This window comes from Polistes dominula, unplaced genomic scaffold (assembly GCF_049000335.1).
Source record: "Polistes dominula isolate Pdom_NZ unplaced genomic scaffold, Pdom_raw_medaka contig_15, whole genome shotgun sequence".
NCBI lineage: Eukaryota > Metazoa > Arthropoda > Insecta > Hymenoptera > Vespidae > Polistes > Polistes dominula.
Window position 1 is genome coordinate 4,590,355 of NW_028300915.1, and position 142,194 is coordinate 4,732,548.

Sequence of the window (142,194 nt, forward strand, 5' to 3'; positions counted from 1 at the left end):
ACGTTTTGCGGATTAGAGTGCGTGACATCGTAGAGCGTGTTTAAGCGCGCGAGTTCCTATCAGTCACTCAGTCAGTGACAAGTACAGCAAGAGACCGGGACAAATCTCAAATTATTCTTCCTCTTTTCAACGAGAGGACCGAGTCTCTTCCTATCTATTTTTTTGGTCTTCCTCCTTTTTGTCACAGCATCTGGCGCCATTGAAAAGAGTCGAAACGATCTCGGTTTTGTTTCTACTTCCCTTTCCTTCTCTCTTTCACTCTTTATATTTTTCTTTTCGTTTTATATATTACTTTTATCTCGAATTAAAAAAGATGCCGCTTTAAAAAAATAAAAGAAACAAAGTTTTGAAATCATCATTTATTTCTCACCACGCGGTGAAAAGTAACATTACTTTTATTGCTTAAATTCCTCGACAATTCAATTAACTTTGGAGATAGTCTAACAAGTGACTCTTTTCAAAAGGCACCTTGTGTTTATTCTTACACGAACACTTATAAATGTTTAGAATTTACTTTGTAAACGTGAAAGCGTTGAAAAAAATATTTTTTTCGTTATAACGATGATGACGACGAATGATTCAAGTAACGCGTGCAAAGATATATAGCTTACACGAAAATCGTTCGAAGGGAACCGAAAGAGAAGTGCACGCATAAATACATAAAACTTGAATGATTATTTTTCCGGTAGGTATTTTTCTTTAATCGAGGTGGCCACGACTCTGACCTAAAATTTACGCTGCAGAGAAGTCAGTAACCGGTTAAGCAATTCCTATATTATGCATAACATCAGATTCACGTTATGTTCCTTGATCCGTTGAGTTCGCGGCACCTCCCAGAACGGAAGCGTTTTCTACCATTGATCATCGTTATTTTATTTTTCTAGAATTGAACTGACATGGAATCTTATTTCTTCGTAATAAATTATCGTTGATTATTATAGTATACTATCCCATCGTTACAATAAAATTAAAATTACGAATAATAACGTAGGAAAAGAAGTATAGATATTTTTTTTTGTTCACGAGTACTATTACTTCCTTTACACTTTATTATTTATGTGATATTCTTTCTTCTAATCTTTTACTCCGAATATATAAATATTTAATAGTAGAATTTTGCAAATATATAAAGTTGTCAATTTAGACGTACCGTTAAAGTAGGATCAATGAGGTTTTCTGAGGTGAAAATTTTTGAAGTACGTTTGTAAACTTAAATCACGTCCTTGAGGATACCATTTGCAGCCCTTATAGAAATCGGTTTGTTAGATAGGACACAATGGCGACTTTGAAGGCATCGCATGGCTCAAAGAGAAGGAGAACGAAGAGGAGGCAAAGGATGGTCGTTAGTGGAGGCACCGGGCATGCATTAACAGTACTCCGGATGGTCCGGTGATTCTCCGGTTCCTTGGTTTTCTCTCCCGCCTACCTACGAAGGAAGACAAGGTAGAAACAGAAGAAGAAGAAGAATCAGATGAAGAAAAGAAAGAGGTGGAGAATCCATAGTGCTGGCGTTACTGGAGACGCCTCGGGGGAGAATTCTTGCGCGTCCTCAACGTCGAGCTAAGACTTCAGTCCGTCGTGAACCTTCTGCTAAATTGCGTCATCCCAAAAGGGCCGACGACATCGGTTTTTCTTTTTCTTTTCCTTCTTCTTCTTCTTCTTTCGGTTATATCGCGAACGAGGTTGGATAATTTATATTTACCGCAAAACGAGATTAGTGGACAAGGATTTAACGAACTACACGTCAGATATTTACGAGTAAACGAGAAGATCAATTTGACGAATACAAGATCATCACATTATCATTATCTTCACCATTATGTGCCGAATCCTTGGAATCCTTGCATTATTTTCCACGGTGGGTGAAAAGATATGAAAAATTAAAAATTCGTCGCAAATATTAAGTATTAAGATCAATTTTTGCTATCAAAATTAACGTTCAACGTTTACGTTTTATTTTTCTACGTTTATACAAAAAGCGTCAAAAGTTTGTTCAAAAATCTGATTATTAAAAAAAAAAAAAAGAATAAATATATAAAAAAGGAGGTACGCGTTCGTGTATGTATGCACGTTGATATACGCAAACGAAATGCATGAAATAGGCGGATAACTCGTCGTACACGATTCTTGCAAACGAACTCTACTTCGTTCGAGGGATTGATAAAAAATGCATTTTAAATGAAAAAATAGCGCAGTACACTAGAAATATTTCTATTAAATATATTCCTTGTTTGATTTATAACTCATAGATATGAAATATTTGAGAAAATAATTTTCTTCTTTATCCAATTGTATCTTTCTCACGGGAGGAAATATCTTATTAATTGAACATAAGAATGTTCTTCTGTTTAATTGTTTAATAATTTCCTCATAACACTTTTAATGGAGATCATTAAATTGTATTTCACGTCCGATGTACGGTATTCTTATTTAAAAAGTTATCAAAGAGATACTTATAATCAAAATAAAAAGTCGTCCGACATTATTTTTATTCTGCGCTGCAAACTTTTATATATCTATTTATATAAATAAATACATAATAGATAGAATATCTGCTAAATGAATTATAAACCTTTTTTTCGTTCATAAAGTCGAACAAGAAGCTGATGGTTCTTTTTGATACAATCACTCAACAAATACGGGAAATACACTTTACATTACACTACTATCATCATTACCATCATTATAGTTAAATTACCACCGAAGCGTGCCGGTGAAGATATGCTGTCAAGTATGATATCCCGCATCGATTCACTTTAATCTACCAATGGAAGCATGGTCTATTTACTTATTGTATATTTATAAATTTTGCTTGTTTAAAAATATGAAATAAAATTGAAAAAATAGAAGAAAGTATTTAAACAAAAAGTAAAAAAAAAAGAAAAGAAAAGAACATTCCACGACAGAAAAAAAGAAACAACATTTATATATTTCTTAGGGGGAGGGGGGAAATATATATATATATATTTATGATGAAGCATAAAGTTTCATACAAAAATAATCTCCTAGATTTTGGAAGAATAGAGGGAAAAACAGTTTTTATACACCACCACGTTAAAAGATAGGATGAAAAGAATATTTTTGTCGTGAAGATAAAGCAAAGAAAGGATGTTCGATGACAGGATAGAGAGAAAAAAGAATAGGAAAGGATATAAGGATGTTCCTCGTGAGTGACATTGTACCTGAATGCTTTTACGTTTATTCCTCAAAACGAATCGCATACCACGTGGACATTAATAGACGAGAGACACGAATGGAAACGTAGAACTATTGGTGAGAAGGAAGACAGAAATGAAAGAATGTGAAAGATAGGACATAGTAGATACAGCGTATGAAATGTTTTTTTTGATACACGCGTTTCTTGGTGTGAAAAATGACAAAGCGAGGAAAAAAAAATTGACGATGTCGTAAAAGAGTAGGTCACAGTTGTTTCGAACGAAGAAAATAAAATCCATTTGCCCCAGAGGCAATTTCGGTGACCAGTCCTCAGCCGTTTCGCGTGGTGAATTTCGAACGTTTCTTCTTTCCCGTTACTTTTATATTTGATCGAACGAACACGCGACTACGTTTGTATCGTTGATACGTAAAAGAGAAAAAAAATAATATACATATATTTCGTATTAGGTATCCTCCGTATATATATATGTATGTGTGTATCAGAAAAATTTTTAGATTTTCGAAAATCAATTTGGAAAAAGTTTTAGGAATCAACATTTTCGTTTCCAATCAAGATAAAAACAAAAATGACGTCTCTCTCTCTCTTCGGTCGTCGTTCAAACAATAATGTCACTTTGACTTTGTCACTTTCTACCTTGCAAACGATATTTGCATCGATAATAAAATGCGAGACTAACCTGGTGTGTCCTCTGTTTTATTTATTTAATTCTTTTTTTTTGTGTTTGTGTGTACTTTTTCTTTTTTCTTTTTCTGGCTCTTTCAAAAAAGAACGAAGCTCTTTTTTTTCTATTCTAATTTATTTATGTTTTACGTATAGCAATTAAATATAATTCGTTTCTATTACATAATTACATTCATACTATATATTAACGTCGCACGTCGCTTGACCCGTTAGATACGATATATCGATTTTCTGTAAACTCTCAGCGATATACACATTTTGTGTTACAACAAACGGCTTTAATACGTCGTCGACTAAATTTGTTCATCTAACTAAATACAATTCAATTAACCAAGCGCTAAATTGAATAGCACGTTCATATATATACCAAAATCATCTACCGTCTATTTCATATTATATTTTACTTCCGTTTACCGTTAGATAATAGAATCTGATCGCTCGAATGGATCGGATACTAAGTAAGCATTAAACGGTATAGTAATTTTTTCTTATCTTCCGCTTGTGAATTTGTATCATCGATCAAAGGCTTGCGTGCGTTTATATGTACACGTATGTTCGTTATATTCCCGAGGAAATTGTCTTCATATTTTGCAAACGTTAGCCGATACCCAAAGTCGATCGCAGCAACACCTGCGTCTCGATAAGCGTTCACTTAAAGGACTAAGTTGTTTGTCGCTCGATTAACGATGTCGGCCAACTAAACTTCGATTTAACACCACAAATTTGTGCTAAGTATATATATGTTGGTATGTATGTATATATGTAAATACATTGGTAGTACTTGTAGATATATACGCGGACCATATTTCTCTTTTGATATAATCACCGATTAACGATCGTTCCTAAAGTACTATTTTAAAAATTAGTCTTTAAATAATGTTACGTTAAAAAGAGATAAATAAGATAATAAGTAAATATTTAAACGACATCTGCTTACAAAAATATAAGCAAATTTAAAGATTTGGAGATAAGACGACTCATACCATTCTTATTTTACAATAATTTCTACATTAATATAGGATCCTTGTCGTATTGCGAAAAGGTGTTAATTTTATTTCAAATTTATTCCAAAAATGATGGATCATTTCATACATCATTCATTCATTAAATATTCATATATAAATAACTTAACTCTCTTAATGTACATCTAATGAAATACCTAAACGTTAATGTAACTTCTTGACCCAAATTCGATACTTGCTTTAGAAGGAATGATGGAACCATGAATACTCTACATTCATAAGATCGTAATAATCCATGTGCCAATTCCTACTAATATGTCGTACTTAAAATTAACGTTATCCTATATCATAGATAAAATGAAATTATGAAATTATCTTACAACACACATAACAACTTATCTTCTAAAAAACTTATTTCTTATTTTAAAGAAACATAACTTACAAATATATATCTGAAAATCCAAATAAATATAAACAAATATTCAGACCAGATAAGGAATCAAATAGTACAAAAAACAAAGTGTTAATTATTAGTATGGAAAATAATATTTGAACGATAAAAGTGCATGCAGTGTGAAGGCGCAAAAAATACAAAAAAAAAAAAACAGAAGTATACGAGTTAAATGTTATAGTACAGTACAGTATAGTATAGCACATATCTATACCAATGTACATTAAATACACGCAACGAATAGTTTTACACGTGCAACAGAGCGTCTCCTCCTCTTACAACCGTTACTCAAAACGAAGTAAGTATATACAAATGCGTGCACGGTTCTTGTTCACCTTGTCCCGTCTACCGGTAGCACCCAATAGCGCCATAATAACCTATCATGTCGTACACCACGCGTAAAGAAAAAGAGAAAGAAAATCCAGGAAAGTAGGGAGAATGAGCCAAGCTAGGAGGAATCCATAAGCGGGGATAAACTCCCTATAGTGGAGTGCACTCGTCCTAGTGATTGTGAGATTGAAATTATCGGCAGACCATTAAAGAAATTACCATAACTCAAACGGCACGTGCTTAATTACTTATAGACTTGCATATTATCCTAGAGATTAATAATATCTATCACTTATTCTTCGTTAGATAATCTCACTATCATTTAATATATCATCGAATTCGAATCTTGGTAGAGGAAGATCTCGACAAATTTTCATATATTGACGCCAAAATTCTGCATATTTTAAATCGATTTCAAATTTTACCATAAAGATCAATTGAAATTCATTGAAAATTATTGTGTTAAATTAGAATCGATCTCTTTTTTTAATCGTAACGTTTAAATACTAAAATAAGGAAAGCGGAAGAGGAAAAAAATATCCTAAATGCGAATAATTGGAGATGGTATAAAAGAGAGAAAAAAATAAATAAACAAACCTAAATATGTATTGTAACGTGAAATAAAGCCAATAACGTCGAAACATTTTTGTGGGTCGAACGTAAAAGCTTTCGAGATTCGATTGAAAGTTCAAAAAGAATTTTACCATCAAATATACAATTTGGAAGTAGAACGAGAATGTTCCCGAGAGAGCCGAGTTAAAGGAAAATTACATAAATATTCATAAGGTGGTTTACGAAACAAAGCCTGGGAAATAATTTGTCTGTCTTATTTACTTTATTTTCTTTCCTCGATCGTCGTAGGTTAAAGTAATCGTTGCTCAAGATTACGAGATTTCCGAGATTCAATGCAGTGGGGCTGGTTCAGCAGCCGATCTTCTCACTGCAAAAATCAGAAGACCGATCGGCTTCAGAGGAGCTCCGCTATTTGCCGACGATAGATCGGCCAATCCTCTCATCGACATTCATTGCCAGATTAGACCGGATCCTAACGATCCTCAAGAAGACAACTACTTTCTCAAAGTAACGGATTTTTCACGATGCGGTGTCCTAAAAAGAAACGTAAGTCGACTTGAAAAAAATTCAAAGAAGAATAAAGATTTCAAAAAATATTCGTGTTTATTGGAATTGAATAAACTAACGTTTAAAAATACTTTTAAGCTGTAACACACACGAACAAACATAAAGAAATTTAATTCATTAGATCCGAATACTTCTTTAAATTAAAAATCTAACAGACAGAAAGAATATTTTATATGTAATATAAATATACTAGGGATATTTTGATTGATTACAAGCATAGAAAACAAATAAATTTTAAATTCGAGAACGCAGTAATAACTACAAATATATATGTATCTCACGTCATCCGAAAAAAAATATATAATACTTCTAATTCTATTTCAGAAAAATTGTAAAATTAAAATTTTGTAAATATCAACGATTTTAAATATAGAAAGAAATTTAATAAAATACTATTAATTTTTCACGTTGAAAAATATCAAATTATAGATAGAAAAATATAAGATAATCGTAATTAATCCCGCCAAAGTACGTTTTTATCTATCTTTCTTCCTCTCTCTCTTTCAAAGGATTAATTTCTTGTGCTTTGATGTGAAATGTCGACTGAAAAAATTTCTTCGTTTTATCTTAACATTTAACGTCAAAATATATTATGATTTTTATTAAAGTTATACGTGAAGTATTATAATTAAACATATGTAATGGTTAAAAAGATCAAATACTTCATACTTATGAGAAAGAATATTTTATGCATAAATTAATTAATATCAACTTACTATAATATATATTATCGTAAATATTAGTATTTTGGTTGTTTTGTTATTTTTTTCATAGGGATTTATTCACTTACGGATATGGTTTCCGGCATTCCCTGGGGTCGTAATGCTAGCCGATCAAGAATTGATCCTCATGTGTCGTCCACCTGAGCCCACATTGCTTAGACACAAAGCTGCCGGTTTTGCTGGTACCTTGTAAGTTAGCAACGTCAATTGATGACATCCTCTTCTCTATTGTTGAATTATTAATTATGCTCTATCCGTTAATGTTGCGGCTATCTATAATTGATTCATAGAGTGTAAATAAAAACAGAATGATACAATTCAAATCAATAATAATAAAGATATCGTAATATCGAGAAGAATAAAAAACATTATGAAAAAGAGATGAAATATCTTTGTATAACTGCTTATAAATAATCAAAATGTTAGTATTATGAAGCAACCTGATTATGAAACATGCTCTAAAAAAGAAATTATGAATACAATTGCTAATACGTACGAATATAAACTTAAAAGTATACATATATTATAAGGAAGAGCATAAAGCTTTATTAACTTGGTAATTAAACACGAATGCTTGACGTTATTAAATTGCATATTATAACGAACTCTTGCAACAAATACATAGTTACGATTGTTGGCACGAAACACGATAAATAAAATATTGAATTTCTCAGTGAAAATAATTCTTGAATATAATGCCTCAATATCTTGTTAATCGTAATTAATCGACGATACATTATGGAATTACTCGAATTTACCGCGGTAATGATTCGTTAACAATGGTATTACTATTTTAGGATAATTTACCGAAATGCTTTAGTCCAATAAATTGATGAAATCTATTAACGACGTTCAAATGGATTAAGTTGAAAAAATAATAAATCAAGTAAATAATTCGGTGCATGAAAATTTCATTAGAAAAATAATGTTTGTTTTAGTCCACATGGTGCTAGAGTATCCGGTGTAGTAGAAGAGACACCAGGTCGTCTAGAATACGAAGTCGCTCTTTATCGCGAAGCTACAGGTAATCTATCAGAATCTAGCGGATCCCAAACTGTCGATCAGGCAGTACCAATAGGCACAAAACTTCAGTTAAGAGCTCGTATCAGCCCTGACAGTGCTTGGGGTTACATCAAACTTTTGGAAGTAACAGTCAGTCCTGATCCCGATCAACCGCATGCTTCAGGAAGCGTTATCCTTGTTAAGGATGGATGTAGAAATCGAGATTTTGCCTCGATCATTCCTCATCAACCAGCAAGATATCGTGAAAGAAAGAACGAGGTATTTTTGGATTTTGAAGCATTTTTGCTTAGTTCTATGAGAGAACGTTCTACATTATGGATACATTCGCAAATAAAAGCTTGTATGGAACCACAAGATTGTCAACCGGTGAGAATATTTCTTTTTTTTATTTATTTATAATTCTTTAAGTATAGATCATCAACATTGTTTATTAAGTTGTTTATGCAAACGAATTATATGAACACAAAACGTGTCTGATATTTCAATTGAGCATTGAGTAAATTGACAAAATGTAAAAAATATTTAAAAAGACATATCTAACAAAATAAACGTTTAATATATATGTTAAGTATCGTATTAAGAAAGTAAAAGTAGTGAAAAGACTTCAATATTTTTCGTAGGATTTCTGTCTGGACCTCTTCGAGCCGTCGGGTCATGGTAAACGAAGAAAACGAAATTTCAACGAAGAAATCAACGGAGAGCTCTTGCCTAAAGTTGAACGCCTTATCAAAAATTACAATGACTCAACACCTTTTACAAAATTCAAGGAGAACATTGAATATACCGTTATGATGCCAGATGGTATAAAAACGCTTAATATCGTGTACCAAAACAATTATATAAAAGAATTTAATGATCAATTAACTTTTGCTAATATAATTAATGAAGTTATTTATCTGCAGATATTTACAATAAGGTTGCAGCCGGTCTGGAAGGTAGTTGCGGTGGTTTTCTTTACGTGGCAACTGGTTTAGGTGCATTATTAGTCCTATCGGCCTTCATTATGTGTTATTTGGCCTCTCGTCTGCATAATTTATCATCATCTATCTCGCAAAATAAGTCCATCGACGAGTTAGTACGAGATAGAGCGAGAAAATATTGTGACACAACGTCAGGATACACTGGACGATCTACAGTACAATAATATGTATCAATCGATTTATTTGCATTCAATAACGTTTAAAAAAAGAAAAAAGGAAAAAAGAACAGAAAAAAAATAAGCATGACGTAAGAATATTTAAAATCGAACGATGAACACTTAACATTTAATTAGTATCTATATATGTATTTATGCTCGATATATGTATATTTACGATCCAATTTATTTATTCATTCTATAGATTATATATTTTTCACATATAGTTGATATTTATTATAATATTTTATAAATATTAAATGTTCATCACACAGTAGTTAGATACGATTGATACTTTATTTACCGACGAGATAACAGTTTTTTAAAACACATTGTAAATGTGTTAATACGATACGACTGATAATACTTTATATGATTTTATTAAGTATTATTTTAATGTGTAATATTTAATACCAAGGATCTTAGGAATTCTTAGATTTAAGTTAAATTGTAAACAGCGCTTGTTTCGAATCGAAAAGAACTTAGAAAGATATTTTATATCTATTATAAAGCGCTCTATCTATTCTCTTCTTCTTGCATATATTCTGAATATTCCTAAATATGCCCTTGTGCAATGCTATCACGTGACCTGATAATGCGAACGCAATTGTCGATCGCTCATACTTACATTACGATCGTAGTATTTAAGTATTCGCAAAAGTGCATCTCTTGAGCAAAATGCATACAAATATTGGGTTGGTTAAAGGTTGAAATAAAATACTTTACACTTTGTACATAAATCTGCACGATTAATGTATTAGTTTTGAGTTAAATTAATTTGATAAAAAAACAGAAAACAAAAAAGTTAAAATATAAAGCGGCCGTGTTGTATGAACGTGTAAATTTCTAAGCAATACGAAAGATCATACAAACGTTTAAAAATTTAATGAAGATAATATTAAAATAATTGTACGTACGGTCGCATATGTTTGATATATTTATTATAAAATAAAACAAGGTTAATCAAATATCCTTGCATTACATTTCGTTTAGTGGTAACGACGTTTTTCCCATAAAATTACGCTGTACAATATGACGATATCGTTACAATGTTGTAAATTACGACAATTCGACACGATACCTCTTACAATACCTCGTAGTAACGAACAGCTGTGAAAGTTAATTTCTTTTCTTTCTTTCTTTTTTTTAATTTTATTTTATATTATGTTATTTCTTTTTATTTTTCTATATTTCTGATATATTTGCTTTTTTTTATAACTAAATGATTGTTCAAGTTCAACAATTGTTTCGTGCGCTATTTTATGCTAATTGAATCTACACAATCTTTGCAACGACGAGACGAGATATGTATTTTCGGCCCTGTATATCTTTGGTTTACATAATTTCTCGAACGGACCCACAAAGCATAATATATTGAACCAACATAGGTTCAAAGCTTTATCTTAAGTAGGAAATCAATACAATAATGTATCATTACATACAGTATTTGATATCCATACTTTATAAAGAAAAATAATATTCGAAGGCACACATGTCGTGCAAAAATTCTAACTAAATGTTATTATTCGTTCTTTATTTTTAAATACATTATTAGATGTTTTCCTGTTTCCGTAATAAATATAATTATCACAGGAAGTACTCGTGATGCATACTATCTTTTCTTTTTCTTTTTTACATACACAACTACATGCCCTTATACATCATGTGAAGCCTTTTCTATTATAATAAAAATTTTAATTGATAATTAATCCAATGATTAATACTAATCAACCTATTTCATTATATACATAAATATATATAATGAAAAATATAAATATAGTTATAAATATTAAATAAAATAGTGTAAAAAATTAAATTGAAAATGTGCTCATATTATTATATGTATACGAAATAGAGAAATTATAAGCGTATTGCACTCTCCCTAAAGATACAATATTTTTTTCTCTTTGCTTTATCGATGTATAGAGACACATTTAGCGATTCTATAAATTTGCATCATTATGATTTATAATATTAACAATTGTCACACACTTATTTCACATCCTTTGGCTTAATATCATTGTTCTATCTTTGTATAGGCCTGTGAAGCTTAACTTGATAACCTTCTAATTTAATTAGACTGCAAGAAAGTAAAAGTAAAAAATACGTCCACAACTAAAATGAATAGTTATTTCACGCGGATTGTAAATCAGACGAATTTATATACATTATATATTTATAGTTCCTTTTATAAATATCAACTCATAATTTCTTATTTCAACATGTATTGAATAGAATGAAAAATTTGGGACATTCTCTTAACTGCATACTCGTTTTGCACTAACAAAATATGAACTAGAATTTTAGTAATCACAAATGAATTTGCATGTATCTTACTACATGTATTTATACTAAAATCATTGTGCCATTAATAGTAAAATTATACATAATATTAATGATAAAGTATTTTACACTTAATTGTAAGACTCTACTTACATATGGCAACTGTACATGACATTAAATTTTCTATATACTTTTCTTTAAATCATGTGATAAATTAACGTAAAATTAATATCATATCGTAACTTTCGTCGATTTTGACGAATTTTCGTTTTGTTTAAGAGAAAATGTAATTCTAGTTCTTTTCGCAGTATGTCTTTAAAAATGATCAAATTACACTTCTATGTTCTATATCTTCTATTAGATCATTAAGCATGAAATGTCTAATTTCGAACTGAAAGTAGTAGGAACAATCGGACGTTTCATACTCAATGACCTAATTAGATTGAATAAATTAATATAATCCGAGAATTATATGTATATACAAATTAATTCTATAAAATTGGTTATATCACATATAGTAATTATGCAAAAATTTATTATGCAGTCCTTCCATTTTTTTGAGACTTCATAAAAGCTTCATAAGCTGCAAGCTCTTTCTTTTCCTTTTTTAAGTTTCTATCTTCAAATTCCAACCTGTAATTCATCACTTAATCAACGCGTATACAATTTTCTTTAAATGTTGGGATATGCAAATATAATAATCAATTAAATTCAATAATCAGTTAAAATTCTTTGACACATAGGTAATTACATTTTTCTTAACATTCTCTAAAAAACTTTACCAGATTAAAGAACTGTAAATAATATTATTGTATACAAAAAGGCGTATTATAAATAAAAAAGTGGAATAAATGCTTGCATGAGATTGCATATCCCAATATAAAAAGCATGAATGCATGAATGACATTGAAGAAAACAATAAAGTATAATTAAAATTACAAAACATTCATTAGCAATCAAAAGATGTTATGAAATTTTTTTATACAAATTATATGTTTTGCATTATGCATAAGAAAATATTTCGTAATGTTTGATCTTTGTAAAAATTATCAAAGAGACACGTCATATAACTATTAATTATCATTATTTACAACATCTTATCTAAGCAATTATTTTTAATAGATTTACTTTTGTTTACTTATATCTAAAAACAACTAAGAATTAAAGCAGTTTGCTTATCATTTGCAAGTTCATGTTATTAAAATGTCTTTTTTTTCCAATATTGTTAGTTTTAAACTATGTTTTTATATATATTAGCAACATCTTATATATTTAACGTATAAGTTACAATAAAAGAAAAACATACCTATGTAGAATTATTCTTTCTACAATCTTTTCGGTGGTCATATCATTGCCACTATCCAATAACTTAAATTTATTTTGTCTTTTTGGTTCTTCATAAGGATCCGAGCCATCTTCACATGACATTATTGATGTCTGTCCATGACACACAATAGAAACATTAAAGTGTTCCATAAGATCTTTGGTAACCTCATATGGAGCACCAATTACAACTTCATTCACATACTAGATATGTAACAAAATTTAATTTCTTCATTTAAAATATATACAATAAAGTATTTATATGGCTTTAAAAAAAATATCCTTCACATTTATCCAACAAATTATAATAAGGATTTAGGGAAAATTTTACTTCATTTTATCTTTCTCCAAGTACTTAAGTGAATATATTTCCAATCAGAATGATCTTATGAAAAACAAATATAACTTTGATTTTAAATAAATAACTCACCTTACATGCTAGTACACTGAGAACACGTTCATGTAGATTCATAATTGGATGATTACCACATTTGTAACGGTTAACAGCAGGATCTGTATGAAGACCAACAATTAGATAGTCACCTTCTTTCTTTGCAACTTCTAAGAAATCTAAGTGTCCAACATGAAATAAATCAAATGCTCCAGCAACATAAACAATTTTATCATCAGGCTGGGGACTTTTTCCATCGCTAAATTGTATAATTTTTTGAGTAGTGGGAAGAAATTGAGAACAACCAGTCCATGGACTTTTTGCTGTACGGTCTTGGCCCATACTTTTGCTAGGTTCTCTGTCAACTGTATATTCGCTATCTCCTTGTTTAAAATGTTGACGTGTCATTAAGAGCATACGACCTACAAGATCAGTAGTTGAAACACCTGCTGTTCTTTGAACTTCCCTGTAATAATTATATTCTTTATTAATATAAAAAACATATCTTTTTAATAGAAAATACTTTTCTTTGTTAGATATTGTCATACCTATAACGACCAGCTGCTTTAACTAAATGATAAGTATCTATTCCATCTGCAGTCATTGTTATGTCATCACCATGTACACAGAAATCACAATTGTATTTATCTAACGTTTCTAATGTAGTAACATAAGGAGCACCTTCAACAACTTCATCTACCCATTTTATACCACGAACCATTTTATATCTGAAATAAAGCAAACAGAAATGTTGTTCAAATCATACCTATATTTCACATAGAAACAAAGTAGAATTAGAATACACACAGAATATGTATGAATAATATTTCATATTATTTTAATAAGGTAACAAATATAAAAACTACCTTTCTTCTTGTGTAAAAACTGGAGGACCTTTATGCTTAGTAATTTCTTCATCTGTATGAACACCAACCACTAAATAATTTCCTAATGCTTTAGCCTGCCTCAATGAATTAGCGTGTCCAAAATGTACCATATCATAACTAAAATATAAAATAACATATTTCAATAATCATAAAATTATAAAATGTGAAAGATCAATGTTAAGAATATAGCACATAGGAGTAAACGGAATAGTTCTAAACTTGAACATTTCCAAGGATCGTGAATTTACTCCAAAACATACACGTATATTCCATTCAAATGATTAATTAATCAAGTGTAGTATTGATCGGCAGTCTTTCTTACAATCACAGAGAGACAGCTAGTCTCTTATCTTTTGACATAACATTTTCTAGACCACGTATTGAATCATGATATGTAGGAAAATTGATCCTTTTCCAACACGAACAAAAAGAAGGAAGGAACAGTACGATATAAGTTTAATAGGACACGAGTGGAAGATATATATATATATATATGTGTGTGTGTATATATATATATGTATATACGTATTATATGTATATATATGCATGTATATGTTTTTCACAGCACCAACTTATCTTTCTTTTTTTTTTCTATGTTACCTGTCAAGTTCGCACGTTAAACACGTGAAAATCGAAAGGTAAATGATATCGCACTAATACATTTCATTCATAAACTCACCACCCATCGCACCAAACTCGAACTTCTTTTCGAGATTCTGTCATATTAACCAAAAGAAAAAAATACGACACACGTGTGCACAAGCCTACAAATGTTCTTTCTTTTTGATTGTTTTTTGTCCAATCACTTTATTTAATATATTTTACGCGAAAAAATGATAAAGATAGTACGAAACATATAGAAGAACTCTTTAAAGCGTACTGCGCGCGACACCGGCGTTGCACATCTTTTTATTAATCGAGCACCACTCGTTCCTCCCCACTATTTTACCCTTCGCTCGTTCACAGTCATCCAAATGACGCCATCGAGTTAAAACTTAAAGTTACTCACGTGAGTAAGACATATTTTATAACCGATACTCTCTATAATGATTATTTTTTATCAAAGACATTTTATTAAAACCACCAACTTTATCGGAAACAATATTCACATTCTGATTGATTTGTAATTCTGATCGCTTAAAAGGACATTAACCAAGCGTGAGTTGCAATACTAATCGTCAGAAGATATTGATCGTCTTGTTATTCGATGTGACTGAAATAAATGAATTAATAGAATAAATTTATTCTTGTATTTATTTTTTTGTTTTTCTTTTAATTACAAGAAAAAGTAAAATATTCAATTTATTAAATATAAAATCGATTTAATTATCAATTAATCAGACAAATTAAAAAGTTAAAAATATATAAATGTTTTTTATAAAAAAAGTACGAGTAAATCTTTAATACATTGATCCTATTTTATTATAAAATCTTTTGCTAATCGCTTAACATAATCTACTCACACAAAATTATAGAATTCTACTCTACTATGTTTATTCCAGTTTTTCTACCAAACGAAATATTTATAAAAATGTAAAAAGACTTTTTAAAAATTTTATTTTATTTCGAGTATCTATCCCCCTTCTAAACAAATACCCTTCGCCTTAAAAACATAAGTTCCTTCTATGATACTTATTTCCAAGGCTAATTGATAAAGACCAATTAAATAATCTTTTATACAATTATCTTCTTTATATACCAAACTGATTGGTACAAAATTTCCGCTTATATCTCTTGATAAGTTCACATATTTATCATACAACAGTTATTTATACGTACTGAATCTTACGTACTGAATTATATTCATGACAATCATTTAAAAAAATGATGATAAAAATTAATTTAAAAAATCGCTTAGTGGATTGATATTAAATAATAAAAAATATACTTGTTTGAAAATATTCCTCATATTAATTTTACTAACATCTATCGTACATATCTGTTAATTATAAAACTTCTATTGATACATGAAAAGTTAAAACGAAAGTTTTCTATTATGCTATCTTCATTAACGATCAATGTATTAATGCGATACAATGTAAGATTATTGTCCAAGTAACGAAATAAACTCTGACCTAAACACATGATGTTTGATCGATCAATGAATGACCAGAGAATCTTATTCTACAGATCTGTCAGACAAAAATTATATAAATTCTTATCTTAAATCATAATAAAGATAATCGTAAAAATAGCAAGAGATAACGTAGATGTCTCCTGCTTATAACTTTATAAATCAACGTTTCATAACTTATTTCTATGTGATTATTTAATTACTTTCATAATGTATCATTGTCATCAACGATTTTAGCAAATATACCATCATTTTACTTTTATATTTATGTATTACATACAAAATTAGAATGTATTATACTTAATATAAAAATTATTAATATTTGAAGACTATACTGCGTGTTATTTAAGATTGATATTATTAATTTCTATAAAATATTGTATATTGTGTACAGATTTTAAACAAAGCATGACGTCATACAATTGTGTGTATTTACGTACTACATTTGTTTCCTCATTCACAATGAGAAGCGCGTATGGAAAATATTATTTTCTATATTAGAAAGTGTAGTTCTCTTTTTATTCTCTTTCCTTCCTATATTACATAAATAAAATTTTATTCTGGAATAATCTATATCGATGTTAATAACCATTCTGTTGTCTGTAACTGCTTCCACCACCACCACCTCCTCCATATGAACCACCATTTTGACTATAACTTGAGCCACTACCACTGGAAGCTCCACCAAAATTACTCTGAGAAAATGATTTATTGCCATAACCACCTCCTCCCATACCACCTAAACAAAATATTAATATTTCGCTAATAAATAAACAAATTAAAAATTTATACGTTATATTCTTATCTTATAAAATTGTATATTAAAGAATAACATGTAATATTGGTGGTAAAACACATAAACTTTAGATCTAATTTTTTAATATAGTATTCATAATTAGTGTAAAATGAAATAAATATATAGAAATTATGTGAAATCACTTACCGCTATTACTTCCACCCCATTTATTTCCACGATCGCTTCCACCGCCACTGCCACTACCACCACTACGATCAAATCTCCCACTTCTGTCACCTCCATCACGCCCACCACCACGTGATCCTCGTGAACCACCACCACGGCCACCAGATCCTCGGCTACCATTTCCACTATTACGACCACTGTAACGACCTCCTAAATAGAAATATAAAATTAAATTCTGAAATGATAAAAATCAAAATAATAAATATCAAATAATATAATTACGTTTATAAATGCCTGGATTTCTCGAAAGTTCATAAAGTTTAGGATTAACAACTTGTTTTGCTTCTTCTAACACTTGAATTAGGTCGCTAGCTTTATGCGCATTTCCAGGTGTAAAAAAAGCATATGCAGTTCCTGTTCGTTGCGATCGTCCCGTACGTCCAATACGATGAACATAGTCTTCAGAGTTGGATGGATAATCCAAGTTTATCACAAATTTGACATCTTCTACATCTATACAACAGTTATCATTATTATCAGGGAAAATAAAAAATACTTGATTCTTTGTGGTGGGTAATTAACTTAGAAAGCGAACTAATTAAAGCTGCGATAAATTTCCTTGCAAATGGAATTGAAATTGAAGTTTATCTTAATGGAAGTAGGACAATTTTTGGTAAGAATTGTGGTAGGAAATCTTATTATTATGAATTATACTAAACACAAAATGTATGTAATGTAATGTCTTCTTAGATTCAGACAGCAAGAAAAGTCAATGTTGATTGATCGATAATATAAATCCCATTTGCAAAGCACACTAGTAACATAAATAAATAGACCACAAAGAGCAAGTGTACATATTATTTACCTGTTTGCGTCTAAAGCTGGAAATGTAAATACGTTTTTGGAAATGTAGAGGAATCAGAGCTCAGATGGTTCTCATAGAATTCTCGCTTAATGAGTGAGCGAGCTCTACATTTATTCTTAGTAACTTCACACCCTTCTCTCCCGCACCAAAGTATGGATCTGTGCTGGTCTTTGAAAATTTGGTCCTTGTGCATTGCTTCGGTAAAGTTTGAACATTGGATGAGCACCATATGCGCACTCCACTTAATCCCATGTATGCTCCATTGCATGTTTAGCATCAAGGATTTCTTTTTGTTATTTGCTGAAGTTTTATAAAACTATTACCAACTGCACGGAGGATCATAATTTATCGATTTACCTACGACTGATTTTCTTCAATCTAACTAATCATTTGTCTAACTTATTTACTAACAAATTCTAACACTGCTTCAAACTCGTTAAGTATTTTAAGCAGTCTTGAATACTACAACTGAAATAGACCTTAGGAAACGAAATACATTATAAATGACTATTTTTGAATTAATATCAAAGAATTAATTCTGCAAATATTAAGACATAACTCAATACTATATTTCACTACTCTAGCCTAACATGTCAATATCTATCCAGTTGAATTTCTATGTATATATATATATATTTATAATAGATTCCCTAATATTATTACTTCCATACTTTGGACCATCGCAGGTACAGAGTGAGAGTGTGTTTTTTCAAGTGGCACGGCCGAGGCACAGCGTTAGTTTAGCTTGTTGCGAGGGGGCGAAGACCAGCAGTCACGCCCCATTCAATTTTATATTCCAAAGCAAACTCTCCAGAGTTCTTATCATTGATAAAACTCCGTCGCATGTGCCTCTGAAAACACATAGAGCAGCACGTTAATACCAGACTGACAAGACTTGTCTCAATCATAGCAAAATCGAAAAACAAACGTTTCTATCTTTTCTTACCTGCTTATTTTCAACCTTGCCTAAAATATTTTAACATACTTTTCACTTTGATAAACTCTTAAACTTTACAAATATAGCAAATCATTTTATAATATAAGATTTGATCAAAAATGATAAAGTATGTCAAAATCCACCTAAACTAATAATTAAACCGAAGAAACAAGTTAAAAATGATTACTCCTTTCTCACAGCCTTATTTCTAAAAATATCATATTGGTAACATCTATTTGTACTAATAAAAATTTTTAAATGTATCACTGAACCTTTTGAATGCGTGAGAGAAATTAAATATAAAATTGGCTAAATAAATATAAATTTTAAATTATTAAATACCCTGCTTTGTGATATGCCTAAACAATCTTAAAGTTATCTCCATCCACACTGCTTAAGGACTAACGTCGATCAGTCTGGCACATGCCGTTATCCGTTGCCACATCACAATATTATTACTCTCACAACCTTGAAATAACCATCGCAGCCTGACCCTTACATCATACCCACACTTGCTAAAACAGAATCTTACCTAAACCTCTTGCTGCAACGTCCGTAGCAACTAGTATTGCAGATCTGCTATTCCGGAATTCTGAAATAAATCATTTTTCAATAAAATATGATATATTCCTAATATGTTTAAATATAACTTAATTTATTTACAAATTTATATTATAATTAACAGTTATATCTTACGATTTAATACATAATCTCTTTCTTGTTGACTCTTATCTCCATGGATGCCAATTGCTTGCCATCCATATCTATTAATAGCTCGTGTAATGTCATCCACTTTTCTTTTTGTTTCAACAAAAATTATAGTTTTATTTTCTGGTTCATTAGAAATTTCTTCCAAGAGTTTCATTAATTTATTTTCCTTTTCATATTCTTCACATACATCTACTATTTGAAGGATATTATGATTAGCTGCTAATTGTAAGGAGCCAATATTAATTTGTATATAATCAGTTAAAAATTCTTCAGCCAAATTACGAACTTCCTTTGGCCATGTTGCTGACCACATAAGTGTTTGCCTATCTGGTCGTATTTGTTCCACAATTTTTCTAATTTGGGGTTCAAAGCCCATATCAAGCATTCTATCAGCTTCATCAAGTACCAAATATGTACATCTACGAAGATTTGTTGTACCCCGTTCCAAAAAATCTATGAGACGACCAGGGGTTGCTATACAAATTTCAACTCCTCTTTCCAGATCTCGTGCCTGTGGACCTTTAGGAGCCCCACCAAAAATGCAAGTATTCCTAACCTGTGAAGAAACCCCAAAGTCTGATGCTACTTGTTGTATTTGCTGTGCAAGTTCTCTTGTAGGTGCCAGGATAAGAGCTATAGGACCATCGTTTCTATTTAATCTAGGTTGATGATTGATATGTACAATAGCTGGTAAAATATAAGCTAGCGTTTTCCCAGATCCTGTTTGCGCTATTCCAACCATATCACGTCCAGACAAAGCAATAGGCCAACCTTGAGCTTGTATAGCTGTTGGTTCTCCAAAACCTTGTCTGCGTATTTCATTTAAAACATAATCTGGAAAACCACCTTCTTCAAAATAAATATTGGGCCCAGGGATATTAGATCCTTTAACTGTGATTTCTTTGTCTGAACGATAAGCTTCTACTGTATGAAGACTTCTTGTCGTAACATTAGGATGAGGTTGATAAAAGTCTTTCCTAAATGGTTGCAAAGTGCTCATATCCCATCTAGGTTTACGTAACCGTTCTCCAGGTTGACGATTTTTAAAATTATTATTTCCAAAACTGTTACTATCTCTGTTCGTGCTATTTCCAAATCTTCCACCACTACTACTACTGCCTCCATCTCGTCCACCAAAACGTCCTCCCCGAGAACCACCTCCGCCTCTCCTATCACCACGTTCACGATCGCGAAATGGCCTGTAATATCATTATAAACTTTAATATAGAAAAGAAGGTATTAGTTAAAAAAAATATTCTATTTAGAACAATCAAGAAAAATGCATAAAATATAAAGAATTAATTTTTCTACTAAAAACAAATTCAATTTATTTACAAAAATATTTTATTTAATTACATAACTTCTTATAGAAACAAAAACAATAAAACTAATTATAGTTGTATTTATATTGACTTATTAAGCAATATATTAAGTAATAATATTCCAATGGAATATTGATTATTGCAATATAATAACTATAAACTAACTTTATGAAAAATTAATAAATAAATTTAATTATAGTTTTATTATTATTTTTGTTATACAAATAAAAAAATTTTTTTATGTCAAGGTTGCGTTAGAGTTTATTTGTATAAATTGGAGTATGAGTGATACGAATAAGGTAACTCTTTGTTAGAATCAATTAACGTCATATGCAAGATATTTTGTAATGATGCTATATTAACAAAAAGTATTGTTACATATTGTAAACTAATTAAGTAAACATATGTATAGGTAAACTCTTTATTTTTGCAATAACATATTTATATAAAATTTATAAAAAAGTTTTTATGAAAATATAAAGTAAATATAATAATCACGATGTTTAATTCATAAAAAAGAGAAAAAAACTTTGACGTACAGCCAACATGGAGAATAACCAAAACGTAAAATAATTGGCTAGTGAAAATGGAATTTTCTACATTTTCCGAGAATTCCTAAAAATTTATTTTGTAATATGATATAACTTACATCGTTATAAAGAAGCTTGCTGGTCCTAAAGCAGATATTCCAAAAATTCTTTGAAAAAGATAACGTATTAGTTAGGATTAAGCCGTTTTCCTTAATGTTCGACCATAAAGGAACTTACGAATGATCATCATGATGACGTAGTACGCAGCAAGAAATAGTTCCTGTTTTATTCAGCACATTATAAAAAGTAAAAATAAATTGATATTTTATATCGCTTTTATATTTATTATAATTTATAACTTTTTTCTTTATTCGCTTATTAATACATTTTATTAAAATTCTTAAATATACGGTTAAATAATGTACGAACATGATACACCGGAAGTCTCCATCGATAATAAAGGAAAGAAAATCTAACTATCAAGCAGTGTGATTTGTTATTTTAACTTTCCCGCGTATGCGCGGGTATTTCCGCTGCTTTTCAAATTTAACATGTTTTAACAATAAGCGGCGTTATGAGCAATCAACATGTAACTTTTGCTAATTACAATAGGTAGCAGAATTAGAATAGATATTATAGAGACCCTTTAGGAGGGACGCGCCATACATATTGCTGGGCTGAAAATTTGGGGGGACAGCTTCCGATGCAACGCGCAGCCATGTTTATCTTTAGTATGTATTAACGGCTGTGGTTAGTTTAAGTTTGGAATACTTATAGTTTTTATTGTGATATTTATATTTAATTGTTTTTTTTTTTTTTAGTAGTTTTCTATAAGTGTAAGTTTAATTTACTCATTTAATAATTACAAGTATAAATGTACAAACCTAACCTATAACTTATCGTTTGTTTACAGACTAAAATATTTGAATCATTCGCGCGCAATCACGTGACTACACGAGTTCCTGTCCCCCAAAAATGCTTTGGCGCGTCCCTCCTATAGAGTCTCTAAGATATTAGTCTCGTCACTTATATTCCATTTGCTGAACCAATCAGTCAACTCTCCCTTTTACCAATCAAACATAGTCGCGCGTCTTTATACTGACTATTGCAATTTCAAATGTATTTTCTTTATGTGATTAAAGTAGATTAAAAATAAATAATAAAATTTTATGCCAAGTCTTTCGACCTTCTGAAAGCACTCGAAATCCTTCGCTAAATATAATTGTATATTACAAATCAGATGTTCTATATAATCGTAGCATATATAATATTTATATTACAATTTGCTTACATATGTATAAAACAAAACATAATTCACTGTTATAATAAATAAAAAATAACTTTTTCTTCCCTCCGGGCGAAAAGCGTCAACTTTTTTCTTTTAAATCCTAATAAAATTTTGTATTAATAATAATTATAAATGATAAACGTAGAAATGAATATTCAATAATTTATTAAGAAAAGAACTAAAACTATGTTATCACAGTTACAATGACATTAACAAATTGCATTGTATAAAACAACAAATGTTGAATAATATTCAAATTTATCACGACATGACTTTTCAATAATAACAAAAATGTGTCTTTTATATTTAAAAGTTAAAAATATTAAATTATCTATTAATTTTTATTATTTATCGCATAAATATATGTTTATAATACTCATTGTTATATATAATATCCATAATTATCTATGTATCATCATAGTCAATAAAAAGATTCTTTATATAAGCAAATCTTTGTCATAAAGTAATTAATTTATACAATTTATAAACTCAAACAACAAAATCTTAAATTCAATAGCAACAAAATAATAAAATCTCAGTTTACAATATAATAACATTTAGAATTCTTCTAAATTTGTTATACTAGGTTTAAATTTAAACTATTAACAGAATAAACATTAGGCATTTACAATTTTGTAAAGGACTTTTAACAGTAGGCTGTTCTCAATATATCCGCTGAAGTAGGGCTTGCATCATTTCCTTTGCAAAATGTAAAGATACTAAAGTTTTCTAACTTATACTATTATATCCGTTAATTCATCATTTTACAATACCAACTATATCCTTCTTCCTTGCTTTTTTTTATATTTCCGACATATGGTATCATTTGTAATTAAAAAGTCACACAATAGGAGAATATAATAAAATATTTGACTTAGAAACATACTGTTAATTCTAGATAAATGTTTTACACATATCACATTTATCAATACCTTGCTTCCGTGCAATCAATTTTGTCTTGCTGCAAAGTATGTTTTTTTCTTTTTTTTTTTTTACATAAATCGAACCACATGTGCTATAGAAATATACTTTACACTTTTAATAGCATGCTATCATTAATGAATTTAAATTGGAATTAATATGTAGTTCCTCTATATTGATAATTATTTCCATAATTATCGCTATCTCCATAAACTTGAGACATATTATTTTGACTATAGCTTCTCTGTGTAGTATATCCATAACCAGTATTTGGACTAATTGAATTGTTTTGCTTTAAATTATTATAATTAGTATAGTCTGATCCTGAATAACCGCTTGATCCAGATGGGTAAGAATTGCTAGAACGAATACTTCCTCGTCCTCTAAGGGTACCACTACCCCGTCCTCCTCTACAATCAATATTTCCACGTCTTCCGCCAGTTCTGTCAATACTTCCGGATGAACTAGAGAAACGTTTAGCACCTAAAATTTGAATATGCATACACTAATGTTATTTTAATTCAATATTTTTATATAATTAGCCTTGGAATAAGTACTACAAGGTATATGTACATAAAAACACACTTCTGTTTCCAAAATTTCCTGATTTGGCCATTTCTGCCATTTCACTCAATCTTGGATTAATATTTTGCCCAGCTTCTCGTAATACTTCTATTAGATCTCCTGCATGTTTCATGTTATGACTTGTAAAAAATGCATAAGCTGTTCCTGTTTGTCGTCTACGACCAGTACGACCAATTCGGTGGATATAGTCTTCTGATGATGATGGGTAGTCAAAATTTATCACATATTTGACATCATCCACATCTGTGAAGTAGGATTAATTAAAAATAATAAAGGTATGATGACATTCATAATGAATACATATAAATATCTTCTCGTATATAATGTATAATTATAATTACAACATACGTATTATTTTTGTTTTCGTTTATTATTAGGAAAGTATAATAAAATAATAAGTCATCAGAGTAATAAAAATATGCAATGATTACAACACTTATTACTTTACCTGCTCTTAATTGTATATTTAATTTTTAAGACATATTTTATTACATGTCAGTAGTAGTAGTAGTAGTGATTTTGTAAGACTTCTTTATTTGAACTGATCATATTATAACATATTTTTTCAATACATATCATTCAGATATTAAATTATTATGTAATTTTATTTATTAGTGTAATTATTTATATGTAATTATTAGTATTATATTAGAAATAGATTACATTTTTATAAAGTAATATGGAAAAACTTTTAAATAATCAGTCAATAAAAGAAGTTTGAGAATCACCCACCTTTTATCAGGCATTTCCGACGTAAAATCAGCAAGCGTAGTGCTGCTTTCTTTTTAAGTAGACCAATTTTTGTTGTTTCATTATGGAAATATATCGTTGGCCTAGAGATTAGACAGACACAGCGGTGGTGTCTGGTTTTGGGATAGAGGCAGCATTTTACGGTTTAAGCCTGAGTGCATTGAATTTATAACTTCTACGTCTTAAATAATGAGAGGCACTAAGTACAAAATTTAGAAAATGTACTTGAAAATAAATTATGAAAATTATAATAATCAAAGATAGTGGATATGAATGTTATTTCAAAAAAAGATTAATTACAATTCTATGATAGAAAAATGTAATTTATATATTAATTCTCATAATATAAGATACTATTATGTTATAGAACATATAATACTGTTATAAAATATCGACATATAAACTATACCCTAAAGTATTAATCATGGAAAATAATAATATTTTTAGCACAAGAGTTAATGAATATATTCTAACATAATAAAAAATAAAATTTAGATAATCACTGTGTCTGCCCAATACTGGCAGTACACCACATTGTGTTAGGGAACTCTGTGCCTCTGAAAAAGAAAAGCAGACAGACTTAGTGGTAGCTTGTGTGTATTTTAGAGCCCCACATTTTAAAGAAATTGTTCCTTCAATTTTATTAATGAGAAAAGAAAAAAGCATAATTTTAATATTTTTTTATTTTTATTTTATTTAATTAAATTGAAAAAAATCTACTATTAATGAAATAATATATGGTTTTTAAATATATAGGGCTCTAAAATGTAGCTTAGAACAATAATCATAATGGTTCCAATGCATCACACATTGCTACACTCACAGCTGTCGGCCGGCCTTACTGCAATAACGCATCACTGGCTAATCCAATAAGTGTTGCCTATTCCCAGATGTATGCTACTTTACTATACCTATAAATGGATGATAAATTAAACTGTACACACCTAAACCTCTTGCAGCTACATCTGTTGCAACCAAAATCGGTGCTCGCCCGCTACGAAATTCTTGCAACACATGATCTCTTTCTTGTTGATTTTTATCACCATGAATGCTCAAAGCTTGCCATCCATCTCTTCTAATATTTCTTGTTATATCGTCAACTTTTCGTTTAGTTTCTACGAATATTATTGTTTTGTTTTCTTTTTCAGTTCCAATTTCTTGAAGTAGCCTATATAATTTAATGTCTTTCTCAAATTCTTGACAAACATCTACAATTTGTACAATGTTATGATTGGCTGATAAAGTTAACGATCCTATATTAAGATGGGTGTAATCAGTCAAAAAATATTCAGCCAAAGCTCGAACTTCCTTAGGCCATGTTGCAGACCACATTAACACCTGCCTGTCAGGTCGTATTTGTTCAATAATTTTACGAATTTGAGGTTCGAAACCCATGTCTAGCATTCTATCAGCTTCATCAAGCACTAAATAAGTGCACCTGGTAAAATATCATCAGAGAAAAAATAATGTTTACTTTTTAAAAAAAAACAACATGAAAAATTAAAATTGCATAGGTGGTTTACCTGCGCAAATTTGTAGTTTCTCTTTCCAAAAAGTCAATAAGTCTACCTGGTGTAGCAATGCATATTTCGACGCCTCTTTCTAAATCATGAGCTTGTGGTCCTTTAGGCGCACCACCAAAAATACATGTATTTCTTACAGCTGCTGATTCACCAAAACAGTTAGCTACTTCTTGAATCTGTTGTGCAAGTTCTCTTGTCGGAGCCAATATCAATGCAATTGGACCATCTCCTTTACTTAAGTGTGGTTGATGTATAATATGCACAATTGCAGGTAAAATATACTATGAATAAAATAAATTATATATATATATATTTAGTTTCTTTTATAACATAGAATTTTTTTCTTTATATTTGTAGTTAATTTAAATATTGTTTAATATTTCACATCTGTAATGAACTAAAATATTCTTTGTTTAGCTTACTCCAAGTGTTTTCCCAGAGCCAGTTTGTGCAATGGCAACAAGATCTCTTCCACTAAGTGCTATTGGCCATCCTTGTGCTTGAATTGCTGTAGGTTGTGAATATCCTTGCCTGCGAATTCCTTCCATTACATAAGGTGGAAAATTACCTTCCTCAAAATACTGAATAGGATTAGGAACATTAACTCCTTTTACAGTTATTTCAGCATTTTCACGGAATTGTGCAACTTCTTCTTTAGACCTATTATCACAGATATTTTAATATCAGAAATCAACTAAAATAATAATCTTGTAGTGTAATAGAACTTACCTATTTCTGACAGCAGGATGTTCAACATAAAAATCCTTACGCAGTGGTTCTAAAGAGCGAGAATCCCAATTTACTTTTCTTAAACTTCCTCCAGGTTGTTTACCCTTTAGCCCACCCCGTCCAGTACTAACACTATTTCCTCTTCCTCTGCTATTGTATCGACTATTAAGATTTCCTCGACCATTGTCACTACTTCCTCTGTTACTTCCTCTACCACCACCTCCTCTACGACTTCTGCCTTGATCTCTGTCTCTGTTATACCTACATTGTATATAAATATGAAATTAAATAAGATTTAAAGTCTTATCGATATTTACATTTATTTTCAACAACTTCAAATATATTATAAGCACAGATCTTATTAAATAAGAGATGAGAGATTAAGATAATAAATTAGTGGTCATGATATGAAATTACGATTATAATAATTATAATACTGTCAATAGTCTGTAATTCAAGCTGTTCTAATTACTTTGAAGAATTGTAAAAGTAACGTGATTCTAGACAAATTGATCAAAACTGGGAGGTTTCCTTGCTCTTTATAAAAAAAATTTGAAAACAAATCAAGTATCTTTGAATTATAATAAACTTGTGTTTCAAAATGTCAGTATCAGTGGAAAAAAATATTCTAATTTTTATTTTAACACATACAAAAACAAATGATCTCTTTATTTTTAATTTTATATCTGAATTTTTTCACATTCGACAATCCTAAATATTTATTAAATAATTCATAAAATAAAAATGTGAGATAAAAATAGTTGTTAAAAATACAATAAAAAATAATCAATTTATAACGAATTAATAAAATAAAGAATAAATGATTAAAAAAGATTAATCTGTTTTCAAAATAAAAAATAAATAAATTGCATAGAGTTTACTAGACATTAATTATTCGATATATAAAGTCGGCATTTCAATTATTGATTACTGATGGCTGCATTACGGTTCTGCGACAGATTCTAGATATAACAAAAAGTGACGCAAGTCAAATATAATTCAAACATTTTATGTAAATCAAATAAAAGCTATTTTTCGAAAAATCATTTTTTAACAAAAATTTTAATTGACATATTGTACTTACATATAGAAATCTAAAAATTTCAACCGCGGCAAGCAACAGATTAATTCACCTTTGCGAAAAGTCCCGTACAAAAGGAATCGATAAATCGCTACTACTGAATAAAGATGAAAATGAACACTTTAATGGACCTCACAAAGTATAAACTGTCAAAATGACCTTTTAAAAAAAACCTTTCGTTGATTTTTCAAATTGAGCAAATTAATTAACGAAAAACGGAGATTAGTTTTGTATTAGCCGGTGAATCAGTCAGATCAAATTGACAAGTGAACTTCCGAAAGTAGTTCCGTGTAAACTGTTGCCATGACACCGTGGCGGAGTAATACACCGACTTACATTCGTGAGTCTTCTCGAAATCCATATTTCCCAATGTTTGTCAGTGATCAAAGATGGCGCTCAGGTATAGAAAACGATTAGGGCTAGAAAACGATCACTTGTTTCAATTTACATTAATTAATAATATTACTTTTCATTGTTTCTTACTGTTTATTTTCAATTTCACATAAATATATATAACTATTGTAATAATATATTTTTCACTTATTATAAATTGAAAATCTAATTTGTATAGTCTGTCAAACAATTCAAAATTGGCGCCAGTAATTAAATTATACTTATGCATTTGTTCAGCTATATTCACATTAGTCTATGGGTGAAGTTAGCTATGTATATCCATTGGATATATAATAGTTGTATTTTTATAATTTCACGTATGAATATTATGAATCTTTAAAAATCTTACTTTATAGTTTTATAGATGTCTCCAGAAAAAGAACCTGTCAGTTTCTAATTATGATTAATATTATAATTTAATATTTTATAATTAATTATAAACCCCTAATCTTTCTTATATTTAACTTGTAATAAAAGATACAATAAATATCTAATAAATCATTGTTAATAAATATTTCTATTTTCAGGTAGCGCTCAGAGTTCTTCATTTACCACCTGAACTTTCTGATCAAAGACGAGATGAGTTATTTAAAAAATATGGTGCTATCAAGACATATACTATACGATTTCCTTGCAAAGCTACTAAAACTTATGTGTTCTTTCCATCTTATACTGCAGCATATGAAACAATGTTACGTTTACATCAAATCAAAATTAGAGGAAGATATTTGTCAGTTGAATTTGCTAAAATGCCTATACCAATAGTATACACTGAAAGTGAACCTCGAGAATTTAAAGATATACAAAAAGAAACAGAAAGTCATCAGTCTCATTACGAAACATTCTTAAAACATTTGTATGGAACCACAATGAATCAAATTTTTACACAACCACCACCACCATACATTAAATACTGGTATCCACCACCAACAAAAACCACTTTGTTGAGAATAATTATACAATTATTGAAAGAACCAGCTTTCTATACTCAGGTATTATAACTCTTAAAATTTTAATTTTATTATGTTATCAATTTTTTATCGTCAATACCTTTATTATATGTTTAAAGGTATTACATTTAATGAATAGAATGCATTTACCTCCACCATTTGAAGAACTGGATACGGAATATCCCAAATTAAAAGAAATTTATGATATTAAAAAGTATAAAGATATTTTAGACGAAGATATACTTGAACCAATAACAAGAAAAAGTAAGAAGTTTGAAATTAAAAATATTTAATTTTTAATTTAATTTTATCTTTTTTAATGTTTTAGATGTTTCGCAAAATGATAAAAAAGAACAGAAAGAAATAGATGAAGAAGAATCTGAAATAGAATCTGATGAAGATGCCAATGTCCAGTTCTTACAAAATATACCTGTAAAAAGAAAACGTTCAGATTTTAAAAAACGAATGAAAATTCCTAAATTTGTTAATCCTGCTAAACAACTAACAACATCAACTTCTATTCAAAAATCAATCAAACCAGAAGATATGTTTGAGCCTGTACAACTTGGTGAATCTAAAAGTTTGAAAATTGAATTGAAAAATATTGATAAATTATTTGAAGCAACGGTTACTTCATCTGAAGATGAATTTGATAATGAAATTGATAATGAAATTGATAATGAATTGACTAATGAACTTAAAAGTGGATTTGGGTTAATGTTTCCTCCCCAAAATATTGAACAAATGAAAAAAAATCTAGAAAATTCTACTGAAAAATCTCCTGAAAAAGCTTCTGAAGAATATTCTAAAAAAACTTCACAGTTTATTACAACAGAAGAATTAGAATTGAATAGAATATCAGTTAATGGTAAGAATATAATTTTAATCCCATCTACAATAATAAAAATATTGAAAAAATTATTTATTTTATACTATATTCTTTATAGATCAGAGACTTCTTCCTGTTTTCAAAAATTACCATGCCGGGAAACCAACACATCGATTGTACATAAAAAATCTTGCAAAACAAGTTGAAGCTAATGATTTACATTATATTTATAAGAGATATGTAGTATCAGGATTAAAAAATGCTGAGTATGAGTAAGTAGTACAATATATGCTTGATTGAATATAATTATATACCAGATATACATTTTAATCATAAAATATTTTATTATAGATATAATGTTCGTCTTATGCAAGAAGGTAGAATGAAAGGGCAAGCATTTATCACATTACAAAATGTAACTCTAGCACAGTTGGCTCTGACAGAAACTAATGGTTATATTTTAAGAGAGAAGCCTATGGTTGTACAGTATGCTAAAGTATCAAATAGCTAATATTTTATTTGAAATGAAAAATTGTTATCTTGACCTGAAAATCCTATAGATTATAAATACATATTATTAACACATTGCGTACGGGAAACGAGAGATCTCGTCTTTATCGGTTCGATCGTTGAGGCCAGGAGACGAAATATCTCGTTTTAAGGTTACTTCGACCCAATCGACGATTTAAGGAAATAAAAATAGACTTTCTTGTTACGTTACCAGTAATTGTTGTTTGATGATTTATCAGATGAATCTAATAATACTGCAGACAAAAATGAACTCAATGATAATTGGGAAATTCTTGAATTGAGTAATGTTAGACATAGAACTAACCCCAAAAATGTGCGGTCCCTGGAAGCGTGTTGCGCGAAAAGTATGCCATACGCAATGTGTTAAATATCTAATAAAATATTATTACATAATTTATTAATAATAATATTATATATTATAAATATCATTTCACAGGATGTTATTTTTTATCTGTAATAACTTTTATGTGTATTTCATTATATTTATTTTTTTATTTGAGAACTACAAAAAATATACTATTACAGACAAAAATTATGAATCAACATTATTTTTCAACAAGGATGACTGAGATCAATAAACTTATTCTAATTTTTCCATAGCGCGATTTTTAAAATTGTGCGGAGAAACAATCAAGTTAAAGATTTATTATAGGTACAATAAACAAATCAACAGATATTATCTAGACATTAATAAATTAAATAAAAACATTAAGAATATAAATTTATCACATGAAAATAATTACGAGAAAAACTCTTAAAAACTTAAGGTAAATAAAATAAAGTCTCTTAAATGACTAAATAGTGATACGTTAGAGCCGCGTCAGCGCAAGTCGGCGCCCGCCTGGCACAACGGCATCAAGTAATCATATAATAGGCCGCTAGAATGCGCTGATGTTAGGTTTCTTTGCTCGATCAGCATTTATAAGAAATCGTAAATGTATGCGCGCGCGTCCAATGTCCGGTTCACCGACCATCATCGCGTCTCAAACCGTATACGGAACCCATAGACATAATTCGCTCCGTTGCCGTCCTACACCTTTTCTTCCTTTCATTACTTTCGTGTAGACGTTAACAATCCTGAAAATACAATGGACGTCTCCCTTTTGCTTCACCATACGCAGTACGCGATACCAATTGGATTAGTTCTAATTTGTGCCATTCTTGTCTTTGCTTTTGGTTTTAAGAAGGCTGAGCAACCACCGTTCGCTCAATTGTCCGACGTGGACCGGAAACTTAACAACAAGAAGCGCGGCAAAACCAAAGATAAGGTTCGTGAAAAATTTCATTTCTTCATATCGTTGAAGGTTTTATGAAATATTTGAACTTTTTTGATCTACGTATCATCTATTCTTTCAATGATTTTGAGTAACCATATGGTTCATTGTGGCGGCGAGTAAACGCGTGCGCACACATCTATGATAATCAGCTGGTTTTCGTTGAAACAGTTTTTTGTATATACGTGTACGATGTTCTTCCGAGTGTATGACGTAACAAGGTGTCTTTGAAACGTGGTTTAATCTATTTTTGTTTTACTATGTTCTCTGATCTTTACTATCTATTATTTTTTCGATAGCTTCTGTTTCTTTTGGTATCTTGAATAATTATCTTCAATAATATTTTATTTCTTTATTTTTTTATTTGACACTATAAAATAATTTTTGAGATTTTAAATTAATATTTTAGAAAGCTAGCAATGGTCATGTAGCAAGTGAAAAGGCCAGTCCACTTAAGAAAACTGTGACATCAAAAACAGAAATTTCGTCAAAGAAATCTACATCAAAGGCAGATGAGATAGAAACTAAATCTAAAGAAAAGAAACAAGAGGATAACAAAATCTCTTCCAAAAAGGAAAAAAATCTAATTGATGCAAAAGATGCTAAAGAAAATAAAATTGAACAAACAAAGAACAAGAAGAATTTGAAAAATTTAGTTCAAGAGAAACCAGTTGATTTTGATGATGGTAAGTATTGCGATATTACTTCTTATAGTTAAATTTATAAGTCAAGCGATCATTATAGTTTTCTTTTTTTTATTCTTTTGATATAAATTAATATGTTTGAATATAAATATAGGTGATTGGGAACAAGCATACTCTAGAAAAGATAAGAAAAATAAGAAAAAAGAAGAAGAAAGCCCCTCAAAGAAAGGTAAAAAAGCAACAAAGAAGGCTGATATAATTAATGAAGCTGTTGCCAAACAAAAAGAACAAGATAAAGGTGAAGTTAAAGATAAAGTTGCTAAAGAAACAGAAAATAAAGAATTGAAGGAAAAGGAGAAAAAAGAAGTAATACTTACTCCGATTACTGCTGACAAGGCAATAAAGGAGAAAGAATCAGAAAAAGAAGAAGAACAAAATAAGGTATGTTATTGATTAAATATTTTTACTATCATAATAAAGATTTGTCAATTATTGAAATTTATATAAATAATACATATATATAAAAATTGTATGAAAAATATTAGTAATCCACATATTTACATCTTACCATATAGACTGAGAAATCAGAGAAAGAAGAAAAGAAAAGTAGCAAATCAAAAAAAAATAAAAAAAATTCTGAAAAAGAAAGTACGCAAGTATCAATAACAACCTCTGCAATAGAAATAGACACTAAACCTGTTGAAACTTCTGTACAAAAAATAAAAGATGATAAAGAGAAAAAAATTGATAATTTTGATTCTAAAGGCGAGCCAATACGGGAAAAAATTAACTCTGCATCAGACGAAACAGGAGGTAATACAATTTTATTGATTAGATATTATGTAATTATGGATGTATTTCAAATTGAATGCCAAAGGAAATTTTATTAATGCACTTCATCATGTATGTTTGAACAGATGCAAAGTCACAGAAAAAGAATAAAAAGAAGGCTCGGAAAGATAATTAAGGAAAGTTAAAAGTAATGATAAAGTTTTCCTACCAGAAGGAAATATAAAGTGAGAAACCTACTTGATTCAAAAAAACAAATATGCGTTACTTTGAACAAGATGGGTGCTTTTAAAGTGACTTACCAATCAACCGCCTGACCAAATCGTTCCTCATCTTTGTATATAATGCAAATTGGATTAAGTTCTGTAAGCGAATAATGTTACATATAGGATTCATGACATCAGGTGCGTACATAGCATTCATAAAAAGACTTCTTATATATTCCCAATATATTTCGACATGTCCATTGTAGCCACGCTGCCTTGCATTTAATAAAAGGGGCATAAGTCATAGTTTTTGACATAGTGTAATCAACGAAAAACAAGATAAATTATTTTAACATGATATTATATGTTTATAATAGCATATTTGTAGATACTCTCTCAATCTATAGACATATATCATGTCTTTAGAAGCAAAACAGTTTAAATAGTTAGAATCTAGTACTTATGCCATTTTGTTTTCTAAGATTAACCTATAACGAATACTTTATATAAAAGAAACTTGGTTTGTAGTACTATATAAATATATTCAGTAATTTTTCTTTTCTTATAGTTTAATACTATTTCTACTCATTTATTTATACTTCAGATATTGTAAGTCAAAACATAGAAAGTATGAAGTATACTTCAAATTGTCATTGTATAGGACAATCTCTTAAAAGAAAAACATTAATACTTTATCAAAACGTATAGAGATCTATTAAATACATATTTTCTTACATAAAGGATTAAAAATTACCTTTGTTAAAGTGATATTTTAATGCTTTAAAGAAATTTATCAATTTTTGAAGCATTGAAATATATCAAATTAAATTCAGACTTAATAAAAGTTTATTAAGATTTGACTATGTTAAACAAATATTTTTTTGTACTATAATGTGATGTTGATTACAAATAAATTTATAGTAATAAGTTTGCCCAAGCACTAAAAAATGTATACAATCAAGTTACAGTAAAATCCATATGAAAACACTCCAGATAGTGTCAATAGATTTGATGTACTATTGGAAAATACTTGAAAAATTAATCATTATATTATATTATAAAAATTAAATCCATGAAGCAAAAGTGATTTATAAAAATTAAAAACATATATATATTATTGAAGAATATATAATTGTAAATATACACATTATTATTATATTAATATTCTGGACAAAAAGCTTAAATAAGCAATATGGGCCTAGCAAACTTTGATTTTCGAAGTACATACTTCAGAGTTTATACTTGCATATCTCATTTTATATTACATTTAAGTAGATACAATATATTTTTTCAATACGAGCTCTACATCTAAAAAAGATTTTCTCTAAATAAAATATAAAAATAAAACAAATTATTAATTGCTAACAATACTTTGCAGTCCAAACACAAAGTTAAATTTTATCTATATGTGGTATATACATTGCAATACCAAGATATAGACTTGAATCGAGGTTTCATTTTCGAACCATTATTTGTAATTATAATAGATTTCAAATTATTATTTTATTTAAGTATTTTGATAGAATGATAATAATGACGACGAATATTTTTGCTAAGTCCAAATGCGCGTGTATCACGGTGCTATAAATTATGTATAAAAAACATAGAAATTGTTCTTGTATATGTACTTGTGCATGTGCAAACTAAATTAATTAATAATCATGTTTTATACTATTGTATTACAACATATTTAAACATACCTAATCAATTGGTACAAATCTGGAGCAACAGATTACTAATGAGTATGATTAAAGTTTTATCAAATATATATTTTTTTTCATTACTATCCATATAAGTCATTTCAATGAGTCTTTTTTATTATTATTATGGCTCATGTACAAATGGATAGATAAGTATTTTAAACATATATCAACGTACATCGTTAAAAATGATTTTGTGCAAAATGTAATTAATAATTGTTTTATTAATACATTAAACAGTACGTTCTATATAAATGCGGAAATGCTGATAGTATAGATGTATAAAGATAAATGTGTTTATATAAAGATAGATGGATTAGAAGCATACATATTATAAGTCTTATTTTACATAAGGTGCTCCAGCTTATATTTTATTAGAAAAAAATCTAAAATATAAAAAAAATATTATTTGCAGTTATCAATTAAGAAAATATTAATTATTGTAATTATTATAGACATTAATTGCAATATTGCATTAATCTTATATCTCATTTAAGCGTCATTTAATAATGTTCGTGTTTATTTCGTATATAAATGAAAAGAGTAAGATAGAAAGAATATTTGAAGAATATGCCTGACGAAGCCTTGTGATAAGCATTTTATATACCTGAGCTTTATGGTTTGAATATGCATAATGGGGCCACTAATGGTTCTTCATATTAAAAAAAAGCAGAAGATACCTTATTATATACTTTTTTTGATAAATATAAGAATAGATTACAAAAAAAAAAATTTTATATTTTATGTCTTTTTAAATATCAATAATTACAAGATTTATTTTGTAGTATAATGAGAATTATTATTTCATTATAATATTCGTTATACTTCATACAAACAAAATTGTAATAGGTTTCTCTTGATATAAAATTGACAAATGTTAAATCTATCATATCGTATAATCAGTATATAACCCATTAATGTGCCAAACAGAAAATATATAGCTATACGTTATATTTTTCTAAGAGTAAATCTCATAAAAGAACTGCTATTATATATGTCACGACGTATATTTTTTGATCTTCAGTAGCTACATTTTTGTATTATTTGATATAGTTTATACACTATTAAAAATATTGTTTCTTCTTTTTTAAATTGTTCCTGTAATTTTCTATTTCTTTTGACAGATTATATTTATCATAAATGGAAATTTTCTTAAAATGACATCTTTTATTAATTTTGTTTTAACAAAAACATTATTATTGTACTTAAATATATCTGATAATTTATTCGTATTGATGATTTTATGTGCTACAGTAAGCATATCTTTAGAAATATAATTTTTTAAAGGAATAATTGTGTAACACACTGTGTCAAGAAGTTTGAATGTTTAATTGGATAATTACTAAAAAAATGTTATATTCATAGAAGCTTATTACCCATTACATGATTTTTATTTTTTATATTGTGAGGTAATTATATAATGAAATAATACAGGCAAAATTATACATGAAAAATAAATGCTCTTCGTGCACATATGAATATGCATTTTTTATAATATTTTTGTAGTAAAATGAAAACATTTAAAAAGCTTAATTTAAAAAAATATATAATTATTGTAAATAAAAAGATAATATTGAAATTGTACATATGTATATTAAAAAATACTTCTCTGATAATAATTATTATATGTGCAATTATTATTAAAAATAGTAGTGATAGTTTTTAATATCTACATCTGAATGTTTGCATCAATGTAATATGAAACATAACAGAAAAATTGAATCAATTTCTGTCTATGCACATTCCAGGATAAATTTTATTTATGACCAATTGTTTGAAATATGTTTGATTATGAATATGTGTGACTGTAGATATGTTTCATGATTTTATTATATACAAAAAAAAACCAGTGAATAAATTTAAAAAAGAAAATTATTTGGAAAATAAAAATGTTCTAAGTATTTTCATAGCATTTTTGCTACTTTCAGTTAATATAAAAAAGTTAAAATATAAATAATAATTTAAATATTTAATTATGTTTATCTCTAAGGTATAAAGAGAAAAGTTGTAAGATATGATATGATTTTATTGACAACATAATAGATGTTACAATAATAATAGTTACAGCTATTTTTATTATTATTATAGCGTTTATATATATATATAAATATGTCATGTAAAGTGCGTGTGTTTTACTTAGATCTTATTGTTAGATGAATAATCATTAGTTTCTGAGTTAGTATTAAGATTAATCAAATGAAATAATAAGTAACAATGAAATTTTATTATAAGAAATCTATGGAAAATTATAATTCAAGAGAGATATTCTGCTCCCTGATTCTGTATTTTATTTATGATTTGAAAAAAAAAAAAATATTAGTTTACTCTATCTCTTTTAAAGAAAAAAATATATAACTATATGATAAAGGTATTATTAACATTTGAAGATAAACTTGTATTTCTATGATAATAAAAAGGGAATCTTATTGAATGCCCTTCATTTTGGCAGCAGAAAGTTTCTCTAACGTGATTGTGGTTTTGGTTGTGATACTTCGGTAAAGCGTGCAAGAAATATGAGCTAATGTGAATTAGAACAAAGAGGAAGATACAAATAAATGAATAAAAATTATATTTTTCCAGCATATATAATTGGTTTTTTATTATGTCTGTATGTAGTATAATTGTGCGATATTGTGCGCATTTATATATTTGTTTATGTACTGACAAAGTATATATATAATAATTTTCAATATATTTATAATTTATAATTCATATATTTTTGTTTTTAAACAGATATGTTACTGGTGTATGAATGAAAATTCTAAGATCATTAAAACTACTCTCAATACGAACCTTATACTAAATACCTAGAAGTTTAATTTTTTTAATTATTAATGTTTAAACAAAATGTTAAAGTAATTATATATAAAAGTTATTATACATATATTGAATATAATAGTAGCACATTTATAGCATTAAATGTGAAAATGTATATAGATACAAGGCTCATAAACGTTATATAATGATCGCTTATAATCCTTACTAAAAGTACGATTTATATTAGTGTATATTTTTATAAAGTTTCTATATTTAATTATTATTGTTAAAGATATTAAGTCCATTTTTATAATTTAATTACGTTTATGTCAATATTTCAACGTAATTATAGAAAAAGTATATGACAAGGAAAATCTCATAAAACTTGGAAGAATTTTAATATGGGAAATTTGTTTTTGTGTCCATAATTCGTTTCATTATTTTTTCAATTGACCTTTTTTCCTATATTTAGTGCACTTTCTTTTAAATTGTTTAACGGGTTTTGTGGATTCTTCGATATCACTTTCGCGCTTATTTTTATTACTTTCCCGATTTTTACTAGCCGATTTTCTCGTTTCATGTTGAATCAATAAATGTGTACTTTTTCTGGGAGTTTTACTTTTCGCTTTAAGTTTCTTCTTCTTCTTCTTCTTCTGCTTTTTTAGGGCGATTCATGTTAGCGATAATAGCCTCGGTATCGGCAGAGATTTTTGTTTTAGATTGTTGAGTTAAAACAGTTACTCGAAGGTACGAGTCATACAAAATATCGCCACAACTTTCACCGAAACAATATTCTTCGCCGCACTCTCCGCAGATTTTAACACTACTTTCAATAACACCTGCTCGATTTTTGTTACGTCTTATTGGACTTACAAAAGAGCGTCGTTCTTTCATACGGGTTTTTGCTTCTAATTTGCCCATTTCTACCTACAGATAATAAACATACTTTGTTTAATAAACTATTAAGATTTTGTGGATTTATATTACAGTGTGCCATAGCTGTTAAAATATAAAAATTACCAATCTTGAAAACAACTCTTCATCTTGGCGAAGTTTCGGTCTGATCGGCGTAAGCATTCTCCAATCTATTGCAACTTGCTGTAATTCTCGAAGACTTAAATTTTTCATATCAGGTGGTATAGGATCTCCGTATGCCCATTCTCTCTCTATAGCTTTTAATTCTTTTTTAGTTGTTTTCCAAGAAAATTCCTTATCGCGTACTTTGGTATCTTCTCTTTTTACCTTAGTGTGACAATAAAAATCATAGTAATAATGAAAAAGAAAAGACATTGTTATAAATATTTTTAGGAATTGTCAGGTGCATATATTTTTTCTAAAAATAAAAAGATTCATAGATAAATAGTCACGATTAACTTAAAACGTTATAAACAAACCTTGTCTGGTTTGATTTTAAATTCTGGACAATGTTCTAATAATTGTCTGAATTCCTCTTGAGAATTACACGTTGCTTTACTCAGATCTGGTATTAAATTAGCATCTTTTTTATCGTCCTTCAAAAGATCATCTAACTCGAACGCCATTACAATTTAATATCTGTAATGCGAGAAAGAAGCCTCGTATCTTAATATTTTCATTTTTGTTTTCTTTTCTCATCTCATTCTCTCATATTTTCTATAATCTACACAATCGCTCTCTACAAAAATGGAAAGAAAAATAAAAGAAAATTTTATTATGCGTATGATTTTGATTATATTAAAAAATTTCCGATGCAGTTGGTGATACCAAACTTCTATTGGGATCCCATTCTATTTGTTTCATTAATAGACCCTGTAAAAATAATATATCTTTAAATGTTTTAAAAATATTGAACAGTTTTTTAAAAAACACGAATGAATTATATTTTATATATAATTAATATGTAAAACCGTATGTACATTTCTTAAAGAATTTAATTTTTCCAAAATCTCATGTCCGCACCAAATATTAGACTGCTTATTTTCTGGCTTTCCTTCGATTTCATTCATATGATTAATATCGAGTAAACGTTTATGATTTCTATTATTTGAGTTACTTTCAATATTAATTTTTCCATTTCGATCAATACGCAATGGTACAACAGAATTGAGACTATCCATTGATAGATCAGCATCGTAACTATCAACCTTTAGTTTCCTTCTAATCGAATTTCGCAATTTTAATTTTGTATTTATCGGTTTTCTTCTATCGGGAGACGGTGATCTATAGAAAGATTTAAATAGAGAAAAATGTAAACAAACAAACACATCATCTATGAATTAATAAAGGAATTGTTATTTGTATACCTCGACCCTTCATCGCTAGATTCAACTTGATGCTTTCTCAAACGCAATCGTCTCTGATAATGCGGATCTTTCTCACTTTGCGTTCTATACCGTGTACCTGGTCTATAAATTTGAACGTTGATCATACATTTGTATCTATATTGATTTTCTGTGATGGTATATGAAAATTATGTTAATTGAATTATTAAATGCTCCAATTATTAGACTTATACCTGTTGGCATTCCAACGTGGTCTAGATTCAATACTTTGTCGAGGCTGAGATTTAGACCTTGCAAATGACTTAGCTGGAAGTTCTTCTGCTTGACATAGATTGGTTGACCTTTCCATAACAAGATGAGTGTAAATTAATATTCTGTTAAAATTGAGTTTCGCACACGTATGTAATAACGCGTATGAAAAATAAAAAAAAAGAAGAGTTATGGGTGGTCACTTTCATTTCTTCCGTAAAATATTAAAAAAGTTCAGCAAAATATTTTACAAAAAATGATCGTCTTGAAAGAAAATAAGAATAGTAGTTACCGCCTTGTTATTATTCATTATAGACGAATAGCTTCCACGAATTTATTGTTGAAGCATTTCGCGATGTCGAACTTGGATCGACTCACTTTTCTACGTCCCTTCTGTTAGCATTGGTTGTGTCCTTCCGTTCCTTAATCGATCCATCCTTTGTTGAGAATTCTTGAATCTTCTCGCGAAGATCCTGAAGATCACTTTCAATATCGGTCTGCGTACCAAAATCTCGACCTGAGGTCACTCTGTATTTGCTGGGTGTGAGTAGGCGATTTTCAGTAATTGTCGATGAGATTTTCGATAAATTTTTAGCCAGAATAGGGCTTCCTAGATTCTTCATTAAAACATCTAATCCCAAAGATAAACTTGATTCGTTTTCTGATTTTCTTGGGCTTGGAGTCACGACCAAGTTTACTAATTGTAAATTAGCTTTTTTAAGTAATTCTGAATCCTCCAATCTTCCACTTAAAACAATTGCCACATCCTTACTAATTGGAACTTGAACAGAATTGACTTCTTCTGTCGTACCTTCCGATTTCTCCAAATGAATGATTTTTTCTTTTTCATGATCAATTTTAGTCTCAATAATTTCTTTTGCATCTTTTGAGATTTGGGGTTCATGGCAACAATTATATAAATGCTCTTGAGATTTATTATCCGAGCAATTTTTTAATGGATATTGTTTTATTTTTAAATCGTAACTTTCGGTAGAAGAATTTAACATCGATTGCTCTATTTCGATACGTTTCCGACGATTCTTTTTTTCTTCTTTGGCTGAATTCTCCGCTGCTTGAAGAATTTCACGCATCGCTTCAGCTTTCTTTACTTTGGCTTCTTCTTTCTCTTTTAATTTCCTTTGTTCTTCCTCGAATCTTTTGAAATACAATACATAATTTTATCAAAATAAAATGAAAACATAATTATAATAATAATTAATATATTTAATATAATACCTTTCTTTTTCTCTATCTCTTTCTCGCCTAATTCTTTCCTCTTCTAATTGTTCTTCCCTTATCCTTCTCGCTTTTTCTTCTTTCCTTTGTCTATCTTTTTCTTCAAGTTGCTGCTTTATAGCATTTTGAAGTTCAAGAGCTTTCTGTCTTCTTACTTCTCGTTCTTGAAGAATGTTTGCATCAACTGGTATATTTTGTCCACGAAGATAAGTTTTGGTAATATCAGAACCGGTTGATCCAGTAGTTGAACTATCTGGACTACTTGCACTATCGTGATTAATTACTAATACCTATATAATAACAAAAAATAATTGTATCGATAAAAAGAAAAATGAAGAAAACATGTCGTTGAGAAAATTCATATATTTATTACTTGACTCGATTGGCCTAATCTCGAAAGCCAAGATGGGGGCGGTGGTGGATCTCCTCTCACACTCTCCTGTCCCCAAACGCTACCCCATCTGGGTCTATTTATTAATTCTCCAGCTCTTCCATCCGAAAGTCTTCTCGATGGTGGTAACGAGCTGTCTGGTGTTGTGTAATAAGGATTTTGCCAAGTTCTTTCCATTGTATCCGTTTCAGAACCCTTACATCCCGGTATGAGTCCTTAACAGATAAATATAATATTAATATTGAAATAAATAAAGATAATTAGTAATAAGTTGTTGATATTAAAAATAAATCTTCCTTACGCCGAGATTCGGGCAAGGGTACATCGATGGAATCGCTGGCGTAACCCGAAGTTTCACCCTCTCGTTCTTCGCCTAACGAGCCGTAATGGTGTGACGGTTCGTTCTGGTTTTCGTGACGATCGTTCGATCGATGCTGCTGATGCGGCTGTTTTTGTGGCTTATGAATCTGCTGGCAACGCGACCCTTCGTCTTCGAAGTCACGTCGTTGTTCCTACAAAACAAACGCAAATATTGTAACCTTAATATTTTATACACATGAAAAATGATCTATTATTTCGCGTGATTTACTTAAACTTATTTTCATAGGATTTATAATCTTACATAAATTCTCTTGTATCGATTATACAAGATTATAACCACAATCGCGTGTAATAGAAAAACGGATATTGCGTGACGGACAGGTTCGTCCATCATGCTCTTTATGGATATTGTTATATACCATTCAAATAAACCTACACGTTAACGTACCACTATATGACAGGAACACACGACTTTTCGAGGATTCTTCAATTTGTATTGATATACACGATTTGTTACATCGATAACAATTGAATATTTTAATGCATTAAAATACATTTAAGATTATTCATTGAATCTACTTAAAAATATAAAAACATTCTTTTTTTTCAAATAATATCAATAAATTATTCAATTTATTGTAAGCATATGGAAGAAAAAATAAGGAATAAGGGATTAGGAATAAGAGGAAGTTCTTTGCACGAAGTAAACTTAAATTATATCGTGACATTATTCAGGTCAGTGAACCTTAATTATACGATAAAGATCGATTTACTAGAGTGTCTTACTTCTACTTTTTCTTTGTAGAGACTTAACGATCGAGTGTCGTGGTTATTGACCCAGTATAATGTAATGATTATAAACCTAATTCGTCTCTTAAGTAATACTTCTGGTTATTTTGCTTTCCGACTTTACATGGAAGTGTATAGACTGGATAGTTTCCTCTTAGAGTTAACAGTTCACACACATATTCCCTTAAAATATTAAATGTTACTCCAATCGAAAAGACGAGACTTTTAACAAGGCTTGTATATTCTAACAATTGGATTCTATGTTATATCTACTTTAATAAGTTATTATAATATTTTTGTGAACTTTTAATTAGGGCGTAACTGCTTTAGTATTTAAATAAGGGATCTTGTATACCCATTATCATTAAATAACAATTCGATAATCTCTCGTGAATTAGTTACTTAAGGGTTTTTTGAGGGTACTTGCCGGTAATGTATACAAAGTCCAATAGGTCTGAGCTTTTTTTTCCATGCCTGTATTTTTATTGTTAATTCTACGATAAATATTTTAACAACGTCTATGGGTTTCTACTTATTGTACCTAATATTTATATATAAATAAACTTTTAGAAAACCTAAGTTATCCTATATTCACCTTTCGACTTATTTGAGTCATACTTGCTCGTTTCTATCTAGACTTATACCTCCTAAAACTAACAATAAAATTGCTATTCAATTTCAAATTCCTATGCTATATTAAATTTAAGCTTCGTGATGTTCGATAGTTAGTTAACCAGAATTCAACCTTCAACGGATTAGAAATAGTAATAATAAATGAGAAGATATTTTCACAGTAATACGTTCGTGCAAATTTAATGGTCGTTATGTTTGATCGACAGTACCTGCATAAATGATTAACTATCTAAACGCTGCGTTTAAGATCAATAAAATATCAAAATACTGACCTGATATAGATATTGCTGCTGATCTTTATTATAAATTGGCGGCAAACTCGGACTTCTACGTCGAATACGCGATATTTCTGTGTGGTCATTAAGATTAATTAAACTACCATTAGAGTAATCGAAATTCTTCAAATTTGTTGTAACATTTCCAGTATTATCCGTTGATAAGGTCTTTAAGCTCACGTTGCTTCCGTAATGAGCAGTTGCACGGAAAGGTTGCGATAATATCTGTTTGTCTTTAGTGTCAATTAAAGACAATCTTGAGCCAGATGCATATGTGCTGTATTTTAATAGATATTTAATAAATTATTTCATTTATTATTTGATTGATATACGCGATCCATTATTATTCAATATTTACCGAACAGTCGTGCGGATAGTATCATTGTGCTTTAGCGTACCCCAATTTCCACCAAGATGTGCCATTTCTTCTACAATATGTAAATACAGAGATTAATGAAAGTTACGAAAGCATAAAGTTCACATTAATTAATGATAAAATATTTCAAAAAACTTATCAAAGTGTTACGTCATAAAATAATGTTTTCCGAGCACTAAATACAGATAGTTCCCTATTTTACGAATAAATGTATTCCGATCTTTCTTTCAAAAAATGAAAATTACCATGTCCCACATACACAGATAATAATCTTATAAAGAAAAATTCGTAAAGCAGGAACTACCTCCCGCCCCCTCTTCCTGTAATTGTCAAATAAAACTGTAAGCCATTAATAATTAAAATAAAAAATCGATTATAATCATCATCTCCCTCTTTGGTAGTCAAGGATAGACATACCTCTCTCCTTCGCCCACTGAATCCTCTTCTGTTCTACCAGAGTCGTCCTCGCGTTCATCATCAACGCGTAACATCGATTTCACGATTGACATCGAAGAAGAAACGCACGGGTTTTTGGTGAAATAACGATATAAATGGAGCAAGAAATGATGAAAAATGTCCTAATAACATCCAAACTTCTAAAGAGATTTGGATAGTTGGAAATATATCCTACCTAAAGTATGTTCCTACGAAGACAAAAGCAGAGTATGTTATTTGGTAGCTGATGAGTAACTTCCGGTGGGAACTTCGAGGACGAACTCGCGAGTTCATCCCAGGTCGAGTCAATATTTGTGACTGCGGTAGACCTGTAAGACTGAACTGGGTTTACCTGCCATTAATTCATATATACCTTGTGCTCACATACTATCGGGTGAACTTACACAGGTAAAATTCGATCGTTCTCCGTTTCCATAGGAACTGTAGTGGAACCAACCGCGTGATATCAGGCATGTTACCACTTCTCAGGGTCGATAATATTGATTCTCAGGATATGATAACGGATAATGACCTCTACAGTTACATTTGACGGTCAAAGATTAGCATTTATAGAGGAATGCAACAGCTTCAATACCCTCAAGATCGAATATTAAGATTAACCGATTTCCGTATCTTAATTTCTTTTTTTACAGTTTCAAATTGTGTTCCTTTAATTCCTTTTCTTTCTTTTTTCTCTAATAAAATTGATTGTTATTCAAACATTTTATTATACTTTATTTGTTTAAAAAATGGTAAAAGTATCAAGGAATATATTCGATTAAGGCCGGCGATACATGTAAACGCCTAAATTTTGACCGTTTTTCAGAGGCTTATTTAAAATGGAAGGAATAAATGAATCATTTTGAAACTCAGCATGTTTATTCATTACATATTAAAATATAAGAATCCGATTTTAAAAAAAATTTTTTTTTCAAAATGGCCGCTGTAGTAACCAATCTCCTGAGGCCCTCGCGGCGAAACTCATCAAGCTTGGTGATTTTTAGTTTTAGTTACAGCAATCGAAAATTTAAAAAAATGGTCGGAGCGTGTTCATAAAACATGTATCTTCTAGTTGAACTAAGGAAAAACTAAAAAGTCAAAAAATGGTAAATTGGCACGACTCAGATCAAAAAGTCTGATTTTTGACCCTTTTTTTAACGGTTTTTGGGTCAAAAATAGCAATTTTTGATAATTTTTGTGGCATTTTTGAAGTTCAACTAGAAGCTCATACTATAAAGAAAATGTGTGCTGAATTTCATAAGAATCGGTTGAGAACTTTTTGAGTTATCTGTCACCACAGTTTGAAAAAAGTCGTTTCGAGAAAAACGCGTTCTAAGTTTAGCGTTCGCGTCTAGCGACGAGTTGAGGCGGAGCACTTAAATGAATTTTTAATCGATAAATAATGCGAATTTCATTCTAAAAATTTACAGGCATATTTTTAAGATGGTAAACTAACTATTTATGAAAAAAAAAATTTTTGAATTTTTTTTTTTACATGTATCGCCGGCCTTAAATTGATTAACTAAAATATAGAATTCAAAATGAGATTTCACGAAGAATAAATATTATTATAATGTGATAAAGGATAAAAATAAAATAATAAAATAAATATATATTGAATTTTGTGTACATAAATACACGAAAATTTAAATTTTGTTCTTTTACATCTACATTTTATATGATTTGAAATAAATGTGTTAAATTTCGTATAGTATTGTAAGAAATTATAGAGAATAAAAAATGTATTACAAACCTAAAATGATAAATATATTAAGATTTTATATTTTATATTTAAGGTGTTATAAGATTAAATGTTACGGTGTAATATATTAAAAGAATATAAAATCATTCAAATATTTAATTTAAATTCGAGCAGAATCCATCTTGAAAAAAAGTATCGATTATTTTTAGTCAGTGAAGCTAGTATCGATAAGAGATATTGCACCATCTAGCGGTTAAGTTTGAAACAACTACGTTATTTCATTAAGTTCTATAATATAGCTCTCAATTTGTTATGTTATGATTAAAAATAATTACACTATTAAAAACTATATTGTAAAAATCGACGCATAGGATCGTGCGTATAAGAATTCAGAGTGTATTTTAGATGATACAACAAAAACGACACTAGCGCACCTACAAACAGATAATAAAAGAAGTTTAGTTGATGATTTTATATAGTTTGTGATTACTTCTCTTGGTTAAATCTACTCTAAACAAAGTGGCGGTTTAGTGATTTCGGGTTGGATAGAATTAAAATAAGTGATTACTACGATAATTCTTCAAAATGGTAGATGTTTTAGACATCGATAATGCTGAAGATTTCGAGGTTGATGATGAAGGCGATCGTAAGTTATATTGTCATATACTTGTCATATACTATAAAATAAGATGCCATCAATACACCTAACCTATGTTTACTTCCATTAAACATTTGATTGTTTCTAGTTTGAAGTATATTTTGTAGAGAAAAATGATTTTATTTTGATCAGACTTCTTGCTCAATAATTAATATTTATATTACAGAAGGAATAGCTCGATTAAAGGAAAAAGCAAAAAGAAGAAAAGGTAGAGGACATGGTGCTGAATTGGTGTCAACGCGTGATGATGTTGGGCATTATGAATCTATGCACGTTGTAGAAGAAGATGATGATGAACCTGGTCCACAAAGATGTAATTAAAATTATTAATGAATACATTAAAAATTTCGAATATATACAATGTTAAAAATACTTATTTAAATTTCTAGCTGTGGAAGGATGGATTTTGTTTATTAATTCAGTGCACGAGGAAGCTCAAGAGGACGATATACAAGATAAATTTTCGGAATTCGGACAAATAAAAAATTTGCATTTAAATTTAGATAGAAGAACAGGTTTTTTGAAGGGTTACGCTTTAGTAGAATATGAAACGTTTAAAGAAGCGCAAGCTGCGAAAGAGGCATTAAATGGTACAGATATTTTGGGTCAAGCAATTTCTGTTGATTGGTGTTTTGTCAAAGGACCTAAAAAGTAAGTTATATCTTTTTATATTTATTTATATTATTATATATATTTCATTTGTGTTACTTGTATTTTATTTGCTTATGTCTGCTTTCAGAATTAGAAAGAGAAGTCATAGAAGACGGTGAAAATAAACACAAGGATATAAATATATATATATATATATATATATATGATTATATATTTACAAAAAATGTTTTTTCACTTTTTCTTTTTAAAATTAATGAATATTACATATATACATTTAAGAGTTATAACAATAAAATAGAAGATGATGAACAATAATTCTGGTCAGAAAATCTATGTTCTTTTTTACTTTTGAAATGTGTTACAATAATATTACTCTATTTTATTTTATCTATTGGATTTGTCATATTCATTATAAAAATAAAATACTTTAAAAACTCACTTTTTTCTTATTTCATACGCTTTAAATGATCATATCAATAACATTTCATTTTGTAGAGAAAAAGCAAATGATACTTTTCTTTTATTATTTTTAATATAATCTTACAGAAGATAAGATTTAGTTTTTTATTAATTCTTTTGTTAGGTACAAGTTTCAGGAGACTAAATGCATTTGCTTATTGCACAAGCATATTTTCATTTCCATTTAAAAATAGCATAAGATTAACTATTTTCTTTTTTATTTGTTATATAAAGTATATTGTGATAAATGTGTCGGTAATTGGCAGTGGGTTGAGTTAAAAATTTTTTTTTAGATGTAGTTTATTATTTATTTTATAATATAAACAATCTTATCATTAGATAAATAATAAAAACCATTCTTTCCATTTTTTGATAATACACTTACAATTACCGTCACAAATAAGAACATAAAATATGATTAAGCATAATAATTAAGATTTGCTTTCTTCTTTGCTTGAACTTCATTGATAGCTTCCATCAAGTCTTCATGAGTAACTGCATTTGCATTACGTCTTAAAGCAATCATGCCCTATAAAAAGGAAAAAAACGTTAAATTGTAATAAATAATATAATATAAAATTATATATTATGAAGAGATACAAAAATGTTACATACTGCTTCAACACACACAGCTTTACATTGTGCTCCATTAAAATCATCAGTTGATCTAGACAATTCTTCAAAATTAACATCTGGTGACATATTCATTTTACGTGAATGAATTTGCATAATTCGTGCTCTGGCTTCTTCATTAGGATGAGGAAATTCGATTTTTCTATCCAAACGTCCTGATCTTAGCAGTGCAGGATCTAAAATATCAACTCTATTCGTCGCAGCTATTACTTTGATGTCAGCTGTTGAACTGAAACCGTCTAATTGATTGAGAAGCTCTAACATAGTACGTTGCACTTCCCTATCACCAGCTTTTTCTGAATCAAATCTCTTAGTACCAATAGCATCTAATTCGTCTATGAATATAATTGCAGGTGCTTTTTCTTTAGCTAAAGAAAATGCATCTCTAACCAATTTTGCACCATCACCAATAAACATTTGCACAAGTTGTGGTCCAGCCAATTTTAAAAACGTTGATTTAGTTTGTGCTGCGCAAGCTCGGGCTAATAAAGTTTTTCCTGTTCCTGGTGGGCCATACAAGAGTACACCTTTTGGGGGTTGTATTCCTAAATTTTCGAACTTTTCTTTATGAGTCATAGGTAAAACTACAGCTTCTATCAATTCTTGAATTTGTTTATCCAACCCTCCAATGTCAGAATATTGTTCAGTTGGTCTTTCATCTACTTCCATTGCTTTAACTCGAGCATCATATTCAGCAGGTAATGTTTCAAGAACAAGATAACTATCTTTATTAACTCCTACTAAATCTCCAGGTTTTAAAGATTCTGCATCTACCAAGCCTATTACTGGAAGGAAATATGTTTGGCGAGTTGATGTTTTTATAACAGCACATTTGCCTTTTCTTTGTGCATCTAAATCGACAACAGCACCATCCTCTTCTCCCATGTCCTGTGGATCTACATCCAGTAATTCGATAACATTAGAAACTAAGTAAGGTAATGTTTTGTTAACTTTGATCTTTTCTGTGTTTTCTTTGATCTTATCATTTTGTGCTTGCAGTTCATGTGAAATTCGCATAACTTCACTTTTCATTATTTTTATTTCATTATCTAATAGCCTGGTGCGCGATACTATTTCGTCAGTAGACATTCGAAGTACATCTTCACCCAAAATTTCCTAAAAATTAAATATGACACATTAGACATTACGATAATATATGTTGCTAGATAAAAACTAAGACGAAGATTATTTTATAGATTATCAAAAGTATTTAGCATATTGGATACATATATTAATTATACAGTTTGTATGTTAGAATCAATTTATCAGATTTTCTATCTATTACAAATTATGTTCCACAATTGACAATATTTTCTATTCGTTTAGATTTGCTTGTCATTGTCAATCACATTCATAACCTTTGATCAAATATTTTATTTCTTATACCTCTACGTCTTCCCAGATTGATTTATCTTCGAGAGTAGCCATTTAACCTTAATATGCGTATTATCAAATGTATATAATATAGAAAAGTTTATGTAGAACAATACTTAAATATTTATTTTCAGCTTAAAACCTAGCTCGTTGATTTTAATAATGTCCCTAAACTATTTTTAAAATAGATGGAAATATGTGTTGAATTTTTAAAAAACAATACGCCACCATACGTTGAGAATCGAAAATTACTTATCTTCTATCGGTAAAAAAGATTTCGTCAATAATGACTTATAAAAAAATAAAATTGCATTTCATTAATTTTTTGATCATAAATATAATATTTACTGATCCGTTTATTATAAAAATCTCGATTTTAGAGACATATTTTATAAAGATGATGATGAATAGTGCAAAAAGTATTAACTAATAAATAAAAAATATACTATTTGCAAATGCAAAATTTATATCATTATTTATATATATATTTAAAGTTTATACCAAAAAATATAGCAGAACAAAATACAGAAATAATATAAATTATATAAATAAAAATATATAAATCAATTTGCACTATTAATAAATATTTAGAGAATAGTATTATGCTTGAAGATAACATTACCAATAATATCAAAGCATTTATTAAAATTAGTATAATTTAGGCAATACAGTTAAAAGATTCGTCTGGCACGAGATGGTTTTTTAAATTGATCTATATTATATATTGTATTATAGATAATCAAAATATGAGTGTGTGTACGTGTGTGTTGCATAATTAATTGTTTTAGTTATATAAATAATTTTGTTTCAAGTTTTATCAACGTAGAAAATGCAATTAATGATACATAAATTTCTATGTTTTACTGTAAAGCAAAAATAAATGTAGTACAATACGTCTGAGCAGAATTTGATTTTTGTACTTTATATAGTTATATCATAGTTAAAGTACTGTACATTATATTGTGGCATTTTAATAACATTATAAGAACTTTATTGTTAAATATTCCTGATAAAGGACTAGATTTATTTATTTTACAGAGTCATAGTTCAATAAAGTTATCTTTCTAGGTAAACCGATTAAAATATCTAAATTCATAGCTAGAATTCATTTTTTTTCTCACAATTCCATCTTTTAGGCACACCTGTTTAGTAGAATTACAATAGATCTCCATTCTAAAATAATTTTTAAATAATATATAAGATATTATAAGATAAATTAATTATACTTAAATTGATTTTATAAGAAATAATAATCTAATATAAAGTACTATATGAAATAAATGTCTGATATCGATTTTACTCAAAGTTAAGTGAATATAAAATAATTTTTTGTGTAAAGAGAAAATTCATAGCTTTACAGATTTCCATATCTATTTAACTTAAATTAATGGTAAATACAGTACCATTGTTTATAAAGCACCTGTACTATTGTAAAAACAAATACTTTCACCATGCTGTCTTTTCATAGCACTTATGCATTTCATTGTTATCGTGATAGTAATCAATGAAAATTTCATCAAATGAAACTGCACATTTTTAAAAATATAAATTGACATTATTATTATATTCCAATATATATGTACTAAAAAGATTTTATTTTATTTTCTAAGTAACTATAATAGAGAGTTACTTTTGTTTTTTAATAACATATTTATGTATATACAATGCGCTCTTTATTTAATTTACTTAATGACGTGAAAAATGTAACCCATGAGTATTTTATTATTATGATCACAATCTTTTTCTGCTTTGTTATATACCTTCCAATATATAGATGTTTTTTTATTAATATTTTAATATCCGACAATGCTTGTACTTACATAGCAATATTAAAGACGGTAGTAACATTTAATTTTTTTTTAGATTTCACATGTTTCTTTTTAAATAAAAGACAGTCCTTCCAAATAGTTTTCATTAAATTATTATTCGAAAGTCTAGCTATTATTATTTATTAAAAAAATCTGGCAGCACTTTGTTCGATGTATGTTAATATAATTATTTATATAATATTAATTTACAAATAATAATTATACTTGAAAAGACTTTTTTCGCATGATTTGAATATCTTTTCATATTTATTACTTTATAATATACGTATTCAGAGTCATCCGTCGTTAAAATCACATACATTAATTACCGTTTATTTCGTATCCAAAAAATTACTTGTAAACTATTTCGGTAATATTTTGTTATAGAATGAATAGAACATCATGATTGAAATAACTATTGCTGTTTAGTTACAATATAGAAATATTACGTTCTCAATTAGATTCAATACAGAATACACACACGTCACACACAATGCATTTATACACACAGAAAAGCTGTACTTTAATCATCATCTTTTGACAGATTTCATGTAAATATAAAATATTTTGTGGAAATAATTATTTAATTATTTACTTTCTTATTTAAGTGCAATAAATCTTGTAAATAACTAATTAAAATTGGAAGTTACAAATTAAGTAATTATCTGTCATTTACATACTTCTAAAATTAGGCCTTTGAACACACAAAGTTAATTTAATTGTAATTTTTATAGTATAAAATTAATTCATATTATTAGGTCATCACATTTACGAATTGTAGCACAACCAATCTGTGTTGTATAATTGCTACTAATTTTTTTCATATATTTCTTGAAAAATATGTTATTTGTTACTTGTTTGTAGTTATTAAATATATGTCTGTGACTAATATATCCCAATCATTTTTTTTTATAAAAGAATAAGATATTTTTATAGTGAATTATTCGAAGATATTTTATGTATACACCAAACTTTGTTTTCTATGAAGTATGCCCTGAGACTTGTATACAGAGCTTTCTGTTTATATTTATACATACACACTTCTTGGTACGCATTATGATCTCTTTCATTGAGTAACGCTTTATAATTCTAATTTCAAGTGTGCCGAATTATATTTAATATATTTCAGAGAATCATTTATATTTCATTGCACTTGTGTATTATTTGTAACATACAACATTTCGTTTGTTTTTATTTTCTATATCGAAGAGGAGATGAGCCAAACCTTAATCTTAAAAAATTTCAATTATTTGATATCATTATGTACTAATTGCATATTAAGCGTATCATTAGTGTAAAATACTATATTGTATGAATACTTGAAGAATATGCAATGCGTTTAAAGAGTATCTGCATTGAATTTAAAATGAAAAATATTGAAGCAAAAATAAAATAATATTTGACTGTCCATATTTATAAGTTACCTACAATTTTATAATACATTTTTCAATTAAATTTAATTTATAGAAAAAGTAAAGCGGAATTTGTATACAGAGTGCAATTCCTATATTAAACTGAATATTTAGAACCCACTTTTTTCATTGGTATTAATCTGAGGCCCTTAGCCAACATCTGAGCTTCAAGATCACGATCTTCATCCTGATACCTGAAAAAAAAGATATACGTACATACATATATTTAATGTTAATAAAAATTTATATATATTTAACAAAAAAGATTATTCTTTTAAAAAATCAATCACAATGGAATATAATTTACAATACCTCTGTCGTTCTTCTTCTAATAGAGCTATAAGTGTATCTCGTTTTTCAACAATCTCTAACATTTCGGTCAATATTTCTCCTTCCTTTTCAACATCAGCGCTAGTCTTTTTTTCATCTAACAACAAAATATAAGTTTTATACAATATAAAAAAATGATTTTAATTAAATACTTAAAAAATGTTTACCATCATCAGCTAAACGTTCACGTAACTCTTGCTGCAATCTTTCGTGACGATCTTCCAATTGTACTTCTTGTGCACGTACCAGAAGTTCTTTTTCATATCTGCGTAGTTCTGTACGTTCTTTCATCAAGTCAAACCATTCCCTTAACAAATCTGCTTCTTCTCTATCTGAACAATCTAAATACATCATATAATTAAAAGATTTCTTTAAGATGTATACAAATTATTTTTCAAATAATGACGAGTGAAGATTAATCAAATCAATTTTATGAAAGTATATTTTTACTTATCAAAAAATAAATAAATACACACCTCCTTCTCCACGAAGTGCTTTTTCAACACTAACACCCCGACTTTCCAATTCTCTTTGCTTTACTTCTGTTTCCTCTAATTTTCTTTGTATTTCCTGTGCCATTCTCAATCTACAAGCCAGAAATATTAAATTTATTTTCAGATAAAATCATATTCATAAAATGTCTCTCCATTTACATACCGTTTCAATTGTGCCTGTCGCGTTAATTTTCTCATTGTTTTTGTTTTACGTGAAATACTATTACAAGATCCTTCCGTAACAGTAGCTTTTTGCACTTGGGACGTAGATAAAGCTGTAGTCTTTGTATCATCTTCTGATAAACTATCATCTGATATAAAAATAGATATTTTTATATATTCTAATAAATCATAATATCTCACAATATTTTAAAATTAAAAATGTATTAACTAGTTTACCTGAAATATGTGTTGTAACATTGGTATAATCTTGAGGTGGTGGAGGAATAGCTGGAGGATTTTCATTGAGGTAGTTTCCTATAAGCATACTTTCACAAACACTCTTGGGCCGTGTCTTTAATTTTGTAGAATCCACTTTATCAATCTGAAAAAAATATATGTAAATGATTTATTTGAATTTGATAAGATATTGATTTTAACTTCATATAAATGTCAGAGTATATTTAATACACACTATATACATAGTTTAAAAGCAGATACTGAAATAAAATCACTCTCCAAAAAAAGCATGATTTTTTCAAATAAAATGCTAATACAACTATTGTCATTTGCTTAAAAAGTCATTACTACAGTGCAAGGGCACAACACTTACTAAAAACTACAATTGGACATGGCGTACATATAAAATTTGTTAAGCATTCAAAAAAGTATACAGCAAACGAAAATAAAATCGTGGTACCTGCATGATATGCAATAGCTAATACAAATACTGGCACAAGTAAACTAATATGGCAAAAGTTAATATCAATGACTTAGTTGCTTACATCTGACCCATCCGAATATGATTTATATAACTGAAACATTTTAAGACGAACCAGTTAGAAATGAATAACGAAACGTACGCGTCACTTTCAACGTAAGCTGACATCAAAATTTGCCTTCACTTACTTTGCCTTTAGATTTTGATGAAAGGCGGAACATCGATAGCTTGTCCTTTTGTGGAGAGACCGACGGTTCCTTTTTGAAGAAGAAGTCAGAAACTGCCTGAATAATACTTTTTCGTCTTTCTGGATCCTTCGTTTTTTTCGCATCTTCTTTTATTCCACTGGTTACGTTATCAGAATTTGACGAATTCGTTTGTTTTGATAATTCGTCCATTGATTTTGCACTTATGGTAGATACATCTTTAAGATTCATTTTTTTTGTTATTGCTTTCATATTATCAGTACTTTTACTTGTTTGAAGCTTCAATCCTGGTTTATTTATAGTGAAGCTAAAAGACCTGCTTTTAATTTCAGGTGATGCCATATCTTCTGTTTTTCTTCTTTCTTCGACCGAATGTTGTCGACGTGCAAACTTCATTTTTAATTCCTTGATTTTATCCTCAGGACTTAATCCTAGATCTTCATCACTTTTCAATCTAGCCCTTTCTCTCGCATCTTGTCGTGCTTTTTCAGTTGTTCTTTTGGCCTCTTCATGTTTGAATCTAGGTGGTGCAATAGGAGTTTTAAAATCTTTATCCACTTCAGATTCTTCGGTTTGATTTGTTGTTTTTGCATAAGAAGTACTTTCATTATTTTCTGTTTGCTGAGATACACTAGAATCGAGAGGTAGTGACTGCTCTGCCTGCAATAGTTTTTTTGCATCAGCAAACGTCATATTATGAGTGGTATTACAAATTTGTGTTTCTAAAGATGTTGGCACGAATTTAGTTGCAGATGTATTATCAGCTATAGCAGCAGTGGTAGTAATAGTAGAAGCAATGTTAGTAGAAAGTTTCGCTGGAGATAGTATAGAACTAAAAGAAGAAGCCCTTGCTGCTCTTCTGGCTTTCTTTTCTGCAGACTTTTGTTTATGTGCAACCAATTTGTCCATTAACAAATCTTCAATGACATTTTTTTGCTTAGATCTTTCTCTTGTAATTTCTTCTAATTTACGAGAAGTGGCCGGAGAATTAAGATTATTATTATTATTAAATGACTCTTGATTTCTAATCTCTTCTGCTATTAATTCCGCTGTTCGAGTTTGTGCTACCAAGTTTTTAGAATTCTTTCTTTTAGATTTTCGGACATCTATCGAATCTTTAGCATTACTAAATTCGGCAATTCTTGATTGGAGACGTTTTACATATTCTAAATAATCTGGGTTACTCGAGTCTGCGAGAGCTTTTCCTTGTTGTATTTGCTCATGTACTTCTTCTTTAGGCACAATAGATTTTTGTGGATTAACAGGGCTAGCGAGAATTGTAATAACCTCACTGGTAGTTGTATCTTCAGCAGGTTCAACTATTAACAGACTATCTTCATCCATAGATTGCAATGAATCATTGTTAATTGTTTCTGAAATAGTTGGTGCCTCTTGGATAGTTTTTGACTCTGCATTATTAAATATTGAACTTTCTTGAATTTTAGTATCCACAGAATTTGTAGCACCATTTAATTTATTCATAACATCATCCATAGTTACAGGGTTGATTTCAATGATATTCTCATTATTAAGGATTTCCTCTTCTGAACAAATATCGTTTTCACATTCTAATGTTGCTATTGGCGCATCGTTTGTCATATTACTTCTTAAGGAAGTAATGGTTTTAATATTTACAAATTCAACATATCCTCTGTTCTTAAGTAATGCCATATTAGTTGCATCTTGCAGACTATCATCTAAGAGAGATTCATTGTCTGTATCCATATAATCAATGTTCTCTCCATTAGCAAGAAGTTCAGAAGTATTATTAGATGGAAATTCTGTTCTTCTTTCTGATCTGTAAGTATACGCTTGTGTATCATCTGGATTTTCTTTTTTCATCATTGAATTATACACAGATGATTTTCCAGGAAATAGATTTGAGGTTTTTCTTTTAGTTATAAATTCAGGATTTATATCAAAATCAGTATCTTGCAAATCGTAAGAAACTAAATCTTGACCATCACGAGCCCATTCTGAAAATTCTGTTTCAGTAAGAGCAGCTGTCGTAGTTACATCGTTTTCCTCTGAATCATCTTGTTTATTAGATATAGCAGATGCTACTGATGCGGAACTACTACAACTGCTTATACTCCTTTGTTTATTATTATCATGTAGATCACATTCCTCTATTTTATTATTTAAAACTTCAATTAATTTTTCATTATTTAAAGATGATTGTACTAAGTGTGCAGCAATTTGTTCATTATTTGGTTGCTCATCTCGTAAGAATGAACATTCAATAGAATCTGGTTCAAATGTTGAACAAATATCTAATACTTTATTCTTATCATTACCTTCATCCAACAAAAGATCTCCATCAGTGCTATGAATTTGAAGCCTTGGCGGAGATAAGTTTGTAGTAAGTAATTGTTCTCGCTTTTTATCTTCCTCTATTTCAACATCACTTAAAGATAAAGAATCGCTATCGATTTCTGAATCTTCCGAACTGTCCGCTTCTTTCAACTCTTCTTTGTTTTTAGCCCAATGTACTTCAGGAACAATAATTGATGTTTCATGCAATGGACTACGAGGCCGGCAACTAATATTTTCATCTAAACTCGTATGAACAGTTTTCTCTGTATTTTGGATATTAACATTTTCTGATATCAAAGATTTGGTATTAGTATCATTAGTTTTATTAAGAGAAATTTTTTCTTCAGTTTGTTTTTTCTCAATATCTTTCATAGATTCACTAACGTTCGGAGCAGTTCTGGATTTTAAAATACTTGTTTCTGTTACCAAATCTGGAAGATGTATCTTAGATTCATCTGATATTCCACTAGTAGCTTTATTTTCGTTAGTAGTATTATTTGGATTACTTTTTGAAACTAGATTAACAGATAGTGGCTTGACAGATTGACCGGAAAATAACATAGTAGGTGATAATGGAGAAAGTTGAGTATTACTTAAGTGCAATTTGCTTGTGCCTTGTAAAAATGCTTGCATTGTTGGACTTGGTTCAGGAGCTGGATTTAAAAGTTTCTGATGCTGAGAAATAGCATCTGTGAGACTTCTTAATTTCGTATCTACATTTGAAGTAGAACCTGACTTCATAACGGAGCCAGCAAGAGCTGGTCCACCTAGCAAATATCTTTTTTTGAGTTCTAAAGACAATTTAGATGCAATTCCCTCTGTAGAATGAGTGCGATTTAATAGGTAGTCACCTTTCCGTGGATTAATTAATGGTGACAGATTGTTTGTGTTGAAACTAGATCCAAGCATTGGAGATTTTGATTCAGTTTTAATTTCTTGTTGTATTGTTTTTTTAGTAGGAGTTAAATCTTTCAATTCAACTTTACCTTCTGTTTCGTTTTCTTGTTTAAACTTCCCATTAATCGATGATATTATTTTACTTTTCACTTGTACTTTCTTAGGTTCCACATAATTACCCCTAGTCTTTCGAACGTATGCATCATTAATTGTAATTTCTGGAATTTCATGTTGTGTTGGTGTAACTCCGTCGTGTTCGAATTCAGAATCTGTAGATATTTCTGTGGCTGAATTTTCTTCACTTTCTTCTGTCGATCCATCGTCGGAAGCAACCTGCAAATTAATAAATTTATATAAAAAAGCTGTATCATAGAATAATATCTAAAAATCATTTAGCATATTAGTATAACAGAATAAAACTACTATTACTTATTAAAAGTAACCACAAAGGGAAAAAAATATATGACCCTGTATTTTTTTTATCTATGTAATAACTTTAGTATTTTTAATTTTAATGTATTAGAACTATTATTTAAAATAAAGCAGTGAGATTTTTAATAAAGTAATGGCTGGTGGTAATTATAAATATATCAATAACCTGGCGAGCAAAATCTTTGGTTTTAGTTATATTGCACAAGCACAAACGATTAATTAGTTTAAATATCTGTTAATTTACATTAGTTTAATGCCACGCCATTCACATATATAGAAATTTGTTACCTTACTTTCAAAGGCTTCAGGTCTTATGATATGTATCACCATCAGCCAAGTATTATCTTGTTTTCATGTACTTTATTAACACATCTCACAATACGCTTTAATAATTATTATAAGTTGCAAAATATATGTCCTTGACACAGTCAAGTGTCAAAATTATTTTTTATCACACACAACTCACTCATATCTTCTATATACTTAAGAACTAATTACTTAATATACTTTACGAAATTATACATTTATCTTTTTTAGTTTTATCACTTTTTGAGGAACAAACAGACTTTGTAGACTCGTGTAAGAGAGTTCTTTTTAACAAGGATTGACTATCAGAAGGATAACTCCTTTCTTTTAAATGTACATTGGATACTGGCACAGGAATTTGTTCTGTTTTATTAATACTTTTTTGGGCATTACTTTTTTTCATATCAGAATTACCGCGTTGTATGGTTATTTCTTTATTATTGGAAGATGAAATCGGATTATCTAATTTAAAAGATTTTTCTTCTATGTTCGGTAGTGTTGTAGTTTCTTTTACAATTGATATTTTGGCTTTAATATTTTTATTTCTTATTGGAACTTCTGGAGTGTAAGTAGATTCAGTTTTAAGGATATTATTATTTGATAAATTATTATTTGAATAACTTGAGTATTTTCGTTCTGGTCGTTTCGGTATTTCATTTAAATGGCTAGACATTTCTGTATTATTGGATATTTTAATATTATTTAATTTTAAAAGTGGATCAATTTCATTATTACATATTTCTGTACTCAAACGTTCTGTAGTACTTTTATTTTCAGATGCAGGAAGACTATTACTATGACAATTAGAATTTATAATAAAAACATCATCTTTTTTTACATTTTGATCTATGGATTTATTTAATATAGGAGTATTTTCTATATTTATAGATTCAGACAAATTTGTAGAAGATTTGGGGGAATCATTATTAGTAGGTATTTTTTCTATCTCTTCTATAATTGTTGATTGCAAGTTTTTATCATTGAAAAGATAATCTTCTAAAGCACTACTTTCAATTTGTTCATCAACTAAAGAAAGTTCTTTAACACTAGTATTAATATTAAAATTATCTTCCTCTTTAATGACTTTAATATTCACGTCATTATCTATTTTTGTATTTACTATAACAGAATTATTTATTTGGTTTCCATTACTGTTATTAGTACTATTTTTTGTTATCTGAAAATATTTCATTATATTCTTTGTATCAACTTTATCAGATATTTTAGGTTTAATGTCCAACATTTGATCATTTATATCAGCAATATTTTCATTGTGAGCTGCTTGTTCTGTAATTTTTTCGTCGAATTTCGTATTAGTATTTATATTGCCCTGAAAATATTTATTCATTTGAAATCGCGCATTTTCAACAGATAATGGTCGAAGTTCTGGTAATTTTGTTGCATGTTTCATTCTTCTTTGTCTTAAATCATGCTTTAAATTATCAAAAGCAGTATTTTTTTGTTCAGATGTTGGACGTTCGATTCCTTCTTTGGGTATTGTTAATTTTGTTGAATCAGCGGAGAGCTTTTCAAGTGATATTTCATTTGTAGGAGAAGGTGACGTTACGGTGACTATTGGACATGTGACATCTTCAGTTTTATTTATAGATAATTTTAATGAATTTAATTTATTACTATTATTATCACTTATTTCTGTTGGAATTAAATCTTGTTTTGGTAATTCAGATTTATTATCATTGTAATCTTTCATAATAAGATTATCATCATCAATATCCATCAATGCATCTTTAAATATTTCTTTAGTTGATTCGCCAATTTCAGATAATGAACATGATGATGATTGCCTACTTAATTTAGGGGAAGAAGCAATTAAATCTGGTAAATTTTCATTACTACTTACAGAACGTTTGTGAGTCGATTCTGTTGTATTCAAAGATTGACTAGTCAGAGATTCGTTCGAAAGATCTATAATTTTTGATTTATTTGTAATAATAAGATCTGTAATTGTATTTTTCTCATTTATATTAGTGTTATTACTATTACTATATAATACATCATTATCATTAGTGAGATCTTTATCAATAGTCATATAAGAATATATTGTCGGATTAGTTATATTTATGTCATTATCACTTATATTTTCTTCAATTGATCCATCTATTATTGTCATAGAAGGTTCTACTGTATTAATTATACTGTGCTCAATTTTGTCAATATTACTTCCAATAATATCATTTTTAAGAAATTCTATTTGATTACTTTGTATATTTGTTATAGAGGGCGATGTGATATTAGGGTCATGTATAAAAGTGGATTCAGGAAATATAGACAAATCTTGATTTACTGTACTTATAGAGTCTTGACAAATTTTCACCTCTGTTTCTGAACCGGTATCTGTGTCAGAACTCATTGGAGGAACTGGCAACCAGACCTCCTGCTTTCGTAATTCTCGAGCACGTGCATCATCTTCATCTTCTTCTGTCGCAGTACTGCTTTCGTCTTCTGTACAATTTAATTAAAATATACAATATATAAAATTAAATAAAATCTACATTATTACATACGATTAAATAAAAAATTTTTTCTAAAATTTTAAAGAATATAATTAACTAATTAAAGTTTTTTACGTATAATTATTTTATATAATTATAATACCTTCACTAGTATATTCATCACTAGAATCTTCATATTCGTTACTTCCTGTATCAGATTGTCCAGTTGCATTTTGAGAATTGGAATAACGAAGTGTCCAATTTTTAGCTAATTCTAAAGTCCCCTCTGTAGTCAATGGCTGGTCTATTGCTTCTTCAAAAACTTCATTATCGTCATCCGAATCACTGAGAACATAGATTAAATGATAAAAACAATATAATTGAAAGAGTACATTTTAAATGAAAAGAAAAAATTATTTAATATTTATAAATTTTCTCTTAAGCTTATATAAATTTACCTCATATCAGAAATATCATCACTGGAACCCATCTCTGCGGCAGAAGCACCAAAATTTCTATCCGTCCATTCGTCTTCGTCCATTTGACTGTGTGCTTCTTCTGTATCTGATACTCTAGCTAAATTTTCAAATTCAATTCTTTCTGGCGTTTGACCGCGATCAAGCAAGTCAAGTCCTACGACTCCTTCCGTTTGTATATTAATCTAATTATAAAGCAATTTGAAATATGAATATAAAATGTATACATCATTATCTGAATCATAATTATAATTTGAATAATAGAAAATTTACCTTTTCTGGAACTACTGCATCAGCAGACGTATGTGCTATATTTTCTTTATTTACTGTAGATTTCTTCTTTTCAATTCTACCTTTCATAGTACCTGGAAGACCAAAATGTTGTGTGCAATAGAATCGTCCACCATTCTTTAGTCTATCATATGTATGATTTCCTATAATTTAAAAATGTTATACTTTAATATTTTCTTTTCTATTCATAACATTCAGAAGAGCTGCTTAACAATATTAACCTATTCTTAATGAAGTTGAACAATATTCACAACGGAAACAACCTCTATGAAAATATTTGCCTTCTGCACTCAACCTTTCCATCAAATAAACCCTTTTATTGCAAAAATGACACATTTCTGAACCTCCTTGGGCAGGTAACGTCAGAGGCGTTTTATTATTCTGAAAAATACATTCAAATTATTAAACACAAACAAATAGTTTTAATATACAAAATTATGTATTTTCTAAACACAAAGTGTCTACAAGTCTCTTATCCATGATATTAAATATACATAAATTATTTACACATATAAAAGAGGCTATAAACTAACAACATATAATATTTACCGATTTCTGCACTTTGAGTTCTGTATCCTGTGTTTTACTTGAAAATTGCTCAGCCATAGCTGAGACTTTATTGTGTCCTAGTACATTACCCTCTTTAATCTTCTTGTCAATATTTTTAAGGGTATTGTCAATTTCCGCATACTTACTATCTGCGTCTTTTGCATCATGCCCCTTCTTCTCCATTTTAATTTGTCGAGCTAAAAACTGAATAAAGCATATAGAGATCTGAAAGATATTAATTTATCAATAATGTAATATTATTTCTAGCCAACCTGTTCTCGACTCCATTTCGGTACTCGTTCTACTTTGTCATGTCGTACTCCATGGCCCATTTTGTTTTCTTCTATTTTTCTTTCTATTTCCTTAATATTCCAATCGGTTTTTTCAATCTTACCTGAATATATTATACATAAATATATATAGTTATTTTTATATTATATTATTTTTTAAATGTAAAATGTATATAATTTATAAAATTATAAAATAACCAACCAATAGCACGTAAAAGATCTCTCGGTTTTTTTTCTGGCAATCCAGAACCCTTCAATTTGTGTTCAATATTTTTTATTCGTCCAGAAAATTCTTCATCTATTCCATACCTATGATGACTGGCATGTAACTTAGATTCTCTGTCCTGTGAAAAATGTAAAATACATAATTTTAAATTAATAATACTAACATATTAAAAACAAATAAAACAAAATACTAAAAACAAAACAAAACATAACAAATAAGTAGAAAAAAATATAAAGAATAGAAATTATACATGCAACATAAACAGAAATCTTGAGCCTCTCAAGCAGTGATAAAGAGCAATGGCTATACATTATTGTAAATATTATATAAATTGAAAATTTAGAAGCCAATTATTAAAAATCGCGCGTACATATATCATAACAATAATAATAATATTTTTTTATTTGTTTTGTAAAAAAATAAAGATTAAATTTACAACATTCCATGAGTAGTTGTTATACAAGTAACGTTGTCATTTTTAATAGTTTTCAAGTACTGTATTGGTTTCTAAATGTTACCATCGTGATTCCTAACAAAGCTCACACATACGTAATATCAGTAAATGTTTTTATATGTAATAATTATTTTGTAGCCTGCATTCATCTTTTATTTTCAAAGCAATTGTTAAATACTTGTTTCATGGCATAGTATCATTCCATATTTACTTTTATAAGAAAGTTTGCATCATTGATAGTGGTTAGAAATTGATAGTAAAATTTTATGATAAAGCAATTGTAAGACAACACTTTAGAGCCAAACACCAGACAATTAACGTTTCTTTCAAAAACGTAAGTAATTGTCTCACATAACACAGTATCTAGCTTACTGGATGCAAGATTTTCTGCTCCAGATCTTTCACTCTATCCTTGAAATCTGGAGCAGTCTGACGATATAAGAATATCGAGTAATCCTCAAAAGGCTCATCTCTTTCTCGTTTTGCATTTGCTTGCAGCATCTGCATACTTTTGTAGAATTGTTGTGTTGCCATTTTTCGTAAGAATTGCCGCCTCTTCATATGTTCGACACGATTCTTTTCTATTTCATCGAGTCTTTTCAGCCTTTCCTCCTTCACATTAGTTTTTAAAGTGTATAGTATGTGTTAACTTAATCAAAATAATCTACTTATTTTTGACAAATTCAATCTGTCTTCAATATTTTGCATTGTGTTTTGCATATTATGTAATAATATGTTACAAATATATTCATGTGTTGTTAATATATATATATATATATATATATAAAAAAAAAGACCATCTTTTTTGCAGTAAAGCTTACTAAGATTTAAATATATTAAGCATATTTATCTCTCTCTGTCTTTTACATGCAAAGAAGCATATTTTACTATTGTCAACAATTACGAATTTTTTTTTCGTAATATTTTCTACGCGCATTTTATAAATAAATTAAAATATTTCAGAAGATAGCATTTGTATTGTTTCAATATATATACAAATATATATAAAAAGTTTGTATTTAACCGATAATCTTCAAACGTTCCATTCATATTTGGCAGATCATGCATGACAGTCAGAACGCAATAACCTCTTCCCGTAGCACAGTGACCGTAAGTCCAAGAATTATAAATAAAGATATGAATAGCCCATGAAGTATTATATCTTCGAATTTCTGCCACCGTGACTATAAGAGCGTATAATAACTGTTTATAATAATAGCTCGCGTATTCTAATGTTATAACTAAAATTTTAAACATTGTAGAAGCATAGCGTTATTTGAATAATATATATTTATCTCTTACCACTGTTGCACCAATCTTCTCCATACTTCGTCTTTTCCTAGACCGTCGGCTGATAGTGTCACCTTTTTTATCTCCATGCTGCTGTATATTTTCAGTTGATTGCCGTATACGCGAATGTCTTGCTCTCGATGCACTTTCTTGTTTGACAATATGTCCAAGTAAGTGTGCTTTCTGTTCGGCCGTCAAATGGCTCAGTATTAGATGCGATGATATTTCTTCATTGTCTAATTCCTAATAATCGTCGTAAATCGTAGATGAGAATAACAAATAAAAACTTAACGATAATTTAATAATAATAATAATAATAATAATAATATTTTTTTTAATTTTATATTTACCAATTTAGGATGTTTTATATGTGGTATCTCTCTACGGAAAGTTTCGTATATTTGAGTTAAATAAGAAAACATAGCTAATTTATCAGGAACATCGCACTGAGACATTTCTTCTCCTGTCATTATCTAAAAATTATATTAATATAACATGAATATTATTCAAACAAATTATTCATCTTCAATTACTGAATTATTACTTACCGGAGGTATGCCTAGTTCCTTTTCTAAAATATCAAAAGCAAGCTGATTATTTGTTGTTGCTTCCGCTGTTTGTAAACTATAAAAATCGATTAAGTCAGGTCGATATCTGTGTATAATGGCACAGATAGCTAAACCACTTTTAAAAGAAGCACCCATATCTTCTATATGTATGCCTTCATAAAGAGCAACCTGCTTTTGTAACCAACGAAGCAATACGTCCGGATGCACTTGAGAATCTGCTCTAAGATCTATAACAAGTGAAAATGCTCATCCAATAGCTGTATGAATGAAAGAACAACGTTATTTTATTATCACGGATATTTTAAAGGTAATCTTTAAATTATATTTTACCACGACGTCGCCGTTTCTTAGGTATGTCAATTTCAGGTTGTACGGCTGGTTGTTTAATTATTTCTGGATCATCTGTATCGACCAAACTTAGCACTTGTGCAGGAGTAACCGAATGAGAATTCAAATTTGGGTACCTATATAAAAAAAAAAAAGAATAACATTAAAATAACATAATGTAGATAGAAACAAACATCTCTACCTTGTATGAGGATCTAAAGTGTATGCGGCATAATCCCTATTTAAATTCTCTGGAGTAGTTTGACCAAGAAGTCTATATATCGATTCTCGTTCAGCTATTACTTCTAATGGTGTCAAGGAAGTACCCCATCCTTTTATAGCCCAACAAGCATCGAGTGAACTAAGAAATCCTCTTGCACAACCAGATCCGGTTGGCCAAAATGGCTAAAACGATTGTAAATTTTGTTTTAATTGTAAGATTTATAAATGATGCGACAAATATAAACTACTTTAATTTGAAATTTGGAAAAGTTAAAAATGAAAGAGAATAAAGCAAACAATCAATGAAGTTTCTAATGGAATAACTAATCGTTTCTAGATTTTGTTTAACATATAGCATACCTCAAGAAGACTGTCCCCGACTAGAATCATGAGTAACCTATGTCCATTACGATTTAAAACACGGCTTGCGTTTTCTGCAGCGTACATTGACGTAAAATCGAACATGGCCACGTCCGGTTGACCGTAATGATTAACGGCGAATTCCATGTCCATCATTTGATACTCGGTCGAAAATTCTGCAGCTTCCCTGGCATATAACATCAATGCTTCTCGGTCTACATTTTCCTTAGCCAAGAGCTTAGCAGTATCGGCATGATCCTGAAAATGAACCACATTTCAATTTTAAAATAAGTATCGCTTCATTTCCATAATATCATAATTTCAACGAACAAACGTAATTATACAGTAAAGCCTTTAATCGACAATAATTTTGCTACAGATACCATGTGATTTTCACCTGAAGAATAACACCTTTATCGATCAAGCTGTGTTTCTTGGCGGTCATTACGAAGTAATGCGTATCGTCCTTGTAATAGACAATGTTCTCTAAATCGATACCCGTTTCTTGATACAATTCCTTGAAAAACTTTTGATTAAATATAAAGGCGACACCGCTGATTTCTTCAACTCGTGCTTCGGCTTCAGTTCTCTTATTTATGAAATTAGCTGTTATCGCAATAGCGAGTTTCCCACGAAACTCCTTGCGTTTAAAACCTTCAAGAGTATTTCTTTTTCCATCGGCACCGATAAGCACGTCGAATTCGTATTGCGATACAGGATGATCGGCAGGTGAGGTCTTGGCTCTCCATCCAATCTCTATAAATCAAATGAACGCAAAAACAAATTGAACTTTACTAAAATAAATCCAAAGAATTATCAAATTAATTATAGAATGCACATGACTCGTTCATCGACTTCGCATTAAATAAACATGTTATTCCGATTGCATTCAGGCTTTCTTATTTACTCTCTACATATAATACATGCACCTTCATATGATGTTATAGCCGAGGCTAACAGACATCTTTGAATAACAAATGCACTTTGATAACTTATAATCCTACGTCGGCTTGATAATTTCAATGAACTTATTAATTGTTACGAGTAGAAACATGCTTTATTATCTCGAACGAGTCATACTTTGAAAAATACAATGTTTTTAAATGAAAATTAAAATAGTATCATTATATCTCTAGTGAAAGGAAGTACTTACTGGCTTCCTCTTGATTATCGGGTGGTGGTATCAACGATTCGAAGCTGACGCTCTCATGGAACTCAACGCCGAGAATAAGAGCGACCTTGAGTAAGATGCACTGCAGCTGTCTTATGCTGATATGATCGATCGAGCCAGCACAAAATTTTCCAAAGAATTTCTTTGCACCTAATCCACGAAGATCTTGAATAACGAAGGGCCAAAGGTGTAGAACATTATTTCTAGACATTCGATCTCTTTTCTCAACGACCACGACCTTTGCACCTAACAACTGTGCCTCTATAGCGGATCGAAGCCCGCAAGGACCACCTCCTATGATCAAAACCTAGAAAAAAGAAAATATAATTCTATTTAATCATTTCCCTTTGAAGAGAACAAATATAATCTATATCTGATGTTAGAAAAGATTTGAACTTACCCTCGTATTGGGACATGCCTTTCCGCGATTGTAGCACTTGTGATTGGCCCTTTGATCGAATTTCTTCCACAAGGCTTGCGCCTTCCACGATCGCAGTTTCGATTTCAATTTCGGATAAAATTGACTTATCGTATTCGGCTTGATCTTGAGCAACTCGCAAAGATTTCGATAATGGCCGAGTATAGATTTTAGGGTAGTGGCATTGCAGAATTGATCGAAGACATCGCCAGCTATAGCCGCCTCCGGTGAATTCGCTGTTGCTTGATGTTTCTTACCCAATTGCTGTTGTTGCTGATCCATTGTGTTACACCTGGACTCTTACCGATAACGTAGTCGATGTATCATTACCTATGGTTAAGCGAACGTTCGCGGTTATGTAACTTCCACCTTCTAAGAGATCCGATCGCGTGAAATTGAGAAGAATAAGTGGGAAGAACTAGCTATACGATCGGCTTGGCAAAATGCTATCCGTAAAACAGAATGTATGTTACCAAGTTGTTATTCACATACGTATTCCGTATACATTGTAACCGCATGAGAATTACATACAGTCAGTTAAAGAAATATTCCAAGACTTTTTGAAATCGAATATAAATAATATAATACATAAGTAATAGAATACGGTAAATATATGATAAAACGATAACGATTATAAGATAAAGATGATAAATACAATGCGTAGAAATGAAAAAAATAGTTATTTATCGTTAAAGTATAACAAAGTCTTCTCTTATTTCGTATGCAAATCACTGATCTCTTCTAGAAAATTCTATGTATTCTAATGCGCATAAAACCGCAAAGAATGCAATTATTCGTACCACACTGTACAACCCTAACGTAATAATATTGCATTTGCTACCGTTACGAGTCCCAATAATTTTCTATAATATCAAAAACGACCAATAAATTTAGAATTATTTTATGATTTACCAGCACGTAACGAGGATAATCAGAAAATACGGGATCAGCAACCTAGATTCAAGTTTTGCTTTGGTCTCCTCCTTTTAGCATGTGAATAGCATAGAAATGTAAGTATATAGAATGTATGTAAAATATGATGTTATATACAAAAGGAGAGTGCAAATGTTTATTAACACACTGCTGAACGTTAATATATTCTATATTCGTAACACGCCGAAACGACTTCCGTGTTTGATAGAAAGAATCGAATAAAATAAAAACTAGGAGTAATATTTATAAGGATTATAAACAGCCAAGCGAATTGTGAAATCTGTTAAAACAAGCAAAAGCATGCATTAAACATTCGAGCTTTAATTAGTTTTAATCGCGATATCGTGTATAATACAAACCCGTAACAACTATTCCACGATCGCATCATAACCATCGATCTTATTTCTTCTCTTTTCTTTTTTTCCTCTGCTTGATTTTTATGTTAAAGGAAGTAAGAGGAAGCACTCTCCATGCTTCTGCATTCCGAATAAAGTTACGAAACACGAAGAAGGCACACGTGACTGCGACTAACGCACACGAAACTATGAAATACTAGGGCCTATTGATTTTTCATTACCTAAGATAGAACAGTCACGAGTGTTGTGAGACTCAAGTAGGTACTAGTAAATAAATTCTGACTTCTATTTCTCGGCAACCATACTACGACGATCATTCTAAGCAAATGTCACGATCTCTGATAATGTCTTAAAGACAATCACTTTAATCTTGAATCATTGACTTGATCGCGTTTTTTCTTTTTCAATGTCTTTTTATCAACTCGTATTAGCGATAAAAGCTTACATAAATAAATTAATATATATATATTAAAAATGTACTTATTATACACAGTATTGCTCTATATTAGGTCATGTTAAAAAACATTAGCATCACTTTGATATGCATATCTACATGGACGTAAATTGTTGTCTTTCATTGTAAACTTATATCCGATGAATGTTCTCTTGAAAATATAACCAATAGATTTAATTCCGATTAGATATAAATCTTATTAGTAACAACAATCGTTTGAAGTCCATTGACATTGAATTTACTGTAAGTTTTTATTATTTATCTGCTATGTTCACGAAACAATCGTCCCGAATACTAAATATACTAAACGTAACTGAGAATTATTTGAAGTGGGTAATCAGTTCACTGGGTTATCTATTAGAAGCTATACCAAACGAATGAAAATTGAGCAATCAACGTGTCGTTGTAGTGCCCTTTCGTTAAATGTTATTTTGGTCCTGTAGTTAACGTAATAGTATCGCAGTAGTAATCGAGCTTTGATTCGTATTAATGAACGTAGTAGAATGGATCTGGCTCTCGTAAAATAGTATCTACCTGTAGAAAAGAAGTTTATGTTCGATGATGTTATAGAAGTAATAACAACATGTTTTATCTACTTCCATTTAAGGTAATTTCTATTAAATCGAACGTTATCGATAATAGATCGATATCGGTACAAGCAGATGATGTAAATATATATATATAATGAGTGAGTTTTATATCAAACAAAACTTATCTATTAATGATAGTAAGACAAGAAAAACGCCGATCCCAAGGGAAAGAAACCCTCTTTACTTTGTATACTTGTATGTTTCCCGTTTGCTCGTTCAAACCCTTCGGTTCTGAAGCGTCGCGAGTGAGAGAGAGAAGCGAGAACTTATCTGTTTTATCTGAAATAAAGGCGATCATAGAAAATACGATCTCCGAAGAGGGTAGCTTAGCCGTTGTATGTCTCTATAAATACGGTGGTCGAGGAGATGGGCGAATGAACGGTCGAGATGCAATTCCACGAGGAGAGAACTAGGGCGGTCGGTTCTTGGCGACCAATTTTATAACGATCGTGGGCGTTGAGAGGGAAGATAAAAAAGAAAAAAAAGAAAGAAAAAAGAATGAAAACGTTGGCTGAGATGGACACGCTCGCTTGCGGATTCTTTCTCAACGAACAAAGAAAGAGAATTGGCTTTCCGACAAATCTACATTTTCCACCGATTTTCTTTAACCCTATACGTGTGCCACCATCTTTGTGTTACCACTTTCACGGAAGATTTAACTAACATAAGGGTAAATCGTGAATTTATTAACATTCAAGTTACGGTACGTAAGTAAGTACTTACGTATATACATACCTCGATCGTGTGAAACTTTTATTTTGGATCGAAAGAGGTAAAAGTAAATAGATTTCTTTATACATGTAGGTCAGAATTTACGATTAAAATTAGCCCTTTTCTCACATTTTTCACGTTAGACGATAAAAGCTTTTCGTGGGCGAATGAAAAAGTTCGTGGTTGAAACTGTTACAATGCGGGCACCGAGTAAAATCAATGTGATAAGAATAGCAAAGCGCGTTTGATCGAGTGAACACGCGCTCACGTGCTCGGCAACGAGAATGTGCAGGTCCACGTCGGAGAATGCACCTAAGTAGTGTGTTGTTGAACGTGCTTCGTTGTTGTGTATGCAAGCTATGAGAAGAGAAAGAGGGAGGATGCAAAGGTCTTCAACCTACGCGTTGTCTGCTAGTCGTCTTCCGTTAATATCGTTAATGAGCGTATGCACAGCCGCCGTTGAGTTCATAAAGGTTCCTGCTGCATGTAAAAGAAAATATGCCAGCTCTCACTCTCTCTTTCTTTCTTTCCTTCCTTCTCTTTCTTTCTTTCCTTCCTTCTCTTTCTTTCTTTCCTTCCTTCTTTTTCTTTCTTTTTCTTTTTTTCCTACCGTCAAAGAAAGTCAACTTATGCGATATAAAGATCAAAGAGTGTAGTGCAAAATTTTGCAACCACTTAAAACAGTAACTTTACAAATTTTGAAGTACTCTGTGAGCGTAATTTTTCAAAAAGTTGATTATCCTCCAAACAACTCGATCGTCTAACATGACTCCATCTCTGTTCAAATTTTCTAACAGATTAGACTGTAAAAGAGATTTTCATTACGGTTCGTTACGACCGAAAAAAAGAAGGAAGAAAAAGGCGAAATAAACTCCCACCGGACGTGTAGTCAGGCTTCGGGTACTATCAATTCAAATGCGGGACGAAAATGAAGCGTACCCCTCCTACTGTTTCGATTTAAGTACCTTGAAAAAAGTTAAATCATTAATTAAGTCTGCTTAATTAAGTCGATAATACCTACGTCATTCACTTCATTCCAGTGTTTGCATTTTAATAAGAAATGTATCGTTATTTATCATCAATCGACGAACAGGTTTTCACAATTATCAAAATTGTAAGATGAGAAATAGTATTTTCACGGCGTAGATAAAAACTACATCTCCTATTTCTTAAACTAATGTAAGATGTATATATTTTTAGATTTTGCGCGAGGAAGTAGTCGTTCGACTCGTTCATACAACTCAATAATAATATTAAAAGGAGGTCCAAGAACTCCTAACGCGTTTTAAGATGAAAACAGAATGTTCGATGTAAAAATAGAAGTCAGTATTAACAAAAACCATAAAGTGTATTTAAATAAAGATATTAAATATTCTCTTCGCTAATGAAATATTGTGAGTTATATATCATACAAATCGACGACTTCGTTGCCAAGAAAAGATGACGAATGAAGACGTAGGCGAAATCACTGATGCAAGATTGATTAAATTAACTGGTACGCGCATCCTTCGATACTTGATAACTGATACGAGTTCATTTATCTATTCTCACTATCTTTTCTGCCTATTTATGGTAACACAAGATCGACTAATGCGACATAATGTATCGTACACAAAATATTTGTTTACTATCTTTCATCTATCGAATATAATTATTTCTATTTATGAAAATTTATCGCTTTTACTCGAATATCTCTTTTCCTAACTAGAACAAAAAAAACAAAGGATTCTTATCAATGAGTATAATTGCATTTGTTTGTCATACCATCTAGTGATTCAGTTTTCTTTAAGATTTTCAGAATAAATGTTAGTGGAATAAATTCTTTTGACTCATCCAATGACGCAAAAAAGAGAAAGAGAAAAAAATAGATCTACACGAGTCACAATGCCGATTGCAATCAAAATGGTTGAAAAGAGCAAAGATGATAATAATAAAGGAAATACATAAAAATAAGAAAGAGATTTCTATTTCTCTCTCTTTCTCTCTCTCTTCATCTTTCTTTGTCATTTCTCAATGTGACGTTATCAAGCAGACCTTGACTTTACTCCCGGGAAATCTACACATACATGCTATTTTCATAGTAAGAAAAACGATTCTAAAAGCTACACCAGAGTCTTCCATTTCCTTTCTTTTTTAAGTCCATCGACGCAATTTGACGAAGAAATCAAATAATAATAATAAAAAAAGCATGAAACTACCGACGTAGCTCGGCTCGTTACATTCACCGCAAAGTTTTTTCATTGGATTCCAGTGGTGTTCTTTGATGGCAAAGTTCCATCGTGTCGGACAAGCCAGTCACGGTGAAAAGAATGAAAGAAGCACGTATTCTAAGTGCCTTCCTTCTCTGTCTGATACTACTCGTACACAGTGTTTCAAGTAGAGCACTAAGGAAATTCTATTCGTCGCGACACCGAGTAATTACGACAATCCACCGTTTCTTATCTCTCCGCCTAACATATTCGTTAGGCATCGCAATCGTCCGACGCAATTAGAACAGCACGATCGTGGTGCAAATGAAGTATGAGCATACGTGCACTTGAAGGGTGAACATCGTTCCAACATAGTTACGAAAGTGACTATATTTTAAATGAAAATCAAGGATGGAGAACATCAAAAGAGAATATAGTACGCACTAACGAGCTATATTAAAAATGAAATGCATGTCTTTCTCAACTCGGCCTTTAATGCTTCGATTATTAAGGTCGAATATTAATGTAAAACGTCGTGAGCCAATCAAATTCTCACGCTATTTTCCGTCTTTTATTCATCAAGATTAAACGAACAAGCACCTACTCAAGACACATATATTCGTCATTATCGATAACAAACTAGCTACCAAAAAAAAAAAATTGATTAAAACTTAGCAATAAATACGTTGTCGTTATCACTCACAATGTATCTTTGAAATTTTACCTTCTAAGGAAGAATATGATATGAAATTTGCTCACGAAAGAATCTTTAAATTATCTCGAGGTATTCGCGATCACGTTTGCAAAGTATTCTACATCAAAAAGGACGCGAACCAGATGTCACTGCTGGTAAGAAGAAGGCAGACACCCTATTCTGATCGTCGTTATTCATTGCACCCACTGCAAAGGATAAGCAGGGTGCAGCAGGCAGCACCCTTTATATGATATATAGCTGGCCCTTCCTGCTGCATTACAGTTTCTTGATTTTTGTAGGTACTTCGCATCGTCGACAGCCACTATTGGTGTTCCCTTCTCTTTTACTTGAACGAGGGGCGAATACAAATGGATCTCTTCTCTCGTTCATAGCGAGACGCTGTGCATCCGACATCAAACTACAACGCGTAAAAAAGATATAAAGAGAGAAAGAGAAAGAGAGAGAGGAAGGCAAAAACTGTATATTACACGATTTCGCATAAAAAAAAAAACATAATCTTAACGCGCAATGAAAACGGTAGAAGAAATATAAGGAAGAAAATATAAATACAACAAAAGAAAGATCGTAAAAATAAAGTAAAAGAGAAATAATCATCAATCGGAAATTTAAAGACATATTTGCTAAGAAGGTAGGACAAGTTATAATGGTGGAAACTTACGGGCGTATTCGTAGGAGTGTTGTATAGGACGTTGTATCGACGAAGGAAGAGAAGGAACGATTTGCATATAATCGGAAATATGTGGGAGCATGAGAAAGAGAAAGACATGGCAAAGAATAATGCTGACGGAAGAGAAGACAGACTATACTATCATCGGCAGACCGATTCATAGCGAACGATAACATCTGCTCGAGCACAATATGGGAACCGTGATAACACTTATCACTTAGAACTGTTTCATGTATCGTATCTTTTAACAGGTATATTGCATCGAGATAAACGTACCACAACAAAGGATCATCTTACAGTAACAAGACGCGTTTTATCGTCCACAAGGAAGAAAGAAAAAGAGAGGAAAAAAGATAAAGAGTCCTTTGTTAAATCTTATCTCTTTATTTTTGAATTCCTAATGAAAAGGAAAGCTCAAAAGAGAGAAAGAAAGATTCTATGATGGTGGCTACACAAACGCCAGATCAAATGTCTCCTGGCTAACTCTTGTTTTCTTTATAGAGACATTATCGTCTGCAATATCATGAGTTTAATCAAAACAGTTGACCAAGAGAAAGGAAAAGAGAAAGAGAGGGGGACAGAAATCACTTTAATTATTCTTCGAAAGGCCTTAAATTATACTTAAAGACGATTTCTTCGGTTACCAACGTGTGACAGTTCTAACTTTGGAATGATTCGTCATAGCCCTAACGCGAAGACCTACGCTAAAAATACGCTCGATGTATTGCGAGATTGAGTTAGAAAGAAAGAGAGAAAGAAAGAGAGAAAGAAAGAGAGGAAGAAAGAGAAAGAAAGAGAGAAAAAGAGAGAAAGAGAAAGATAAAGAGAGCTGTACGTAGATATAATCTTTTTTCTTTCTTTTTTTTTTTTGAAATTTTGATAAATGTAAAAAAAAGGTGAATTCAAAATTTCTCTCGAGTCTGCCATGAGTCCAACTATCTCCTTAGCAACGCAAACGATAGAAAGTGGGAGGTTGTTACTGCTGCTGCATCGTTCAAATTAGGCATATCGCCACCCCACGCAGTTTAAAACCCGAAGGTGGGATTGTCAGACACGCGGGATCACCGATGACGCGTTTCGAAAACCATCTACTTTAAAGGAAAGATCGAGTTTATGAACGATCTTTGATACTACGTATTCTCGTTATCTTTAACAACGATCATGCCTGGGGAAGGGATTCTAATTTTTATTTACGATTTAATAAAATAAATTTTACTTGAAAGAAAGGAAAAGAGAAAACCTTGAAAACGGCTTAGAAACTAAATTACATTTCATTGTTATTGTGGAAAATAGAAAGACTTGCGTGCGATTTTACACACATTTGAACGTGAACACAGGGAATTATAAATGGAGGTCGAATTATCGTAATGCTGATTCCAGCGATATATAAACGACCATTGTGATAATGTCTAATGCACATGGGATTAACGCTATGTAAAAAATTAGTCGCAGCTGCAAAATAATGTCCTTGGAAACGGAAGATTCGTTTTAACTATTTATTTCTCAAAGATCTAAACGACGATCTTTGTACTGATCTTGTACTTGATCGTTAACATCGCTCATTGTTCCAAGTTGTGATTAATCAAATTGGATAATTGAACGAAAATTTTACAAGAATGCGCAGAATTCTAGTTACCTTTTGATTTATATATAAAGAAAAAAATATATTGTATATCCAAAAATAGAATAACCTGTTGCACATTTAATAATAAAACATTAATGGATATTTTAAAAATCTACTTTAATAGCACTTTTTAACGATAATAAAACAACGTTCATCACGCGTACAAATTTCTTTTTTATACAATACGTATAAGCTTACATCTATGTATATAAATACATAGATGTAGATACAATTGGAAAATGCAAAAATGAAAATTTTTTACTAAAAGTTGACGAAGAATGACAATAAAAAAGAAACGAGAAGTTGCAAACGATTTCTAAAAGGTATCGCAGTTATACGAAAAGAAAATGGCGACAAACAGTAAGAAGACAAATACGGAAGTTAGAACGAAAGAAGGAACGAACCCTATCGGTGACTCTAATAGCAATTAGAAACACGAGACAATTGAAAGAGTAAAAATAGTAGACAAATCTATTCGCCTCCTCCTGCACTCTAAACTATGCTTTAACCAGCGTTCCCTTGTGACACGTGGTTATTGCGAAGAATCTCTCTCCTAACATTTTACTACGATCGATTAAATGCGGAACATGATTCACTAAATATTTTCCTAAGTGTGACGTAATGAATCTTTTTTCTATCTAACGATTTCTTTCCGAGATAAACTTTGCTTTGAAAAAAACAAGAAAAGATCATGATATACGATGGAAACAAATATCCTATAAAATTGTTAGATGGTAAATGTAGTAGTAATAATAATAATAATAAATTACTAATTATTAATAAATAATAAAACGTAATATTATTTCTAATAAATATAAGCCAACACTCTATGACTAATTCATATAACAATACGACAATATCCTAGTTATTTATTTAATCATTTCTAATCTAACTCCAATAGTCATCTTCCTACTGCATAGCTTATTTATATATATATAATTGTTATATATATTTAATGTATCACAGAAAGCCTCTTTGTATTGGATTCATCCCCATAAATATCTTAAAGGGGCGGACATCTTGACATCCGAGAAAACATTCATGAAATATTATAGTAATAATAATAAGACTAAGAAGAACGAGAAATACGTATATCTTGATCTTTTTTCTTATAAAAAAGAAAGAAAAAAAGAGAAAGAAAAAAACAAATAAAGAAAAAATAAAAAAAATCACGAAGAATATAAACGTGACGAAGAAAAAAGATCTACTCACGCGAAACGTCGACTGACTCTTCGTAGCATCAATACTAACTTGCCACGGATGCTACCGCCGATTCACGGTATGCATTTCAATCGTGTATCTAAATTCGTTGCCTCCGCTCAAGAATCCCAATCGATTTATAAAGAGACGAACGAAGCTTGTACAAAATTACGTATATATCTATGTAACGTCTTTTAATACTCAACGAGCGAAGTGCAAGGATGCGAAAATATTTACATCTACTTGAGTTCAATAAAATCAAGTAGTAATACATAACAGAAACTTGTAATAAGAAAGATAATGCTTTCATGCATATATCCAATTTATTTCGTGAAAAATTGAATATCATATATTAATTAATATATATACTTAATATAAAAGAACATTCTCTTAATTTCGAATTAGATAATCAAACAAATATAAAATGTTAACGAATGACAAAAAGAAATGATGCGAGATGAATGCTCGAAGGTAAAATGCGTCAACGGTCGGTGCAATTAGATCTTTTATTTCTTTGTCCGACTCGCGCTAAGCGTAAGCGGTGCACCACATACGAACGAGCTTGAACAAGTGTGACGTATAACATACCTAGTCGCCGTTGCAATTATTATTGCTATCATCCCGAATACCATCATATTCAGCTTCCTCTAACAGACGGAATGAGTTTAAAACGGATGCATGAGAGTGGTGCATCAACAGAAGAAGACAAAAAAAAATGAGAGCAAGCGGGCAAATAATAGGCGTGAAACGGAAAGATTAAAAATGTTAGATCTTATTAAATTATTTCAACATGTTATGTATAAATCGCGAGTATTATTAAAATAAGATAGAAAAATAAAAAGGAAAAAATTTGTATTTAATTATAATATTGTTCGTTATGGAACAGTAGAAATGCCACACGAATACGATATAGAATTCTTACCACTGTTCCAGATTTATATATCTTTTTGATGTGTTCCCATCTCACAATCAGTGAAGAGAAGATGAAAGGATTCTACATTTCAGGTATTATATGAAAGCGTTCGCATGAAATACTGAGCACGAATTTAACCACTGCACATTTCACGTCTTATCCAAATCTAGGTTATTAAGAATGAAGATTATAAAAACTATACGTGGTTGAATGATTTCGATTTCTTCTTTCTATTTAGATAAAAAAGAAAAAAGATATTAAAGATTATTAATAATATTCCAAAAAACAACGTCCTTTGTCAACTATGTTAGAAGATATGAACAAAGCGTTTGAAAATATCTTACACCCTTAAAAAGTCATCGAGTATTGAAACTTATCCTACAATAGACTACACATAAAATATATTTATTGAAAAAAATACAGGTCCGCAGTATTTGAAACTGAATTGTCATCGAGGATGCATAATACATGCACCTGAACGAAAAACGTGCTAAACTCGTAATGATATGCTTGACAATATCTCGTCAGCTGACGACGGATGAAGATCATTTGTGATACGATGGTAAAGAACTAGAGTCAACGACACCATCCGTTCGATTATTCGCAAACCATAACCACCATTTGGTGGACTTTAAAATTTATTTTCGTAACGCATCATTCTTTCACGACAGGCCCCAATGAATTCACAATGTGTTATCGGCCGTGACATTGACGCACTGATGATACCTTTGTGTATCACGAATTCAGTTTTGACCATAGAAAAGCGAGCAAGAGGTAAACAAACCTTGTAATGCTATCCAGGAAAACAAGAGTATGTATTTATATACATGCATATAGAAAAAAAAATGACTACTATCTTGGCAGAGTCGATTTTGACAACCTTTTCTTTTCTTCTCCAATCTGATTTTAAGGCGCTCACATGCAAATATATTTCGCAGAGAAAGATGGGGCTCGGCGATCTCGTAAATCGTGTCGACCGATAGAAAAGCTGCTTGTTTCCTCTATATTTATAATTCGCGATATAAAGTGTTTTTATCGAGATCTCGATGAAGATTCGATGCAACGGTATGAATGAAGTATAAATTGCGATATGTAAGGCACAAACGGGTAGGGCCAATAATTCGTCGTGCAGCAAGTAACACTATAAAAAAGAAGCTAGATAACAGATTGTATATACGTGTGGAGAAACGTTCGAGAAGAGAAAGGAAAAAAATAGAAAGAAAAAAGATAAATAGAAAAAAATGTAGAGAACTAGATAAAAGAATAAAGAACCAAGTGAGAAATGACAAAGAAAAAAATGCGATAGAAGAACGGAAGGAAGCAAGAAAGTAAAGAAAAAATGGAAAGAAAGAAAGTGTTCGAAAGATGCATATAAATACGTACATGTCAAACGAAAGGCCGCAACATGCACTTCCAATTAAATATACGAGGGCCACACCAAGAGCGCGCGTGCCGTTTCTCGTTCTCATTACGTCAAACACACGCGTGTATACATTCGTGGCGTAAACCGGGTTAGCATTCATCACATACCGCAATCAAAATCCTTTCTTTCTTTTCCTACCACTCACATGACAGTTCATTAGTTCTCTACCTTTTTTTACGACTAGCGAAGAGGTAACTTCCACCGTCCATCCACCATTAACATCCCGCGGTTTCTCTCAGTTTCTCCGAACTGTGGCCTCCTTCCACCACACGGCTGCGCCACACTACGACGACACGACTTCGAATGTCGTCTAGTTTAATGGTGGGGGAAAAAGAGAAAGCACCCACAATTTTGACTTGCGTAGCAAGAGAAATCACCTCTCGCGATTGGTGACTTGCTTAATTGTTGCTTTCCAACGTCTTTCATTGGTTGAAAAGTCGGATACGTTGAAAATCGTAATACAATTACTATAAGTTTTCATTTATTTATTCCCGCGAAAATTTAAAACACTTTTCAATTTGATTAACAATTTTTTGAATCTTTATACAAATTTTGAAAAACAAAAAACAAATTCAATTATACTTTTATCATTTTAATTCGTATATAACTTATAAAAATACGAAGTATAGACAGTATAATTTTAATTATTATATGTCATGTCATTTATTGTAAGAAATCAATTAAAGAATTATTGAATATTATTTTTCAAACAATATATTGATATTTATTTATTGTATATGATAACGGATAATATATACAATATCTACCATGATTTATTATTTAGAATGAAAAACTTGATTTATAATGAAAGTGATAAATATTGGAAGGTAACATATATTCAGTTTAATCCAATATAAAGAATCACTAACGAATGGCAGAACCTTAACAAATTAAACGATCAAAATTGAATGTACGAGAACGATTGTAGAAAATCGCAATATTTGTGATCATTTTACAAATTTCACTTATCTTACCTGTTTTATCTTATCCTTTATGCAAGGTTTATATTCTTTGTTTTGTCTGTTCTCCCTCCTCTTTTATAACACATGACACATACATATGTAATTGCCATACTTGTCACGCAGTTATAATAAAGGTAACTTCAAAATTTATAAAATATTTTTGATCATATAACTATTTTTAAACGATGACAGCGCTATATTTATTAATTTAGTGTAAATAAATGCAATAATATAAATCTCATGTCGTTCGTATGGGCCCATTAATTGGTCACCTAAGTCCCCAGATCAAACCCCCTAGATTATTTATTATCTACAGGAGTGGATACCTACCGGGATGAAGGACCCATATAATTTACCAAAAAAGGTAAAAATAAGAGATGCATTAATCAAACATATTTTAAATGCCATAAACGGAAAAATCACGATGAACTTGTGTACCTTTAAAAATGATCAAAAACACTAGATATGTACACCTCTTAGGTGTAAACTGTAAGTTTGCCGATTATCTTTCTCAAAATGTAAATTATTGTAATGTAATCTTAGCTATTTGTTGAATTTAACAACTATTGTTGTATAAATATTCAAAATCGGACCATCTCTATATAAACATTCAAAATTATTTCAGAAATCATATACCGCATTTATGACATTTTTTCATGAATCACCCTATATATGAGATTTGCAATGTGTAGTATAGTACGTATACTATATGTGTACATATATGTTTATGTATGATTGTATGTAATTATAGAGTGGTATGTATATGTATATGTGTATATTAGGTGAAAACAGCTGATGCTTTCATTTTGACGTTATAAAGAAATAAGTGTCTAACTATATAAGAAATAATTGTCATATTAAATTAATCTTATATTAATATGACTAACATATGATAGGTCCAACGTGAATGTTAATCAACATTGATCTTCGGTACATATGTACGTGTGATATCATCTTTTAACGGTATTAGTTATTTGAAACTATGGCCAGTTCAATTAGTAATACTGGAAATGGATATAATTTCAAAGTTGTGTTACTTGGTGAAGGATGTGTGGGAAAAACATCAGTAGCATTACGATACGTCGAAGACAAATTTAATGACAAACATATTACTACGGTACAAGTAAGTGATGTAACTGTTGCATATAACATGATATTTCTATAATATTAGTTAATTATTTGTCTTGTTTTTTTACCTAAGTAAATTGTACAACAATATTTTATAAACATTAATAAATATATATTTATATATATTGTACAATATATTCTAATATCATGTGTCAACTGTTATAATATACAACTAATTGGATCTTTTACTTTATTATAATTTATTAAGGCATCTTTTTTAAATAAGAAGTTAAATATAAATGGCAAAAGAGTCAACTTAGCAATATGGGATACCGCAGGGCAGGAAAAATTTCATGCACTAGGACCAATTTATTATAGAATGTCTAACGGTGCTATTTTAGTTTACGACATTACAGATGAAGATACTTTTCAAAAGGTATGCATAAGAATTTTTTCAATATTTTTATTGCAATCAATTTCCCTGTAACATCATTTTTATTTATTTAGGTTAAAAATTGGGTGAAAGAACTTAAGAAAATGTTGGGCAGTGAAATTTCTTTAGCAATTGCTGGCAATAAAATAGACCTTGAAAAAGATCGAAATGTTTCAATAGAAGAAGCAGAGAAGTGAGTAATTTTTAAATTGTTTTGAGAAATAAATGGATTTACAAAATGAATATTTTTTCGCTAGATATGCGCAGCAAGTTGGTGCCATGCATTTTCATACATCTGCAAAATTAAATCAAAACATTGAGCAAATGTTCTTGGATTTGACATGTAGAATGATAGAACATGCAGATGAAGTAGAACAAAAGTCTTGTTTGGAAAGGACTAGCAGTACACGTCGTAATGTTGTGGTAGTTGAAGATGAAGCTCAAGAAACTCGGCCAACAAAAAGTTCTTGTTGTGGCAGTTCTTCCCAAAACTCATAAATTAATATTCTTATTTTTGGAAAAGCTTTAATTTCAAAAATAATTATAAATAATATATATATATATATATAATGTATATAAAAAATATTAGCTTTTTGCCATATTATGTCAAACATTGTTGTATTTATCTTTTAAAAGATGGTATCTTTTTAACTAGATATTGTGTGCAAAATATAAAATGTGCAAATCTTGAATGATCGAATCTAAGAACAAATACACAAATGTCATAAAATGTTGTAAGTTTCATATAATGTTGTAATATTGTGGTATGTATGCAAATATACATTATGCATTTGATGTTTTAAAAATATTATGAAATGTACATTGCTATATTTACATAAATTTTTTATTACAGTGCCTGTTGGTATCATTTTATTCTTTTTTTTTCATAATTATATAATAACACTACTAAAAATGGTAGTTCGTCTATGTTATTATACTTTAATAAGTATAAATATATATATATTACTAATTTGTAAACGACACATAAAATATCCTAGATTTTACAATTTTGCAGTATATTAACAGAGTAAATTTTTCTTATTAGTATATTTTATTTGAAAATAATAAAGAATAATATATATAACATAGACCTATCATTAAAATTAGAAAATACTAAACACTCAAGTATAATATAAAAAATAAGATTAATTATAATTATTTCTCATCATCATGTACATCAATTAATGTCGTATAAGTCAATGTATATTTAAATATAGTCAAATATGAATAAAGGGACATATAAGAAAATAAACCAAGTATATAATATACATTTATATGTAATACTTTTTTGCTAGAATTTATATTTATTTAATGATATATAACATTTGCATTGACAACAACATGGACTTAAAAAAAATTATATAAGGGTTAAATGTTCCGCTTAATTGCAGTTACATACATGGATTGTGCATGTTTTTATTTATTTGAGCAATAAATAACTTTATAATGAAGATATATTTGTTAATACACAATTTCATTTTAGTAAATATTAAATATTTCATAAGTATTTATGTTTAAACTAGTATTATATATTATGTGTATATATAATACAAATGATTATATAATACATAAAATGCCACAAGGAATGACAGAGTAAATTGCTGAATATTAATAGTGTTATTAACTAACTATGTTATGTTTATACAATTATGCTTGATTACACTATCAGTGATCTAAATACAATAACAAGGAATGTAATCGCATTAGTTCTATACAAATATTGTATTAGTCTTTTAAATAAAAGAGAACGTGTCAATTGATCAGCTCTTATGTAAATACTTTCTAATGACCCATGGCAGGATTGTTGCAAGAAATGTACTCAACGATATATTTAAAAATCCTAATTAGTACATTTTTATACAATAAGAAGAAAATCAATGAAATTCTGTACTGTTAGAAAAATATTATAATACTTTTACACGAAAGAATATTTGATGACATGATCAAATTTACAATAAGAAACACAACATAATAATTCACGATCGTTTATAAGCATTCCTTTTTTTTGTGTATATACCTTCTATTGAATTCCTAAAATTTTCTTATAGATCAGTACTGTGCAATAAGATAAAAAATTTACACGATTAATTTATTCAATTTGTACATATGCAATCATGATAACAGGATGCTTGATATTATTAAAGATTTACTTTATCATTTATACTTTGTGACATTGATTAGGAAGAAATTGATGAATATATAAATACATGTAATGTTTAATAATTTTTATAAAACTAAGTAAACTTTTTTATAAATCTAGATCTTATTATGATTGTAGAGAAAATTGTAAAAATAAATATATATATAGTATTCCTTTAAAAAAAAAAGAAACGAAAAAAAATTAAATATACAAGAAACGGAAAAGTGAATATATTAACTGACTTGTACACTAGATTTATGAAAAGCACCATATTATAAGATAATTTAACTATAGTTGTGAAATTAGATTTTACAAATCAAAAAATGATATCCTAAAATTAGATAATCAATGCATCCTGTACGTTATAAACGTATTACTCTTTCATAAATCACACACGCATATTTATTATATTATACTTAATTTAAATATAGACAATGTTATAATATTATACAATGTAGATAATATTATGCCTATATTTTATATATAATACCTAACATTTTCTTGAATCTTTGGTTTACGATAATGAAGTCATATAATTATATACACTATCTTGACTGACAATTTAACATTATATATAAACGATATTAATTTATTGTAAATGATAAATCTATTCCTTTGGAGATTGTGTTGCTAGTATAGATAAGAGATTATTGTGCTAATTATACTTCATAATTTATGAAGTTTCCTATGTTTTATAATCATGTCATGTTTGTAAATATAAATCTGTGATATAAAATTTTAATGAATCAATAAATGTTAATTATCATTGTAGTAATAATTATAGTATTATTTTGTTAATATAACTAGATTAATGATTTTAATATGTTTTAAATTAATTTAGTAATATATAAAAGTGTTATACTTCTTGTGCTAACATTTCTAAAAAAAATTTCATAGAATTGTAGTACAAAGTATTCTGAATATCATCTTGCTTAATAATATTAAATTGAACAGCCATACTTTTAAATCTCACTAAAAACACGCATGTACAGGCACGCAGTTCACATACATGCGCAAATTTACACAATCGCTACTAATTTGGTTTGGTTATCAGACCTTTGGCTATCACCTATAATTTCAATTTAGATGATGAATATTTTATCCTGAAATGTGAATAGAAAATCTATGAACTGATTAATAGGTCCTATTGCAGAAAGAGACATTCCACGTGACGAAGGTGCTCTAACAAGATTTGGGCCAAATACCACTGCTAAATTACTTGATGTCATTTTATTTAAATCACTTCTATCTATTACCTGTTAATAAATATCAATTAAATAATAATAAAAAATAAAAATAAATAATCATATATACATATAATTAATTGCTATATTACCTTTGATAAAAATTGTACTATATATTTTAGAAGATGATAATTATCTTCGGGAAGTTTTTCGAGTACTAATATTTTTACTCTACGTGGTCTCTCATCTTTCGATAATGCTATAAATAAACTAATTTTAGTATTTATAATGGAATAACACGATTGCTTAATACTAAGAATTTAATGTTTCTTACTTTGAAATTGTGTAATTTCATCATATAATTCATACGTCATAAGGGGTTCATCTAATTCGTGAAGAAATGTTTTTAAAAGGACTGCTGCTATATGAGGATCTCCTTTAAAGTCTACCTGCAAACCTTGATTACAGTCATGTTGTAATTTTCTAATCACTCCTACATTAGCAGATCTTCTAAATATTCCTTCTGTTTCTAGGGCTGTGAACAAACTTACTCTCTTAGGAATAAAGAATTCATTTTCATAATATATACTGAAAGAATTCTTGGATAATAAATAATAATAATAAACATACCATCTGGACAATTTAGAAACTCAATACATTGTTTTACTATTGGTGGTATCGGGTCACCATTATTATTTTCTTTAATAAAACTTAAACTTGCACCAAATTGTGTTGTACCGACTGGTGTAGCTACTGTACTTTGAGGTGGACTAGTTGGTAAACTTTTTTTATTTTTGCTTATAAGTTGTTCATTATGTCTAAAAATATTGAAATAATACCTTAAGATACATTAAATGATATTCTTACAAAAAAATATTAACTACTCAGACTAGTTAAAAAAGTTTAAGAAGAGAGAGAAGAAAGAAAAGAAAAAAGTTTTTATTTTTTTATCTATTAAACATAATGATACTTACTGTAATACTTGTGGAGGTATAATGAGTTGATCGAGATTAATGTACTGTGCTAGTTCTTCTAAATAATTAACATACATCATTTTACGACCAAACTTTGCACTACAGTAAAATAAATGTAATGTTATTTAAATGTATAGATAAGAAATTATTGAATATTTCAAATTTGATTACCTAATAGCTGGTTTAAAGATCTGCCATACAATTCTAATAAAATTAGTTGGATGTACTAAGTAGAGTGCTTTGAGATTCTTTTTGTACTTCCTGTCGAAAGCTTTATACGCCTGCCATAACCAAGAGAGTGGTGGTTTATTTTTGGAAGTTAGGCCATAATGGAAATAAACAAGACTATAATCTTGTTCTACAAATTTGTCTAATGTATGCATTAGATACCTATAAAATAAAATATATATTAAAAGATTTTTTCTTATGATAAAATAGGAATTTCAAATCTGCCTTAGTACTTTAGTTCCTACCAGGAAAGGAGAAGAGGTATGCTTAACCCTTAAACCGCAAGGCCTTTAATCAATGCATACTCTTGATTGATATAAAACAGCGACGTCTCAATGTTCAATAATATAACTTGATTTTACAATATTGATATAAAAATACAAATGCGTGAAGTATAAAAACTTTACTTACTTTGGATGACATGTGTTTTCACAAGAAATAACAATGCCAACTAGCGCGATCCACGGTTGTGTTCTGACAAATACCGTACAGTTAAATCCGCGGTTCAAGGGTTAAAAAATGGTTGCAAAGGTACTTGTACCTGTAATTTAGTCTTAATTTAGTGTTTAAAAGCAGCATTTTAGTTTGCAATTAATTAATTTGGAAGTGTGGCAGATGCGACTTCTTGTGTAAATATAATCCATTATGGAAATAAATGAATTAAAGCAGATTCCTTTAAATAATAACGCTTACAATGGCTATGCGAATTTTACTTAATTATTTCACTATAAGTAATATTATGTGGTTTAAATGTGTAATATTAATTAATAAAAATATAAAGCTTTAAGATGCACTACGTTGCTCCATTTAATATTACAATGCCATAACAAATATTCAACTTTTTCTACTAACCTAAGAAGTTTGGCATGATTGAAAGCTTCTTTTCCAATAGGAGGCAATTTACAGGCTGATACTACTATTATTTTACGACCAGCACTGTCATCTCCCACAACTTCTACAATTCCATGCCTCGATATATCAAGGTAATCTTCTTCATCGGCTAATTCACCTTCTAGTGCTGCTAAGTCATCAGCTGCTCATTAAAAACAAATCATTATTTAAAAAAATATGAAACTATGTAATTATTTGTAGCAATTGTCATAAACTCTAAGGCAATTTAGTAATCACATTTAGGCACAATATATAGAATCAAGAAAATTGAATCCAATTTGTTATTAATGCGTATCTTTCTCCATCATTACACCATGCAGTAACAAACTATACAGCAATCTTCATGATTCACCTGCTATGTTCCACCAAATGCCATGACATTTAGTGGCTACTAACAGTAGATAAAAGGTCACACACCAGATTCTATAACTGGAGCATCTACTAGAGCTTCTTCAAAATTTTCTTCAATTGTTCCATCGCTTACTGGACTCTCCAAATAATCTATGCCTGTCACTACTGTCCCACTGTTAATCAAATCTAGCTTTGCTTCTAAAAGCTGCACAGCTGAAAATGTATTAAATTATACATATATTTAATAATAAATATTGATAATTAGAAAGAATTCTACTAGCTTATAAAATATATATATACATATATATATATATATATATATATTACCATTATTCGAAGATGTCTGCAGTTCTGTGTCATCAAACTCCAAATTTGGTTCGTAATCATGATAATCGGATAAACTTGGATATGGATCTTCGGTTTCATTATTCATTCCTATTGCATAAATAATCTTGGATTATTATTAATTTAATTGAAAATAGTATCAATTATTAGAAAAATAGTATAATACTATTTATTTATTAAACATTCTGGCAATGACAACGATTTTCAATGAAACTCGATAAACAGTTCAATATTTAAAATACATTGTATACATACAATAAAAAAACTATGTATATATTGTTAACAATTACTATACTATTACTATATTACTATTGTTTTTATTATATATACAAGCTAGAAAATATTTGATCATTATACGAATTTGTTATATATATATGTAAAGTTGTAATTTTTTCCAAAAATGATTACTAACTGATATTTATAAAAAGTGACATTCGCTTTGACATCTACGAATAGAATAGTAGTTGTATTTACCTGTCAAAGTTCGTGCTGGACTTAGCGTCGCTTGATAATTTGCTTCCATTTTTATCAATCACTTATTCGTTAATATCGTAAAAGGAAAGCTTTGCTATAGAATGTATGTTTAAGTTTTTTATTTTAGTATTATTATTATTATTATATTTTTTTTTCAAAAACACAGATTGCTTTGTCCTTCCAACGACATTATTCTTCTTGCGCTGTTGAAACGCAACGTATGTACTGCAACGTACTCACCGTCACGCTTTCATTTGTATTCCGTTAGTTAGTTCCTAGCTTAGTATCGACGCTCCCTCTCTGTAATAGTTAATTTTATATATACATTTGCATTTCATCACTGGACCATTTCAAATCTATTTTAATAAAAATAAACAAGAAACATTCGCATATAACGAGCCGGTTAAACGATATATAGAATTGAAATATTAGCTAATCGGAAAAATACTTGTTAAAGATAACATTTCCGTTAAGATCTTACATCGATTGGATATCGTATTTTTGAAGTTATCCAATGAAAAATAATATTGCAAATTTTCCTTTAATGAAGTGATTTTTAAAATGTGTATTGGGAAACTGCGACTTTCCACAATGTTTCGAAATATTATATAATTTTCATAATTTTATTTCTATTTTTAATACTAGATATTAGATTTTAACATAGAAAGCCTTGAGAATGCAAAAAGTTTGAGAACTACTGCTTTAATACATTTCGCGCAAAAAGTTATGTCATGTACACGTACATATAAAAGTAATTTTTCTTAACGTATATAAAATGGATAACAATTTTATGTCGACGATATTTGTAATATCTATACATTATCAAGAAATTGATAACATATATACCACTTGTAACAACTTGTCATTAAACAATGTAGTGTATTTATTCAATAAATTGAAATTTTTATAAAATATAATATATCTAAAAAGTTTTCATTATAAACCATATCAAATTCAATTCCTATTACTCATATCGGCAAGCCTATTGGAAGAAGTAGCAATGATTATCAGTGCAACATGATATATATACATAAAACTACGTAAGTAAAGTTCAGACATTGTTTGAATTTGGATCTGTGTATAACATATTACTTTTACAGTGTATCTACATTTATATAAAAAATAAAAAATAAATTAATGCAATACTACTACTCTTTACTGTAACATTTGCACTATAAAAAAACATTTCAAAAATTATTTATATTAATAAGTAATAATAAGTAATATTAATAATCGTAATCATCATGATGGAGGTTTGTATTATCTATTTATTAGTATACATTAGTATATATAAATATATACTATATAAAATTTTCTGTATAATACATACTTCTTTTTTGTTTCCTTTTTATGTAGTTCCTTGATACATCAAATAAGCAGAAATATTTTAAAAATGATAAAGTATTTCATACTATAAATAAACAGTTTTTGTCTTTGAAAGAAAATGATACTAAAAGGATTAATTCTCATTTACACCCGGTATGTTATTTCATATAAGCGTAATATATATATATATATATATATATATATATATATATATATATATATATATATTTTTTTATTTATATTTATATATAATTTTTAATATAGATCATTGATGAAATACTTGAAAAAATGAAACAAGATGATTTCTTTAAAAAAGTATTTCAAAGAAAATTATTCGGCGGTAGTTATTATAAGGGTACGAAAATTGGAGCAGCTATAGAATTTGACATAGATATAATAATAAGATTACCTATTGACTATAAGCTTATAAAAGTAAGACAATTTTTAATTTATAATTATTATTTGTTCTGAAAATAATAATTTTTTTTGTTTTAATATTTTGTTATGTTGTAGATATATATGGGATATGTTTACTTTAGAATAATCATTTAAATTTGTATAAATTTGTCTATTATTTATTCTTCGTATCATTTAAGTGTTTAAAGATGTTTTAAATATTTCATTTATATAAATGTTTTTATTTTATATGGTTGTTATTTAACTTTTCAAAGAGTTTTGATGAATATTCATCAGATGAAAGAGTAAAGTAACAACAAATGTATATCCAATTTTAAGATATACATGTTTAATCTAATCTTAGGTACAAAAAAGTAATCATCCAGGTTTTGTTAACATACATTCTGGGTTAGAATTAGATAAATTAACTAATGATACACAAATAAATAGGTAAGATAAGTTATAAAATAAAATAAATTAGACATTTTTAATTTTCTATGTAATATTATGTATAATATTATATTTTATTTATATTTGTTATTAAAGTAATTCGTAATAAAATTATAGCTCATGAGAAAAAATTATTTAAGTAAATTATTTTATTATTTTATTAGGTCATTAAGGAAATTACTTGATGAAAATATGTATCTTCACCAAGGAAAGTTTCATAACTGGATGGAAAGCATATTAATTAAAGCCATACAAACTTTACCAAAAAGGGAAAATAAATATATATTAAAATTAAATGACAATGAATATATAGTATGTAAATAGTTTTTAAATAATTTAAATATCCGAAAAGTTAACTAAACTACAAATATTTTATATGTTACAGATAACAATAAAAAAGTCCGGTCCGGCATTTACATTTACAATACTTTTTTCTGATAATGAAAATATAGACATTGATTTAGTACCAGTGCTAGAATTTTCCAAAAGTCCACCAGGAATAGATCATTTAAATTCGTACCAAGTATATACATGATGTTGACAATGTTTAATAAACAATTAGTTACATTTTATATTTGTAATGTAGTTAATATTATTTTAAATTTTCAGAAACAAAACTGGTTTGCTGTACCTAAGCCTTTATATAATTATAAAGGATTTAATGGAAAAACACAGATCTCTTGGAGAACATGTTTTTATGAACAAGAAAAAGAAATTTTATCTAAAAACGGATATATTAAACAAGTGATAAAGCTTATAAAAGTATTCGAACTATATATACATATAATTATATTTTATAAATATAATATATGTAAATATGATATATGAGAATATTAATGAGTTGATATTATATTTTCAGAAATTAAGAGATACCCAAAACTGGGTAAACCTTGCCAGTTATTATATAGAAACATTAGCATTAGATGAAGTTCAATCTAATAAAAATTTAGAAACAAAATCATGTACAATTTTATTTATGGAGGTATTTATATAGTTACGCGTTTTTTCAAATAATTAATTTGCAATTAATTATTATTTAATTATTTAATTTTATTAATTATTTCAAGCTTATTTTTACTAAACATAACTTTAATAAAAATATGAAATAGAATTATATTTTTAGATGCTACACAAATTGCATAAGTCTCTACAAAATAAGCGCATAACTTATTACTGGGATTCCAAGTTTAATCTATTAAGTAAACTCCGTGATGAAGAAATAGTAAATATTAAAAATCGATTGGATAGAATCCTTAAAAAAATTTATAATTCTATAGAAGATGATAAATATATCATTGCTTCTTATATCTGTAAGCTAAACATATCCAAATTTATAAATAATATTATTTTAGTTTCCTTTATTATTATAATTAATAATTTTTTTGATAAATGAATTAAATTAAAGTTAAATTTCAATTAATTTTTTATATTTTTAGTAAATCCCAAGGAATTACAGATATTAAAGTTCAAAGACTCTGAAGAATGTGAGCAACCTGAACAAACAGAGAGCAGATGCACGATTTTTTAATGATCATATTTACTGTGAATTCCGAAGTTTTTAAACTATTTTAATTTCTCTAAATACAATTTGATAACAATTTAGTAAACAAATGTTCTATATATACATATTATTATAATATATACAAACACATATCATATATATATATATATATATATATATATATATATATATATATATATATATGTACATAATGTAATTAAGATAGCAAAAAATATTTTAAAATTTGATAATTTTAAAGTTTAATTATTGAATTAATACTAGATAAATATATATTTTATTATCACTTCAAGAATAATTAAGTATTTTTTTTCACTTTCAATAATGGTTCCGCATTACTATCACACCATTCTACAAAATATTCTTTGATACAAGAAGCGCATTTTAACATATTAATACAATCACTTTGTGCATCATGACTATTGGTTACTGGCTCTTTTAACAAGTGTTCATATATTGTTATTAATTTAAAATTACATGGTTTTTGATTTATATTAATATTTTTGCCATGTTCGTCCAATATTAAGACATCGGCTTCTTGGTTATGATTGCCTTTCGTAAAGTAATCTTTGAATAAATGTAACGTGTCTACACATAGAATGTCTTCTGCTAAATACTTAAATGAAAATAAAATCTATTTCAATATCTCTCTTAATATATATATATATATACAGGGTATTTTGTAACTAGTGTTACAAACGAGTAGAGGTTATCTTACACGAAAAACTAACAATAAGTCGAAAATGTAGAATAAAATTTTTCTATATAAGGTTATGTTTTAAAGAAAAACAAGTTGAAAAATTTATTAAGTACAAATAACACTTAATTTAGTCTCAGTTCGACGAATTTTACTATTTTACTCTTGAATATTTTGAAGAACATTTTTACGCTTTTTCTTGTATTGGTTCTTTTTTTCTGCTCGCTTTTACTACCAATTACAGAACACCATGCATACATATAACATAAAATTATAGATACAACTATTTTTCTAATGTAGAAAGATAAAAACAAATATATACCTTATCAATGCACTTCAATTCAGACATCAAAATTGGGTAATCAAATGCCTTTCCATTATGTGCCACAAAACATATTGGTTTCATTAATGTATCAAGAAAACTAGTGATCAAATTATATATGTTGTGATCGAATAAAGATACATTTTGTAGACACTTGTTATTTAAATCTATTCAAAAGTATAAAGTTAGTTTTATGTTTTTAAATAAGATTTTTATAGAACTTACCTGTTAAAGTTTCTACTTTATGAGGTATTAATCGATTAGGATTAATCGGTACAGTAAGAGTTTGTAAAACTCTTGGAACTTCATTTTGAACAAGAGATATATTATCTCGAGTTACAGCTACAAATGAAAATTCTGTTATTTTAGGAAATTCATTCCCTTGAATAAGACCGGTTGTCTCAATGTCAAAAAATATAAATGTTTTTATCATTGTAAAATGTTAAATTACTTGATTTTAAATATAATTTCTTTTTTATATCAGTTAAAATAGTTATAATTTGTTCATTGCACGCATGCACTTACAATAAATTTATATCTACATTGATATATATATATTCTTGATGTATAACTCGTATTTATCATTAGTCATTGTTATTTTCCATTAAAGTGATTCATTCAATTACTTTATGTCTTATTATAAAAAAGACATCAAGATAATGGAAAGTTTTATATTAGTTTTTAAAAAGTTATTATCTAAATTTTATCTTGTTTAATTTGTAACTATTACACGTTAAGCGTTATGCGAATTCATACGGAAATCTTCGTCGGGCCACGTGTGTTACTTTGTATTAAAAAAACAGTTATACGTCAGTCATTGGCGATTGACGTGGCTTGAATTAAAAGTTTTTAGTCAGTTAGCGATGCTTGAAAACAATAAAACTAAACAAAGTAACGCGCGTGGTACTCACATGTTAAATAGCACGAATACAAAACACATATTTAACAAATTGTTAATATATAATATAAATTAATATAACTACTAGTAGATTACATCGTTATCGACTGGACATAGTTTAACGAAACTTCGACTTAACACCTATAGATGGATATCACAAAAAATAAACATTTCGTTATTTTAAAATTATTTTGCAATTGAATAAATGTTATAGTTAAATGATAGTTTTAAAACAAAAAATTAAAATTTTTTATGTAACTTTATAGCATGAATATAACACAAAAACTAGAAGTACACACATATTTATATATATGTTTTTTGGAACAAGTTGGATCCTTGGGCGGTCTAAATCATTTTTTCATGTCCTTCCTCATGGAATCGAAATCAAAATTGTAATGATCAGACACGTATATGTCCTCACAAAATTATTAATCAAAATTATTAAATGCAGCAGAGACGAGTGGTCGAGATAACTAGTTCTTTATTCTGGCCCTTAGTCCAACCTTTCCACTAATGTCTGCTTTTAAAAAAATGAAGGAGCTCGTTTTCACATACATGTCATGAAATAAATGAAATAAATACAAGTTATAAAATCTAATAATTAAAATTTGTTTGTTTTGTTTAATTTTTAGTATCATAACATTTTTTTTTCTCTTAATATATTATTTGGATTAAATTCATATATGTTGTCGTAGAAAAACTGTATTCTTTATGCATTTATTGATTTATTATAAAATTTATCCTATTTCATAAATTTATTATACCTAAGATATATTTGTAATACCTAAAATAAATTGTATATCTATGTAGAAAATTAAAATAGCAACAAAAATTATTTACAGTCAACCTTTTTATTTAGGAATATACTCTTTTTCAAAACCAACTTTTAATTAATTGAAGTATGCATATGCTTATGTATGTATGTATGTATGTATAGATGTGTAAGACATGTTATATAAAATTTCCATAATACAGTTACATAATAGCTGTGCACTGCAGCTATTTAAGCATATTGAAGACATTTTAAACAGTTAAAGATGTATTAAAAAAAATAAAAATTCTTCCAATATTATGCTTATAGATATAATAGAACAATTATCTAATAATAAAATCCGAGAACTATATATTTTTCAATTATATTATATCCAATTATCAAGGAATTGCCTGCATAATTAGTATGGAATATCCATACAATGTTTATGTAATAACAAATATAATATACATTAGATTAAAAAGATTACTTATAAAATATTGTACTTGTTATCATATTACGTTTGAATTACATCTATAGTAATCATTTTAAGTTCAATAAGTATTATTAAAGGTAAACTGAAAAATATTTATTCGTTGAATTTTAAATTAAAAGTAAAAAGCCGTGATATAAAACATATTTATTTTTACTTATCTATACTAATAATAAATAATGATGTAATTAAAAAGCAGTTTGATATTAAATTAAAAATACTTCTGTTGCACTAGGATTAATACAAAATTAGGATTATCATTATTCTGTGTAACTGCTTATAACTCAACTATATTAATATTTGTTAATCATATTGATATGCAGACAAATTCCTTTTATGTATTAGAATACAAGAAATATTTGATATTAACTTAATGGTGCAAGTAAATGTAATTATACAAAAAAAAATTCATTTCAACAGATTAAAGATATAGCAATGTAACTCTAACACTCTCTCCTGATTTCTGTTAAGTCGTATGCAGATAATGTTAAGAATGCAGATCAATCTGCATATACATTTTGCATATAGTTGTTATATGCAAAAAGTATAATTATAAATTTTTTGTATAAATCTGCAAGTTAATATCTTCCAATATGTATTTAGGCGACTAGAATACTTATTTATATGAAAAGTCGCTACATAAAGTCATCATAATCATCATAAACGTAGTCGCCATACTCGCTTAACATGGTATTTTCTCCTTCAATTTTAAGTTTTGCTTTGCCCTTTCCTTTTTGTTTCTTTGCTTTTTCTCCTTTTTCTATTTTTTGTTTCTCTATTAATAAATTATCCACCATAGTTTTTACCTTCTTCAAAGCATGTGACGATACTAGAAAAGAATTATAATATTAAATTTATTGTTTAAGGTAATATATATTTAATAGTATTAATATACTAACAGTTTAAGGCAATTGACTTTATAAGTTCCTCTGCGAATGGTGGGAATTCAGAATGTTTTTTATATTCGCTAATTTTGTGTGAAAGTGCTGCAGCAAATTGGTCAAATTCTTCTTTCGTATTAGGATTCATAGCATCAAGGCCTGTTGATGCTTCTTCAGTTACACCTATAAAATACAATGTAATATAGAATATAATATTTAAAAAATATATATATAATTCTTTTAAAGAACATAATTATATATATTTCAATTATATATAAGCTTGTGATATGTGTGACTATTTCATAAATTTACTTTTTATCTTATAAAACAAAAAGTTTTTCTAATAAGAAAAAGTCCATTTAAATTTACATTGGTTTATGAAATTAGGCTCATAATAGTTATATATGATAACCAATGATACTCAGGTGCAATCGTGTAATGTTTACAACTAAAAAGAATTCATAGAATCTTATAACTTATTTGGAAGTAATTATTTCGAATACTTTAAATAAAGTTCTTATGATATATACCCATTCGTACGATTTTACGCGCACACATTACATATACGCGCTTGCGCGTAATTGTACGCGGGTGTGTACACACATAACTAATCAGGAACAGTACAGGAAACTAACAACAAGATAAAAGGTTGCAAACTAACATGAACACCATCATTTGAATAGAATAGCAACTTTTATTAAAATACATAACAGTATTTATTCAGTACCATAAAATTTGTAATAAACTTGAGTTGTATACGTTTGTTGTATATATATATATATAATTGTCCCTAGTACAGTTCCTGACAATTATACATAAATTTGTATGAGTCTATTCTGTTATATTCTTATGTTAACAGTATTTAGAATATCATATTCTAATATTTTACTCACGTTTGTGCTACTTCTTTTTTCTTTTTATTATTATTATTAATTCGAAATACTTTGTTTTTATACTTACATCATATCTATATAATACTGTACAATTTTATGTATAATAGAATAGTATATACTTTCTTGTGTGTACACGATACCAGAAAAAGATATAAATAAACATGCACATTTATGTACATGCATTTATAAAATTTTAGTTTCATAATAAATGATCAAATAAATTAAAGGTAAAAATATTTTTCAAATTGTTCTCCTCATTCTCTCATTTTCTTTCTCTCTTGGTTTCTATTTCTCTCTCATTAGTTTTATATCTTAAATTTATTAGAATATATTATCTATTGTCATCGTGTAAAGCAGAACATCTTTATGTACCTTAATATAGTTTTAGAAAATTTAGATTTTTTAAATATCTACTATATTATCTCATAAAGATGTGTTATATTATCATGGAAATGCATGACACAGTGGTTGAGAAAAAAATTAATTTTTACTATAAATTATGTGATTTATGTTTATATATATATAAATATATAAACATATATATAAATTAAAAAAAATCATGCATAAGTTGATTTAGAGAATGATTTTACATAAGGCCTGAGATATGTAAAAAAAGAATTACACTTTAAACGTTCAAATGACACGTTATTTTTTCTCTCCCTTATGTGGTTTACGTGGACTAAAATCTACAAGGTTTAACAAACCAAATGTTTCCATTGCCAATCGTAGGTCTGCCTCTTCCTGCAACCTTTGTCTCCTTAATAGCTCCTCTCTCTTTTCTTCCGGAGTCAAAGTTTCTTCCTTTTCCTTAGCTTTTCTTTCAGCTTCTTCTTTCGCTTTTTTCTAAAGAAAAAAATAAATGTTTTATGTGAATACGTAAGTTAATTGATCATTTAATATATATCTATATGATATGTATAATTATAACAATTGATAGGTTCACTAACCTCGCGTTCTTCAATCATTTCAGCTAGAGCTTTCTTGGGTTTTGGTTTTGCTTTAGGTTTGGTGATTTCTGCAGGTTTTTCTACATCCTTCTTCTCTTCTTCAATATCTTCCCAGCTATCCTGTTTATTCATTATTTATGAAGACTAAAATAACTATAAATCTTACAAGAATATTTATCATATTTTATTTTCCATTTAACGTTATAAAAAAAAGAAAATCATTATTTAAATATATAAAAATATATGCAGTAAATAAAATGACTAAAAAATACAAAAAATATTCTAAGTATGATTTGACTACTATGTATTAACATATTTTAATCTATACTTCCAGTAATTTATAATATAAAGATAAGTTAGTAGACAATATCAAGATAATCTTTGATAAAGTAAACAATTATTTTCAAATAATAAATAAAGGCAAAGTTGAGTTGTAAGAGTCAGCATGTGTTTGCTGTAGGTTAAGTTCAGAATGACACACATAATCACAAAAATACATCTAATAATGTATATCAATTAGATAAAAATGATTATACCTTAACATCTTCATCTTCGTCCTCCCCTTCCCATTTGTTTGATCTCATTGCGAGATCAAATTTCGGTTCGACATTGTCCACATCTGTAAAGTGCACGAGGTTAAAATTAATACTTCATCTGATCACTCATCTGTTATTAAGGCTATCGAAATTTTTAATGAAAATAAACTATTAACTATCACAGATACACACCCCACTCATCATCCATGATTAAAACTGATTATTTTCTAACTATCGTTCCTATTAATAAATTTGAAACTCTTCTACGTAACGCAAAAGAACCAAGAGCGGCCAAAATCAAGGCAGTCATACTAAAATTCCTGTGGATACAAGAAGACGAAGCTTATATAGGATAGAAAGTTTCGCCATGAACGAAATGTCATATAGATCTAACAGGTAATGAAAATTTTCATTGCGGTAACTTTTGTCAGAATTATTTTCAAAAATGAGATCATAGCGTTAATATTGATAATTAATAGCTATTAAGTAAAACATGTTGCAGGTATTAGATAACTTATTTCTGACATTGTTGGTTATGTAGAAAATAACTAAGATTATTAAGGTGTGCCATTTGTAGAACACAAATGACCTGACTTAAACCTATGTTCGATTAGCGCTAGTGTTGTTGTCTGCTGTGTAGAGGATAGAGAGGTACACGTGGTGTGTAACAAAATTTGGTCTATATCATCTACATTTTAAAGTTATTAGATTTTTAATGGTGACGCAACAATGATGCTGAAATTAAAAGTAAATTCTAACAATCCACCAACAGGTATGAACTTTATTTTGTTTTTCACTTTTTTGTTTAACTTAGTTTATTGTTTTATTATTCATACCCGAATAAACATATGCCAATTAACAATATTTCATTGCATATAAAATGAAATAATAATTTTCTTTATATACATTTTGCATAATTTTATTTTTTTTTTTGTTTTAGATGCATTGATAATAGCAGAATTAATTAATTGTGAAAAAAAGAAATCGATGTAGTATGGTGTAATGACTGGAAAGAAGATGGAAATCTTGAATTATTAGATTCTAATGATCGATTGTTAGCAAAAAGTGGCAATGAAGTTGCTCGCTATATTGGTAGAACTATTGCTAAGGATCTATATGGTATGTTTAAATATAAAACATATTTTTTGGAAAGTATTCAATATATATTCATTATATATCTTTTTTTTTTTTAAAGGTAATTTAGATGCTCGTGGCAGAACAGAAATAGATCATTGGTTGTCATTTGCTGTAGGACCATTACGTCAAACACCGGCTAAACATGAAGCTTTTTCTTTTTTAAATAAAATTTTAATGACAAATACATGGTTGGCAGATAAGAAGTTTACAATAGCTGACATTTCTATTTTTTGCGCTCTTTTAAGTTTATCATACTTGGAGGAGTTTAAAAAATTATACCCTTGTGTTACTAGATGGTATAAACAATTGCTTTCTTTCCCTGCTGTTACTCAAGCGTTGTCCTCCATTGAAAATAATAAAATGACAATAGAGAATAATATTCAAGTTGATGGTACAATGAATAAGAAAGTAGGTGTAAGGAAACAAGAGGGTAAATTTATTGATTTACCAGGGGCAGAAATGGGAAAAGTAAGCTAAACGTTTTAATTAATTTCAACTTTTTCAATGTTGCTTATCTTGAAGATTATATAGTGCATATATTCACTTTAATTTTTAATATTTAAATAGGTTGTTGTACGTTTTCCACCAGAAGCAAGTGGTTATCTTCACATTGGTCATGCTAAGGCAGCACTTTTGAATCAGTATTATGCGGAAACTTTTAAAGGCCAATTAATTATGAGATTTGATGATACGAATCCTGCTAAAGAAAATTTAGAGTTCGAAGAGGCTATACTAGAAGATATAAGATTATTAAATATTAAGCCTGATCGATTTACTTATTCATCAGATTATTTTGATTTAATGCTTGATTATTGTACAAAGTTAATTAAAGATGGTAAAGCTTTTGTAGATGATACACCTGCTTTACTTATGAAAGAACAACGTGATCAAAAGTTGAAGTCATCAAATAGAGATAATTGTGAGTAACATTAGTTTCATTATATTTTGTATTTTATATCATTGTATGCTTAAAATCTAAATAAAACTTTGTAGCTGTTGAGAAGAATTTAGAGTTATGGAATGAAATGCAAAAAGGTAGCAAGAAGGGTCAAGAATGCTGTGTACGAGCCAAAATAGATTATGAATCAGTAAATGGATGTTTACGAGATCCAACAATATATAGATGCAAACCAGAGCCGCATCCCCGTACTGGAACAAAATACAAGTACTAAATAATTATTTTATTTCCTTAACTATATTTCTCCTATATAATTTTATATAATATTATTTAATATATTTAATATATTATAATATATTATTTTTACAGAGTATATCCAATATATGATTTTGCTTGTCCAATTGTGGATGCCGTTGAAAATGTTACACATACATTGCGTACAACTGAATATCATGATAGAGATGTTCAATATTATTGGATAATCGAAGCATTGGGATTAAATCGACCGTATATATGGGAATATTCGCGTTTAAATATGACCAATACTGTTTTATCTAAACGTAAATTAACATGGTTTGTTGAAAATGGTTTAGTGGATGGTTGGGATGATCCACGATTTCCTACTGTAAGAGGTATCTTAAGAAGAGGTATGACTGTAGAAGGTTTGAAACAATTTATTATTGCACAAGGCAGTTCTAGATCAGTTGTTTTTATGGAATGGGATAAGATATGGTCTTTTAACAAGAAAGTAATTGATCCAATTGCAATTAGGTATGTAGATAGTATTATATTATTAATATAAAAATAAATTAATAAGTATTTTATGAATTCCACATTTCTAAGTGATTTTTCTTATACTATTAGGTACACTGCACTGGATTATGATAATACTGTTCCAGTTAATGTTTTGGATTCCAAAGAAGAATGGTTAACGGTTCAAAATCATCCTAAAGATCCATCGTTAGGTACTAAACGTGTACGAGTAGGCTCAAAATTATTAATAGAAAAAGATGATGCAGAAGCACTAATTGAAGGACAAAATGCAACATTCGTTAATTGGGGTAATTTAAAAATTGAAGCAATACATAAAAAGAATGGTAGTATTGAGAGCGTAGACGCTAGGCTTAATTTAAGTGACGAAAACTACAAAAATACATTAAAGATTACTTGGCTTCCTGCACCACAAAACTCGAAGGATTTAATACCATGTTATGCTGTTTATTTTGATCATATTATAAGAAAGCCAATTTTGGGAAAAGATGATGATTTTAAAAACTTTGTTGCCAAAGATACAAGAGTGAGTTGTTTATTATTTTTGATAAATTATTATTAATATATTTAACGAAAAAATGGAAACATATTATTGTAAACTTATAGGTAGAAATACGAATGTTGGGCGAGTCAGAATTAAATAGAGTCAAAAAAGGGGAAATAATTCAATTGCAAAGAAAAGGATTTTTCAGATGCGATGTACCCTATGCAGACAGAAGTACTATCTGTTGCAAAGAGCAACCTTTAATTCTATTTCATATACCAGATGGTCATACTGCTTCAAAATCTGTGAAAACTAGTGCTGTTGATAGTAAAGGAAGTACTGTTGATAATAAAACAAGTGTTTCAAAGGTTGATAGTAAAGAAAATACTGTTTGTAATAAACCAAGTCTTCCAAAAGTAAAAATTTATTCCCACCAAATTAAATATATTTATGATTAACTAAATGCATATTTCTTAATTCTAAATATTTGTGTGTTTATTTTTTTATAGATTAAACAAGAAGATGTGAATATAATAAATGATAAAATTATTGCTCAAGGTCACATAGTACGTCATTTTAAAGCTGAGAAAGCAGATAAATTTATTATAGATGCAGAAGTAAAAACTTTACTAAAATTAAAAGCTGATTTTAAAGCTGCCACTGGCAAAGAGTGGAAACCAAAATCATCTTCAAATGAAACACCAGCAAAGATTGAATTTGAAAATACGATGAAACAGTTACTCACGTTTATGCTTAATACTAAAATGGCACAAGTTGCACAAAAGAAGACTGCAAATATAAAAGAAACCAATATAAGTAATACGGCAAATAATGTGGAAATTCTTAAAAATAAATCAGATATTGTATCTGAAAATAAAATTAATGATAAGTTATCTGAAGAAATACAGAAACAAGGTGACAAAGTAAGACAATTAAAATCAGAAAAAGCAAGTAAGGATGTCATTGATAAAGAAGTAAAAGTTCTATTAAATTTGAAATCTGATTATAAAACTGCAACAGGACAAGAATGGAAACCAATACAAGCAGAGAAAATTAATGCAACTGCAAAATCAACTGAGACTAAATCCAACGATAAGTTATCTGAAGAAATACAGAAACAAGGTGACAAAGTAAGACAATTAAAATCAGAAAAAGCAAGTAAGGATGTCATTGATAAAGAAGTAAAAGTTCTATTAAATTTAAAATCTGATTATAAAACTGCAACAGGACAAGAATGGAAACCAATACAAGCAGAGAAAATTAATGCAACTGCAAAATCAACTGAGAATAAATCCAACGATAAGTTATCTGAAGAAATACAGAAACAAGGTGACAAAGTAAGACAATTAAAATCAGAAAAAGCAAGTAAGGAAGTCATTGATCAAGAAGTAAAAGTTCTATTAAATTTGAAATCTGATTATAAAACTGCAACAGGACAAGAATGGAAACCAATACAAGCAGAGAAAATTAATGCAACTGCAAAATCAACTGAGAATAAATCTAACGATAAGTTATCTGAAGAAATACAGAAACAAGGTGACAAAGTAAGACAATTAAAATCAGAAAAAGCAAGTAAGGAAGTCATTGATCAAGAAGTAAAAGTTCTATTAAATTTAAAATCTGATTATAAAACTGCAACAGGACAAGAATGGAAACCAATACAAGCAGAGAAAATTAATGCAACTGCAAAATCAACTGAGAATAAATCCAACGATAAGTTATCTGAAGAAATACAGAAACAAGGTGACAAAGTAAGACAATTAAAATCAGAAAAAGCAAGTAAGGAAGTCATTGATCAAGAAGTAAAAGTTCTATTAAATTTAAAATCTGATTATAAAACTGCAACAGGACAAGAATGGAAACCAATACAAGCAGAGAAAATTAATGCAACTGCAAAATCAACTGAGAATAAAATAACCGATAAGTTATTTGAAGAAATACAGAAACAGGATGACAAAGTAAGGCAATTAAAAAGTACAGAAACAGAAAAATCTATCATTGACAAGGAAGTGAAAATTCTTTTAAGTTTGAAGAATGATTATAAAATAATTACTGGTATTGATTGGAAGTCAAAAAGTGAGACGACACCTAAAAAGAAAAAGAAAGATGAATCTGCAAAAAGTGGAAAGAAAGCTGATAAAAATGTAACAAATAATGAAGCTAAGAGTAAAGATATAGATAGTATTAAAACTGGGACAAGATTAGGATTAGAAGCACAGAAAGAAGAAAATTTTGCTGATTGGTACTCTCAAGTTATTACAAAGAGTGGATTGATTGAATATTATGATATATCAGGTTGTTATATTCTGCGTCCATGGAGTTTCATGATTTGGAAGGTAATCAAGGAATATTTTGATAAAAAAATAACAAAATTAGGAGTACAAGAATGTTACTTTCCAATGTTTGTAACACGAGCAGCACTTGAAAAAGAAAAAGCGCATATTACAGATTTTGCCCCAGAAGTCGCATGGGTTACTAAATGTGGAGATTCTGATATGGCAGAACATATTGCTATTCGACCTACTTCAGAAACAGTCATGTATCCGGCATTTTCTAAATGGATAAGATCAGATACAGAACTTCCACTCAGACTCAATCAATGGAGTAACGTTGTGGTAATTATAGATTTATAATCATAAATATGTCTAAATTTCAGTTAATTTATTGTATTCTTATTCTATAAATGATATTAAATAATTTATTTTATAGAGGTGGGAATTTAAAGATCCTAAACCATTTCTACGTACAAGGGAATTTTTATGGCAAGAAGGACATACAGTATTTGCTAATAAAAAAGATGCCGAGGAAGAAGTTTTAGTAATTTTAGATATGTATGCTAAAATATATGAAGACTTATTAGCTGTACCAGTAATTAAAGGCCGTAAAACTGAAAAAGAAAAATTTGCTGGTAGTGATTATACAACTACTGTAGAAGCATTTATTTCAACTAATGGAAGAGCTATACAAGGTGCCACTAGTCATCACCTTGGACAAAACTTTTCAAAAATGTTTAATATTCAAATTGAAGGAGCTGTTGAGGGAGAGGAAAAAACTTACGTTTATCAAAATTCCTGGGGTATAACCACTCGTACTATTGGAGTTATGATAATGGTAATATTATGATATATATTCGTAAATATTCATTATAATTAATATTATACATCATATGATAATATAATATAAGTATAATTCCTTTGGTAATTAGAATATTATCAAAATTTATTGTGTAAGAAAATCGATATTGCTAATATGAACAGCGTAATTATATTTACATTTTTAAATCAATGAAATGTATTTATTTTTAGGTACATGGAGATGACAAAGGTTTAGTGTTGCCTCCAAATGTAGCTTCAGTTCAAGCTGTAATTGTACCATGTGGTATTACTGCAACAACTACTGTACAACAGAAAGAACAATTAATGTCAGAATGTCTTAAACTTGAAAATGATTTAAGCAAAGACGAGTCTCTTAGAATTACATCTGATTATAGAAATAATCGTACACCAGGATGGAAATTTAATCATTGGGAATTGAAAGGTGTACCTGTGAGGATTGAATTAGGTCCCAAAGATCTCGAAAAAAATCAAGTGACATTTGTACGTAGGGACAATTGTCAGAAAGTGACAGCAAGTAGAGAGGAAGCTGTAGTTTTCTTACGCAATTTACTTAATGAGATACAATCTAGCATGTTTAATAAGTACGTTCATATATTATTATTTATTCTTATATTATTATAATAGAAGGTTGCTAAATTTGAAAAAATTGCTGACTTAAATAGTACAATGTTAAACAAATATTAATAATATAAATAAATGATTAATTATTATAGAGCAAAGAAAACCTTAGATGATCATACTAAGAAAGTAGAAGACTGGTCACAATTTATTGTGGAATTAAATAAAAAAATTTATTACTATCGCCATTCTGTGGAGAGATATCATGTGAGGATAATATTAAAGCAGACAGTGCGAGGTAACTTATGTTATTTATATACATATTTATATACATATAATATTTATCTACATAGAAGGGGATAGAAAATTTGGAATAGAATATTACATGAGTGATATTATTATTTTCCTATAATTACAGAGACGACGGGGGTGAAGAAGCAGGAACATTATCAATGGGTGCAAAAAGTCTGTGCATACCTTTTGAACAGCCACAAACTTCTGTACCATTATCTCATTTAAAGTGTATTTATCCAAGTTGTAAAAACAAACCCAAATTTTACACTCTTTTCGGTCGTAGCTATTAAAGTAATAATAAGATATTTATCGATTAATATACTGAAACATTTTCATAATTAGTTTTTTCAAAAATTGATTTTATATACAAATATTGCGCATAAAACAGTTTTATTACATAAAGCATTTATGTCCAGATTTTGTTTAAATTTAACTAAAAAAACATGTTCTGATATTATTACGATATTATAATTTTCACATAATTTTTGTTTGTGTAATGCTTCTGACATTAAAAGGTTGTATTTTCTAATACTTATTCATTGCTAAGTCAGATATAGTGTTTGTTATTTACTGTAAACTCAGAAATGCTCATACTTTTATAAAATGTAATGAATTTGAAGTTAATTTTTAATATTCATTCAGATAATTGCTTAAAAAGAATTGGTTTTGAACGTTGTTTGCTAAAAAAAATATCAGTAAATTTTGTTCACATCCATGTGGGCGTAATCTATACAATATTTATATAAATATATTTAATAAAATATTAGTCTGTTTGTTTTTGTTTTAACAAATTCAAAAAATTAAATGGTATAGTAATTGTTTCTTTAGAAATTTACAGATATACCAAAGAATACAGAAGTCCATTTTCCTATATAATAATTATAATTTAATTTATAATTATTTATATCCAATATATTATTTTCAATATATTTATACTATCAAAGAATACTGTATTCTTTGATAGTATTGTATTGTCATCGTGTTAAGTATTTGTTATCATTTATTGATGTTACTAGTGCCAACTAAGGTAAAGTGAATTTGTTATACGAATAGTGGACTTCTAATTTCTTACATTCTATATTCTTTGGTTATTACCGACGCAACTCTGTAACGTGAGTCGATAATATAGAACATGAATCGATAATATAAAACGTATGTCGGTAATGTAGAATATTAGTCGATAACATAGAATGTGATACAGTTAATAGTAGTTAATATCAAAAATATTTTTAGCTGAATATATTTTTAATTGGTTTTTTAGTATTTTAAAATAATGTTGCATACATGTATGTATTTGTAAAACTAATCAACCATATAGAGAGAATAACGTATTTAAAATTAAATATTAATTTCTTTAAAAAACTAAAAGAATTTGAATAACAAGTAGAATTTGACAAGCTTCGAGAAGATGCCACCTGATTTCGCTTTGACCACTCTTCGAGTGGTTAAACATGAGAATCATTAAGGTTCTATATGGAAAATGTATATCTCTTATCGTTCACATGTATTTGTAACACAGTGTCAGCAAAAGTAATCGTATAAAATTTATAACTTTTTATCGATGATACAAAGAATGTAGAAATATTACTTATCTCTTATATAACGCATTTCAATTTATTCGTTTAAAAGTAATATTACGTATACTCAATTAAAACGTATATAATACTTAAGCTAATGTTCTATAATATAATTAACTTTTATCTTTCGGCGTACGTAATAGAATCGATAAACAAATTTAGAAATTGTTAAGAATTATTAAATCATGGGAGTTTTCTTTCGATTATCGATACTCGTGAAAGTAGTTTATTAAATTATATTGCAAACATATGTGTAGAACTTTAGCCTGAGAATATTCACATGGATTAAATGTACGCGTTTGATTTAACATTTCTCTCGTAAATTTATTCGAATATTTTAAATGTATAAATTCTTTCATAACATACATAATTAAGAAGAAATTTTTATCACAATTTTTGTGAACGAATCATCGTCAAGTGCGGTATGAATCAAAATATTTTAATTAATCAATTTCTTCTTAAAGTTGCCTCTTTTTCTTTTTTTTTTCTTTGCTATCATTAAACAGTACTATATTCATTCTCGTGATGACTACATCGCGACATATTACGACGAATATACGAATGAAAGATTTCTTTCATTCTTTTTTTTTATCAAGCTAGCATATCTACAAAGGCAACTTGGTTACCATCGTATGGTAATGACGATTCGTTTGAAAATACGCGTAATGCACCGAGTACTCGATGGAATTCTATTTGAAGGGAGACTTCTCGCGCATCTCGTAGAATTTTAACATAATTCCAATTGAAAGATCCGTCCTCCTCGTCCTCTTCGTCGTTCTCGTCGTGGTAGTCGTCGTCGTTGGTTTGAGAGCGCTCGTGCGATGTGATTAAAGTTAACGTCGTTGATAAACGGAAGAGGTTGAAACGGTTTAGAAGACTCGCAGAATTTTCTCTCTTTCTCTCTTTCTCTTTGTCATTATATCTCCATAATTACTTCATTAATATACGTTGAATATTAGACGGTATTTCTTCTTCTTTTTCTTCTTGAAGAGAGAAAGAGGAAGAATGAGAGGGTAGAAGGGTTCAAGGGTTAAAAGGGTCTAACTCTGGAGAACTAACACGAACTTCTCTTACTTCGAGTTAGTTAACGAATCTTTTTTTTTTACTTTTACATCACAAATTTAATTTTTAGGCAAGAAAGTAAAAAAAAAAAGAAATAAAAAAGAAAATTGAATAATCTAAAATTTTAAATAGATCGATAAATCTATCGATGACCTATCGATACATATCAAGATTTCGAGTTTTATCGATGGCGCATTGATTGTCGATTAATTTCCAGGATCGCATTCGTCTTGATCGAAAACGATAAACTTATTTATGTTATACAAATGTAAATAAACGTATATGTATATATGTCCCGAGTGATGTATAAAGAAGAACGAATAGGCAGAGTGTGGTGTGACAACGAAACATCTCTTTCGTAGAACGAACGAATGGACAAATAAATGTACGAACGAACGAACGAACGAACGAACGAACACATAAATATATGTACATGTGTTGGCTTCCCTCCTCCATAAAGGCCTATTTGTAGACGACCTCGATATTTGGCTTTGTCGAATTCGCACCTACGTTAAATTTTAATCATACTATTATTCTACCAAATTACATCTACTCAAATATCTATAATTGAAAATGTTTAAAAAACCTTTATAATTATTTTATTTTATTCATCGAAATATAATTTTGTTTGTATAAAAAAAAAGAAAAGAGTCGAATTATTTCACAAATATTACTAGCACCAAAAATACAAGTATACAGTAATTATATTAATATTAATATATTTGTATTTTTTTTAATATATATATATATATATTATTTCACTTAAGTCCATTTTTGTCTACTATAGGGTCTGAAGGTTGTTGCGCATAAACGATGCAACAACGATATATCGAATCGTCTTCAACTTTTATCCGTCAATCGCGCTTTTTTTGATTTCTCGTACTCCACGAGGTTTTTGCTGTTTCGTTTTTTTTTTTTTTTTTTTTTAATATCTTTTTATTTTTCTCTCTCTCTCTTTTTTCGCACGCGCTTTGCTACGTTGAGAGAGAGAGAGAGAGAGAGAGAGAGAGAGAAAGAGAGAGAGAAAAAGAGAGAGAGAGAGAAGGTTGTCTGCAGGATTGGCCGACCTCTGACGTCATTGCGTGGACCGACGTATCTCGTCGACGATCGTCGAAAGCCCGTCGTACTCTCGCCCACGCCTACTTCATTTCTATCTCTTTCTCTCTTTCTTTCTGTTTCTATCTTCGTCTCTCTTTCTTTCTGTTTCTATCTTCGTCTCTCTTTCTTTCTGTTTCTATCTTCGTCTCTCTTTCTGTCTGTCTTTCTCTCTCTCTCTCTCTCTTTCTTTGCTTCTCTCTGCTTCTCTCTCTTTACGGCAATCAGCGGTAAATTCAAACGCTGTTCGAACTCGAAGGGATTCGTTTTGCCCGTATGTATGTATATATGCATGTATACCATGGAAACTCCCTTTATTTTTCTTTTTTCCTTTTTTATTTCGAAGCACTGACTGTTTTTAGAGATCGTCAATTTCAGGCTCCTCTATGTTGTTCTGAAAATATGTTATAAAATAATTTCTCTTTGTCGTTGTTGTTGTCGTTTTCGTAGTCGTCGTTCTCGTCGATTTTGGCGTTGTCGTCGTAAATGTTCAGAGTAGGATCTTTGAATTTAAAAAAATGGGGTTTTAATAAAAATCATCGCGGAAAATTTTAACGCATTGAAAATGAACAAACAATTCTACGATCTCTATTTCTATTTCTATTTCTATTTTTCTCTTTCTCTCTCTGTCTGTCTGTCCGTCCGTCTTTCTCTCTCTCTCTCTCCCTCTCTCTCTTTCTATTTCGATATCGACCGTCGCTTTAAAATATGGATCGACGCGCTTCCGAGGCCTCCGATGTATATACGCTCGTTATACTCTGTGTCCCGTTTAACTATATCAACAAAAATATATCGATCTCTGTTTTCCTCTCATTCTCTTTCTTTTTATTGGAATCGGAAAAAAAATAAATATTCTATTTCGAAAATATGTGAATTTTGAAAGAAAAGTTTTGAAATATTTGCTTTTTTACAAAAATCAATCATCATTTTTATGTTGCGTTAATTTTTGTGTATAGTTTTAGAAAAAAAAGAAAAGTAAAGAGAAACTGAAAGAGAAGGAAAATGCGAGATCATTGTAAGGATCAAATTAAATCGGAACGTCTCATGTAGGAACTTTGAACTTTGTTACCAACAACCTCTTGAAACGCCATCGCAAGCCCTTTCCTTTTACACGACCCGTCGTAGGTTTTTCATTTGCGTGGGTAGATTCTTTACGAAAGAAAAAAAAAAAGAGAGAGAGAGAGAGAGAGAGAGAGAAAAAGAGACGAGGTATTAATAATTCTTCATCGTATATTATCGAGAGAGTTCGGATTCGGATCGGATCGGATCATTTATTCCAAAGTTGAAAGTCTCCGGAGTTCTTATGTTTCTCAAAGAAAAATCGGATAATGGACGCGTCGATTTTTTGAGGGAGTACCTGCTATATACGTCCGACGCGCTTCTCCTTAATCGTGTCGGGGTTGGGGGGAAAAAAAGGGTGCAAGGTGGGGGTGGAGGGTCAAAGTTCGCGAAGGACGAGGAACGTCATCGTCGAAGACGTGCGAGTAGAACACCAGTCGCGGAAAATGTTTGAGAGAAAAGTACGCGAGGAGCTATGAAGGAAGATAAAGAGAAGAGTAAAAGAGAAAAACAGCAGAAGCAGAAGTAGCAGCATCACCAGCAGCATCAGTAATAGTAGTAGTGTAGTAGAAGCAGAAGCAGAAGTAATAGTAGTAGTAGTAGTAGTATTAGTAGAAGAAGAAGAAGAAGAAGAAGAACCAAAGAGGAAGAAGAGGCAAAGATGGTAGAAGAGAAGAAAAGTACGTAGTGGCAGTAAAGAGCGAATAAGAGAGAAAGATAGAGAAAAGAGAGAAAGAGAGAAAAAGAGAGAGGAAGGTAGATAGATAGACGGCGGGTGGTATAGGTAGAGGAGTATACGTGGGTAGGTATACACGTCGTTTCTAAGAGAGCGCAGAGCGGAGCAGAGCAGAGCGTAGTAGAGAGCAGAGGTAGAGGCAGACGAGAAGAGACGACCGCTTGAAATCCCTCTCTCCTTCCCGCCTTTCCTGCCTGCTTCTCTCTGCCGCCCGTCCGCCATGCCACTACGAGCGAGCGAACGTACGTACAGCTAGGCCGGCACGGTCCTGTAGCCCATTTGGCATTTCCCCAGCTATAGCGGCGGTCCTGTAGCCCATCGTTGTTATCGTCCCGCAGCTGCATAAAGTCGGCTCTCTCCCTCCTGCCCTCACCCCATCCCGCGTCATCACTCCGTTCTCTCTCTCTCCGTTCTCTCTCTCTCTCACCCTTTCTCACTCTCTCTGAGTCTCTCGCTCTTTCTCTCTCCTTCTCTCTCGCACTCACCGCGATCCGATCGCGCCAGCCTCTCCCACCTCTACAGCAGTCGCATCGTCGCCACCGCCTCGACCAATCTCCTTCCTCGTCGAGCCTCGTGCGCGCGCGTTATCTCTCTCTCTCTCTCTCTGTTTCTGGTTGTCTTGCTTGCTCGTTCCCTCGTTTCCTCTCCTCTCTCTTTCCCACGAGTCCGTCAGTCTGACGTTATCCCCACCCAAGCAGTATTGCTGCCGCTGTGCCCCGATGATACTACATATACTACTACTACTACTAGACCATGCCATCCCGCTACTCTACACTACCACTATTACCTACTACCACCAGTAATCTTAACACCCACACCAACAGCGCTAGTTTCATCGCATGTATCTATACATTAGGGTCGACGGTGGTGCCGCCATCCAGGGACGCCTCGAAATGCTTCCAGGCTCCCCTCTCTCCTCTCCTTTCACCCTCTTCCTGCCCTTCTTTCCTCCTTGCCGTCATTCGACGACAGCCGATGCTGCCGTAGCATGCTATCTGTATAACTATATACCCGTACGCCGTCCTTGTCGTTCTATCGATCCCCTCGCCTTTCTCCTCCTCTCGTCCAGCTTTCATCCTCCTCCTTCTCTTTCATATCTTTTTCTCTCTCTTCTCCTCGTCGGCGCCTCTCCATCAGCCACAGCCAGCCAGCCAACCAGCCAGCTTGCTTGCCTGCTTACTTGCTTGCTTTCCTACCTGTGTCTGCCAACTCTCTTGCCTGCCTGCCTGCCTGCTTGCCTGCTTGCCTGCTTGCCTGCTTGCCTGCCTGCCTGCTACTTGCCTGCCTGTTCGCCTGCCTGTTCGCCTGCCTCTGTCCATCCTCCTTGTTGGTAACCTTGGTGGAGAATAAACCGCCGTTCAATTCAAGGAATTATGACGGCCCCTCCTCGGCCCTCTCCTATCTTTCTTTCTTTCTTTCTTTCTTACCTTCTTTCTTTCTTTCTTTCTTGCTTGCTTACTTGCTCTTAGCTCCGTTGCGTTAGACTCCTTCGACTCCGTCTTTTTCTTTTCCTTCAAGAACGCAAGGCAAGAACATATGGAGACGAGAGAGAAAAAGTGAGAGAGAAAGAACAGACAGCAAGACCGGTCCGCTCATTTCTTCTTTCCATTCCTACGTTCTGTGGCTCTTCGTCCGCGTTGATATTTACGCGCTTATGCCTTCACACAGGGAATGTTCTCTCTCTTTTTTGCTCTCTCATAGGAGAGAGATACCATTTTCTTTTCGTACGAACAAGGAGGTTCGTTTCTTCCCTTTCTTCAATATTTTTGGCCCTCGGAACATTTTGCGAAGGGTGAAAGAAAGATCCGTCCTGCAAAATCGCATGGAAATGGCGTCGTACAACGAGATGGCGCGCGGGAGACTAACGTCGTTCACATTTCGAGGTTAGGTTCTTTCATATATTATGTATTACCCTCAACTTTTATGACTGTAGCGAGTTTACTTTTGACGATGATATTTTTATCATATAAACATGATATCCTTAAAATGTAATCTTCTTTATATATTTAACAATATTTTCAAGATTAATCTGGTCGGATGATCAAAAGATGAAGAATAAAATGGCGTTGTGGTAATATTTATATGTTTAACTATGTGTAAAGATTTTTCTTATACTACGTATAGAAAACTTTTTCTCAGAGGGAAATCGTTATACGTGCCCAGGAGCTTTCCGATACTCGGCTCGGCCGATGCTGGCAATAATGCTACCCCTCGCTGCATCCCACTTTCACCCTTGCAGGGCAAAGGACGTAGGATATCGTTCGGGCGACATCAGTGTCAGTCACTTGTTGAATGTCGACCAACACGTATGGATGAGAGTATCCGGCACATTTACTTGCCTTTTTCGTCACCCACCTCACCTCCGCACTATCGCACCATTACCACCTACCTCCTTCCCCTCTTCCTCCTCCTTCTCTTCTTCCTCTGTCACCGACATCACGTGTCTTCGTTCGTATTGCGCGCGAAAAACCTTACAATTTTTATCCTTTACTCGTTCTACAATCACGAGCACGAATCTCTCTTTTTTTCTTACATTTTTTATCTTTCTATTTTTCTTTCTTCGTCTATTGAATTTCGACTTCTTTCCTTTTTCTTTCGTTTGCTTTTCTTTTCTTTTTTTGAAAAAGCAAGCTTTACCGAATGTTACTTTGTAATAGAGAATCATCCCCCGTCGTCTTGTCAGCGTACGTGAGTGACCCACCACAAGCAAGATTAAAACAAATCCGTCGTTAATTTCGCGATTACGTTAATGATCTTCCCGCTAGAATTGAATTTCAATGTAGTGCTTGCACTTACAATTAGACTTCTCTTTCCTTCTACCATTCGCACGATCGCTAGATTTGGTTCTATAGTAGCGCGAAAAACTTATGTTTCGTTCCTATGAAATATATGGACTTTTATCTGTTAATTTATTTTAACTTTTTGTGAAATTACATAAAATAAAAACACGGAGAACGTTTTGAAAAAATGTATGATTTTTATTGACTCATATTTCTTTTTCTCTTTCTTTCATTTTTGTATTTTATATTCACTTAGAAAAACTTGTTAATTCATTTAGATTTTTATTTACTTTTTATTATTTTATAATGCAAATCATTACAATGAACTATTTATATTATGTTATATTAATTTGTTTGTACGTTGGTAATAATTGAATATTTTTACCATTTATCGGATATGTTTTAGTTTACAATAAAATTTCAGATTACTTTATTACGCCATTCAAATATTATAAATAGTAACTAGAAAATAATTCACTAAAGTTAGAAATTTTGTAAATATTCTCATAAAATTGAAAATTAATTTTTTGAAGAACAAATGAATAGAGGAATAGTTTAAAATTAATCTTTAAAACTTACTTTATTTGTGCCCATAATTATGAAAGTGGTTTAAGTCATGTATCTCTTGTTTCGAGATATTTAAAGATTTCTATTTGAACACTATATGAATTCTATGTAATATTGAAAAAACAAACATTATCTAACGACTCATTTTTGACAATATCGTGAAAATTACGTTGAATTTCTTCAGTTTAAAATAATGTGGTGCGTAATAACTAATAAACTCATTTTTTTTAATTTTGACTTAGACCACTTTCATAACTATGGGCACATTTGTTTTTAAAGATCTTAAGTTCTAGTCAGTCATAAGAAATTTGCGTAGATCTTTAAAGATCCTAAAAGGTTCTCTGGGATTTCTAACGGCTACCTGAATTCTGTTATATTCTAAGAAATATAGATATTCCCTTAAATTTCGAACTCTCTAAGTTTGAATAGATGCTATTCTTGGAAAATCTGGAATTTCTTTTGTCCATGGGACTAGGCAAACTCTTCGGAAACCTTTTCTTTTCTTTCGTTGTTGCATTGATTGAAATATTTTTCTTAAACAGGTTATTTAAATCTTTTAAATGACCTGCGAGTATTTTTGACCAATTTTTTTAGCCTTCGAAATGGATATTGTATCGTCTAAGAAGTTTAAAGTTTATTTAGCTCAAAGACTTCCTTAAGCAACTAACAAAAGGTCGTTTACTCGAGGAGATAGAAAAAGACATTTGTGTACGTATTTTGGAGAATATACATTTTTATTCGCATTGAAACATATATTATAATCAATACGATTAAAATGAAATAATAAATTTCAACAAATTACATTATTTTGATCAATTAGTTGTCTAAAAAATTATAAATTTAGATTTTATTGTTAAATATACACTCAAATCGTATGTCAATTATTTATCTTGTAAGTAAAGTTGTCTAAATTATTTATAAATTATTTACTTTTATTTGAAAAAATAGAATGAAATTTTTAAATTACTTTTGTTCTGATCGATTAGAAATTTGGTCTCTCAATTTTCAATTTAAAATCTCTCGTCAGAATCGAGTTCTATTTCGGTCCCATTCGGATGATGCATTCCTTGACTTTTTTATTTTTCATTTAATTCCATAACAACTCTTCCATGCTTCGCGGTAATCGTAATATCAGCGTGAAACGTAAGAATCAGAAGGCGATTGTTAGGGATTGAAAAAAAGAGTCCTTCGCGTTAGCCTATTACGCAGTAACTACCTGTTCTTTACGTAATACCTTCTATATACGCAGTTACGTTACTTCACGTGTCTTTCCTCACACACAGCTATAGACACTCGTACACAAACACAGACACACATAGACAAAAAAGAGAGATCATGCTTTTAAAAAGTACTAGAGAAAAAGGAGTATGTTATGACACGAGTCAGCCCAATTAAATGACCTCCATATTTTTTCTCTTATTAACGATAATATTAACATTTTCTTAAATATTTTAATTCTAACTCTTTTTTTTTTCTCTATATTTGATAACGGAGGAAAAGAAAATTCTTTGTATTTTTAACGCCAAAGTGAAAAAACTTCTTTTTCATATTTTTTATATCCAACTTTCTTCAAATTTTTTCAAATTGTTTAATAGTAGCGTTTTTAGTTTCTTACCGAGCTCCGTTCATTTTCAAGACGCCATAACTTTTGATCGGGGATAAAAACCAAATACCACGATTTTATTTTTTAATTGTTCCATGAAATATTTTGCATTTTAGTCAATGGTCTAGGTACCTAGGATTATTATTTCCTTTCTAATCATTAAAGTTAAACAACGTAGGTATGATTAGTAAAATAGATAGATGATTTTTTTGGACAAAAGTAACTAGAAAGTAAAGAAATAACTAGAACCCATAAAAGGGAGAGTAAAAAGACAAGAAAATATTTTAAACTGCATGTAACATGCAAGTAGTGGCAGATCCGATTAATGGTAGCAAAGTTATGTGCTATTCTGAAATCATTTATCTTCTTTTAAAAAACAGAAAAATAAGAAAAGAAACATTTTATTTATATTAAATAAATAATTGAAAATATTTATTTTATTTTATATTTCTATATTTAAAAATTTGTGTACGTGGATGTAGCGCAACATGATTTTATGGTAAGTTAGATGTAGGTATATTCTCGTAAGGCTAGGATATTTACGATAGGACTAACCCCATCTCTGTTGGTTGACCTTATCATACGCATATCAGGGTCAGGAGTGTGTACAAACCGAGGGCGTACACCACCATCCCCTACATGTGCGATATGCCTCGTTAGCTAAGAATTCTTTTATTCGCGTGTTCTATTCTCTCTCTCTCTCTCTCTCTCTTTCTATATATATATATGTATATATGGCATAGTACTTGATAAATTGTACGGTCCTCCGTATTCGCGATGATTAATTGACTCTTCGTATTCCATCGATATCGTATTCGTGTTTTCGTTTAAAGATATTACTTGGAGAAAATTAAAAAAAAAAAAAAGAAAGAAAAAAAAGACAAAATAAAATAAAACGAATTAACCCTTAGAGTGCTATGGACGCATATATACGTTTGGTAAAAATTACTCGAGTTGTCTATCAATGCATATACGTGTTTGTTAATATTGATGTAAAATAATGTAATATTTATATTAATTAATTAAATCATATTCAACTTTAATTATTAAATATAATTTATTATTAGAATCTGGTTAATAATAAATTATTCCGTTCCTACAAAACATTTTAGTTAAAAGTATTTAGCACTGAAAGGGTTAAGAGAAAATTTGACTCTAGGAATGTAAAAAGAAGAAAAGAAATACGTAAAAATTGATTCGACGAATTATAAGAATGTTGTCATTTTGATCCTATTTTATTATTACAATTAGTAATACCGTTTAATCGTGACAAGAAGAAATTTTCAATGAAAAGTATTTTTTTCTTATTTTTAGTTAATACTTGAATAATACTTTGAATCTTCAAAGGTGTATGCACTCTCGAAGGATGCAAAAGGTGGTCAAGTAGAGAGAATTATTCTCTCTGATGGAATGATTTCCTTTAGTATTTCTCCTTCTCTCTCTCTCTCTCTTTCTCTTTCGTTTGTGTTTCATCCCCTAATAGTGTCAGTAAAGCTGCAACAGCAGCAGCAGTAACAGTAGCAACAGTAGCAATAGCAACAACAACAACAGCAATAGCAACAGCAGTGATAGTAGCGTGCAGAAAGCAAGCAACCAACGTGGAAAGCAAAAGGGTGGAGAGAGAATAAGAGAATAAGAGATTGAGAGAATAAGAGATTGAGAGAATAAGAGAGAGAGAGAGAGAGAGAGAGAGAGAGAGAAAGATATATTCTCTTTTTAGGGGGTTCAGTTTTAGGACGACCACCGAGAGTCTCGAGAGTCGACATAGGGGGAGAGTTTTTGTCGCGTCTGTATTCTCGTGCGACTCTTAGGGGGCGCTTTTTCGAGGACGCACCAATGACTCCTTTCTCCCTCTTTCTCTCTCCCTTTTTCACTATATTTCTGTGTATGTGTGTGTGTGTGTTTGTGTATGATTGAGTGTGCAGCTAGAAACTAGAAATAATTTTTCTCTCGAATTTTACCTGTTTCAATAAAAAACATCAAATAATCTATCTTAATTATTTTTTTAAACAAATATTATTATTTTTAGAAAAAAATTATTATATTTACCATTAAGTTCATAAACATCTTCAATATATATATATATAAGCTATTATTTAATGCATAATATAAAAAAAATTGTATTTTGGTATATTCGATGAAAGAGAATCATTAAAGTTATATCTTTTTGGAAAAAAGTATTTAATATAAAAATTATATTAATACAGTGATAGGAAAGACAGATATATAAAATATGTTTAACTTTTCGATAAGTCTTGCACACATGATGGACGTTAGTGTGCTGCCGGAAGAAGAAGAAGATGAGAAAGAAGCAGAAGAAGAAGAAGAAGAAGAAGAAGAATCGACGTTGCATAATTAATTTTTCTATAAATCTCTTGCGAGGAATATCGCGAAATTTCCTCTCGGAGTAATATCGGCGAGAGCTTGGGATGGTGGTGGGCTACGAATGGGAAAAGCAAGAGAGAAAGAGAGAGGGGAAGATTCGAGGAGAGAAAATTTCCCCTTCGTGAATCGGGAGAGAGCAAGAGAAAGAGAAAGATAGAAGAGAGGAAAAGAGGGGTGGAGAGAGAAGTAGGGTGTCGAGGAAAGTAGGGAAGCTAGAGAGAGAGAGAGAGAGAGAGAGAGAGAGAAAGAGAGAAAGAGAAAAACAGAGAGAGAGAGACTGAGAGACGAGGATAGGGTAGAAGGGGTGGTAGAAAGGGGGGAGAGATTCAAGAGAGGCAACCGAAGGGTAGAGAAGAAACGTACGGTAGAGGAGAGGTGGGAAGGGAAGATCGGGGTAGATTCTGAGCCCTGAGTGCGAGAAAGAGCGAGAGAGAGAGAGAGAGAATGAGAGAGAAAAGGGAAGGAAAAGGGAGAAAAAGAGAAAGAGAAAAACAGAGAGAGAGTGCTCTTCGAAGCGGGTCGAAGGATGCTTCTTCTTTTTCTCTGCTCTTTACTATCCTTGGATACTGCGGAGGGCGATTCTGTGGAAGAAATAATACTTTTAATAGAACATCAAAATATGTCTTTTTTTCTCTCTCTTTCTCTTTCTCTCTCAATTTTTTGATTTTATTTTTTCTCTCTTTTTTTATAGATTTTAAATTTTGTATTGTAGTTTGGTACTCTTTTTGTTGTTCTTCTTTTTTTCTTTTTTTTTTCGAATTTTGGATACATCGTAGACTGAAAGTATACAACGTGTTTGTATTTAGAAAAACATATCGATAAATTGATTCGATGGTAGATATTGTTAGGTATCTTATTTTTTCGTAGATATCGAGATATCGATTCGTTTCTTAATATTTTATCGTTTTTGTATACGCGTGAATTATGTGTTTTAAATGTAATCGTAATTTTTGGCGAAATGTGCTCTTTTTTCATAACATTGTATTTAAATGATTGAAAATGAAAAATTCTCGGATGTGTTTGAATGTTTATTTTTATTGATTTGAAATAATTACATTTTATTTTGTAATTATCACAATTTTATAAATTGTGTTAAATTGAAAAAAAAAAAGAAAAAACCATTTATCAATTAATGTCTCATGTAAAAATCTTTCGGGATGGTCTTTTATAAAAATAAAAATAAAAGACAAAAAAGAATAAGAGAATCAAGTCAAAGAGTAACGCGTGAGAAGTAATTAATCATCGAATAAAAATCTTTCCTCCTTCGATGGAATCTCTTTAAATAGCAACTACCTACCTACTTACTTACGTAGTGCTCGTTAACTTTTCGCGATCCTTCTTGAGGTCGTAGAACGAACGGGAGTCGACTTCCGGTGTCGTCGATCGCACGCACGGTCCATTGCCCGCGAATACAAGGTGCAAAACGCTTCAACGATTTGATCCAACGCTAAGAAAAATAACTTGGATTTTTTTTTTCAACTGAAACAATCCCGGAAGATAGTTTATTTATCTTCAAAAGTATCCGCTAATGTGGATTCTTTTTTTACAATCAAGTTGATCAAATAATTATCATAATTATTGTTCCAACATACTCGAAAAAAAACAAGTTACTGTTAATTGGTAAATAATTTTCAACATTTCTTTTACTTTGCTTTACAAATAAATTTATTATTTTTTTTTACCATTATATATATTTTTTCTCTTTAAAATATTCATTTAAATATGAACGACGAGTATTGTGTGGATAGATATATTTTGAAATATTTTTGTCTTGGGAGCTCGGTGGATTAATTTATTTATATGAAATATTAACAACAAAATATACACAATAATATTAATAATAATGATAATAATAATAACAACAACAATAAAAACATATTTTTAATGCATAAATTTTTACACACATTAATTATATATATATAAATAAATGTCAAAAAATCGTATTTATTTGTATTTCTTTTTCATGAAAAAAAAAAAAACGGCAGAATCCTAAATAAAAATTTGATAGAAAAATGTGTACTCGAACAAAAATGTAGGATACGTATAGATCGTGAGCGCGTACATTTTTCATCCCTTCGCTCGTAAAAGAAAAAAGAAAAAAGAAAAAGGAAAGAAAAAAAAAGGGAAAAAGAAAAGAGAGAGAGACGGACTTTATCTGCGACGGGAATTCGCGCGAAACTCGGGCGATGCATTTCAAGGTCGAGTATGCATATAATCGCAGACCTCTTCCCACGGTCCTTTCCCTCGCACACGCCCTTTCGCGCGTTCCTCGAAGTGACGCGGCCCCTCAACTTCCGGCGTGCCAGTTTCGAGAGCGCCTCTCGGATAGGCCGTTAAACGAGATAGAAAGAGACAGAATGTGTGAGAGAGAGAAAGAAAGAAGTATGCTCGACGTGTCCACCGATCGTTCCTGACCTTCCAGTCGACCTTACTTATCACATTCAATACCACCAAGGTCATTGATCACCAATACTTTATTCAAATTATTTTACTTTACATATTTATTCATACGATTAATTCAATATTTTTATTCAATATTATAATAATTATTTTAAAGTATAATATAAAAAAGAACGGAAAGAGAGAGAAAGAGGAAAAGAAAGAAAGAGATTGTATCTATTTTATTCTATACATTACATTATGTTATATTATATTAGTATGACAGAAGCTATAGCTAATATAAAAGAAAAAAACAATTTCTATCAACCGAAAAAAATCTAATATTCTATTTATATATGATACCGTTATAGTTTATGACCAATGAACAACCACCAAATCAAATTTCTTTTCTTCTTTTATAAATTCCATAACATCTTTACAATGTGTAATTACGATTTAATATATCAATTAAAATATTTATTTATTTTTATTAATTATTATACAGGGATTAAATATAAAATAATCAGATTAATAAATATTCAACGAATCTTTCTCTTTTTCTTTTTTCTTTGTCTTTCTTTCTGTTGGTACTCGATCGAGGTCGTCTCGAGTCTCCATCGAGCAACGTGGCCGTGCAAGAAGCACGAAGAGTTAGCTGGCCGGTGTGGGCGTCACGGATCAGCTACCAGCAGGAAGCCATGCCTACTTGCACCCGAGAGTTCGAGTTGCACAGTTTTCCTTCTACCTCTCTATCTCTATCTCTTTCCCTCTCATATTTTATATATGTATATATCTCTCTCTCTCTTTCTGATTTTTTTTTCTGTCTCTCTTTTTCTCACTACCCATCATACACAGCATTGCACTGCAACAGCCTGTACGTATACGTGTACATTTACGTGTACGTATACGTGTATATGGTGCATTCGCATTCGCACTCGCGCGCGAACGCGTTTAAAGAACGATTTAAAAAGTTAAACCGACCACTTTGCGACTCGACCGTGAACCAGGAACGTCTTCGAGGAGTGTCCGTTCTTTGCTGCTACTACCCCTTCTCTGAATTAAGAAACGAGAGAGGAAGAACGCTTTTTGCGGTCAATGTACAACAAAATGCAACTTTCTTATCCGTTTCCTCGATCTCTATTAGCCTACTTTTACCAGCTCAACGGCTAACCTCGAATTTTCTACCCTTGTCCTCTATTTAGATCATTTGCTTGTATTTTTCCTCAAATGCGAATAAAACTTGGCCTTTGCCGAGTTTATTAGTAATGCAAATGATGTGGCTTCATTAGTGATACCTAAAGCTCGAGAAATAATTATTATTTTTATTTTTTTTATTAATATTTATTTTACTAATTAGTTAATAAAGGTACGACGAACAGAATAGTTTGTGAAGTATTGTTATTATTATTATTAGTTTTTATTAAATTGAAAAGTATCTTTCATACTGGTGTATTAGAAAATGTTTAACCTAATTGGAACCCTTAATTTGAAGGTTCGAAAATCGATCTCGTTTCATACATCGATAGACAGACAATAGATAGTTAATGAATTACTAAACCAGAAGATAATTACGAGGCTGCTAATTTCAAAGTTCTCAGATAAATTGATATTATCGAAGGTAGTAAACAAGTTGGTTCTCCGTTGTCCTATAACGCAAAGAGAAAGATAAAGATAAAGATAAAGAGAAAAGAGAAGAGATGGTGGAGTTTCTTGGTTCACTGGTAGTGTAGCTCTCGTTCAAGCTCTCCGAAAGAGAGAAAGAAAAAGAGAAAGAGAGAATTTACTATATATTTTTTTCCCTCTTCCGTCTCCCCGCTGAGGAACCGGTCGTCCGTAATAGCTTTTCTTGCCAACGCTGACAAAAGCACCAATGATCTCTCTCGCTCTCTCTTTCTTATTCTCTTTTACTACGTTGACGACGTTTTGTGTCGTTATTTTGAGCCGGAAGTACAACATCAAAAATTCCTTATTCTATTGGTACTTTTTCCTACCTGATAATTACTATTTTCTATTTTATTTTCTTATATTATTTTTATATTATAGTAAAGAATAAATAGAAAAGGGGGTCCTCTCTCTCTCTAACTAGTTCATACATTTTCGTATAGATGTAGTGTAAATAACGGTGAATGCTTTAGATATATATACATATATGTGTGTGTGTGTATTTATGCATCTGTCTATCTATCATTCTTATGCATAGTTTTTACTTTATATCATATAATCTTGAATATAGAATTGAACTGAAATTATTAATTTAATAAGTAATAATAATATTTGTAACTAAGAAAATGAATGATTTATACACATACATAGTTAACAACGACTAAGTCACGTCAGATTAGATGAATGAAATAAATACGCTTCTGCTTCTATTAGTTGGATTACTAGTTCCTGGCCGATAACTAAAATCAAACAACATGAGTACGGTTAGTAACATGGATGAGTGACCCGTTAGGGAAAACAAAAACCATGTGCTGTTAATAGGTGTAAGAAGGTGTTCGTAGCAAAATGACTCGAACCCATAAAAGGGAGAGTAAAAAAGATAAAAATCTTGGGAAATTATTTTATAGTCAAATTTATAAATAATTTAATCATTGATACATAATAATTTATAAGTTTAATTAATTGTAATAATATTTTCATTGTAAAGTAAAATATATTGTTTTAAAGTACCACCTCTCGTGATTTTATTTTAATATTCAATTATGAGAAAAAAAGGATTCTATTCTTATATAATTAATTATACAAGTATAGTTATATATTAATCTTCACGTAGATTCGTAAGATTTATTTTCAGATTATTTGATTATAATTGTACTATATAATCTTGCTTACTATTGTTTTATTTTCCTATCTTTCTCAGGAAAATGTTCCTCTACCTAAGAATCGGCCTATTTTAGAACGGCAACTGTAGGACAAACTGTGTTACATTTTTAGACCTTACGTACCACAGTTACAAACCCTTAGAATCGTTACGGAAATTTCACTTCTTATTGGTAGAAATTCCTGATAAAGAGAAAAATATAAAAATAATTTAAGTAAAATATTATATTTTGTTTATAAGAGTTTTAATTAATAATAAACATGATAAATGTTAAGAAAATATGAAAAGGAGCCATATACTTGGAAGATTTAAGATTTGATAGACCGTTTTAACGATGGTGAACAAGTATTCGCGAAAGAGAGAGAGAGAAAGAGAGAGATTGCTAGGAGGTTCGAGTAACGGGGGAAAATTGTGTTTGCACAACCTCGCCTAGTGTTTCGTACTAGCTTCCTATGCAACGCGAGCATGCTTTGCCTCTGAGGAGAATGTATGTATTTATATATATATGTGTGTGTGTGTGTGTGTGTATGTGTATGTGTATTCATATATATGTACGTACGTGTATGTATTATTTGTATCTGTTTAGATGTATATATATATATATAAATAGATAGATAGTATGTTTATTTGTATATGTATGTATGTATATACACCTACATAGATACATTGAGTAGCAAATGCAGCTTCGCGGCTGACTACGAAGGTGCCGTGAGACGATGATGACGTTAGCTTCAGAGAACTCATCGTATTTTCTCTAGTTCGCCTCTTATTACCGTTACGTGATGATAATCGATTTTGCATACTACAAAAGAATATGATCTCTTCTTTACTTTTTTTCTCTTTTTATTTATTTTCATGTCCTTCTTTTTTCCAATTCGACCGTTTAAATACTAAATTTTAATCGAAATATTATAAATTATTTTTGAATGTAGATTTTATCATTTTTATATCAAAGAATCTCAATTTATAGATCATGTTCAATTACGTAAATTATTATTATTATTATTAAATGATAATATATATTTGTTAATTGTTGTAAAAGGAAAGATTTAAAAAATGACATATCGAAATTATCGATTCACCTGGTCCATACTTGTTCGATTGATGTGTTAACGATTTTGAGAAGCGTTAATTATGTATATGGTATCGTAGGTGATCGATAAGGAAGATACTTCAGACGTCCATTTGACTAAAGCTCCATCTGAAAATTTGAATAAACGAACGAATATTTTTTTTAAATGATAATATTATTCGCTTGTTTACAAAAGTTCATTATTTTAATTAAATACAACCTTAAAAATGTAAGACGAACTTTTAAATACGCGATATAATTTTCATTAATATTTACTTAAATTTACTTAAACTCATAGAGTATAGTTTTATTGTTTCTTTAATACAAGCGTAATACATAATAGAACAAACTTTTAAAATACATTTATTTTTTTGTAATAAATTTATTAAATAATTTGATATATCGAAACATTAAATGTAATCTTAATTATGAGAGTAAAATATGTAATAATTAATAAGACGCATGTTTCGTAGGGTATACGTACTCCCTTTTTATATAAGGACGCGTGTTTTTTCGTGATTCGATGGAAAATATACACGGTCCTTGAACTTTTCTTCGCAATTAAGAAGTCGCTACGGGAAGTTAATTATGTCGGTTTACACGAAGCGTAAAGTTTCTTCTTCGAACGCGGCGCCTAGCCGTGTTAGCGCACCAACCAGAGGGATAAAAGAGAAGAGTCAAAGGGAGAAGGGAAAAGGGGACTGGAGAAAGATTTAGCTAGGACCGAGGGAAAAAGTAGATGAAGAAGAAGAAGAAGAAGAGAGGAGGAGGAGAGTAAAAAACGACACATAACTTGCGAGCTAAGCTAATCGACGATCCTTGCAAAACTTTTCTTTTTTATCTCTGGCTTTTTATCGTGGTACCTTTCTAAATTCGATAGGTTTTTATATTATTTCGATTTTTTCTTGCTTTGCTTTACTTTCCCAATCGTTAACTCTTCTTATGCTATAATTAAATATATAATTTAAAATTATTTTTATTATAATGTTGATTAGAGAATCACAAAATTGTGTTTTTTATTAATTATTTTTATTACAATAATATTCATTAATTTAGCTTTTTAATAATTTTATTTCATATTCAATTTCATATCAAAAAATGTTAGAAACAATAATTTTTATTTATCTTACATTTGGCATCACAAATAATTTACTTAAATCAAATTATCCTTCATTCGAAAATAATATAATTTTATAAACTTACAATTAGAATCACATGGTTCAAATTTGATCTAATCAATCGTAAATATTTCAAAAAGACATGTTCTTAACATCCCATTTTTTGATTATTCGTTTAACAATATCATAGACGAACAAATATTTTTATTTCTATTCAAAAAAAGAAAAAATCAAATGGAAAAAATATTGACTTTTTCCTTAATAGTATTAAAGCCCTTCGTAATGCTAACACATATAGGCCACGCATACGTTATCGTCCTTTCGGTGATTTCCCTTGGAAAGGAAATACGGTCAACAGGTGCGCGTCGTCCTCTCTTGGAAGGACGCTTTGAATGTATTTTTATCGAATGGTAGCTCTGGTAGGGTCAGTCCTCGACACACCGAATCGATCGATTCGAGTGTACAAGGATCGTCCTCGTTAGGCGGGAATTTTGAATTTAACCGATGGACGGTAAATCGATATTCCTGTAAAAGGAGCATCAAATCGAACGATTCCTAACGATTAGTGTTTCAACTCTCTTTATACATCTGTCTATCTACCTGTCTATCTATATGTTTAGGAGCTTGAGGGTGAATTTGGGAGGAGGAGGAGGGCGGGGGTGGATGTGGGAGGGGGTGTGAATTGGCTAAATTCTCACGTGAAAGTCGAAAACGAACGGCACTTACGTTAATTAGGAAACGTTCTGACACGAGCCTTCGCTTCGGCTTAACGAATACGACGCGTAATGCCGTCGTACAGTCGACGTTTTCCGGATTTCGAACTTTCACCCCCTTTCTGACTCTTCTCACTCACCTCCTCGCCTCTTTTTCCACCCCCATTTATCGCAGAACAAATTCCAGCATAGTTAGATATCAACGTTCGTAGAGTTCGTAGAATGCGTTAGTATTCTATTTTTTTCGTTCTTTTACGAGACTGCCAGTCTCATTTTTAGCGTCATTCTGAAACGGAGATGCCTTCATCGTGCCATAATAGGAAATTATTCATTTAACGTCCGGCTCGTACCAAACTTGCGATATATCTAATAGTTGGGACAATTTTTGGCTACGACGAATCATAAACCTCGATGACGAATGAATAATTTAAAATAATATACATACTTCATGTTCGAGAGTTTATCTTTCTCCTGATGTTTTTTTCTTTTTTGTTGGTCTCGCGTCAAAGGTATGTTTGACATTATTTCTTTTTGTTTCTTTGCTTTGAAATTTCGTTTGATACGTAGTAGTCGCTTAGTCAGATTATATTCGTTCATAGACGTCGTAATTTATCTGACTTTTTAATTTTTCTTTATATATACATTTCTTCATGACTATTAATTTACGTTTGTACCCCTTTTTCTTTTTTTTTATATGTAAATAATATATTTAAATAAAAAATAAAAAAATAAAATTATTCGTAATTTTGAGTTTCATTCTATCGCGAAATTCGGTCGTGGCAATAAATCGAAATAATTAACCACGTCTAAAGGTGTAATACGTCGCCGAATCGCAAAAAGGTAACGTTACTAACTATACTAGCTCCGTTACAAATGTTTTATTTAAGTTATACAGGTAGCTAATTGTATTACGAAAGTATTTCGGAAATTTCTCTTGGCGTTTTCGGTTTGGCTAGCTTTCTACGTCCTCGTGGTAGTGACGTTAATTAGGAGTTCCGGCGGTACTCTCTTTCTCTTTCTCTTTTACCCTAACATCGTTGAAAATGAAATAATGCAGAGAACGACGTAGCTATCCGTATATTTTGTAACTTTCTACCTCGAGATCGATATTGGGGATCGTAGAGAAATTGTTGAACGCCATCGTCGAATATTAAATTATTATATATTCAGAGTGAGAGAGCGAAGGTGGGGGGAGGTGTTGAGGAGAAAAAGGAAATAGAGGGCGCGAAATATTTTTTAATATTTTTTTTTTTTTTTTAATATAGAAAGACGATCTTTGATTGTAGATAATAATTTTTTTTTAGAACGACAATTGATCCCTTCGCGATGTATTTTTGACAATGTTAAGAAAAATAGATAAAAAAAATGTAAATAAATAAAATGTAAATAAACAAAGAGAAAAAAAAAAAGAATTTTTTGATCCTAGGAAAACTACGCAACGCAATGCAAGAAAACATACATACATAGGTGTGTTGCTTTTTGGCTTAATATGCGACACGGTGGACTATTATTCAGTTTTAGCGGTCATTCGACATTAGCGCTTGGTAAACAAAATGGCCGGCCCCTCTTTTCGAAGCATTTCCCCGCGCTCGTCCCCTCTTACCCGCGATCGATGAAAATGGTTGCCTAGCTGCGAGCAGAATTTTGTCGCGCGATATTCCGTCCGCTATTCTCTTTTCTCTTCTCTACTCTACTCTCTCTCTTTCTCTCTCTTTACCCCCTACTTACTCTCTTTCTCCACTTTCTTCACCCCTTTTATATAATAATAGAGACTATAATTACGTCCTATCGATCATTACGTCTTTAAGTCTTCCGAAACCTTCTCGTCGACCCGTAAAATTACATTCTCTTGGATATCTTAGAAGGAAAAAAACACATGTCGCGTTAGTTTTATCCACGTAGTATTTTGCTAATACTATGCTAAACAAAACTAACAATATGAAATAGAAAAAAACAGATAATTAAATATGAATAAATATTGTGATTAATAATCAAATGCGATAGTATGTATACATTTATTACTGTAACATTATATTTTCTACTATATCAATATTTGAATTGATTACATATAGATCCCATGTATATATTAGATTTAATAACTCCAAATATAGTATAGTATTCAAATAAAAGATACAAAATTTACATATTTCCTTTTGAAAATAAAGATCGATAAAAAATGTGTAATCGATAAAGTGGTGACTTCGATCGGATCCTCGGTTGGGAATCGTGTCCTTGTTGTTATTTCAATAATCCTACCATCGATCATTAACTTTGAAACGAGCCATTCACAACGAAGCAAGCACGTTGCTTCCTCCTAAGTCGCAGTTCCTGTCGCCGCTGCCGTCGCCGGCCTAAACCGAATGGAAATATTAATACGCGTGCGTCTGCCTGAGCTAATTGTTTCTGCGGTCCGACCGAAGTCGTAATAATGTAGCAATTTGAAGTCGCGGAGGGACGTTTGAAGTTTCGCACATCCGGAATACGCTAGGGTTCGACGGGTTGACGAGTTGGTGTGTGGCAGGGCGAAAAGCAGTAATGGGGAGGGGGTTGGAAGGGAAGAGGAGGGATAGGGTAGTTGGTAGGGACCAACGAAGGGTATAGAAGAGGACCTGAAGGGGGGAGGAAAAGGGATATATATATACATGATACGTCCATCGTATACGTTCGGCTTGGCGCATGCGCATAGGACGATTTGACTGGTCGCCGCACGGCTGACCACTGCCCGTCAAGAACTACTTCTACCTTCTCTCTCCCTCTTCTCCACCTCCTCCTCTTTCTCTTCCTCTCTTCCCATCTACCCATCTATACTCGTAGCCCTCCATCCCCCTTCCATCAGGCTGCCCCCATATCACGACCCACCACGTTTCGCACACGTTTTGCTCGTCGTCCTGTTCTCTTTCTCTTCCTCTTTCTCTTTCTCTTTCTCTTTCTCTTTCTCTTTCTCTTTCTCTTTCTAGTTGGAATACCCTTTTCTCTATCTTCCTCGATCGTTCCATCTCTTTCTATCTTTTTCGCACGAGTTGCTAGTTCGAAGGTTCGAGGAAAAAGTTATGTCGCGACTGCCAAGCCGCGAATTTATTCTCGAGGAAATATGTGTAACTCTGCTGGTATCGCTCGCGTTCTCTAATATTTCAGTTTTAATCCAGCCGTCCACCGCGCGCGCCACCTCCACCCGCGGCTTCACGCGCTTTTCGATCCGGGGATAATGCCCTCCTCTTCATCCTCCTCCTCATTCTCTTCCTTCTCCTACTCTTACTCTTACTCTTTCTCTTCTTGTATGTTAGAAACGGACATGGACGGGAAAACGTTGGAAAAAAGTGTAAGAGGATCGTTCGAATGACTACACGAACGGGGTATCATCTCTTTCTCTCTTTTTATCTTTCTTTTATTTTTGTCTTTTCCTCCCTTTTACGTGGGATATGGTTGGTGGTGCAAGGGGTAGAATGATATTCCTTCTTCTTGCATTCGACGTTCCACGGAAACGGGATTTATTGCTAATTCTAGAAAATACTGATATACCGTATTCTTTCCTAGGTGTTATATATATATATACACACATATACACATATGTAGTATTTTACGTAGATCCTTTTCTTATGCGGAAAAAAAGGAAGTTCTATGTAAAGATAGATCGATATAGAGAAAATAGACTAAATAAAATTGACTAAAACGATTTTTACATCCACCTTGCAGATATCCCAGTTTATTTGTGACCCTCTATGTCCTTTAAGATTTTCCTATTTACGAACGAAAGAGTACTAACCCAAGTTCTTATACCAAAGATCAGAGATCAATGCTTTATATATTTTTTTAAGATAGCTATATCAAGATAGAAAAAGATAGATGTAAAGATGAAGGAGACTAAATCGATAATGATCATCAAAATGATCGTAAAAAATGATTCACCATAGTCTTATTTTTCCTATTCTAGATCTGGATCTTGGGTTAGATCTACTCATTTGTTTACGAATGAAGAAGCATAATGAAGACCTCCCTCCCCACCCGAGAAGGTCTTGGAACGTTCGTTCTCCTCGATGAGTTGCTTCTTCTGAATGTGCGTTTTTCTCTCTGTCTTCTTTCATCTTACCAAAGAGAGGGTGAAATAAATGGAATGAAAGATAGATAGATAGATAGATAGATGGATAGATAGATAGATGGATAGATAAACAGATAGATACGTATCTATATATCCATTTTATACATATACACTTATACATGTATAGTACAGTGGTATACAGCAAGAGAGAATTGGCGAGTAGGGTAGGAAAGCAGAGGGTGAAAGAGAGATAGAGATAGAACAAGAGATGGAGAGAGAGAGAGAGAAAGCTCCACTTCATCGACCGTGAGTTTGAAGCGCGCGGGGGTTGAAACGAAGAGGCCTGAGTAGGACGGGGATGGAAGAGGAAAAGGGAGCTGTTTGGTGGGAGAGGAGTAGCAAAAAGGGGAGGGAAGGTGGGTGAGACTCAGGCTATAGTGGAGTAGAGGGGTAGATAGGGGTCGGTCGTGGGGTCGAAGCGCGCCGCAGGACGCCATTTTCCTTGGAAATCGATCTTTCGAGGCAACGTTCCTCCTCTTCCATTTCTACCTAGAGCTTCGAGATCCCTCTCTTTTTTCTTTCTTTCTTTTCATTCCTTTCCTTTCTTTTCCTTTCCTTCATTCCTTCATTTTCTTTTTATTATTCCTTCCTACTAAATTGATTTCTTCATTGCTTTTTTTTTTCTTTTCTTTTTTATTGTTCCTGCCGTTGTTGTTTAAAAATTTTATGAATTTGTGTTTTCATAGTCTGGGTCGATATTATGGATTAATTAATCGATTCGACCTTTCGCTATCCGAAGAAGATGATGATCATTTCAATCCGGTTCGTGCTGAAAAGAGAGAGAGAGAGAGATGTGTGTGAGAGAGAGGAATTGTTCAAAGCAAGGGGTGATTGCAGGGGGTGGTGGTAGCTCGAATTGTAGTTCGGTTGTACTAGGTAGGTAACTCGCCGGCAACGTGCACCGTGTTCGCCCGCCAGTTTCTATCTGACAGGGTATTTTTGTGGAAGCTACGCTAGCCCGCTTTCGAACCCTTCCACCCCCTACACGTCACTTTCCTTCCTTCCATCCTTTCTTCTTCTTCCTTCCTTCCTTCCTTCGTCCTCTCTCACTATTCTCTTCATTTTCTCTCTCTCTCTCTCTCTTTCTCTTTTCTCTCTTCCTTTCTCTCCATTTCTCCACCCCACAATCCCGCTTGTTATCCCACTGCTTTTCGTGTGACGTCAGCGCGCTGCGTCGACCAATCACGACGAGGGTTGAATTATGGAGACAGAGACAGAGCCGACGAAGACGACGACGACGACGACGACGACGACGACGACGACGACGACGACGACGACGACGACGACGACGACAACGACGACGACAACGACGACGACGATGACTACGACGATGAGAGAGAGAGAGAGAGAGAGACCGATGCAGGCCAGATTATGCTAGCCTGGACTAGGTACGACGGCCGAGCCCTCGATGATGACGAGGATGTAGAAGACTCTGTTCCATGACATTTTCCCCGATGCAGAAGAATCGTAAATTACGTTCTTCGTTTTACCCGAAGCTCTACCTTCATTTCTGAGTTTCTAACAACTACCTACTACTACTACTACTACTACTACTACTACTACTACTACTATCAAATAGAAATGTCCTTACTATTTCTTTATACTTTTTCTATTTGCTATAAATATATTAATAAAAAATTGTGTATAAATAACGATTTGATCAACGATACTCATTCAAATACGTATACACACACATTTGGATCATTTTAGAAGATAATTTTTTATTTTAATTTTATAAAATAAAGTTAAAGATATGTAATTTTTAATATATTATATTTATATAATTTCTTGTATTCTTTTGGTTTTTTTTCTTTTCTTGTGTTCGTTATTGATGTCAAGAATCGAGAAAGAAAAAAAAAGTTGCTAGATCACGAAAAGAAGTATCATACCCCGTCACCTTTCACTGTCTTTACCTCTCTGCTTTCACCACGCGTGGATGTAACCATACAATATCTACAGGCTACCTATACATATACGCGTATACGTATGAACGTATATATGCGTGCTCGATGGAGGGAAATAGAAGGACAAGATAAAAAAAGAGAAAGAGAAAGAGAAAGATACACACGGTTGATAGTTAGACGCGTGCCCGTTGTGTTGGTTGCGTTGTGTTGCTTCGAAAGTCGCGTTGCTCCACGAAAGGCACCGTAAGAGAACCAAACGCGATCATCTTTTTTTCTTTCCTTTCTCTCTCTCTCTCCCTTTCTCTTATTCTTTCTATCTTTATTTCTTTCTTTCTTTCTTTCTCTTTTACCAGCACGGTATATTCATACAACTCCCTATCCTTCCGGCGTGGGAGTGCGAGCCGTTTCTTCTTGCTTCTCTCGCGTGGCCTGTCTCTTCGACAAGCTCACCACCACCGAACCCTTCCCCCTCATTCTATTCCATCCTCTTTCTACACCTCCTCTTCCTTCTCCTTCCCTCCATCCATCCACACCCTTCCTTTTCTCATTTCACTGCTACACAATGTACACCACACCGCACCGCACGCACACGTTTATACGCGTGTGAAACGGTACATAGTAGAGATGAACGTTTCTCTTCGAAACTGTTGTGTTGTACTCTGTTGCTGACGTCACGCTCTCTCGAAGACCCGCGAAATTCGTATCGCATTACGAGAGATTCATCTTACTTTTTTTCTCTTTTTTTATTTTTTATTTTATTTTTTGAGCTAACAATTTTACGAACGTGTATTCTTTCAATGATATTCTAATTACACGATTTTTAACGTTTAAATTATGATCGAACGTTTTATTATCTGATTATCCTCATTTTTATAACGAAAATCGCATTGTATGTAACGAATTACATGTACGTGTTATCGTTTCTATTGATTCGGTTATATCAATGAGGGAATTTATGTTCATTTACAAGTAACAAGGTACATTTAATACACGGACGATAGGTATAATCGATATTGTAATAAAGAACTAACGAATAATTATATAAGGGGCCGTAGGCATTGATTAACGTTACATACTCGATATTATCATCTTTATTTAAATCATTTATAATAATATTTATTTATTTATCGGGATTAACAAGATTGCAATCGTTTAGTAATAATTAAAGAAAGAGGAGTTTCGGTGCGTTAAACTCGCAAATGGAATTCTTCTCTTATTTGTTATATTTAATAACAGAAATAAAATATAGGAAAAAAAGAGAGAGAGAGAGATCCTGTATCATTTATTATGAATATATTGTATTTTCTCTGATTATTAATACTCAAAAAAAAAAAAAAAATACCAAAGCTCAGGCACACGTACTACACAGGCACAGATTTAAACAAGAAATAATTGCAATATCTAATAAAATCTAATTAGAAATATCTTTTAATCATCCACACAATATACTGTCGTAGAGACGGAAGAGAACGTTGTTCTATTTCTTTTTTTTTTTTACAAAAATAACGCTTACAAAGGATAATTTGATTGATGAATAAATCACTATACAGCCTAAATATATATAATGATATATATATATATCAATGGAAGAGAAAGAGATAAAGAGAGCTAAGCCAAGGAAAGGAGAGTCTACGTAGTTACTTCGCTTTTCCGTTCTGCTGTTTTCCAGTTTTTGGCTAGTAGTCGTCCTCCGGAGACGAGCAAAAAGAGGAGAATCAGGAGAAAGAGAGAGAGAGAGAAATAAAGAGAGAGGGTGGAAAAGAGGAGTCCGGGGGATCGAAGGGTAGGAAACGAAGGATAGTGCGCTTGCAAGCGTAACCCGGTCAGAGCGAAGGGGGTGGTGACGGTGGGGTGAACCGGGGGCAGAAGGGGGTGTTTCGAGGAGAACGGATAGTCACCGAATCCTTCGGGGGTGTGTATCCGTGTGAACGCTTTAGCAACGTTGCTGACGGTGACTAGGATAATGGTAGTAGTGTTGATAGTAGTCCTAGTACTGGTATTAGTTATAGTAATGGTGTTAGTGTTGGCGATGGCGTGATGGTAGTGAACGTACATTATCGTGAAGCTTTTTCCGTGTCGGTGTGCTTGTGCGCACCACCTAAAGAGAGTTAGACTGTATTGGTAGCTTCGATAATTCCCCCAGACCCCGTTCTTCCATTCGCCAGACTCGCGCGAACGCCATACCGAACCTTTCACGTTCACGTGTATATTTCTACAAAAAGCTAGGAGCGTGGTGGATGTGAGAGCGCAGTGTGTCGAGTCGTTCAGTCCGCTTTAGGTGGGATGAGTTCGAAGCAACCTCCACGTGAACTCGCTCTACACACCCACCTAATGTATATGTACTTTATATACATATATATATATATATATATATATATATATATATATATTTTATACATATATACGTATGTACATAGAGAGAATGCTTGAGACAGGGTGCGCACGCGCAGACAGTAAACTCTCGCTTGTGTTCGAGCACGAACGTGTGCCACTCTCGTCTATCGAATAGGGGTGGTTCCAACTAACACATACGTATATACTATACTATATATATATATATATATGTATATATATGTATATATACCAGTATATACATTTACCAACACATCAAGGGAAGGTACTAACAGAGAATATATATCTATATGTACTAACTAATGTACGCGAGTAAGTCTGTATGAGTCTGTATGTGTGTATGTGGAAGAGAGAGAGAGAGAGACAGAATCATGGACTAGCGTAGGAGACGATAGTACGATGAGGCAACGAGAGAGACGAGAGAGAGAGAGAGAGAGAGAGAGAGAGAGAATATGGGGGTAAGGAGAGAGACAGGAACGAGGGGAAACTAACGGAACCATAGGAAGGGGGTGCTCGTTACTCGAGCGAAAGCCGAAATGGTGGGGATTCTCTCTTTCTCTCTCCCTCTCCCTCCCTTTCTCATTTTCTCTCTACCTCTTTCTCTTCTACTTCGATGCTGATGCTGATGCTGATGCTGATGCCGGTGTCCTCGTGCTTGCTACCGACTCCTGCTGGTGCTGTTGCTGTTGTTGCTGCTGCTGTTGCTGCTGCTGTTGCTGCTGCATGCTTTCCGAAGATAGAACTAACGAATAACCGAAAGACTTATTAACGTGATATAACTTAGCGTTTGTGAACGTTAGAATAAATGTATTATTTTAGAGATATACCTCTCTCTCTTTCTCTCACTTTCCTTATTCGAAAATGTTCCTACAACGATTACTTTTGTAATAGGCTGTAAGTATCTTTTTTATCAAATAATTCATATGTCTATTTTTATTTTTTTATAATGTGAATAGTAATAATAGTATAGACAGAGAATTATTATTGGTACGATGTAAAGATAATTATTCACATACATTAATGAATTTTGGTGTATACATGTAAGCACTACACTAGACTATTGAAAGCTTAAAAAATACTGTAACTACTTTTTTATCAAATGATTCTTTTGTCTCTATATTTTTTTTTCTTGTAACTTTAATAATAATAATAAAAATAATAATAATAATAATAATAATAATAATAATAGTATGGAAAGAGAATTGTTATCAGTAGGATGGAAAGATAAGTTCTTACATTTGTACACAACAATGCATTAATATATGTAAGTACTTACACACATACACATACACATATATATAATATACGTATTTACGTTTATATATGACTAGGCCATTGATCGAGTTTCTCTCGACGAGAGCGTACAACTTCGAGTTACTCCTCTTCATTCGATGTCTTCATTTTCTTCCCTCTTTCTCTTCCTCCTATTTATATATATATATATATATATATATATATATATATATATATATATATCTCATTTCTTTTTTATTTTTCTCTCTACGTTCTTTTACCTTCCCTCTGTACTCGTCTCTCTCTTTCTCTTTTTCTCATCGGGGGATTGGGGAGGAAAAGAAGACCGCCTAGCTCGCGTTCACCCCTCGAGCGCATCATCGTTCGTGAGATCTTCCCGGCGAATCGAGAACCCGAGAGTTTCGCGGGACTGCTGCTGCTGCTAGGGTTGGAATAATAAAAAAAGAGAAAAAAATACAAAAACAGATCTTAAAAGTAAAGAGAGAGAGAAAGAAAAAACGAAGAAGAAAAAGAAGGGGTGGATGAGTTTATATTTTTCGATTTTTTTTTATCAACTATTACTTTTAACTGCGATTAACAATTTCATTCGTGCTATCTACATGTACGTATGTTTATACGTGTACGTATGTTTAGATAATTATTACAATTTTATATGATACGGAGAACTCTTAAATTTTATATAAATGGATACCCTTTTGAGAATTTGTAAATATTTTCAAATGGATTTTTTCGATTTAAATGTAATACGTTATACGATTTCATAAAAATTGTATAACATATATTAAAAGATTTAATATACATTTTATATTGTGTAAAAACCAGATAAAAAATCATTTTTACAGCGTATTAACGTAAACGCATCTTATCTGGTGAATTATTTTTGTGGAATGGCAAAATGAGTATATTATTCTAGTAAAATCATGTTATGGTGGTAAATCATTAACGTTTCCAAGAACGTAACTGGGCTTTTGATATCCTGTCGCAGAATTCGGTCAAGTACCTCTGTCAAAGTTTAATGCCTGAAGAAACTACGATAGGGGATACTTACTTCGTGAGAGGATGAGAAAAGTGTAAGAGGGAGAGAAAGAGAGAGAGAGAGAGAGAGAGAGAGAAAATAGGGACGGGGGATGAGGGAAAGGATTCCCCAGCCTACGATTAGGAAACTTTAGCGAAACTCCGTGGACTTTAGGAACTCGTGGCAGTGGGTGTTGAAGTGAAGCGCCACGTGGAAAGCGTAAACACTCGGTGGTGCCGTCGATATATGCCGTGTCGAAGAGAGGAGAACGATTTGAATCGATTCGAACTACCTTTCGATTCAAGGTCATTCGAAGATGAACGAACGGACTTATTTTCCTCTTCTTTTCAAACTACTCAAATCCTATCAACCTTTTCTTGGTTTCTACGGTTAGCGTTAACAACCCTCTAAGAATTTTCCTTTAATCTCTTCGAGAAAGTCGTCGTTAATATTGTGTATGAGTGTGAGAACCTAAAGGGGAAAATAAAAGAAAGAAGAAGAGGGATGAAGAGAAAATGAAGTAGGTGGGTTGATTTACCTTGGTGCATTTCAAAAGAGACTAAAAGCAATTTAATCGTTTTATTATATTATACACGTGTATTATCAATTTGTTTAATTAATTATTCGAAATAATTATTTGTTTTTTTAGGGGATACTGTTTACTAAAAAAGAAATATTTTTAAGGATATATATATATAGTGTTTTTTCAATCTATAAATTTTGACTGTCCAATTAGAATAATCTTCACTAATATTTTATATATAAATTTGTGAAATATATTGTTGCAATTTTGTGTTTACTTCAATAATAGTATTATTCTTCAAATATTATAAGTATGCAATAAATAATATTCATAATATATTAGAACTTATTTGATGTAAAGATAGGTTGATTAAAAATATCATTGTAATTTTTATCATTTTTACATCAATGATACATCATAATCATTTTAATTTATAGTAAAAATATAATGTATCAAACATCGATTTAATTCTAATTCATTGAACTGACATTTCAATATGAATCGAATGATTTTGTAGAAAAAATGAGGATGAAAAGTTGTAGAGGTTGATCGTGAAGTACCGAGACAGGAAGGTGAAAGAAAGCGAAGAGAACGCATTCGAGGGTCGATCGGGGGAGTATTTTTAGAGTTTAGAGAACGAACGAATGAACGAACGAATTTTTCTCTCTCTCTCGTTTTTCTCTTTTCTTTCTTTAATTCAGAGATAGATTCCATCATGCAGAGAAAGAAAAAGAGAAAGAGAAAGGTAGAGAATCCGTGGGTGGTTGGAGCGGAAGAAGAAGAAGAAGAAGAAGAAGAAGAGCGACACGAGTTTCTATTCCCAGTGAGGGGGTTGAAAGGGGGTCGAATAGGGTGTGGGTGTGGGTATAGATGGTGGAGGAAGAGGAGAAAGGGAAAAAGGATGAAGAGGAAGGGGTGTGGAAGAGGAGGAGAAGTAATGGGGAGGGTAAAGAGAAGGGATAAAAAAGGGAAAAAGGTGGAGGGCAACGTGGGTGGTGACTCCGAGGGATGGCCTGGAGAATCTAGGAGGAGAATTGAGGCCGAGGGAGTGAAACGATGGTGGTGGACGTCATTGCGAAAAGCAAAAGAGAGAGAAAGATAGAGAAGCAAACGGCTGGCGTGCCGCCGAGAGGCTATAAAAATCGTATTTTAGCGGGAGCCGTTTGTAGGTTGTATTTTCCCTTTCTATGACCCAATGCAGCTTTATCGGGTCACTCGCATTTGCATTGCGATGCGTATGTACCATACCCTATATATATATATATATATGTGTATAGCTTTATACATATATCTATACGTTTGTACTCTCATGTGTATGTCTACTACTATATGGGGGTGTGGGTGTGGATGTGAGTTTGAGTTTGAGTTTGTGGGCCGGAAGTATACGTTTCACGTACGCCCTTTTATCGTCCTTCTCTTTGCCATTTTCATAACGTCCTATACTAACTTTACCCTCCCTTTTCAAAAATGTTCCAAGCACGGATAAACGACGTTATCCTTGGAACGTGCTTTTCCGAGAGATCGTTCTAACGCATAATCGATTAGTCTAAATATTGTAAGGACATCGAGTTAAGACGTAAATAAACCCCTTCGATCGGGATACTAAAAGTTCAGACCGTTCATTTTGTTCATTAATTATTATTCCAAGTACTTAATGGGATATTTTTTTCAGATGGACAAGTCTAGTCAGATAGACAAAACTGATTGTAAAGTATGAAAGGAATAAAGGAAAGAGATAGGTCAACGGAGTCTTTGATTCGGTTATTCCTTTTGTTGAGAAGATCGCTTGATATCTCGTAAACAGGGCTGACGGATGAACTGTTTTCGCGCCTTTCTCCTCGTTGCCAACCATTTCCCACATCATCATCGTAAATGTCCCGGCAATGGAAGGAAAGGGAAAGAGAAAAATAGAGTCGTGTTAATGGAACGAAGGAGGACGCGCAACGTAGATCGAAAAAGAGAGCTACCAGCATAGCCCGTCGCGCGTATATCTCGCGCGATTCTATCGATCGAGCTGAATAGTACGTGTATACACGTCTGCTGCTGCTGCTGCTGTTCGAGCCAAACTTGGATTCATTTCCCAACGTGTTATTTTTCCTTTTCTTTCTCTCTCTCTCTCTCTCATTCTCTCTCTTTTTCTTTTTTCTCTCTTCATATTCCAGAGATAGACAGTAACAAAGAAAGCGAAAGAAAGAAAAAAAAAACGTTGGAGGAGTAGTAAAGGGAGTGGAGGGAACTGGGAAGGATATTATCGTAGTACTAGAAGAGAAGAAGAGACCCCGTGCATCTTTACTACCCTGTTGGTAAAACCTCTTTGGAAGAGCTGTATGAGCGGATAGTGTCCGGCGCTAAAGCGCGATGCTGCTGCTCTGCCGTTGGCGTCACGAAACTCCATTACCGACGTTTTCTCTGAATTCCGCGCTCTCCACGGACGCAAGAGAGAAACCAACGAGATAGAAGGGAAAAAGAGAAAGAGAGAGAGAGAAGATA

At 30.6% G+C, this 142,194-nt stretch overlaps 17 protein-coding genes and 2 long non-coding RNA genes across 43 annotated transcripts; 7 read left to right on the forward strand and 12 right to left on the reverse strand.

The window, feature by feature from the left end:
• Window positions 1-1,742: 1,742 nt before the first annotated feature.
• LOC107070609 (uncharacterized) lies at window positions 1,743-11,322 on the forward strand. Its single transcript, XM_015328979.2, has 6 exons — window positions 1,743-1,858; window positions 6,464-6,721; window positions 7,517-7,653; window positions 8,403-8,853; window positions 9,108-9,288; window positions 9,390-11,322. Exons 1-6 carry the CDS (start codon window positions 1,820-1,822, stop codon window positions 9,629-9,631), a joined length of 1,308 nt encoding a protein of 435 aa, XP_015184465.1. The 5' UTR covers window positions 1,743-1,819; the 3' UTR covers window positions 9,632-11,322.
• Pect (phosphoethanolamine cytidylyltransferase) lies at window positions 10,547-15,590 on the reverse strand. Of its 6 annotated transcripts, none has more exons than XM_015329096.2 (6): window positions 15,186-15,590; window positions 14,486-14,623; window positions 14,168-14,347; window positions 13,659-14,085; window positions 13,212-13,342; window positions 10,547-12,538 (listed from the first exon to the last, which is right to left on the reverse strand). In XM_015329096.2, the coding sequence occupies exons 1-6, from the start codon at window positions 15,227-15,229 to the stop codon at window positions 12,442-12,444; spliced, it is 1,017 nt and encodes a 338-aa protein (XP_015184582.1). In that variant the 5' UTR covers window positions 15,230-15,590; the 3' UTR covers window positions 10,547-12,441. The 6 variants fall into 6 exon arrangements, with proteins under 6 accessions (XP_015184582.1, XP_015184536.1, XP_015184573.1 ...); XM_015329050.2 differs by having other exon boundaries at window positions 13,212-13,432; XM_015329087.2 differs by having other exon boundaries at window positions 10,547-12,551; window positions 13,212-13,432.
• Window positions 15,591-15,742: 152 nt separating this feature from the next.
• On the reverse strand, window positions 15,743-22,505 carry LOC107070722 (uncharacterized). 2 transcript variants are annotated; one of them, XM_089170456.1, is made up of 7 exons: window positions 22,105-22,332; window positions 21,987-22,034; window positions 20,001-21,214; window positions 19,837-19,896; window positions 17,785-18,015; window positions 17,524-17,712; window positions 15,743-17,319 (listed from the first exon to the last, which is right to left on the reverse strand). In XM_089170456.1, exons 1-7 carry the CDS (start codon window positions 22,296-22,298, stop codon window positions 17,162-17,164), a joined length of 2,094 nt encoding a protein of 697 aa, XP_089026582.1. In that variant the 5' UTR covers window positions 22,299-22,332; the 3' UTR covers window positions 15,743-17,161. The 2 variants fall into 2 exon arrangements, with proteins under 2 accessions (XP_089026582.1, XP_089026583.1); XM_089170457.1 differs by lacking the exons at window positions 15,743-17,319; window positions 17,524-17,712 and adding an exon at window positions 18,368-18,667 and having other exon boundaries at window positions 17,899-18,015; window positions 22,105-22,505.
• Window positions 22,506-22,959: 454 nt separating this feature from the next.
• On the reverse strand, window positions 22,960-31,807 carry LOC107071277 (uncharacterized; the record flags this gene model as incomplete). Its single annotated transcript, XM_089170458.1, has 7 exons — window positions 22,960-24,559; window positions 24,650-24,904; window positions 26,356-26,849; window positions 26,935-27,215; window positions 27,357-27,594; window positions 27,664-27,924; window positions 31,638-31,807. Coding segments are annotated over 7 exons (2,028 nt in total), but the record flags the coding sequence as incomplete, so codon positions are not given.
• Window positions 29,381-31,875, forward strand: LOC107071292 (RNA-binding region-containing protein 3). Its single transcript, XM_015330181.2, has 6 exons — window positions 29,381-29,522; window positions 29,665-30,129; window positions 30,207-30,351; window positions 30,416-30,955; window positions 31,035-31,188; window positions 31,268-31,875. Exons 1-6 carry the CDS (start codon window positions 29,502-29,504, stop codon window positions 31,425-31,427), a joined length of 1,485 nt encoding a protein of 494 aa, XP_015185667.2. The 5' UTR covers window positions 29,381-29,501; the 3' UTR covers window positions 31,428-31,875.
• A 521-nt stretch (window positions 31,876-32,396) lies between these two features.
• LOC107071300 (uncharacterized) lies at window positions 32,397-34,721 on the forward strand. The gene is made up of 5 exons (XM_015330192.2): window positions 32,397-32,715; window positions 33,131-33,407; window positions 33,520-33,806; window positions 33,941-34,178; window positions 34,283-34,721. The coding sequence occupies exons 1-5, from the start codon at window positions 32,536-32,538 to the stop codon at window positions 34,330-34,332; spliced, it is 1,032 nt and encodes a 343-aa protein (XP_015185678.1). The 5' UTR covers window positions 32,397-32,535; the 3' UTR covers window positions 34,333-34,721.
• Window positions 34,722-38,362: 3,641 nt separating this feature from the next.
• LOC107071318 (uncharacterized) lies at window positions 38,363-47,321 on the reverse strand. Its single transcript, XM_089170460.1, is given in 5 exon segments — window positions 38,363-39,470; window positions 39,472-39,744; window positions 39,838-40,059; window positions 40,212-40,371; window positions 45,980-47,321. Coding segments are annotated over 4 exon segments (858 nt in total). The 5' UTR covers window positions 40,359-40,371; window positions 45,980-47,321; the 3' UTR covers window positions 38,363-39,254.
• On the reverse strand, window positions 40,367-45,959 carry LOC107071308 (uncharacterized). Its single transcript, XM_015330204.2, has 11 exons — window positions 45,766-45,959; window positions 45,331-45,400; window positions 44,970-45,249; window positions 43,256-43,466; window positions 42,937-43,169; window positions 42,564-42,853; window positions 41,706-42,482; window positions 41,312-41,419; window positions 41,100-41,201; window positions 40,713-41,016; window positions 40,367-40,605 (listed from the first exon to the last, which is right to left on the reverse strand). Exons 1-11 carry the CDS (start codon window positions 45,824-45,826, stop codon window positions 40,531-40,533), a joined length of 2,511 nt encoding a protein of 836 aa, XP_015185690.2. The 5' UTR covers window positions 45,827-45,959; the 3' UTR covers window positions 40,367-40,530.
• Window positions 47,322-47,768: 447 nt separating the features above from the next.
• Window positions 47,769-49,193, forward strand: tsu (40S ribosomal protein S12 homolog tsunagi). Its single transcript, XM_015326327.2, has 4 exons — window positions 47,769-48,131; window positions 48,310-48,456; window positions 48,533-48,794; window positions 48,883-49,193. Exons 1-4 carry the CDS (start codon window positions 48,071-48,073, stop codon window positions 48,911-48,913), a joined length of 501 nt encoding a protein of 166 aa, XP_015181813.1. The 5' UTR covers window positions 47,769-48,070; the 3' UTR covers window positions 48,914-49,193.
• Window positions 49,194-49,305: 112 nt separating this feature from the next.
• Window positions 49,306-51,401, reverse strand: Rpt5 (26S proteasome regulatory subunit Rpt5). Its single transcript, XM_015331771.2, has 3 exons — window positions 51,234-51,401; window positions 49,830-50,963; window positions 49,306-49,743 (listed from the first exon to the last, which is right to left on the reverse strand). The coding sequence occupies exons 1-3, from the start codon at window positions 51,273-51,275 to the stop codon at window positions 49,633-49,635; spliced, it is 1,287 nt and encodes a 428-aa protein (XP_015187257.1). The 5' UTR covers window positions 51,276-51,401; the 3' UTR covers window positions 49,306-49,632.
• Window positions 51,402-51,846: 445 nt separating this feature from the next.
• On the reverse strand, window positions 51,847-81,675 carry Mical (Molecule interacting with CasL). 11 transcript variants are annotated; one of them, XM_089170243.1, is made up of 29 exons: window positions 81,134-81,669; window positions 72,844-72,922; window positions 70,311-70,381; window positions 69,381-69,728; window positions 68,963-69,287; window positions 68,207-68,565; window positions 67,810-68,067; window positions 67,430-67,632; window positions 67,231-67,364; window positions 66,880-67,127; window positions 66,682-66,804; window positions 66,344-66,574; window positions 65,414-65,653; window positions 64,564-64,705; window positions 64,344-64,465; window positions 64,072-64,275; window positions 63,744-63,903; window positions 63,505-63,665; window positions 63,214-63,416; window positions 62,919-63,100; window positions 62,638-62,765; window positions 56,334-59,897; window positions 56,210-56,239; window positions 55,665-55,809; window positions 55,429-55,576; window positions 55,248-55,357; window positions 54,939-55,112; window positions 54,754-54,868; window positions 51,847-54,635 (listed from the first exon to the last, which is right to left on the reverse strand). In XM_089170243.1, the coding sequence occupies exons 4-29, from the start codon at window positions 69,678-69,680 to the stop codon at window positions 54,539-54,541; spliced, it is 8,106 nt and encodes a 2,701-aa protein (XP_089026369.1). In that variant the 5' UTR covers window positions 69,681-69,728; window positions 70,311-70,381; window positions 72,844-72,922; window positions 81,134-81,669; the 3' UTR covers window positions 51,847-54,538. The 11 variants fall into 11 exon arrangements, 10 of the variants coding, with proteins under 10 accessions (XP_089026369.1, XP_089026368.1, XP_089026370.1 ...); XM_089170242.1 differs by lacking the exon at window positions 70,311-70,381; XM_089170244.1 differs by lacking the exons at window positions 70,311-70,381; window positions 81,134-81,669 and adding an exon at window positions 73,321-75,422.
• Window positions 81,676-82,850: 1,175 nt separating this feature from the next.
• Rab21 (RAS oncogene family member Rab21) lies at window positions 82,851-84,491 on the forward strand. The gene is made up of 4 exons (XM_015327966.2): window positions 82,851-83,258; window positions 83,472-83,639; window positions 83,711-83,829; window positions 83,894-84,491. Exons 1-4 carry the CDS (start codon window positions 83,118-83,120, stop codon window positions 84,132-84,134), a joined length of 669 nt encoding a protein of 222 aa, XP_015183452.1. The 5' UTR covers window positions 82,851-83,117; the 3' UTR covers window positions 84,135-84,491.
• A 1,472-nt stretch (window positions 84,492-85,963) lies between these two features.
• RhoGAP68F (Rho GTPase activating protein at 68F) lies at window positions 85,964-90,361 on the reverse strand. The gene is made up of 10 exons (XM_015327980.2): window positions 90,224-90,361; window positions 89,732-89,839; window positions 89,471-89,617; window positions 89,015-89,195; window positions 88,106-88,324; window positions 87,935-88,033; window positions 87,591-87,778; window positions 87,295-87,495; window positions 87,113-87,219; window positions 85,964-87,032 (listed from the first exon to the last, which is right to left on the reverse strand). The coding sequence occupies exons 1-10, from the start codon at window positions 90,270-90,272 to the stop codon at window positions 86,859-86,861; spliced, it is 1,473 nt and encodes a 490-aa protein (XP_015183466.1). The 5' UTR covers window positions 90,273-90,361; the 3' UTR covers window positions 85,964-86,858.
• A 29-nt stretch (window positions 90,362-90,390) lies between these two features.
• LOC107070124 (three prime repair exonuclease 2) lies at window positions 90,391-95,452 on the reverse strand. Of its 2 annotated transcripts, none has more exons than XM_089170252.1 (3): window positions 95,159-95,452; window positions 94,934-95,100; window positions 90,391-90,523 (listed from the first exon to the last, which is right to left on the reverse strand). In XM_089170252.1, the coding sequence occupies exons 1-3, from the start codon at window positions 95,364-95,366 to the stop codon at window positions 90,488-90,490; spliced, it is 411 nt and encodes a 136-aa protein (XP_089026378.1). In that variant the 5' UTR covers window positions 95,367-95,452; the 3' UTR covers window positions 90,391-90,487. The 2 variants fall into 2 exon arrangements, with proteins under 2 accessions (XP_089026378.1, XP_015183516.2); XM_015328030.2 differs by lacking the exon at window positions 90,391-90,523 and adding an exon at window positions 93,801-94,530.
• Window positions 90,561-93,993, forward strand: cGlr1 (cGAS-like receptor 1). 3 transcript variants are annotated; one of them, XM_015328010.2, is made up of 11 exons: window positions 90,561-91,263; window positions 91,324-91,476; window positions 91,580-91,702; window positions 91,814-91,981; window positions 92,310-92,395; window positions 92,560-92,707; window positions 92,781-92,918; window positions 93,005-93,139; window positions 93,255-93,377; window positions 93,519-93,705; window positions 93,832-93,993. In XM_015328010.2, the coding sequence occupies exons 2-11, from the start codon at window positions 91,468-91,470 to the stop codon at window positions 93,921-93,923; spliced, it is 1,209 nt and encodes a 402-aa protein (XP_015183496.2). In that variant the 5' UTR covers window positions 90,561-91,263; window positions 91,324-91,467; the 3' UTR covers window positions 93,924-93,993. The 3 variants fall into 3 exon arrangements, with proteins under 3 accessions (XP_015183496.2, XP_015183488.2, XP_089026377.1); XM_015328002.2 differs by having other exon boundaries at window positions 90,566-91,263; window positions 93,005-93,157; XM_089170251.1 differs by lacking the exon at window positions 90,561-91,263 and having other exon boundaries at window positions 91,282-91,476; window positions 93,005-93,157.
• A 1,211-nt stretch (window positions 95,453-96,663) lies between the features above and the next one.
• eIF3j (eukaryotic translation initiation factor 3 subunit J) lies at window positions 96,664-100,666 on the reverse strand. Its single transcript, XM_015330526.2, has 6 exons — window positions 100,525-100,666; window positions 100,333-100,415; window positions 99,797-99,916; window positions 99,554-99,692; window positions 97,975-98,139; window positions 96,664-97,904 (listed from the first exon to the last, which is right to left on the reverse strand). Exons 1-6 carry the CDS (start codon window positions 100,538-100,540, stop codon window positions 97,711-97,713), a joined length of 717 nt encoding a protein of 238 aa, XP_015186012.1. The 5' UTR covers window positions 100,541-100,666; the 3' UTR covers window positions 96,664-97,710.
• Window positions 100,667-101,001: 335 nt separating this feature from the next.
• Window positions 101,002-108,356, forward strand: GluProRS (Glutamyl-prolyl-tRNA synthetase). The gene is given in 15 exon segments (XM_089170250.1): window positions 101,002-101,104; window positions 101,273-101,302; window positions 101,305-101,451; window positions 101,528-101,937; window positions 102,037-102,388; window positions 102,463-102,634; window positions 102,737-103,138; window positions 103,232-103,664; window positions 103,745-104,038; window positions 104,132-106,237; window positions 106,332-106,733; window positions 106,928-107,319; window positions 107,452-107,519; window positions 107,522-107,594; window positions 107,715-108,356. Coding segments are annotated over 15 exon segments (5,490 nt in total). The 5' UTR covers window positions 101,002-101,061; the 3' UTR covers window positions 107,881-108,356.
• A 2,311-nt stretch (window positions 108,357-110,667) lies between these two features.
• Window positions 110,668-114,412, reverse strand: LOC149033180 (uncharacterized). The gene is made up of 2 exons (XR_016175921.1): window positions 113,605-114,412; window positions 110,668-111,718 (listed from the first exon to the last, which is right to left on the reverse strand). It is a non-coding gene; the product is annotated as an uncharacterized LOC149033180 (long non-coding RNA).
• Window positions 114,413-120,168: 5,756 nt separating this feature from the next.
• LOC107071219 (uncharacterized) lies at window positions 120,169-140,005 on the reverse strand. Of its 6 annotated transcripts, none has more exons than XR_016175900.1 (5): window positions 138,427-140,005; window positions 138,228-138,336; window positions 134,725-137,779; window positions 125,669-126,858; window positions 120,169-125,235 (listed from the first exon to the last, which is right to left on the reverse strand). It is a non-coding gene; the product is annotated as an uncharacterized LOC107071219 (long non-coding RNA). The 6 variants fall into 6 exon arrangements; XR_016175901.1 differs by lacking the exon at window positions 120,169-125,235 and having other exon boundaries at window positions 125,825-125,839; window positions 126,740-126,858; window positions 138,427-139,945; XR_016175899.1 differs by lacking the exon at window positions 120,169-125,235 and having other exon boundaries at window positions 126,180-126,858; window positions 134,725-137,654; window positions 137,740-137,779; window positions 138,427-139,943.
• Window positions 140,006-142,194: the final 2,189 nt, after the last annotated feature.

Bases quoted from the DNA above. Each gene is read 5' to 3' on its own strand.
- LOC107070609 (XM_015328979.2), top strand. From the start codon at position 1,820: ATGTGCCGAATCCTTGGAATCCTTGCATTATTTTCCACG. The intron at 1,859-6,463 runs GTGGGTGAAAAG...CGATCGTCGTAG, and splicing joins TCCTTGCATTATTTTCCACG to GTTAAAGTAATCGTTGCTCA. The intron at 7,654-8,402 runs GTAAGTTAGCAA...TGTTTGTTTTAG, and splicing joins GCCGGTTTTGCTGGTACCTT to TCCACATGGTGCTAGAGTAT.
- Pect (XM_015329050.2), bottom strand. From the start codon at position 15,229: ATGACAGAATCTCGAAAAGAAGTTCGAGTTTGGTGCGATGGGTG. The intron at 14,086-14,167 runs GTATGACAATAT...TAATTATTACAG, and splicing joins AAAGCAGCTGGTCGTTATAG to GGAAGTTCAAAGAACAGCAG. The intron at 13,433-13,658 runs GTGAGTTATTTA...TTACATATCTAG, and splicing joins TCAGTGTACTAGCATGTAAG to TATGTGAATGAAGTTGTAAT.
- LOC107070722 (XM_089170456.1), bottom strand. From the start codon at position 22,298: ATGTTCGTACATTATTTAACCGTATATTTAAGAATTTTAATAAAATGT. The intron at 22,035-22,104 runs GTAAGTTCCTTT...TCTTTTTCAAAG, and splicing joins CGTCATCATGATGATCATTC to AATTTTTGGAATATCTGCTT. The intron at 17,320-17,523 runs GTAAGTGATTTC...TATTTTGTTTAG, and splicing joins ATGGGGTGGAAGTAATAGCG to GTGGTATGGGAGGAGGTGGT.
- LOC107071292 (XM_015330181.2), top strand. From the start codon at position 29,502: ATGTCTCCAGAAAAAGAACCT. The intron at 30,352-30,415 runs GTAAGAAGTTTG...TTAATGTTTTAG, and splicing joins TGAACCAATAACAAGAAAAA to ATGTTTCGCAAAATGATAAA. The intron at 31,189-31,267 runs GTAAGTAGTACA...ATTTTATTATAG, and splicing joins TTAAAAAATGCTGAGTATGA to ATATAATGTTCGTCTTATGC.
- LOC107071300 (XM_015330192.2), top strand. From the start codon at position 32,536: ATGGACGTCTCCCTTTTGCTTCACCATACGCAGTACGCGATACCAATT. The intron at 33,408-33,519 runs GTAAGTATTGCG...ATATAAATATAG, and splicing joins ACCAGTTGATTTTGATGATG to GTGATTGGGAACAAGCATAC. The intron at 34,179-34,282 runs GTAATACAATTT...ATGTTTGAACAG, and splicing joins TGCATCAGACGAAACAGGAG to ATGCAAAGTCACAGAAAAAG.
- LOC107071308 (XM_015330204.2), bottom strand. From the start codon at position 45,826: ATGATGAACGCGAGGACGACTCTGGTAGAACAGAAGAGGATTCAGTGG. The intron at 41,420-41,705 runs GTGAGTCGATCC...TGTTATGGAAAG, and splicing joins AACAGAAGGGACGTAGAAAA to GTCAACCAATCTATGTCAAG. The intron at 40,606-40,712 runs GTACATACGGTT...TTATTTTTACAG, and splicing joins AATTAAATTCTTTAAGAAAT to GGTCTATTAATGAAACAAAT.
- tsu (XM_015326327.2), top strand. From the start codon at position 48,071: ATGGTAGATGTTTTAGACATCGATAATGCTGAAGATTTCGAGGTTGAT. The intron at 48,132-48,309 runs GTAAGTTATATT...TTTATATTACAG, and splicing joins GGTTGATGATGAAGGCGATC to AAGGAATAGCTCGATTAAAG. The intron at 48,457-48,532 runs GTAATTAAAATT...TTAAATTTCTAG, and splicing joins TGAACCTGGTCCACAAAGAT to CTGTGGAAGGATGGATTTTG.
- Rpt5 (XM_015331771.2), bottom strand. From the start codon at position 51,275: ATGGCTACTCTCGAAGATAAATCAATCTGGGAAGACGTAGAG. The intron at 50,964-51,233 runs GTATAAGAAATA...TTTAATTTTTAG, and splicing joins CAATCTGGGAAGACGTAGAG to GAAATTTTGGGTGAAGATGT. The intron at 49,744-49,829 runs GTATGTAACATT...TCCTTTTTATAG, and splicing joins AAGCTGTGTGTGTTGAAGCA to GGCATGATTGCTTTAAGACG.
- Mical (XM_089170241.1), bottom strand. From the start codon at position 69,680: ATGGATCAGCAACAACAGCAATTGGGTAAGAAACATCAAGCAACAGCG. The intron at 55,810-56,209 runs GTAAGCAACTAA...TATTTTTTTCAG, and splicing joins CATATTCGGATGGGTCAGAT to ATTGATAAAGTGGATTCTAC. The intron at 55,358-55,428 runs GTATGTAAATGG...TCTGGCTTGTAG, and splicing joins CGACAGGCACAATTGAAACG to ATTGAGAATGGCACAGGAAA.
- Rab21 (XM_015327966.2), top strand. From the start codon at position 83,118: ATGGCCAGTTCAATTAGTAATACTGGAAATGGATATAATTTCAAAGTT. The intron at 83,640-83,710 runs GTATGCATAAGA...TTATTTATTTAG, and splicing joins ATGAAGATACTTTTCAAAAG to GTTAAAAATTGGGTGAAAGA. The intron at 83,830-83,893 runs GTGAGTAATTTT...TTTTTTCGCTAG, and splicing joins TCAATAGAAGAAGCAGAGAA to ATATGCGCAGCAAGTTGGTG.
- RhoGAP68F (XM_015327980.2), bottom strand. From the start codon at position 90,272: ATGGAAGCAAATTATCAAGCGACGCTAAGTCCAGCACGAACTTTGACA. The intron at 89,196-89,470 runs GTGTGTGACCTT...TTTAATGAGCAG, and splicing joins TGCTCCAGTTATAGAATCTG to CTGATGACTTAGCAGCACTA. The intron at 87,220-87,294 runs GTAAGAAACATT...GTTTATTTATAG, and splicing joins TGAAATTACACAATTTCAAA to CATTATCGAAAGATGAGAGA.
- cGlr1 (XM_015328002.2), top strand. The intron at 93,158-93,254 runs GTATTCGAACTA...TTATATTTTCAG, and splicing joins AAGTGATAAAGCTTATAAAA to AAATTAAGAGATACCCAAAA. The intron at 93,706-93,831 runs GTAAGCTAAACA...TTATATTTTTAG, and splicing joins TATCATTGCTTCTTATATCT to TAAATCCCAAGGAATTACAG.
- LOC107070124 (XM_015328030.2), bottom strand. From the start codon at position 95,366: ATGATAAAAACATTTATATTTTTTGACATTGAGACAACCGGTCTTATT. The intron at 95,101-95,158 runs GTAAGTTCTATA...ACTTTTGAATAG, and splicing joins TAAAGTAGAAACTTTAACAG to ATTTAAATAACAAGTGTCTA. The intron at 94,531-94,933 runs GTATATATTTGT...TTTTCATTTAAG, and splicing joins AATTGAAGTGCATTGATAAG to TATTTAGCAGAAGACATTCT.
- eIF3j (XM_015330526.2), bottom strand. The intron at 99,693-99,796 runs GTTAGTGAACCT...TTTTTTCTTTAG, and splicing joins AAATGATTGAAGAACGCGAG to AAAAAAGCGAAAGAAGAAGC. The intron at 98,140-99,553 runs GTTTGTTAAACC...TGTATTTTATAG, and splicing joins ATTGGCAATGGAAACATTTG to GTGTAACTGAAGAAGCATCA.